General features: G+C 42.5%; 2 protein-coding genes across 4 annotated transcripts; both read right to left on the bottom strand.

The window, feature by feature from the left end:
• Positions 1–13,074: 13,074 nt before the first annotated feature.
• Positions 13,075–20,358, bottom strand: LOC127053889 (bone morphogenetic protein 2-like). Its single transcript, XM_050959238.1, has 5 exons — positions 20,067–20,358; positions 19,303–19,442; positions 18,260–18,376; positions 16,800–17,001; positions 13,075–13,526 (listed from the first exon to the last, which is right to left on the bottom strand). Exons 1-5 carry the CDS (start codon positions 20,356–20,358, stop codon positions 13,075–13,077), a joined length of 1,203 nt encoding a protein of 400 aa, XP_050815195.1.
• Positions 20,359–31,784: 11,426 nt separating this feature from the next.
• Positions 31,785–111,957, bottom strand: ERCC6 (ERCC excision repair 6, chromatin remodeling factor). 3 transcript variants are annotated; one of them, XM_050959973.1, is made up of 20 exons: positions 111,363–111,955; positions 103,490–103,610; positions 101,059–101,167; positions 97,273–98,005; positions 82,603–82,731; positions 75,912–76,070; positions 65,451–65,586; positions 54,967–55,137; positions 54,222–54,353; positions 52,725–52,841; positions 50,680–50,775; positions 48,674–48,892; positions 45,554–45,664; positions 42,896–43,015; positions 40,784–40,878; positions 38,123–38,268; positions 37,301–38,026; positions 36,501–36,702; positions 35,122–35,200; positions 31,785–34,639 (listed from the first exon to the last, which is right to left on the bottom strand). In XM_050959973.1, the coding sequence occupies exons 1-20, from the start codon at positions 111,782–111,784 to the stop codon at positions 34,208–34,210; spliced, it is 4,455 nt and encodes a 1,484-aa protein (XP_050815930.1). In that variant the 5' UTR covers positions 111,785–111,955; the 3' UTR covers positions 31,785–34,207. The 3 variants fall into 3 exon arrangements, with proteins under 3 accessions (XP_050815930.1, XP_050815929.1, XP_050815931.1); XM_050959972.1 differs by having other exon boundaries at positions 54,222–54,398; positions 111,363–111,954; XM_050959974.1 differs by lacking the exon at positions 36,501–36,702 and having other exon boundaries at positions 34,532–34,639; positions 54,222–54,398; positions 111,363–111,957.
• Between the last annotated feature and the right edge of the window lie 32,222 nt (positions 111,958–144,179).

Raw genomic sequence — 144,179 nt, forward strand, 5'->3', positions numbered from 1 at the left:
CCATATATGGAAATTGGGGATGTGTCAAGTTCACTTTAAAAAAATATTTATTATTTTGAAAGAGTATTACTAAAAAAAACAATTTAAAGAAGGATTATAAAAGAAAGGAGAGTATCATAGAATAGCAGAAGTAATCCTGACATACTATACAAGATCAAACATTTCAGGATTGATAAACACAACATGTTAATTAAACACAAACTCTTTTTTCCATGCAGAAAACTACATAGCAACATCTGGTATAATGATACATAAGGCATATAAAAAGAAATCAACCACTTTCAGATCAGAATGTAGGCAATTATTGAGTCAGTAAACTCTGAAGGTGCCCCTGGAGCCTTCAAAGATTTGTTAGTAGTTTTATGAGAATTTAACAATGTTTTCACATTGTCATAATTATGGAATAAACATGTGTTTTTCTTATACCTTTAACAAGACGAAGTTATGTGGGCTAAATGGAAGCTAAATAATGCAATGTGAAATGTGAAATAGACATTTCCTCCTGCTCAGCTTTGGATAAATCCAGAAAGAGATGTACTCTGGTATTCAGCTAAGGCCATGTCTACATCTAAAATTTTGCAGCGCTGGTTGTTACAGCTGTATTAGTACAGCTGTATAGGGCCAGCGCTGCAGAGTGGCCACACTTACAGCAACCAGCGCTGCAAGTGGTGTTAGATGTGGCCACACTGCAGCGCTGTTGGGCGGCTTCAAGGGAGGTTCGGGGAACGCGAGAGCAAACCGCGGCGAAGCTGGTCTCCTTTCCCGGTTTGCTCTCGCATTCCCCGAACCCCCGAACAAGCAGGTCTCCTTCCCTGCGGTTTGCTGGGTGGTTCGGGGAACGCGAGAGCAAACCAGGGAAGGAGACCAGCTTGATTACCAGAGGCTTCCTCAGGTATGCTGGGATACCTGCTTATTCCACGGAGGTCAAGAAAAGCGCTGGTAAGTGTCTATATTTGATTACCAGCGCTGGATCACCAGCGCTGGATCCTCTACACCCGAGACAAAACGGGAGTACGGCCAGCGCTGCAAACAGGGAGTTGCAGCGCTGGTGGTGCCCTGCAGATGTGTACACCTCCTAAGTTGCAGCGCTGTAACTCCCTCACCAGCGCTGCAACTTTCTGATGTAGACAAGCCCTAAGTAATAATTTCTTCCTCTCACTAAATTTGCTGCATAATTCTGCTGTATCTATTGAGGATACAAAGATGCAAAAAAATTTCCAAGAGATTTATTAAGTAATCTGAATAATGTGAATAACCAGAGGGGAGAAGCAAATGTATATGAGGAATTTTTAAAAACAAAACTATTTTCACCACTCCTTTCTGAAGTGCTTGGAAAAATCCCAGATTGCAAAATCATTACATGTTTTTCAAAGAAAAAGGACATTTTTCATAAGAAGTGTGTTGCCCGATTAAGTAACTGAACCATATACAATGAGTCTGCTTCTGCTCCCCAATTGACAAAAGGAGTCCTTTAGCTCAGGAAGTAGAAGTTTGTACTCCTATGCAGGTCTTTTTGCTTCAATCCTGCAGGCAGCGGAACTGATCTATCTCAAATGTCTCCTTTTTCTTTTTGATTTCATCAACATTTTTTTCTGTTGATTCTTATTTTCTATCTCTGAAATCTTAACAGAGAAAAGACATAATTTTGACTCAAGTGCATCAAAGCATTGGTTTGAAAACACTTGCCATTCAATTGTACCCAGCTGCACTTGTTGCCAGTAAGAGGTCATTTTCCTAATGCAGACAAAGTGTCAAAGCCCAGATTTGCAGGCCACTTGCTGTTGCTTTTACAGTAAAGAAACAGACGTGACGTAATTTCTCCTTGCACCTGTATCCACACATGCTCTTGTAGGTACGGAAACTTCCCACTATGATCTTCTATATTGTAATAGGGAAAGGCCCTCTTATTTCTGTGAATGGCTTTTAATAGCAAGGCACAGTTGACTCATTCACTAACCATCAGTTCACACCTGCTAAATGTTCTCCCATGGTGGAGCCTCAACAACACCAGCAGGACACTTAAATGGACTAGGTGTGACATTTTTACACAGAGTCATTGAAATGCATCCCCTTGACAATCTTCCCAATTAACTGTGAGAGCTCCTGTACATTTACAGTGAATGGCTCTGTCCTATAGGAGGGAGTGCCAGCTGGGGTGGGTGGGGGAGGGATTGGGTTACTTACTCATTGGGTTGTTCAGTTGGGGAGAATTGGAGGTTTAGAAATTTGGGAAAGGGCGGGGCTTGAGACCTTTGTTAGGTACTATCCTTCTCTCCCTTCCCTTCCTAAGGAAAGAAATTTAGAAAAGCTGGACATGCACAAGTCTATGGGTCCAGATGCAACGCATCTGAGGGTGCTGAAGGAGTCGGCTGATGTGATTTCAGAGCCATTGGCCATTATCTTTGAAAACTCGTGGTGATTAGGGAAGGTCCAAGATGATTGGAAAAACACAAATATAATGCCCATCTTTAAAAAAGGGAAGAAGGAGAATCTGGGGAACTACAGACAGGTCAGCCTCACCTCAGTCCCTGGAAAAATCATGGAGCAGGTCCTCAAGAATCCATTTTGAAGCAGTTGGAGGAGAGGAAGGTGATCAGAAATGGTCAACATGGATTCACCCCGGGCAAGTTGTACCTGACCAACCTGATTGCCTTCTATGATGAGATAACTGGCTCTGTGGATATGGGGAAGGTGGTGGATGTGATATACCTTGACTTTAGCAAAGCTTTTGATATAGTCTCCCACAGTATTCTTGCCAGCAAATTAAAGAAGTATAGATTAAATGAATGGACCATAAGGTGGATAGAAACCTGGCTAGATCGTCGGGCTCAATGGGCAGTGATCAATGGCTTGATATCTAGTTTGTAGCCAGTATAAAGTGGCGTGTCCCAGGGGTCTGTCCTGTACCTGGTTTTGTTCAACATCTTCATTAATGATCTGGATGATGGGATGGATTGCACCCTTAGCAAGTTCATGGATGACACTAAGCTGGGGAGAGAGGTAGATACTCTGGAGGGTAGGGACAGGGTCCAGAATGACCTAGACAAATTGGAGGTTGGATATTAGGAAACACTATTTCACTAGGAGAGTGGTGAAGCACTGGAATGGGTTACCTAGGGAAGTGGTGGAATCTCCATCCTTAGAGGTTTTTAAGGCTCAGCTTGACAAATCCCTGGCTGGGATGATTTAGTTGGGGTTGGTCCTGCTTTGAGCAGGGGGTGGACTAGATGACCTCCTGAGGTCTTTTCCAATCCTAATATTCTATGATTCTGTAAACTCCAGGGCTGGTCATCACCCTCAGCCAGACACTACTTTGGACAAGGAGGTCCTTTTCCATAGCTCTATCCTCTGCAGCAACATGGGTAGCGGAGCTGTCACATAAAATATGGGACACTGCGGAACAAAGGTGAGTTCTTAAATCGGAGTCACTAACCTGAGTTAAAATATCAGTGAAGGCATGGCAACTTGGATCAGTGGCTCCACTTTGACCCCAGGCTGCCTTATAGGCTTAAACTCAAGCTGCTAACCCGGGTTGCTGTGTCTTCACTGCTCTTGTTTCCCTGAGTTAAGAATACCCCTAATTTTTTATCCAATATAGACAGACCTGTAGAGGGAGGACATCAGGATCCATCTCCTATAGTGACATCACTATAGTAAATATCCTAGGCAGCCAGATGCAGACCTAGGGTGTTGGTTTGACTAGGATAAAATGTGGGGGTTTTTTTTAGGATGATCTAACAGGTTATAATGCTCTGGTTTAGACAATGCAAATTGTATTTCAGCGCATGCTAAGCCGGTTGAGCTGAAGCACAGGCTCTTGCTCCGATCCAACTTGACCAGTTTAGCGTGTTCTAGAGGCATCCTACCTTCCCTCATCCCCAGTCCCAGCCCATGGCCTGGGCAAAAGGAAACCACTCCTGACTGATTCCCATTGCACACACTTACACAGTCCCTCCTTGCACTCCCACACAAACACAATATACTCAATCCTTCTCCCCACAATAGGTTCCCCCTTCCTCCAGCTGCACTATTGTCTTCCCCTACTCTAACACAGCAGCTCCACCCTTTCAAGGAGCACAGTGAGAACTCTCAGAACAAAAGAACAACTGGGAAACATCAAGATTTGGAGAACTGGAACACCACCCCCTGCAAGGGAGCCAAATGTTCCCCACCCACACAAGACCTGTAGCTTGTGGGGCTGCCTCCTGTCTCAGGCCCTTGAGAGGTCAGCTTCCTCCTGCCCAGATCCTCATGGCTACTCCTGCCTTAGGCTTCTGTGAGGTCACTGCTTCCTTGCATCCTATGGGGCTGTCCCCCTGCTTCAGGTCTCTGAGAAGTCACTGCTTGCTCCCCTATTCTGTGGAGCTGCCTCTCTGCCTCAGGCCTTTAGGAGGATACTGCCCCTCCCCTCTCAATTCTAAATCCAAGTTTTGGCTCCACTGGCACCCACAAAACTCCCACTGAACCCTGTATTTGCCTAAGCTCACTAGTCGTCGCTTGCGTTTTCAGGGTAAAAGTTCCCTAGGTGCCTACATTCCTGCTGCTGGGCAAGTGTTCTGCTTCCTCCCTCTAGGCATCTGAAGGCCTAAGCCCCAGGCTGATTCACAAGCCAGGGAAGACAGGTGTTCGTCTGCCTAAGTGTCTGCAGGACCTGATACAACAGGCAGGATGCCTACCAGATGGGGCCCCATTCAAAGTTCAGAAGGAGGAGGAGGCCACCCATCTTCTAAACTTTTATCCCAGTGGTTAGAACACTCACCTGGGATGTGGGAGACCCAGGTTCAATTTCCCTCTCTACCTGAGGGGAAGAAAGGATTTGAACAGGGCTCTCCCATCTCTCAGGAGAGTGCTGTAATCAGTCAGATTTGGGATATTCTGATCTGGTGCTTCCTCAGTCTCTCCTGTGGCACTGTGGATAAATATTTAAATAGTCACTGGAGAGGAGGGAGATGGAGAGAGAGACAGACTGATTTTTAAAACACTTAATAGTATCAGTATAAAAACACAGTAAATTACAGATTATAAAACAATTGCTCATCCCAATATAAAGTACATTTGCAATAGTCGACTGCTAAATAATCTGATCCAAATTGCTTATGAGAGTAAAATATCTAAACTCTAATCTAAAAAACTGAATAAGATCGGCAAGCCCAGTAACAGATCATTTACATGGTCTGTTTTGTTAAAATGGCCATGTTTGCTTGACCCAAAATAAAGTTTGCAAGGCATACCACACCTCTATTTATGAACCTATACTTAGCAGTAAAAATAACTGCAGTAGGGGGAAAAATCAAGGGACAATAACCAAAAAATACTCTGAGGTAAAAGAAATAATGTCTGTAAACTGGAACAAGTAAGAAACATATGAAAAGCAGTCTCCTCCATGTCACAAAAAGGACAGGCCATGGATACCTGTGGAGCCAAACAATGCACAAACACATGCATGACTATAGCTGTGTGATGAATTCTCTATTGGAGATCACCCATCCTCTTCACAACTGGAGGTGTGCATACAGTTTGCCAGGCTGGCTGGCTGGAATCAGTCACCATCCATGCCATAACAAGCATTAGAAAATGATGAATCTTTACCACAAGCACTTACAAGGACTTATGACTAAGCTATTAAAAGTAGATTCAGCAGACCCAAAGGCAAGCAAACTGCTGGGCTTGTCAACATCCCAATCCACTGGAGGAACAACAGGCGAGAAAACAGACGCATTAGTATAATCAGGAATGGCTCGCTCAAGGAGGCAACTGCACTGACCAAACTAGCCCACTTCACAGCACCCTCAGAAACTAGACCTTTCCGCAGCTGTTTTTCACTTTAGGGCTTTGCCTGCAAGCCAGAATCCTCAGCCAAGGTCAGAGATTCCATAGCAACAGGTCCAGCTTTCATTTCACAGTCAGGTTCAGGTCAAGAGGCCACTGAGTCAGGAGCCACGGACTCCATGATGCCATCTCCCCCAGGTTGTAAAGGAGGTGCTAACCCCCCACCAAAAAACATCCCCACAGACATCTGGAGCCGGTTGGGACCCCATCTCTGCCACAGCCACCCAGTCCTGTGCTTTACTCTCAGAAACCCCCACATTCCCAGGCAGAAGGTCTCCATTCCCAAGGACGGCCTGCCTCATCTTAGGGCACTGACAGACCTAAAGTATCAGACTCCCACAACAAAAAAAGGCCATGTCATCAGTGTCAGTGGCCACAGTGTAGTCACACTCTCCAATCTCATACTTGAGGTAAACTTCTCAAACCTGGGAAGCATTGTTTAATATCATACAAACCTGCCTATGAGATGCATGTTGAATCTCTGGAGCTTTACAGCCCAAAGGAATCAGCCTAACAGGGCTACAGATCATACCATAACTTGCCAGGTCTCTGGCCAGCTGCTCACTTCCTAATAAAGGAGGAACATTAGAGATAGCAACTTTAATAGCAGGTTTCGTGAAGGCCACTACATGGACAAACACACCCCGCACAATAATCTCCTCCACAGCCACCTGCTCAGCTAGGCAACAAACATAGCCTTGCTCATGCGGGAGGCAGACCTCACTCGCCTTTTAAACCCACTCACCTTCCCCACAGTTACATCATACTCCTCCACAGAGGAAGAGGCTGGAGACAAAATTTTCAACCCATGGCTATGGGGTTAAACCCTCAGAATCCACAACAAACTGAGGGCTCTGCCTCCCCTCAGTGGACAGACAAAAGCCTGCTAAAACAAAAGAAATCCTGAAATTAAACCTGCAACAACCATAAAACTAAACACACACACACAAAGAAAAACAGAGTAAATAGTGATGCACACCGACACTCAACCTCACTCCCAAGTACTCCCACAATCCTCAGCGAAGTGCAGCCCCAGTGCTTTATAATTTATATGCTTTTATATATATGTGTGTGTGTGTGTGTGTGTGTGTGTATGACATACACATATACTACAATAATTTATATAATGGTCTTTCGTAATTTATCCACAGTGGAACAATGTCGACAGGAAATAGAGAGAGAGGCTCAAATCAGAATATTGTATAGCTCAATGGCTGGAGGACTCTTCTGAGACATGAGACCCCTGTTCAAATATTTGGTCCCCTGCAGGCAGATGGGGGAATTGGCTCTGGATCCCCTATACCCTAGGTAAGTAGGCTAACTGCTCAGATAGGTAGCTCCACCGCTACTGCTGCCTCTACTAGCTGTTTTGTATAGACAAGGCAGAAGGTCTTATTCATTCCCACAAAAACAGCTGAGGCACCTAAGCCTCCTGACTCCAGGCAGCATTTCCATTCATGGATCACTAAGCAGAGCTCAGTGCCTTTCTGCACCCTGGATTTAAGCGCCCACCTCTGTGAGGGGATGGGACATAGCACATCCCCCTCTGGTCAGCATCTCCATTGGCTAGTTCAGACGGCTCCCCGCCTAGTGTGGTGGCTTTTGTGGATCCTATTCTTAAATGCCCATGTCTTTCCATGTATTGTATAGGGATCCTAGCCATCTAACTCAGGCTTTGTGAATTGCAGTGGTCTTCTGTGGATTTCCTAGGTGCCTAAAAGTTAGGCACTGTGATGCTGAGCACCGCAATGCCTACATCTCATTGTGGATCGCACCCTCAATCCCTCTGAGTTTATTTAGAACATTAAGTTCTTCAGGGCAAGGACTGTTCCTTACTGTGGGTTTAAACCAGTGGCTCTCAAACTTTTGTACTGGTGCCCCCTTTCACATAGAAGCCTCTGAGTGTGATCCTCCCTTATAAATTAAAAACACTTTTTTATATATTTAACACTATTATAAATGCTGGAGGCAAAGTGGAATTGGGGTGGAGGCTGACAGCTCATGAACCCCCCATGTAATAACCTTGTGACCCCCTGAGGGGTCCCAACCCCCAGTTTGAGAACCCCTGGCTTAAACAGTGCCTAAAATAATGGAGCCCCATTAAGAGTTGGGGCTTCTAGATGCTACTGTTATACTAATTATTAATAATAATAGATATAGGTAGACTCCAAGTGAGTCACAGCCCTTTTCCATACTGTCCACTCTGGTAGAGATCCACATTCCCTTCAAATCTCCTTCTACTTCTTTGATTATGTCATATAAACACATGCCTGGTTCAAATGTTGAAACTAAACCAATGCTCCAAAGTCCAGCAATTCTTACTCTGGAATTCTTAGTACAAGCAGCAAAGAGTCCTGTGGCACCTTATAGACTAGCAGACATATTGGAGCATGAGCTTTCGTGGGTGAATACCCACTACGTCGGATGCATGTGGGTATTCACCCATGAAAATTCATGCTCCAATACGTCTGTTAAGTCTATAAGGTGCCACAGGACTCTTTGCTGCTTTTACAGATCCAGACTAACACGGCTACCCCTCTGATACTTAGTACAATTATTTAACAACAAGAAATGCACCTTGATACTAAAAAAATAAAAGCCGACTTATGTGTAATTGTTATTCTAATTAGAAGTCCTGGAGCAGTTTTCATTTTTTCCTTCAGCATTAGTATGAACCTCATTTCCTTACAAAGTCCAGGATAAACAATTCCAATATATTTTATTTTAATTATCAGTGTTTAATGATCCATAATGAAGCTATGTTGAGTGGTGCAGAAAAAAAATAATTTAAAGAACTGAGTGGCGGTAACTTGCTGTGCATATTTCACCTGTTGTGGCACAGAACTGTATTATCTAGTATTCAGCTATGCCATCACTTACCGTGCTTATTAATTATATCTGCTCTTTGATAGAAAACTTTCTTCTTTCTGTCATCTGAATCAACAGGGGCCCCATAAAGATATCCCAGAGGAACCAAATGACTCTTTGATGTATGCATTGAGGGATACTATTTAATTGAAAGTGCCTGTGTTAGTGGGTCATATTCAGTGTGTTTGTGTGGCTACATCTCTTGGTGGTATTGGGCGAATGCATGGAGATCTGTATTGTGCTGGGTGCAGATATTGTCTTAACTCATGGTTTCCCAGGTTTTTAGTGCGAACCTTAGAGTTGGAAGAATTTTCTCATTACAAACAGCCTTTCTCCCATAAGAATGACACTCACAACACTGACACAGCCCAATCAACCCTACCAATAAAAAAGAGAAGAGGATATTACAGTGGAACCTCAGTTTTACAAACACCAGTCTTACAAACAGCCAGTTTTAAGATTCATTTTTTTCCATCAGGAAAAAACCCAAACACATCAGGCAGGTAGTGGTGACAAAGAACAAGTCAACATCCCTTCACATTCCGATGCCTTTGGTACTTTGGAAAGCTCTTTGCAGTGGTTTGAAGGACAAGAAGAAAGATGCAGTGAACCAGACAGCAACCTATGCATCAGGCTTCCTGTAGTTTTGAGGTGCTAAATTTTATGAACTTTTTGATTTTATGAACTCCTCAATCTGCTATTAGTTCATAAAATAGAGGTTCTACAGCAATGAAATCTAACTTAAAAAGAAAAACCCTACCCCAAACCAAATTTTTATTCAAAAACGGAGAAGAGCTGGAGACTCCAGGAAGGCTTTCACTGTTGCTATTGTCTCTACATGGAAAGCACCCAGATACTATGGTGACAGGCAGTGCTATAAAACCTAAAAGAGAAAAAAACACTTGAGCAACTTTAAGTTAACAGCGGTTTGTGTGTGGGAATATATATATTAGTAGTTAAGGTAGATCAGTGTAGGATAGGGAGCTTACCCATCCTGGAGGCTATTGTCATGAGTCTTAACTTTATGTGGTGATGCAGCGTTGGACCATCTTGTGGTGCTGGGACACAGAAAGGGGAAGAGAACATTGGCAGGAGAAGAAATGGACAGTATCTGAAAGGAGCTTGGGTCCTCAAGCAGGCCCACAACCAGCCACACGAACGTCTATGAGTCAGCAGCAAGGGTTTGAAAATGAGACCTCCAGCACCAAACCACAGACTTCACTTACTAAAGGAGTAACTCCCTTAGCTGGATACAGTAGTAGGCAGTTATCCTCTTTGTCAGTGGTGTCCAACCTCCACTCCCTCCCAATTCCACTCCCATTCCTAGTCCCATCTCCAGAAACTCCCATTCTCCCTTCTTATCCCTCCTGATTTCAGTCATTGTCTCTCCCCTCCCCCACCACTGTAGGGTGCCATGACAGGGAATAAAGTGCATTGGACCATTTTGTTGCCTTCAAAGGAGAAGGAGAACCAGTGGCAAAGAAGCCAGTTCTTCCCCTCTCACCCTGGGACGGTGGGGGAATCAGCAAGGGGAAAGCATTTCTGAGAGAAGAGGTGAACTGGGATCTCCTTGCTGGGACATCTCTCCTTCCCCTGTCAAGGGCTTCTGCTTCTCTCCCCACTCGGCCCTCTCCAAAATGCAGATGTCTTTTGCGGTAAAGGTGTCAGGAATCATTTCACCCAATACTGAAATGCAGCTACCTCTGGGGCCAAACAGGGTCACTTTAATAGTTTTCCAAGGATGGTAGCTTTTGGCCTTTGAGAGTGGCCTGGGCAAGATGGTTCAGAGGAAGGTACAAAACACTCAAAGTCAAATTCACTCCTGGTGTAACTACACATAGGGCCAGATTACCAGAGGTGGTATTTTCAAAAAATCTGAAATGTCTAACTTCCATTGATTTCAACGAGTTAGGCAGCTCACCCTTGGAAATCTGGCCTTTACTGTCCTCAGTGGAATTACACCAGGGCTGAATTGGCCATCTGATCATGAGGCACTGTACCATGAAAGCAGATGCCATCCTGACACAAGGTGGGGATCAGTTTATGCTCTGAAGTTTATACACTTTATTGACAGGCTCTATGGTTTAATGGGTAGCACATTGGCCTTCTAGATTTATGACAGAATAAGTTATTCAATGGATTTGAGTTTGAGCCACATTTGGGAGTTAGACTAGATGACCCTTGCTGTCCCTTTTAACTCTATGGCTCTACAAAGCATTAATCTTTATAATTTGGATCTGTTAATATAATTGCAATAGCTTCATACAACTCTCTATATTCATGGGAGTGTATAATATAGAACCATAACTGGGCTTTTTTGCCCTTAAGAACTTTATATGCCAACAAACTGAAACTGTCTTTCAAAAAGTGTAGCTTGGTACTTAACTTACTTAGGCATTGGTACAAAAAGTGAATGGGGCTAATCCCAGTGGATCTGAGCTTGCTGATGGTACACAGGCAAAAATCCTAGAAAGCTTTAGTGCGAGTTTTATTTGAATAACGATTACAGGATCTAGTATATAAGGATAGATGTTTTGTTTTGTTTTTTCAATTTTGCCATGGGAGTTTAGGGCTTGATTTAGCACCCACTGAAGGCAATGGGAATGTGTCCATTGTTTTCAATGAGCATTGGACCAGACCTTAGAAGGGAAACTGACCAATGTAATAACATTGCAATAACATACATTGAAGACGTATTTCGTAATTTTATTGGAAAATTAAATAACTGTTACAGATTAATTAAAAATATTCCACACATTTGTTTAATACAGTAAAAACAATTTGGCAATTTGCTAATTACAGAAGTTGCTATTTACAGACAAAGATAGTTCCCTACAGTATAAATATTTTCTCCAGCTTCCTGCAGCACACGTCTCCAGAAAGTTACTGTTGAACTTGAAGAAATTACAATATTTGCTTAGCATTGTGTTTTGCTAATTCTAATGTCTATCCTGCCTTTTTAACCTTTATCAATATAGGTCCAGAGCATGTGACAACGTGGAAAAAGGCATCAAGACATGGCAGGCATTTCCCGTGTACACACAGCAGAAGGGGCTGTTCCTGCAGCCTGGGCAGCATGGTCTCCTGGCTCACTTTACACTCCCCTGAGACCTACCCTTTCTAATGGGCCATGCTGGGCAACTGGCCATGCAGGAGCTGGTGTGCCAGGCAAGTGTTGGATCAAGGCTGAGGAACAGCTCTGCCACTATGTGCCCAGCACTTTTGGGGCCCCCTTGGTACTGGGGTGGGATCTGACCCTTAGGGCTGTAGGCCTGCAAATCTGGAGCCCATGCAAATAGAGCAATGCCATATTTGCATAATTGATAAATATGTATTAGGTCATTTGCATAAAATATATCTCTCCCCGCCCCTATTCCAGGTTCCCTTGCTCCAGCTCCTACTCTTCCTCTTCCCCCCCACTCCCTCCAGGTTCCAGCTCCCTCTCTGAATCCGCCCACAGACATGCTTGGCCATAGAGCCCCTGCCTAAAGCGTAGTCCCCAGCTCCCATCAGATCTCCTGGGCTGGGGGAGGAATGTGCTCTTACTGTCCTGGAGGACTTTTGGGGGTCTCTATAGTTCAGTCTCGTAGTGGCTATGAAGGACACTAACCATAGAGGAGCAGTCTACAGAGACTCAGCTCCTTCGAAAATGGACCCTAGATGGATACGCAGACTGGGAGCAAGCCTGGCCTGGGATCCAGCTGCAGGGGATCCCCCCGTCCCCAAGCATGGAATAGAACCCAGAAGTCCAGACTTCCCCCCTCCCCTGTTCTAACTACGAGACCCCACTCCCCTCCCACAGCCAGGGATAGAACCCAGGAGTCCTGGCTCCCAGAGCTGGGATAGAAGCCAGGTATCCTGGCTCCCTGCTCCAACAACTAGACTCTAACCAAACAGAGGTGTTTTCTAAAAATGGTTCTGCCTAAAATGCTCAGGATTTTATGTTATAGCCTGACTTAAGCCAAGTTCTGCTCTGTCCCACTGGTTTGTATATACAGAAGCAACCCCCACATTGTCACCACAGGCCAGGCGGCATGGGACCCTTTTAAAAGCCAGCAAGTCTGTAGAGTTTGGTAGCATTCTCCTCTCTGCTGCAGTTCCATGGGTGGAGCCTGGATGTGAAGCCATTTCAAAGCTGACTGGTTGGCTCCCCCCTTACCTGACATGTTGTTAATCTGAATGTCACAAGAGCTGTGCATAGGTGCTGGAACTAGGAGTGCTGGTGCCCCCCCAGCTTGACGTAGAAACAACAACCCAAATACATGGTATCCGCCTTCAGCACCCTCACTATAAAAGTTGTTCCAGCACCACTGGGTCTGTGGAGAACGGGTGCACCGAGGCCAGATGCAAGTCAGTTGCAGGCAGAAAGGGTTCCTGTTAGTGACAACCACAGCTCGTGGCCACCATGTCTTTATAATTCTTAAGGACGACATTCTCATTGTCGTCAAAGTACATAATACTGATGGAGCTCAGTTTGTCTGGGACACAGCACGGCGTACTGACGTCTTTGGACAGTTTCAGCGTATGCACTATGGACTGGACGGTAGCATGGTTAGTCGCTCTTAGACTTTCCCCTAAGGGAAACAGGCAGGCCCCTTTGCAATAATAAGCCTTGTAGCCACGTGGGAAAATGATCCACCCTGCCCAACCAATTTCATGGAAGTCGACGAAGAGATCATTGAGCTGGCATGGCACAATTTGGTTTTTGGGGGAGAAGGAGGAGGTATCCCGAATTCTTCTGCTTTTGTTCACCCTGATGTTTGCAAAGACCTCATTTTGGTGAGGTAGATGTGATGAAGTATCATCTTCAGGCAAGGATGGCTGGAATTCTGAAAGCAAGAGGACATGACAGGGGTAAGTAAACCTTTGCCATGAAGAACACTGTATTTCTGTCTATACGTTGGGAGGAGTTTATTGCTCTCAAATAAGATAGTCCCCATGAAACACATAGATTTAAACAAAACTGGGTAACGACCATGACACTTATGCTTCATCTCTACTATGAGTAAGGGGTGTGGTTGCTCCTGTTCGTATACATACAGGCTAGCTTTCATTGAACTAACACAAATACAAACAGCCGTGCAGCCGCAATAGCACAGGCAGTTGCAGTAGAGGCACGGCTTCGCCATGTGCATGCTACCCATGGTGTAGTCATGTCTCCACTGCACTACCCGTGCTTCCGTGGCTACACTGCTACTCAAAGATAGTTAGTGTGAGTATGTATACACAGGCAGGAGAATCACATTCCCAACTCAGAGTGTAGACATAGCCTTAGACAATGACAGTATTATAAATCTTAAATACTTATACATTAGGGTGCACTTCCCTCAGGACCAAATCCTGAAGTCTTCTTCATAGAGTCATAGATTCCAAGGCCAGAAGGGTATATTGTGATCATCTAGTCTGATCTCCTGTGTAACACAGGCTAGAGAACTCCTCCAGAAGGATCCCTTTTGAACTACAGCCTAGCTTTAAAAAAATTAAAAATCCAATGTTGATTTAAAAATTGCCAGTAATGGAGAATCCACTACGACCCTTGATACGTTGTTCCAATGATTCATTATCCTCATCCTGATCCTATGTTCAAAATGTACGTCTTATTTCCAATCTGAATATGTCTAGCTTCAACTTGGCATGCAAATCCCCAAAAGCAGTAAAAAAACAAATGCAAAGGCTCAGGAAATCATGAAACTGTTGGAGACTGCACAGCTCCCTGCACTGTAGAGCCAAGTCTGGATATGTCTCTGTATAAGAAGGCAGAGGGGAAACAGAGAACTAGAGAAACATGGACAGCCTAGATTTATTGACCACAAATTGTAGATGGGGCAAAGGTTTCCTACACTGAGAAGCAGGATTCTGTCTCCAAGCCACAACAAAGTCCTTTTACTGGACAAGGAGCCAGAATTTCACTGTAAACTTGACACTAGCTAGGCAGGGTCTGTTTTACTTTTTTTTCTAGTCAGTTTTACTGTCTGGTTCTCATGATCCAGCACAATGTTGTCTTGTTTGGGTCCTTTCTGATGTACAAATAAGGCTGGAAAGTTTATTTTTAAGTTTTCTTTATTTGGATGTATCAGGACTGTAAAGACTAATCTCTCTTAGCTCTGGTAGAGGATCAGTGGGAGGTGTAAGGGATGTTTGTCATAATTTAAGAGGTGAGGTATTGAACAGTCAACAAAGAATTCTGTTACTCAAAGTGTCAGTTAGTCATTGCAGTTAAATCAACATTTTAGAATACAAACCAAAAGCAAAAGCAAAAAAAGTTTTAAACTGCCCAACTAAAATCCCCTTCCCTTTTGGACAGCTGAACTTTCATTTTGTGATATCATCATTTGCATAAGCTCTCCAGTCATGTAGAATCTTCCAGCCTAGACAGGACCTGCAAGTCTAATGTAAATAAAGAAGAAGCAGAACCCTTCCCCCTTTTTAAACAAATAAAATAAAACACCCTTTAGGCTTTTATTAGGAGTCATAAAGAAGCAAAAGTAGATATAAACACAATATATTTTTCCTCGGCAGGTCACTTTCTTACTTAAATGAAATAACTAAAAGTTTTCTACTCCTTTTCCTTGCATAGATAGACCTAAAATTGTAACTCAGCCCCTAAGGAAACCTTGGCACTGAACAAAAGAGGGTTACCCAGCCTCCTGAGTGAGGGGCCAAGAAGCCTCCTTAGTCTCTCCGAGGGCTTTTGCAGACCTCAGAAGGTCCACAGGAGTGAAGGGGTTGCCTTCCTGATCTTCTGTTCCCCAAGCTTAGTGCTCACTGATTCCCTCCTCTCTGTGGACCTCCTGAGATGATTTGTAGCTTGCAGCAATAGCATTCCCCTCTGAGGTACCCTAGGAGGTTTGTTAAGTAGAGAATACAGATACTGCATAACTCCATTTTCTAACTGCTTATGGCCCTGTCAGGATGTTAGATATATAAAAGTGACAAATCATCACACTTAGTATTAAAGACATGATTGTGGGAAACAAAAGATAAAAACCAACATTCTCTCAAGCATGCTTTCGATAGTCTACAGGGAAAGAAGGAAAGATGGTATGAACATATCTCTACAGGGGCAGAGTTAAGGTGGCTTGAGTGCCTCGTTTGAGCAGTGCAACCTTACCTCTGCATGCCTGGGTTCTCATTTTTGTTTGCATTATTCGGTTTGTTGTTTACCTGCTAGAAAGGTAATATGCACTGAAACCCCATATGAACCTGCAACCTTAGCTTCATAGCCATCACATTTTTTGTGGGACATAAATTTGATAAATAGGAAAACTTTGTAGTATAAATTCCAATTTTTTTCTTTAACTTACTAAAACGTTGCATGGTGGACACATGCATGCATGCACACACACACAATCTGAGTGACATTTCCAGCCTGTCTTCCCTTCTGGCCCTCTTCTCTCCCTTCCGCCAGTGTATCTCCTTTCCCCGCTTCTGCTTGCTACCCTCCCTATCATTTTGTGTCCTTTTCACCAGGACTACCTTGCATCCCATGAAGTGCTGAACTCCACATATTGGTGGAGTTGACATTGCATGCTTATAGGCTAGGAGTCACTGGTTCTATACCTTTGACCAGAATGGTGGGCATGAAGAGAAGACAGTTAGACTGGGTCTGTTGACTGAAGATTACAAACTTTTGCTGGCATAGCACAGCTGTGTTGGTCAGGGATGTGCTGAGTTGTATTTTGGGACTGACATAGCTGTGCTGGTAAAAGCACCTAGTGTAGATGCAGTTATACCAGGCAAAACTGTGCTTTTGTCAGTATAACTTGTTTTGCTCACGGTGAGGCTCAAATAAGCTTCAGTTTTGCTCATCTAAACTGCCTCCAACAAGCAGGAGTACTTTGCCTGTCTAGAATACTAGTATAACTATACCAGCAAAGTGCTCCTAGTATAGACCTGGCCTAAAATGTCTGGTGACTCACTTCAGGAAGTAAATAATAAAATGATTATATCAAAGCAAGCTTTTGACAGTGGCAAAACCAAATCAGTTTCAGTGTCAGAAACTGCATGTGACTAATGAAACTTTCTGCAGAAAATGCATGAGGAAGTAACAGAACTAATTAAAAGGAGCTTCCGTTCAAAGAGTTACTGTTGCATTGTCTTACCAGTGGAAGAGGGCAGGAAGCTGGAAGATTTCTGTCTGTCATTATTGGTGAAGAGGACCAAGAAAGCATTCCTACTGTCTCGCATATTGTGCTGGCTCTTGGCAAACTTAACAAAGTTGGATTCCAGTTTGGTTTTAGATAGATGAGTTGTAGTGATTAAAAAGCCATGGTTAGTGCTGCTGTTTCTAACCCATTTGGAAACCTCAGAACAAAAAAGAAAAGTGGAAAAGATCATTTGAATAAGTCTGTCTCATTAGGACTAAGTAATATTTATATCAGGGAAGAAGGAATAGGCTAAAGGATTGTCAGGATATATGTATATTATTATGAAGACAATAGTTGTAACTGCCTAGTTAAGGTTAAATTGAGTTTTGTACTTAAACCAGGGACTCACCATCTTTGTGTTGTATGAAGCATACAGTGTAACTTCCCCAAAACCACAGCCCTTACCTTTAAATACAGAATTATTTTTTTGAGAATTTACTAGTACATTGATTGATTAATCTATGAGTTAAAATTAATTTTAAAATTGATCCTTGTCAGGAATGTAGAACCTTTTTTCAGACTTCTCTTTTCCCAAATAATCTTAATAATGGAATAATACAGACTCCAGACTTTCCATATTGTTAAAACTCATTTAAATCTCTCACACAGGCTACATCCTGAAGAAATTAGCAATCAAGCTAAGTTATTAACAATAGCTGAATCTGACTATTATAATTGTGGACTAACAGGTAAGGCTAAGTCACTCTTGGCTGAGGCCATTGTAACATCAGAGGTAATTCAACCAGTCATCCACAGCATGCTTGTGAATCTGATCTTAAACACAGAATAAAATAATTAGATAAGGCTGATAGTACAGATTTTCAACTCATTACTGATATCAGATGGTTGATTTTGTTTTTTTAAGTGAAATTCCCCACACCAAAAAAACAGGTTCAGCTGGAGATAATGTTGACAGTACTTATCAATAATGTGAGGGCATCTCCAAAACATGTATTACAAACTAAAGACACTTAGAGTTAAGGTTACATTTATAAGGATCCAGAGATATTAAGGTATGGAAAATACAAAGCTAAAGCACCCAAATAACCTTAACTCTGCCCTATAGTGATGCCGTGAGTGTAAAAAGAAAATGAAAAACCAATTTCTCCAAGAAATCAATGCCATCTACTCTGAGACCACAAACATTAAAATGCTTTAATCATAATTATGTAGTTATTGTATGCTGTTACTATGAGCAGAGTTAAGGTCCTTTGGCTGTTGCAGGCCGTATGCTGCTACCAGTTAATAAGTTCAGGTTATCAGACTTGTGGCTCTGGAGCTAGAGAATTTAAGGTTCTGTCTCTGCTAGTGCCCTGAAGTTTTGGTATCCAGCATGAAATTCCTAGCCCATGGCCATGAATTTGTTACAATATCTTTAGCATAAAAAACAACAGAATTAAGAATTCTCCGCTTACTGTCTGCGTGACATTGAACACCTCCCAGCCTTCGGTATACAAAGACAGTAGTCTGGATGAAATGAGATTTCTTCTCTGTGGCTTCCTTCTCCTGTCCAAAAGCTCATACACATCCACCTTGAATATGGTAATATAACAAAACAAAATTAAATGGGGAACAATTGATTGTCTCCAGCAAAGAGGTCAGCATCAAAGAAACACATTTTCTCCACTTCCAGGATGGATTCACCCAGTCTGTTGACCTGGACTGAGACTAAAAAGTTGCTTCTGGTCAGCTTCACATAAGGGCAAGAAGTAATGTAAATCTACTAAATACCTACAGAGAGGTCTATCTAGATTCTAACCCTAGATAGATATATACACCTAATCCTCAGTATTTTTTTAGGGGTAAGTAATAAATAAGAACCTGTATATCTGGTAATCATAAAGAAAATATACATAACAAAAAAAACAGTGAATAGTCTCTCAGCACTTGAATATTATCTCATGTACTAAGAGCCACACAAAAAGAAATATCTGCAAATGGAAAAGTCACCTGGCCATCTATTTTTTTTTTTCTCTTTTGACTACTTGATATTGTCCCAAGTTTCCTGTTGCCCCATTAGGTTTGCAGGCCACCTGATTCCCTAGAGATGGACTGGCACTGCAGAATTTGGATCTGGATTGCAAATATCTCAATCTGCGACAGCTTGGCTGTGGTTTGAGCTCACCTTCAGGGATCACCAAACTGTCTTGTTTGCTTTTGCACAGATAAACCAGTAGATTGTTTGGCAGCATGGATGTTTCATTGAAAAAAGCTCAGGGGAAAAAAGAAATAGCATAGCAACAAAACCAAAAACCTGGTTGTATTTCTTTGCTTGTTGAAGTCAAACTTCTAAATTGCTGGCAGTAATCACATAAAACACAGGATAGTTTCATGAGGTAGTTGGTTTCAGTCTCATTTCTTTCATGCTTGATTTTTTTAACTTTGTTAGCTTAAAGACACTACTTGTTGATTAATTAGTCATTTGTTATTGTTGTTAATAATATAATCACCCACTTACTTTGAGAAAATGTTGCCAAAAAGATTTTTGAGGCACATTGTTTTTATTTAGCTTGAAAACTCTGAGCTCAGCTTTTAGCATTTGTTCATTCCTCCCAACCGAAGAGATGTTGAAGTAGAAATAAGACTGATCAAAATAATCTGGAAAAAAACCAAGGACTATTAATAACCAGTCCAACATGCAAGACACAAAGAATACTCTGATTTTCCAGGAAATGGCAATATGTCACCTGCAATAACAGGAAGAACTATTCAAATGTGTGTGTTAAAATAGTGATAGACTTAAGACAATGAAGTGAAAATAGAATTAAAAATAGATCTTCACAGCAAACCAAAAGCATACAACCATGCAAGAGCCAGGCAGCTAACAAAATGGAGCAAATTGAATTTTCTGTGCACAGGATATTTTAAAAGAATTAAACAAACAAACAAAAAACAGACCTGTGTTTATTTTGAATTCAGAATGCCCCTCCTCCCCCAGCATTCAGTAAGTAACAATGAGTTTGTATCAAAGGCTTCCATATAAAAGTTTAATCTACAGGGGTCACATAGACACAAAACACCTTACATCACCCAACACCCTTCCACATTCCTACACATGTACACACCAACATTCCCCTCCACCCCCATATATAGCCCTGCTCTCTCCACAAACCCATTAGTTTCAGTGGAGTTACACCAGGGGTGAATTTGCTTCCCTAGCTTTGTCCCTTGTCCCACTTCTCCTAACCCAGCCTCTCCCCCATCTCCTTCTCTGTGGTTTACCTCGGTCTTCAAGGCTCCGCACCACATTGCCCTCCAGCAGCCCTGGGGCCTTCGTGATCCCATTGGAATCTGCCACCTTATTGAAAAGATCTACCATAAACTGAGGTGGCTTCCTGTGAGGCAGGACATCATGGGGTAAGGCCTCAATGTCAAAGACCTCCTGCAGTCTCCGCATGGCTTCGGCAACAATCCCTTTCCTCTGCGTCCGCATAGGCACCCTGGACAAGCGAGTGGGGTCACAGAGCAGCAGGAGCAGCAATGCAAGGCAGCGCCAGGCCTGGGATGCCGCCATGTCAACTGGCTCCTCTTCAGCTGTTACAGGAGGAGACGTGCAGCTGCAGCTCAAGCGTGCTCTGGTCTGGAGTCTTTGAGGAGTGCAGAGGTCCAGCAGGTACTTATCACTGGCAGCCAAGCCTCCCAAATGGGCTGAGAAATCCACCCCACCAGTTCTATAAGGCAGTGTGCAGGGAGTGCTTGGTTTTGCATGAGAAATCTGAGCTTGGTGGTGGTGTGGTCCTGGGCGGAGTTCCTGCAAGTCAGAAAGTGGACAAGCTACACAATTAGCTGTCTAAACAGCCTGAATCAACACATCTGACTTATTCCTTTATTCCAGGCCTTTGTCAGCGTCCCTGCTGGAACTAGCCACCCTCCAATCACCAGAAGAGGGTGGGAAAGATGGACTTTTTTGTTCTTTCTAGGTCTAAGATACAGTCCCCCTTTTCAGTCCTTGGCCTTAAATCTGATAACCTTGCTAAGCATGCACTGCTTTCCCTAATCAAACACCCCATTGGAAGGTGCTTTTCCTGGCTAGCTGGGTTATGCAGAGATGGTCTTGTAATGAGACCCACACCCTACCCCCATTATTGAAGCTTAAGGACTGTTGAAGTACACATAAAAGGATTCCGTCTCAATTAGGGGAGTGTCATTTCCACTCTTGTAAGCATCAAAGAAGCCATTTGTTTGTAGTTCCCTGAATGTGCTATACCTTCAGCTGCTTCTCTTCTTTATCCTTCTGTACCCCCCTCATGCACTATTCATTAGAGCAGGACGGAAGGAAGGATGGGCTTGTGGTTAAGGCACTGGAGCGGGGCTCAGGAGATCTACAGTCAGTTCCCAGCCTCTAGAAGAAAAGGCAGAAGTTGGCTGTTTGTATGATCCACCCAGTGGTTTAAAGCAGTGGTTCTCAACCAGGAGTCCAGGGCCTACTAGCCGGTTTCAGGAGGTCTGCCAAGCAGGACCGGCATTAGATGGGGCCCAGGGCGAAAGATGAAGCCCTGCTGTATGGGACTCCTGCCACCTGGGGCTGATGCCAAAGCCTGAGAAACTTAGCTTTGTGGGGCCCCTTGGCATGGGGCCCCAGGTAATTGCCCTGATTGCTACTGCCTAATGCTGGCCCTGGCTTTTATATGCAGAAAAACAGTTGTGGTATAGGCAGGCCGTGGAGTTTTCACAGCACGCTAGGGGTGGGCCTCAGAAAGAGAAAGGTTGTGAACTGCTGTTTTAAAGGGCACACAAGGAGGTTGAACAGAAGCAACAGTGAATTCCCTTCATTCTCATCTTGGCCTCATAAAATTCAGTTCACAGAGGCACTAAAATGCAATATCGGTAAACCCAAATCTTAAGCCAGCTAAGCCACCAGATCGCTGTACCCCAGGAGTCTAATCGTGTTATTGTTCCCTGATACCAGCCCTTCCTCACCAGCTAAAGGACAACTACCAGTTGAGTCCAGAAACAATTGAAAGAATCTTTATGTGAATGTACAGTGCCCAGCATAATGGAGCTGGAGACTCAATGCTACCATAAAACAAATAAATAATAATAATACAGAAGAACAGCTGGGTCTGATCCAATCCTGCTGGGCCAGGCACTCCCAAATTTGGCAAGTATGAGGCTTAAATTCTGGATCTGGAATTGACACTGACCAGATCTGTGTCTACCTTTTGGGAACAGCAAAGGAACCATTTGCCCCTTTGTACCTCATGCATAACATCTCATGTAAATGAAGTTGAGCAACATGGCACAGAAAGTTTTGCTATCGTCCTTTCTGTTTCCCTTGTGCGGTTTTAAAGACACAGCATGACAACAGGAGCCTACCAGCTTTGGTGGTCCTCAGCCCATGCAGGTGACATCCACATCTCCATGGCAGCTAAGCATGGTATTCCATAAGATGATGACCTCAGGTGGAACATGAGCAGCACAAGCAGATGAACTAAGCAACGATGGACCCTGGCACAGATCCTCTGTCTCCATGCAGATGTCTCTTAGTCTTTGTCTACATGAACGTGTAATTTAAATCAGTGTCTAAACCAATTTAGTTAAGCTGGCGTAGGCTCTAGTGTGGATGCTCTTATTTTGGTTTAAGTGGCTTACTGTGAGAGAGAGCAAACCAATTTCTAATTGATTTATGTTAAACTGCAATAAGTGCTTCTTACCTGGAAATAAGAGCATTCACACAAGCGTCTGCACCAGTTTAACTAAACCACACCTTGAGTCAAAGCAATGCAGTTTTGTCGAGTAGACATGACCTCAGTAAATAAAACTGCACAGAACCAGCTGCTGGCAACCTGTCCCCTCTCAGGAACTAGGTGAAGTATTAGTGGAGTTGCATCTATTAGAACATTTGCAGTGTTTTCCAGGACATGTTGTGTAGCGAGGGCCAGAACTCGTGCATTTTCAGCTTTGCCCCTAGGACATGTCACTTCATTGCTCTGCATCTCATTTTTCCCCATCTGTAAAATGGATCTAATAATAATGAAACTGGGCCTCTCTTTGGTGCTTTCCTATATGAGGGAATGAAAGGATTTTACAGAACTTGTTTCATTTAGTGCCATGATACATTTGTATCAAGTAACAAATCTGTTGCTGCCTGGAACTTCGTGGTGGTCACTGTGCTGCACACTGTGGCCACTTGTCACTTTGGGGTAACAACCAGTAGAGAATTCAGATTGTCCAGCTCTAAAAGCACAAGCCACTACCACTCGGAGGAAGAGAATACCTACTAGCTGCTAGCAGAATGGGGCTTGCGATACACAACTGAGCACTTAGGAATCCATCCAGAGGAGGGCCATGGTGTACCTCCTTTCTAGCCAGTTCCTTATAGTATTATCAGCCTCATTTTGCAGATGGGGAAACTGAGGCAAAGAGAGGCTGAATGATTTGCTGGGGTCACACAGGAAGTCTACAGCACAGTCAGGCATATGACCCGGATCTCTGGAGTCCTAAATATTAGCAGATTAGCCTTCATACCTAGGCACAGCGTGCTTATCATATAGCTTAACACATTGCTTGTGAAAACATTGGTGTGAAAACTGTGTGTGAAGTATACATTATTTTGATTTTAAAATAAGGCAACTCTAACAAACTGAGCATTCTACTAAGGTCCACCCTCGTTAGAAAGAGAGAGAAATCTATTCAGAGTTCAGGAATGTCCCTGTCTGTGTCACATGAAGTCTAAAACCTCTGGTAAGTCAGTAAAACAAAATTGGAGCAACTATAAGCGTGGCTGAAAGTTCTGTGTGTTCAGTATATCAGTAAGGTGAATTGTTACTGGGTGTCATGGTTTGTTACCATTCAGTTGTTAAGATCTGAGCCATTTTGACTTTACACATTACACCTACATGGTGCACAGCTGCAGTAAGGTGTGACTCTGTGCCATGCCAAGAGTCCTAGACCACTGTGATATCCAAGTTGACTCAACCAGTCATCACCCTTACTCTACAGCTAATCTGAATGCAAAGATTTAATTGGTTATATGAGCGAGAGACTGCACAGATCATGAATTACTTGGCTCAATGGCCACACCCGTGCTCCCAACTGCCACCTGCACAAATCAACACAAATCTCCCAGCACAACCCCTCTGACACAAACCAACACAATCCCCCCCACAACACCATCACCACACAATGACCCCCAAACACACATTGCTGCAGCACACACCCTTTATTTGCCACCCACACAAATCAACACAACTGTCCCAGCACAACACACACAGTCACTCAACCTCACTCGTACTTACCATAAAATCATAAACTTGAGTGGCAAAGCTGTGCGCCCGTTTATAGCAAATGGGTGTGCACTGTGAGCAGGGTTGCATTTGAGAAGGTTGTATAGGAATCCATGCTCTTCAGAAACACTGTTCACTAATCCGTCACAGCTAATTGCCAGTCACATTAAAACAAAGCCAGGAAAAAGAAAATATTGATGAGGATAACAACAACATCTCATAGTCACACAGCACCACTCAGCCTGACAGTTCTCAGGGGTGTAAGAAATCATACATGTACAACAGCACTGAAATGCAGCCACTTCTGGGATGGAGTTTGGCAGCCGGACAGGAAACATCGCAGTAGATGGGAATGATCTTTTTGGCCAAAGTTGTAGAGGCAAATCCCTGCTTTTGTGAGAAGAGTCATGGGATCATTAATGTCTATGCTGAAAGGAGATAATCTAAAAGCATGTTGTCTTAGGGGGGATCCTTCTTAGCATGGCATCACATGCTGTGTATCACTTAGCACATGCCAGTACAAAGCTAGCCTGTATTCGTAGAATCATAGATTAAGGTTGGAAGAGACCTCAGGAGGTTATCTAGTCCAACTCCCTGCTCAAAGCAGGACCAACCCCAACTAAATCATCCAGCCAGTGCTTTGTCAAGCTGGCCCTTAAAAACCTCTAAGGCTGGAGATTCCACCACCTCCTTAGGTAACCCATTCCAGGGTTTCACCACCTTCCTAGTGAAATAGTGTTTCCTAATATCCAACCTAACCTCCCCCACTGCAACTTGAGACCATTGCTCCTTGTTCTGTCATCTGCCACCACTGAGAACAGTCTAGCTCCATTCCCTTTGGAACCCCCCTTCAGGTAGTTGAAAGCTGTCGTCAAATCCCTCCACTCTTCTCTTCTGCAGACTAAACAATCCCAGTTCCCTCAGCCTCTTCTCGTAAACCATTTTTGTTGCTCTCTGCTGGACTGTCTCCAATTTGTCCACATCCTTTCTGTAGTGTGGGGACCAAAACTGGACACAATACTCCAGGTGTGGCCTCACCAGTGCAGAATAGAGGGAAATAATCACTTCCCTCGATCTACTGGCAATGCTCCTACTAATACACTCCAAAATGCCATTTGCCTTTTTGGCAACAAGGGCACACTGTTGACTCAGATCCAGCTTCTCGTCCACTGTAATCCCCAGATCCTTTTCTGCATAACTGCCACTTAGCCAGCCGGTCCCCAGCCTGTAGCAATGCCTGGGATTTTTCGGTCCTAAATGTAGGACTCTGCACTTGTCCTAGTTGAACCTCATCCAATTTTTTTTTCCTCAATCCTCCAATTTGTCTAGGTATCTCTGTATCCTATCCCTACCCTGCAGTGTATCTACCTCTCCCCCCAGCTTAGTGTCATCTGTGAACTTGCTGAGGGTACAATCCATCACATTATCCAGATCATTAATGAAGATGTTGAACAAAACCGGTCCCAGGACTGACCCTTCAGGCACTCCACTTGATATTGGCTGCCAACTAGATATTGAGCTGTTTTTATCACATATTACTTACATGTGGTGTGTCCTGCCCATGTTTCTAACCTATCTTGGTCCTTCTGTACTATTTCTTAATCCTCAATATTGTTTGTAATTCCTCCTGATGTCGTATCACCTCTGAATTTCATTAATATGCTGCTTATTGTAATGAACCACTTGTAATGGGTAAGAAGCAGATGCATCTGTGGGAAGGGAGCTTGCCTGTAAAATAATATCTACTTACTGCAATTAGGATGATCTGAGTTTTCACTAGGTGATATAAGTCAAGTACTTTGAGAGTCAGATGAAAGGTGCAATTTAAGTGCATAGTATTATCGCTGGGTGGGGGTATTTGCATAGGCATGGCAGGGGTGGAGTCTGAGCAGGGAGCTTTGTGGGGATTTCCTACCTTTTTTGGTAATTGGAGGATTTTGAGGCAACAAATATGGCTAAAAGGAACTGCACATTAGGGATGGCTGTAAATCAAATGGCTGTATTAGAATACCAGGAAACTTCAGAACACAAACCCAGCTCTGGTTCCAGATCTCGCGGCTGACTGGCTCATTTTTGGCTTTTGGTCTGAACCAAATCCCAGGCTCTGGGCATCACTGAATATCACAGGCTTTAGCATGTGGCTCCAGATCCAAATTTTGCAATGGGAGCAGTAAGAGTTACCTGTGCCCACTATACAACCATTTGTGGAACTCCTCCTCCAGGGAAATCCCCAGCTGAAGAGATCAAGCTGCTTTCTATGCCACTGGCTGGACTGTAGCTCCGACCTCTTTGTTGTGAAGTTAGCCTTCAGAACAGAAACTGCATGCTAGGGCTACGTCTGTTCTTGTGATTTCACCAAATATTACTGGCTATTCTCTCCTCTTTCTCCCGTGCAAATATCCCACCTTCCTCAGGTGCCTGCTTCTGGTAGCTGGTCTCTTCCCGGCTCCCACTGAGATATGGAAACTCTGCCAACCTCTCCATCCAGGGATGCACTGCCGTCTTGGGACTTCTCTACCCTGGGAGATTACATCTTGTTAGAATACAAGTAACACTAATGGTGTTAAACACAACACAGCAGTCAATGTAGACAAGGTCTGCCATGCTCAGCGTTCTGCCATCTGCTTGTGGGCCCACTTGTTAACCACAACCAGCTAGATTAGAAACACAACAGTTCTTGTCTATGCTGAGGGACAGACCCTCAGCTGGTGAAAACTGGGGTCACTCCATTGGCATCAATGGTTTATAGCAGCTCAGGAGCGCATGGAGTGCTTAATATTAGATTAGTTAATGTTCTATAACACCATGCAATTTCCCAGAGCCCTTGGGGATTGTACATTGTGAGCCCTATTTGAAACAAGATGCTTTCTCCAGTGGTCTGAGAAAAGCTTGATGTGAATTTCCTTGTAGGTTTTTTTATTTTATTTAGCAAGCTGGTAACAGCTAAGTTATTGAGAAGGCCTTTTTGACTTCAGTTAGCATTAGGATCAATTTTGCTGGAGCACCGGCAGTTGCCATTGATTTCCATGGGCGTTGTGGCAGCTCAGCATTTCCAAAGTGCTGTGGAAAAGCTCCCATTGTTCCAGTTTCCACAAGGTCCTGGGCCAGGTGCTGCTAGACCATTCCTGTCATTGCCAAGAGTCCTGACTTCTGGGGAAACCCACAATGAACGTGAGATACAGACCCTGTAACTTCCCCGTTACACTGGGAATTTCATATTCAGTGTAAGTGTAACCCACTGGTCAATGTGTGTTATATGGCCTGCTCAGTGCCCGATCTACAGAGGATGAGTCTGTTACAACCCCAACTATAGAACCTGGCTATTTTGCTCAATCCATAGTAACTCATGAAGATTACTGGTTCAATCTCTGGTGTTGGCCATGATGGTGCTGCCACACCACTGTTAGAGGTAGGAGCCAAGAAGTTCACACAGGACAGAGTTAAGGTTGTTTGAATGCCTTAGCTGTGCATTTTCATCCCACAGCACATTTGAATTTCCTTTGAGGGTAATGTTGACTAAGTTCTGAGTTTGTAGTGCTTGGTTCTGGTGTAATTACAACATTTCTGTAATGATTATTACCCTTAAGTTAGTTACATACTTTCAACCTTAATTTCATTTTTGCATAGTGTGTTGTCTAGGAAAGAAGAAGAGTGCAGCTTGGGCCTCCCAGCAGCCATTCTTCTCTCTGGGCCTCCCAGCAGCCATTCCCATTCTCCCTTCTGTCTCTGCTGCATAGCCCTGACTCTTCACTAGCCCATGATGCATTCTTCTCTCTCCAAGGAGAGCAATTGTCTGCTTGAGCAGTTCACTTGACCTTTTCTGTGGGGATAAGGGGCAGCTTCCCTTGTGGCTGGTGCAGCCAGGGCACAGTACAAACACCATCAGCTCTTCCGACCATAGCTTGACACCTCACCCCAGAGGGAGACAGGCACGGGCCTGTCAGGCTCTCTTCAGCCCAACAGCTCCCCCAGCAGGGAAGTTAGACTAATCTCCTCTTCTCTGCTTAATAAAAGCACTTTGCTCAGAGTCCTCCAGGAGCACTAACCCATAAAGGCATGGCTGAAGGAGCAAGACTCACACCACATCGGCAATTTAGAATGAGGCAGAAGTGCTGACATCACCTCAATCCCTAGAACAGCAACCCCTTAGTGGGTAGTAGGTGGAGAGAACTGGTGAGATAAGAAGAGTAAATTCAGTATTTAGTTTGAATGGGAATGGATAAGAGAATAAGGGGCCCTAAATGAGTGTTTTTACCACATCTGCTACCCTTCCCTGTGGAGATTTGCTCCCAGCTCTAGGTTTGCCAGTACATCCTGGTGCTTCACTAGGGTTCTTAAAAGAACTTTAGAAGCATCAATTAAGTCTTCAAACATCCCTGTAATAGATTCACAGGTCTCCAAGTGCTTTACAAAGGAGGTCAGCATTATTATCCCCATTGTACAGATGGGGAAACTGAGGCACAGGATGGTGAAATGACTTGCCCAAGGTCATCCAGCAGGTCAGTGCTGGAGCCAGGAGAAGAACTCAGGTCTTCCGAGTCCAGTGCTCTGTCCCCTAGGCCAATGGATAGAAATTCATTCTTCAAAGAAACCCACCAATTCTGGAGTAGATTGCTGTGGTTTTTTAACAGCTCGTAGTGACAATGTAAGGTAGGCAGTGAACAACAGCGTATTCAATTGAAACTTCAGGGAAATTTAGGACGGCAGAACATAATTACTTGAGCTGGAATTTGGGGTCAACTCTTATTCTAGGGATAAAACTGACATGGGCTCTTTCATGGTAGCTCCTTTTACATTGTATCTGACATCACAGCCAGCAGCCCAGGTGCCCCCTAACACCATGAGGGGGCATTGACTCACTCCTGACAAAAGAAAAAGTGCTTCCTACTGAATCACTAACACTACTGCCTGCAGCAGCTGGGAGACTTTCCAGGAACCAAGTCGTGCTCACTTTGAGGATGTGACAGATCCACAGTCCAAGCTGGAACATTAAATAGATTCCACAAGGAATCAGCCCTGTACACAAGGGGACTGCAAGATGTAACACATTGTCCCCCTTTGGTGCTATTTATTCGTACTCTTTCCCTTAACACTAATGCCAGCCTCCTCTATCAGAGGAAGGTATTACCCTTTCTTTGGAAGAGCTCTGTCTGTGTTCCCCATTTACTCCGTGTTTTCTCTGCCCTTGTTTTAAAGGCCATCCTGTTTTAACAATTTCATTTTGACAATCAATCCTTTTCATAACTTTCCCCCAGAAGATGCAGCTTTGCTGGATATGCGATAGCTGCCAAGATGTTTTTCTCTCTGAAAGCTTCCTTAAGAGGCAGGAGACTTCTCCTGAGAATCCAGCTGAGAAATACACAATATTCTTCTTACGGCATCATATCTTGCCTTTGTTTCTTGCAGCTTTCAGGCTCTGCATTTCCAATCTGTTGGAAAATGTTCACAACATGGTGCTACCAACAGGGATTCCTCTGTGGTATTTCCTCACAGACATTTGTTAGCATCTCTCTTTAACGAATGGGTTTTCTTTATGCTCAATCTCAAGAAAAAGCCAGAAAATCTCTCTCCCAAAAAAAAAAAAAAAACCCAAACAAACAAGTACTTGTGGCACCTTAGAGACTAACAAATTTATTTGGGCATAAGCTTTCGTGGGCTAAAATCCACTTCATCGGATGCATACAGTGGAAAATACAGTAGGAAGATATATACACACAAAGGTGCAGTGGAAAATATAGTAGGAAGATATATATACACAGAGAAATGTTCCTTCCAGTGCTGTCCAATGTTCTCTCTGTATACATATCTTCCTACTGTATTTCCACTGCATGCATCCGATGAAGTAGGTTTCAGCCCACGAAAGCTTATGCCCAAATAAATTGGTTAGTCTCTAAGGTGCCACAAGTACTCCTTGTTCTTTTTGCTGATACAGACTAACACGGCTGCCTCTCTGAAACCTCTATCCATAAAGAAGCTCCCTGTGCCTCTTCTGGTTCTGTCAGTATCATGTATGGGACCACATTTACACAATATCAAGCTGAATTAGTTAGTAGATATGGAAAAATGGATTCAGTTGAGCTAATCCAGATTTACACCAGTATAATTAAGAGCAGTTTCTGACTCAGTTATCTTTATACTGCCATTATCAGACACTGGGTATCAGAAGTAGCCAAAACCCAACGTGTTATGAATTGGGCAGAATGAGGACAGTGTTCAATATCTCCTCACCTCAAGGTTTCTGAAAGTACATCACAGAAGCTATACAGTATATGGAGTCCAGCTGACCAAAAAACCCCAACAAGGTCATCCTGTGTAAAAAGCATTTTATCGGCAAGAGAAAACCCGACCGGAAGCAGGCATAAAAGACATTTCCCAAATGTTTAAAGAGCCAGAGCTGTCAGTAACACAACTGCTTAATTATTTATTGTGTTGGGAAATGGACAATTACAGTCTCAGATCCAAAACATACCCATGGAAATCAGAGAAACTGTTGGACTTGTCTAGGATTTTAGTATGCACCTGCTTAAAGAGATTATATTGCATATTCTGAGAAGAGTGAATGCCAATAATTGACATGGTGGACCCCATGGGCCATATCCTCAGGTGATGTAAACTGGCATAGCTCCATTAACTTCAATGGAGCAGTGCTGATTTGCACCAGCTGAGGATCTGGCCCACTTCATAGCAAACTTTGTAGCTGTAATGATTTAGCGGGAGATTTTTCAGAAGTGCCAAAGGGGCTGAGGAGCACAAGTCTTGTTAGATGCTTTTGAAAAATCTTCCCCCCTTATGCAAGGAATTCCACTAAGACTGGTTAAAACTAGTCACAATCAAGTAGTCTTGGGCTTATAGCAGACAAATGGAGGTGATCTATGAGTAAGGCTACAATTTAGTCACTGGTATTTTTAGTAAAAGGTCACAGACAGGTCATGGACAATAAACAAAAAGACTGTCCATGAGTTTTACTAAAAATGCCCCTAACTAAATCTTAGGTGCTGGGGGAGGCGCTCCAGTGGATGCTGCTGCTCGGGGGTGGGGTGCTCTGGCAGTCGCTGCTGCTCCTGGGGTGGGGGGAGTGGCCTGTGGCCCCACCGCCACCAGTGCTCTGGGTAGGGGGTAGCCCATGGGCTGCCCCTGCTGCTCTGCGCAGCCCAGGGTCCCACTGCTGCCTCTGCTCCTCTGGGGATGGCCTGGGGCACTGCTGCTGCTCCGGGGTAGCGACCAGGACTTGTTTCCTGGGGCCACCACAGCTGCTCAGATGGCCCTGGGGTCAGCCACTGCAGCTGTAGAAGTCATGGAGGTCCCAGAAAGTCATGGAATCCGTGAAAGACTTGCAGCCTTACCTAGGAGTTTTGTCATGCCGATTTTTAGACAATTTCACAGAAGAGGTGCAGAGGGGAAAAAACCACAGTCATCAAAAGGTCACACTGCAGCAGCAGCTCCTGTCCCACTGGGCTGGGTCTGACTGCCCAGTGTGCAAGGTCACAGCGCCATTCAGGTTTGACATATCCGCCCCTCCAGCTCCAAACCAGAGTGGCACTTGAAGCCGTTTTTAATTTAAATTGATTTTAACAACTTTGTATTAAACTACCATGGATTCAGCTCCTGTTGCTAGAGTTTCAAGTTTAACTGAGTGACAATCATTTTTGGTGGTTCTCTCAAACACACGAAGTCCAAGGACAGTGACTACAGACACAATCATAAGTACAAAGTCTTCTCTGTACTACAAGTTTTATTAACACAGTAAGTCAAGTTAGACTTACCCATGCATATATAAACGCTGCAAAAAATCCATGCAAGAACTAAGACTACAGTCATACTCACATCCTCAAAGATATTCTAGGGTCTGATGGACCTCTCAGTAGATGATCATGATGATTTCTGCTGGGGTTTCCAGTGGGGTCTTTCTACTTTTACCCAACCAGAAAGCCTCTTATATAACTTAACCCCAAAAATCTGGAAGTCTCTTAGAAAAAGTTTGCTTTTACTACATTTTATTACGTTCATAAAAGTTGAGGAAATATAAAAGCATGTACAGCTCCTTTTACATCACAAACACATCAGAGGAGAAAGAGCTATAAACTTTCCTCCCTCTAATACAGGAAATATGCCTTTAAGAATGAAAGCAGTATGTGATACAGGGCACTCAAACTCTTTGTTAAGCACCACAGAGAAACACTTAATTCCTGCAGTTTCAATCAAAATCAGCATACAAACAACTTTAAAGGAAACTGGAAAAAAAAAAAGGTTTGGTTTTGCCCTTTTACTGTTCTTTCATTGTGCATGAAGTCAGACTCAACATTTTCTACACATTATTGCATTAGAAATATCAGCTCTTTGGTTCCCTTTCTTCACGGTAAGTCCTTGGCAAGTTTAGAGACTGTGTCATAATAGCCTGCAACCTGAACTGCAGCAATCCCTCCTCCAAACTGAGTGTGGAGGAGATGACAGTTCTTGGCCAGCCAGACTCAGTAGTCTCTCTCACTCCTTTGTGTGGGAAGGCACTGCTGTAACTCAAGTGTGGCATCGCTATTCTGGTAATGGAGTTCCACTAAGGATCTTTCAACAAAGAGGGAAGCAAGAATCCAGTATTTCTAGGCTAATACACAAGCAGAGGAAAGCCTGTTTGGAATAAACTCTACAGCCATCTTTCTAAATCACACTGGAGCAGGAAAGTAAAACACTTTATTCTTGCTTCACCATTCACCTTTAAATTTTGCTTGTACTTGCAGCTTAATTGTTAGTTAATAGAAATTGCTTATTACTAATGAACTCAAATAAAACCGTGCAGTTGATCATCTTTGCCCGTCTTCCTATAAGGGGAGCCACTGACTACATTTGGTTATTCCTAGTTTAAATTATACAATAATGTTTTAGTTGTGCTGCAAAGAAATGCAATTTTCTCATTTTGGCATTGAGCTGTATCACTTTTCCATTAAAATCTGTCTCTGTAGCATATTGGTATCTTGCAGAGAGACTCAAGGTGGCAGTGGTGGAAATAAAACTCAGGTTGACTATAGTGAATCCAGTTCTTTCTTCCTCTAAAGGAAATTCATGTTCATTTAGTGCTGGTTTGGAAGCTATGGAGATAAAAGTTTTCTTTTGATCCACAGAACAGGTACAACAAGGAATTCTTCCCCATACACCACAAATGTGCCTCAGCCCTGACCCAAAAGGACCATGCCAGCAGTGTGAGGGCAGTTCATTTTCCATGGCTAGTTCAGTTCTTGGTCAAGACTGAAAACAAGTCACAATTAGCACCAATTTTGGTGAGACTGTGATGTTACAGAGGCCGTAGAGGCAACTACCAATCACCCACTACTAGACTTACTTCTTAATATCACCTTGGTTTCAGTGGGACTCCTCATGGTAGTAAGTATTACACCAGGCAAGTGCTCTGGGACTTAGCAGGATCTGAACTGGTGATTTAAAGGTAAAAGTATACTATAACCCGTTACCAATCTGCTGACACATCCAGATGCTCTGCCTGGCTCTTTATTTTTGCAATTAAACCTTCATGGCAGTAGACTTTAGTCCAAGTATTTAGTGACATACATCAATTACAGGCAAAAAGGAAAGCAGCAACTCTAAAAACAAATTTTCAACATTGATGAAAGTCTCTCATAATGATTCTTGATACTGTGTTGGTACAAGTTACCTTTTTGTACCCACCTAAACTGTTCATTATTAATGCTTCTGTTCATTGGTGTAATGTGCACCCCATCATGACCAGTCAAGTAATATACTGAAATTCAGACAAAGACTGAACTTCACAGAAATTGGATAAAAATCTGAAAACATGACAAAATCCATGGCTCTTATTGCAATAAAACGTTAATACATCTGTTCCACAGCCCATCTACATTAAGATTTTTTTAAAATAAAAAGTGCTGCTATTTTGTATTGTTTCAATTGTGAGGTAGATGCCACTTTTTATATATAAATAGAGTAAACAGGAAGTTGGTCCGTTATGTCTCCAGTGAAACATACTTAAGTGCTGCACCAGGTACAGTAGAAGTCAGTAATTAAAATATGTACACAAAATGAAACAGAAGCCTCCAGTTTAAAAGATGAATAGAAAGTCTTATGGAGCAGAGTTTTGGCCAAGTACACACAGATGCACTCCTAATCAAAGGGTCAACGGAATTCTGGCTTTAGTTTCCAGACACCCTCACCATTTGGGCTTCTATGGAAAGTACAAAGATTTCTCAGAAGTTCTCTGAATACACAAGACTGTGCTGCTGACAGCTTGGATTCAAACTCCTGCAGTATCTCCTGAGTACTAGCCTCTCCGTCCACATGAGCCTGGAATGCTATAAAGTTTCGTACATCCACTAGCAATTCGTCATGTTCCGTCGAAGTTGGGAGTGGAGCAGAAGCCTGAAGATTTTCATCGCCGTCATTCTCCATCCTCTGTGGTAAAATAAGGTGGTTTCTAGCCCTCATCTTAGCTAACAAAGATGATGAATCTAGTGTGCTGGATGATGATTCGCCTGCTTCAAGTTTCCCGTCAAAATGTACACTGGAAACATTTTTCTCTACCGTCTCTTTCCTTATTATATCAGCATCCTGCAAATAAACACAGACACTATAGGAAAAGTTGGAGTTTGAGATCCATGGAACCTATTCTTAGTGAATTTGCCTGCCATTCAGGCTTACACAAAAACAAACCAACCCAACCTCAACAAACTGCAGGAATTAATTAGGTGAAATAAAACATGTCAGAATCAATGTTTGCTAACTTCACAACTTGAATATGTATTTCAGTTGTTGGGAAGCTAAAATAACTACTCTTGAACCAGAGTGAGCATAGCAAGATGAAATGAAAGACTGGTGCAACTGATTAAAGTGAATTTGATGATTCTTTCTCAAAATGTAAGATCAAATCTGCATGTAATTCAAGGCCTAAAACTTTTGGAATTCTACATACAGAGAATGGGAATTATTTATGAGACATATATCCTAAATAGCAAAAGTTAAGCTAGAATGTTTCAACTAAATCAACTAATACTCATGGAAAAAATAAAGTACCACCAGTTCTTGAGCTTTACCTTGCATCTCTTTCCAGGAGATATAGTGGAGGAATTTGGGACAAGCAAAGTAGGATTCCTTTTCTGACCAAACCTACTCCTAAAAAACATGCAAGAGGAGTAATTTATTACAGTATCTCTCCTAAATATGAATTGTGACACTTTGTAGGATACTTTGATTGAATACTCCAAGTATTGTGGATCTTATCACCGCTTTAGTGATCAATGAGAAGAATTTCTTAGAATTTACAGACCGATGGGTTCTCATATACAGGATACAATTGTCACTATCAGAGGCCCAAGTGCAGTAGGAAGCTGTATCCTAGTACACACAACAATTTACATTTATATAGGCCTTTCATTCCAAAGTAGTCTACAACTTCACCCACCTCTAGTGTAAAATGCAGTAGCAGTTTAAGATGGCAACGACACACATGAATTTGAGACGGGAAGTGAAGACTTACTGTATTCAACTGAAACTGCAGTAGGACTTTTAGTTAGCACCATATAATCTGACATTCACACTAGAATCTGACACCCAAGCTAACATGGAATATGACACAGGATCCTTCAGGCTATGAGAGCTCAGGACTTTGGTTTTACGTCCCATTGGAAGATGGTGGGGAAGATCCTGGCACCCACTCCATCCCCGCTATGCCATTTTAGTGGTGCAAAGGGCACAGGTAATTGAGTTACAAAAAGTCAGCCAATAGGCTACTTGTACCTGACACCCCTCCACCCACTGCAGTGCAATAAGTATTCTGAAGGGGGGGCATGGCCAGAGAGCACTGCTCCCCCTCCCCCCCCGGAATCCCTGAATGGCAGAATGGCCCCTAGAAGGCTGCTCTGACTTGTGCTGGTTGCTGAATTTGCCCCAGCTGTACCTAGGAAAGGTACATATGTTCCCCTTCCGAGGTGTGCAGAGCTAGGTAAGGCACACCTAGGGATCTCATCCAGTAACTCGGACAGCACAGCATCTGTAGCACCTTGCAGGTTTCCCATCCAGGTACTGATCCAGCTTGAAGCTGGCTTAGTTTGAACGATCAGAACCCCAGAATGGTATTTTCGTTAATATGGACCCTTCATTCATTCTAATTATATCTTCATCTCTTAACTATAAGTTATGAGGAGTAACATTTTCAAAAGCGCCTAAGTGACTTAGGGGCTTAACTCCCATTTTCAAAAGTGTCTTAGGCACCTAAGTAAGCTAATATGGGAAAATGGGACTCAAGTGCTTTCGAAAATTTTATCCGAGACCTAATATTTCAATACAATTCGTGTAATCAGCCCTGTATCTCATTTATAGTTTTTGAAGTAAATCCAGAGCAAATAGCTAGCACAAAAAACAGACTATGTTAACGGCTCCCTCTCTGGAGAAGCCATGTGGGTACTAATCTTACTTTAGTCCAGATGGTGGCCCAGTCAGACCATTGTTGCCTGTCCAGGTTGGCACACCAGAAGCTGCTCCTAAACATCGCTGTCGGGAGATCTTCAAGGCTCTCAATGCATCCTGGGCCACTCGGGCTGCCTCTGCTTCCACTAGCACATAATCTGGATTGGAAGCCTCCATAATAGCATCATGTTTCATCACACTGTGTACTCCTAGCAGAGTACGTACAATGGGGAGGAGGTGGAAAGAACGTGTAAGAATTAAGCAGTGAACTTTTAAAAAAAACCTTAATTCATTTTTACACTGACAGTGGAAACAGTCAACATTTCAATACATCCATTTATAACAGATTCCTATTATATCAAGTGAATTGAAGAAACTTGCAACATAATAAACCACTTCTATTGCCGTTAGGGCATCAAAATTCATTCATTCATACTAGATCTCCCAGTTGTTAGTGCAAATTAGGAAGCTTCCACTGTATTGCTAGATGTAGGCTAAATCCATTTGAGCAACTTTATCTTCAGTGGAACTCCCAGTTAAGTGAAACTCAGTTACCTCCCTTGACACCAGTGTTTCCCACCATACTGCTGTCCCACTTACTACTTTTGCCCAAAGAGACCTGTGGTTGTTTTCACTATATGAAGATTAAATCACAAATATTTTCAACAGATCATTTAAAGAAAATGTTTAAAAGTCATCTATTGTATTGTAGCTGCTAGCAATTACAATAATGGAAACCCACTTGTGTAGACTTTTCTATACTTTTTCCTAGCCTGGCATTGTTGTGCAAATCAATAAAAAAGTTACCTGATTTTTTGAAAAGTCTCTCCAAGACATAATCATCATTCTTCTTTTGTTCTTCCTCCTCCTCTTGGTTGTCCTTTCTGTATTGCTTTTGTTTCACCAGATATGGGATGCGCTCCCCTTCAAATCTGGCCCCTTTGTGATGTTTTGGCTTTTTAGGGTTATTCTTGTGGCCCTCAAGTGTCAGCGTATCCATACTGTGTTTAGTTTTTGAGGTGCGTTTGTGAGGATTATTACTTAGCTGTTCATCTTCAAACTTACCATTCTGATTCCCCTGGGAGCTCTCTGTCTCACATACAAGACCATGACCGCTCTCAATACTTACAGAAGATGCCCCACGTATTTCACCAAATAATGCAGAGTTTGAACATTTCACATTCTCTGAAGTCCATGCATTCCCTGGCAGAGCTTGGAATACAGACCCCTCGGCTGTTTTCAAACTTTTCTCCTCATCTTTAATCAGTGAAGCTATGTTATCTGTAGCTTGTGTACCAACTTTCACAGAACTGTTTTGGTTGAAAGTTTCCAAGTTTCCTTTGGTTTCTGTAACTGGCTCTATTGTTTTAGAAGAATACATTAAATGGCTTGCCAAGGAAGAATGTGATGGCTTGTCATATTTAGGCGAGTTGTGCTCCTCAAGATGCAGATCACCTTTGGAAGCACCATCAGCTGGCTTTTTAAGTTTACGTTTTAGTTGGCGTTTCGGGGCTTGAACATCTGAACCAGTACCTGATATAGGTATGAAGTTAAATAATAATAAACATTTTGCATAATCTCTTGTACAAATTCTAGATTTCACAGTTTAGGTAAAATGATTTCACGTACCTGCAAAAATAGCACTAGTTTCCGTCCCTTGAGACCCGTCTGGGCTGGTCAGAGTGAAAAGTTCGTAAAGATCGTTGGATTTGAAAAAGCGCCTTTGTTTTGGGTCTTTCAACACTCTGTTTGTTAAAAACTGTTTGAAGATTTGTCTGGAAAAACAAAATAAAATTGTACCGCTGGCATGAAACAATGTCTAGCTATGTTTAAGTACTGAATACAGTGCTCAAGCAGAAAACTTTATCATCATGAATTTTACCCTGCAGAACAATTAAATGGTGGGAAGATGATGTTTGTTTTACAAAGACAATCTGAGTTAGTAAGTTTTAAACAACCCACTAAATTGTTAACCATAAGAATTTATTGCATTTCAGCAATCCCATAACACACTAGGTACCCGCCATCCTGAAGTGTCCTATGAGACTTCATTTATTCTAAGTAGTAAATAACTTCACAGCTAGAGGGTTTTTTGTACATTAAAACTGAAAAACCTGCATATGTATACCACACAGCCATCAGGAAGCTCTGTGAAAGAAGAGGGCGCAATTGTCAAAGTGATGAAGTTTAAATGGTATGATGTTGGTTAGAGAGGCAACAAATCACATAGGCAGTGCAGCAGCACAGAGCCCGACTGTCTGCTGGTGTGGGCTGGACTACCCCACAGGGTGGAAGACGACCAAGAGCCCATCCAGAGGGATGGGTGGAACAGAGTCTGGGGGAACTAAGCTGCCAGAACACTCCATTCAGTAGTGGTAGATCTAGGCTTCTGTTTAGCATTAGTCCACTCCTGCAGGTAGGCCCTGTTTGTACTACTGTATTCAATGGCAAGCTACTAATATCCTTTTCCAGTCCACAGTAGGATGGCCTAATAGGGTTCTAAAATAGTTCTCAAACCATTCCCCCTTGTCCACACCACAGTTTTCAACATAGTTAGTACCTTGTCAACACTGTGCAGGGAAACTGTGTTATAGCCCTGTCAGCAAAATCTGTGTTCAAGACAGGTCACATTAACATGGTTTTGAACTACAGCATAATGTAATAATAATTACAATAATTCTTATCTAGCAGAGGATTTCAAAGGTGTTTACAATAATCTATTAAGCTTCAAAAAACCCCATGCAGTTGGTCAGTACTACTGCCATTTCACAGATGGGGAAATGGAGGCAAAGAGAAATAAAGTTGCTTACTCAAGGCTCAGAGTGAGTCCATCACAGCTTTCTGAAAAGAACTGAATTTCTGATGGCTGTTCTAACCCTTAGATCAGACCCTACTTCCTTTGTGTGGTCAGGGTTAGTCAAACTGAACCAATGTTTGTCAGTGGGAGGCGAGCCAAGTAGCAGCGGAAGCCTTGTGTCTGTGTGGTGAAGCAAATAGTAAGTGCTCTCCGTAAGTGCGGTACTGGATTATTTAGGGCTTTTCATTTATCTGCCTTTTGAAAGAAGATGTTCCCTTTGTGAAGAGAAATGTACATCCAAATGAGGCTGAAGTACCTAAGTACATTCATTTAGAGTTCACATTAATGGTGTGATTACAATAACTGAATGGTGAAGCAAACTAAAAAAGTAGTTTTGATTTAGAAGTGTATATGTTTTAAGGGGTTTGGATGCATTTTAAACATACATCTGAATATTAACCAGTTCTTCATGGGGACTTATTCATTTTGATATTTGTAAAATTAATAATTTGGGGATAGAAGCAAAACTATAAAGTCTGGTGAGTGGCTATTCTGTTTTTTATAGTATGTATCACATATCACGCATAATACTAGAAATCTGATTGATTTCAGACTATATACCTGCAATAGCACTCTCAGGTAAATATCAGGTTTTGGCAGGTAAAGGAAAAGAAAATAATTTAAAATGCATTTATTTTATAACATTGAAATTGGTTCTATACTGACAGCTGTGTGGTGTACCACTGCATTTTGTAAACTTGTACTCATTCAACTACCTCAGTGTCATTACACAACTCTGTTGACAATGCCTCAGAATTAGCAGATTCCAGCTCACTTGTTTATGACTGCAATGGCTATGCACGGCTAAGAGAAATAAAAAAAAGCAGTAGCCTTCCTTTTGTAATGAAAGTAATTTGATCTGACTGAATAAACATAGGGAATAGATCTGTTAAGAGATTATTTTTAGTAGCAGTGGGTTATGTACTTATGCTTAAGGTCCATTTCAATTTTTCTACAGCATTCTCCTTGTTCAGAATAAGAAAATACTTGCAAAGTCCTATTTAGAATACTAAATGGTGTAACTCGTTATGATTTACTAAATATACAAGGGGATTGCTATAAGGGGCAAAAATGAAGAATGATTTTTAATTGCATAGGCGTGGCCCAGCGCAACGTGTACTGGATTAGGACTCAGGACTCCTGCATTCTATTATTTGCTCTGCCATTGGCCTACTGGGTGACGTCATTCACCTCTGTTCCTCAGTTTCCCTATCTATAAAGTAGAGATAATCATACCAACCTCCTTTAAATTGCTATGAGATCTACAGATAAAAACGCTCTGGAAGAGCTAGGTATTATTATTACTACTATTATTGCTACACGCTTGAGTAAAGTTGCAGTCATGATTACATTTTTGCAGGATATGGACAAGTCACTCCAACCGTTCCTCCTCCAGCACAGTTCAGGTATCAGTGAATATTGGTCCTACTGACCTGTGGTAAATCTTCTCTTCAATAGTACCTGCAGTAAGGAGCCTGTACACAGTCACTTGTTTCTTCTGGCCTATTCTCCAAGCACGCTCTCGAGCCTAGAGCATAAGGATGTGTTTAGCAGACCCAACCTCTGGAAGCAAAGGGCTGTATTCACAGGGAGCTATTGATACTACTATGTATTTTAAATCTACTTTGAAAATTTAACAAATAGTTCAAGAGATTATAATGATCACATTTCTAGACTGATAGGAAAAAACACAATTCCATATGGGCCAGCTTCCTAGAACGATAAGACTAGCAACCATATCTACAATCTATGTAAAATTTCAGCAAGGAACCAGCATGTGATCTAACCATGTTTTCCCTTGGATAAACTTATCTCCAATTTCAGAAATCAATTGTACTTTATTCATGTGCATTCCAACAGTTTTTTCCTCCTCCATGATTTACCTTGAAACTTGAAGGTCTTACAAAATATACTCTATACAGAACAACTCAGGTCACCCAGACCATCTGTGAAGGGAGTTTCATAGGGCTGTTGCTGATGGTCTAGTGGAGCTACATTATTTCCCCTTTTTCAGATGGGTAAGTCCCTAACTTGCATTTAAAGATATCCATAGAGAGACTGAATGCCTTTCCCCCACACCATATGAACATGCATGCACTCTGAGAACAAAAATCCTGCATAGTAATTTTATTTAGAAATGTGGCTATTTTACACATAGCCCAACTCTTTCAGAAAGAAAGTTGCAGTGTATAAAATATAATCTCAGCATCTAATGGCTTTACATGGCTTAATTTACAATCACATAGGAAACTACCATGCTGACATGGATGTTTTTAAATGATGAATTTAGGGAATGCAGCCCCCAACAGACACATGAGAAAGCAGAGGAATTTCAAAGTACCGCGTATACTCAATCATAAGTCAAATATTTTTAGTAAAAACGGGAAGCACCAGAGAAGGGGGTCAGCTTATGAACAGGTATAGAGAGGGAGAGGTGGGACACAGCCCCTCCCCCCAAAAGAGGCAGCACAGCCAGCAGAGCCAGAAAGGAAGAGGTGGGGCCAGAGTCTCTGCTTCTGGCCAGGCTGCTCTCCCTCCAGCCTCTGAAGCAGCTGCAGCCAGCCGCGCCGCCCCACCCGAGCACGCTGCAGCTGTACTGCCCAGCCCAGCCTGCTGGAACATGCTGCGGCCATGCCACCTGGTCTGGCCCGCCGGAGCAGGCTGCAGCCGCCCTGCCCAACCTGCTGGAGCAGCTCCAGCCAGGTCAGAAACATCCTCCCCGGCCCTCCCCAGATAAGGTGGGAAGGGGTGGGATGGGGAGAGCATGGGGGTCCCAGGCTAGGGTCATGTGGGGGATGGTCACAGAGGTTACTCACCCTCCTCCCCCCCTGCCAAAAAAACCCAATTTCCTCACCAGTTGCTGTCCCGGCCCATCAGGGTAAGCAGCTGGCAAGCCGGGACACTTTCTTTACTTAGGTTTACCTCTGTGCCTGCGGACGCGAGGTGAACAAACCATCTTGGCCCACCAGCGGCTTATCCTGATGGCCCGGGAGCCAAAGTTTGCTGACATCTGAATTATAGGGTTGGCTTATGAACGGGTCATAAAAACTTTTCTATTTTTACTTATCCACCTTACAGGGGTCTGCTTATAAATGAACCAGCTTATGATCTAGTATATATGGTAGTTTTTGGATGTGTGGGCTACTTTGATATTTGGCTAGAAACCATGTTCAGATTAATAAAAAGTATAATTTACTTTTTAAAACAATGCTAAAGCCTCTGCAGATTCAGATAGCAGTCGGTGCTGTTTTGAACATTTATCGTTCATTCATTCTGCTTATTAAATACATTTCTAAGGTGTTCTGATTAGGTACTACAGTTTATCTTTAAGGGGAAAAAAGGGACATAGCAGTTCCCCTGCCATGCGAGATTGTGAAAGCTACAGGAAAGAACAATGAAATCTTTCAAACACCTGCAATGCTGAAATAGAAGCAGCATAACACTGATCTCTCACTAGTTATTTAAAAGAACTTAAATTACCTCTTTCAATCCTCATTTTTATTTTAAACTTAGCTGTTAAATGATACATTCTGAGCCAAAAATACCTGTGTGTCTGTACTGGGATTCCAGTCAGGATCATAGATGATAACTCTGTCAGCACCTGTCAGGTTGACGCCAATACCACCTACTCGAGTTGTAAGAAGAAAAACAAAGATGGACGTATCCTGTAATACATGCAACACAAGATAGGATTTAGCAAACACCCCAAGCTAGAATGTCTGAAGTAGTGATGCTCTTGTCACATTATTTTCTTGGATGTATTATGCACTTTTTTAGTTAGGGGGTTAATTTAGTTTCAACATGTACTACAGAAGTGAAGACCATCATTAATAATCCAGAGACCCAGAATCCAATCACAACAGACAAGTTATTCCATAATTGCCCACCACAGGGTTTCTTGCATCTTTCTCTGAGGCAGCTGGTGCTGGTCCCTATTGGAGAAGGGATATTGGATTAGATTGCTCATGGAGCTGATCCAGTCTGGCAAGTCCTATGTTCCTAAATGAAAGGTGCTATGGAAGCAGAAAGTATTCCCTCTCCATGACTTCTGGATCCATTTTACAAGTCAAATAATTTTTTTTCAAATGGTTACCTATCTGTTTTAGGGTGTTATAATATCACTCATCACCACTGTACCTGAGCACCTTCCATGTAAAATGGATAGGCAATATTGAAGCCCTTAGTGGAATTTTCCCATTTTAAGGTTAAAAATCTCAACCTTCAGTTGGCTTTACTGTCGGTTGGTATGGTTCAGGCCTTTTAATTAATTTTTTGCTGAGGGGAGGGCAGCTGGAAGGGGGTATCTGTGTTACAAGTGCCATTCTTGCTATGGTGGACTCTTTTTTTAAGAAAAGTTTTGCAATGTTTACTAAAGATGATCACACTCAGACTGAGTATATGCCCACTGGTCACTAGATACATATTTGGAGTGGCTGGCTCCTTCTGCTGCTATGGCTATATTCTATTTTTAGCATGTTAGCTCTAATTGAGCCAGCGTGAGTATGTCTCCTCGAGCTGGGAATCACATCCCCAAACTCAAAGTGTAGACACACCCTTAGTGAGGAGCAGTGTTCTCTCTAATTTTTCCCTCCTATGTGCAGAATGAATTTTGTTATGCGCACCAATATGGAAGGAATGTGTGACACATCACCTTCATATTGGTGCACATAACAACATTCATGCGGTGGGTGGGGCTGAGGGGTTCGGAGTTTGGGAGAGGGCTCAGGGCTGGGGCAGAGGGTTGGGGTGCAGAGGTATGAAGGCTCCAGCTGCGGGTGAGATCTCTGAGATGGGGCCAGGGATGAAGGGCTCAGGGCTGGGGCAGAGAGTTGGAGTGCAGGGGTGAGAGAGTTCTGGCTGGGGTGCAGGTTCTGGGATGGGCCAGGGATGAGGGGTTTGGGATGTAGAAGTGTGCTCTGGGGCTACTATGGGGAGAGAGGACTCCCCCCAGCCCTCTCTCCCCCCAGCAGCACCTGGGCTGTGGGGGGAGAGGTGCCTCTCCCTGCCATGGCAGCTCTGGGGCTGGGGCCGCAGGATAGGTGCCCTCCCCTGGCTCCCGCAGGTCCGGCTGGGGCTAGGTTCAGGGAGGGGTGCCCTGGCCATGAAAGTTGTGGGCTGGGGCTGGGCCCGGCCTGGGCCTGCACTGCGCTGCCCTGGCTGTGGCTGGGTTCAGGCTGCGCCGCTGCCCCAGCTGTGGCTGGTTTCAGGCTGGAGTAGGGATGCCCCAGCAGGTTTGGACTGTGTCATAGTTGGGGCCGGGGGGGCTGTCCCAGCCGTGGCAGGTTGGGCGCTGGGCGCCCCTCCCCTGGTAAGTTCCTAGGTGGGTTCCCTGAGAGCCTGCATGGTGCTAAATAGGCTGCTGTGTGGCCATGCAGCTTAGAGGGAACTTAGGTGAGGAGTCAAAGTAGATGCAGAGGCTTCATCTCCCTTTGACAAATGGGGGCTATACACTTGCAGCAGAATGTGGAGAAAAACAGTCTTACAGTTAGTTCTTTGAAACATTTTCCCCTTCCAACCAGTATCGCCTGGGTTAAGTTTGAGTCAGCTGCTCTTCATTCAGGAGCTGATCTCTTGCAGGCATTCTGACATCTTAATAATGGCAGTGGTTTCTTCAGTGGAGAATGACATATGTTGGTGTTACAAACTCCTGGGATTTTAAGACTGAGCTATGTACTCTCTGCCTCTTCATCCCAAGTAACAGTGATTCTATAATTAGACCGTAGCTACCCTTTCTGTTGGCAATGCACGAGACAGAAAATAATCTAGCTTGATTTTCCATGGGTGTATTGGCTCTGCAATGCTAACAGGTGTAAAAGTTTGATTTTGTCAGATAAGTCAGCAGATATGACAAAGATGTAGGAGGAGTAGATACTTGGAGTGCTTTGCCTTGCTTGCTCACTCACTTCTCTGACCATAATCATACTTTAAACCGTCTAAACTTAATTTGTTCTTTTACAATGAAGTTCTCTTTCTTCTTGTTCAGTCTTAGGCTTTGTTTTAACAGAGAACTAAACTTCAGTTTGAGAAAAATGGTGATTTCTTTCCCTTCACACTAAGATAAGCAATTCTGAATCAACTCAAATGCCAAAAGCTTGCTTCCTTAGACCAGACTGACCAGAGTGAATGCCCAACGTAGTCTACTCTGAACTGAGCTCAGGCATCAATCATCAATATGAATTTATGGACAGGTTGCAATTTCTCACCTCATTGTATCTTGTTATAAGTGGCTGTCTGGATGCAATTGTTGTGGTACCATCCATCTTGAGATAGGAATAGTTTCTGTCTCTCAGAAATACTTCAAGGATCTTCAGCATCTATTGTGATGGAAAGGATTTGAATGAAATCCAGGTATGAAGATTGACTTGATCAGATAGTCAGTTAAAACTATTTCTGGTATTAACAGCAATTGCAACTGAAGGGATAAAGCATGCTCTCCTGGGTGGGAATGGGGGGGTCTTATGAAGGCTAAAGAACAGAAAATTCACGAATGATACGAAGCTGTGAAACATATGTGATGTATCCTCTTGTTGGGAAGGAGGGTGTTTGCCCTGACAGAGTGGAGCAAGGGGCATGGCCTCAAAGGACCAATTACCAGGGAGGGGGTGGAACACTCCAGGGAACCTGCAGAGGCAAGGTGAAGTCATGCATCTGTGGAACAGGGAAGAAGGGAAGGCCATGTATACACTTTGAACTTGTGGGATGGAACAGTTTTATGGGCTCTGCCTGTACAAGTGCCTACAGCAGACACTACCAAAGCTGACAGGCAGCCATGTAATGGAGGACAGAAAATATCAATGCTGGATTGTCAGCATTAAACATTTCAGTCTATTTCTGCTACTCTGCAGGGGGAATGGTTCTGCCCTAGCTGGCCGTATCACATGGAGCGGCTTCCAAGTGACTTTCTTGGCCCAAGAGCGGAGATGCTGATGAGGTGCAACTTCCCACCTCGCTTGGACAAACTGTTGGTCATCTGGGTGGACCTCTTTTATCTCCTCTGCCTCTAAGAAGGTAGTGAGATATACTGTACATGAGTGAAGATTTACAAATGTGCAACAGAAAACAGCCATGCTGCACATGCTTTAACACCCTTTACAATTCAAACATTACTCCTTCCTCTTAAGGAACCCAGTTTTTGGAAAGCACAAGAATAGTAGAGGCCACAGCATTTATTACTATCCACAGTTAAGGCAAGCGATTTTTTTATTTTAAACTATGGGTTCATTTCCACAACACTGTAGATCTAAAATGGACACACTAATACACTAACAGAGACACAGGAGGGAGAGATGCTAACATCACATCACCCAAAAAAGATGCAGGACAGTAGCCTTTGCCTTTGGAACATTCAGTAAGGAGAACAGGACAAGAAAAATCAGAGACACTCGGGTCATAACAATGCATCTATACAAGGTAATTTATACCATTCTTTGTTACTTGGGATTCATAAATTCCAAAGCCAGAAGGGACCATTAAGATAATCTAGTATGACCTCCTGACCCCTCTGACGTCTGGCCTGACCATGGAACTTCTCCAAAATAATACCTATAGCAGCTCTTTTAGAAAAACATCTGATCTTGATTTTAAAATGATCAGTGATGGAGAATCCACCATGACCCGTGGTAAATTGTTCCAAAGGTTAATTACTCTCACTGTTATAAATGTACACCTTATTTCCAGTCTGAATTTGTCTAACTTCAACTTCCAGCCATTGGGTCCATGTTATACCTTTCTCTAATAGACTGAAGAGCCCATTATTAAATATTTGTTCTCCAATTATAGAATATAATCAAGTCACCCTGTAAACTCTTTGTTAAGCTAAACAGATTGAGCTCTTTGAGTCTACTGCTATAAGGCATGTTTTCTAATCCTTTAATTATTCTCTTGGCTCTTCTCTGAACCATCTCCAATTTATCAATATCCTTCTTGAATTCTGGACCCAAAACAGGAGATGGTATTCCAGCAGCACAATACAGAGGTTAAAAAACCTCTCTACTTGTGCCTGAGATTCCTATTTATACAGCCCAGGATTGCACTAACTCTTTTGGCCAGAGACACACTGGGAGCTCATGTTCAGCTGATTATCCACCATGACCTCCAAATCTTTTTCAGAGTTACCACTTTCCAGGACAGAGTATGCCCTACATTCTTTATTCCTAGATGTCTACATTTACATTTAACTGTATTTAAATGAACATTGTTTGCTTGCAGCCGGGTTATCAAGCGATCTAGATTGCTCTGAATCAGTGACCTGTCCTCTTCATTATTTACCACTCCCTCAATTCTTTTTTCTTTTTTTTTGCCAGCTACAAACTTTATCAGTGATGATTTTATGTTTTCTTCCTGGTCACTGAAAAAAAATGTTGAACAGCATAGGTCCAAAAACCAGTGCCTAGAGGACTCCACTGGAAACACACTGTTCAACGATGATTCCCCATTTATACTTACATTTTGACACCTATCAGTTAGTCAATTTTTAATCCATTGTATGTGTTTCATGGTAATTTTATATAGTTCTAGCAATTTATCAAAATGTCATGTGGTACCAAGTCAAACGCCTTACAGAAATCTAAGTATATTATGTCAACACTATTACTTTTATCAATCAAACTTGTGATCTCATTAAAAAAATATATAGTGTTGAGCCAAAGAACAACTTTATAAAAGAAGTGATCGGAGAAATGGAAGCTGCAATTTGCATTTACTCCTCTGATCAAAATATGAAGTGCAACAAAGATATTACTTCACACTTCCAAATTGTAAGAACTCCCCTTGAACAGCAAAAAACTCAGTTCAATTCTGAGAGAATTAAAGACATGGCAGGAATACCTAATGATCTGTAACCAACTATCACCGAATCAGAAATAGACTCATGGCACAGGGCATGTGAAGTTATTTGTACTGTACTGTACTACTGTGCCAAACTCCACTCCTAGTTACACCAGTGTAAATCCAGAGTTACTCCACTGGTTTCAAAAGGACTCGTTTTCATTTACACTCACGTAAGCGACAGCAATATTTGGCTCCACATATTTTACTTGGGCAATACTTGGTATATACTATCATGCTAATAAAGTTTATGGAACTGAAGTATATAGAAGTCTACCCTCCAGTTATTCTACATCTAAGAAACAAAGAAATTTCCCACTTTGACACTTTTCAGAATAATTGGAATTTTGTTTTTTTGAGGAATCCACAAAATAACCTAGTTTCTAGTTATAGATCTTTTTAGATCACATACACATCTAATCTGGTGGAGGTGTTTTTTTTATTTTTTTTTACTGCAGTTACTGCATAACTGTAATAAGTTTGTTAGATGTTCTTACCTGTCTTGACTGGGTAAATAGCAGCACTCTGTGACCCTGCTTGTGCCATATTTTCAATAAGGACTCTACCACTATCATTTTTCCAGAACGTTTCCAGTATCCAAACTGATCTGCTTCTTCTAACTCATCATCTGGCACACTTTTCAAAATTTTGGGACCACCAGAAAAGAGGTCAGGGTGGTTGCATATTTTTCTCAAGGCTATAAGTCCAGAGAAAACCTACAGAATACAGGAGAGAAGTGTCTTTTTCTTGCAAATTTTTCATTCTACCATGGGTTACATTTAAGGAGAGACAATAATGGACCAAACTGATAGTCACTGAATACTGGTGCTCTGGTTTTTACACCAGAACACTTTTGTTCCCATTTCAGTAAACGGTATTATACAGTTGATATAATACAATGGCTATTAAGATACGATGCAGGTAAAAACCGACTTATGAATACTTCCGTTATACACATTCCTCTATCTACTATTCAGTATAACAAAAGCTGCAATTTGAAACAGCTGATCTTACTAGCCTCCCTCCAAAATAAGGCAATAAGTCAGAAGGAACACATGGTTCCTGGGAGAAATTTTTCAGATTAAATAGTTTATTTGCAGAAAGAGTCAGTTTCAGGTTGAAACTATTCATGAATTTGTATCACATTTTTCAGATACTTCCAACCAAGCTAAAGAAGTCTAAATATTTCAGTAATATTAGAACAAAACCTTCTGTTTCTACCTAAAAAAATTAATTTATACTTTCAGGCATTTTGACAAACGTAATTAAAGGACTCACAAAATGGCCAGAAGAGGCAGAAGTGGTGGTGCCTCCCTTATAAATAGGGCTTCTGATTTTTGGTTTTAACTGATAAAACACCCCTACTACAAACAAAACAAAACAAAACACCAGAAACCACCAGGACTGATTAATTGTACCTACTGACTTGTCTATATTGAGCAGTAAGGCAGACTTTGTGTGTGTGTGTGTGATTTCTAAAAAGCACTACTGTATAGAAATTACTTATTACTGTATAAACAAAGAGAAAGCCCCCCCCCCCATTTTTGGACATCGAGAACTGAAAAATTGTTAAAAATAAACCTGGAAAAATGAAATTAATAAATCCCCCAAACCAGAAGCCCTACATATGGTTAATGCATTCACCTGGGATGTCAGAGATGTGGGTTCAACTCTACCATCTGCCAGATGTAGAGAAGTGATTTGGACTTGGATCTCCCCCAATATAGGAGTGCCCTAGCCACTGGGCAATGGGATATTCTTGTGTGGGGTTTTCAATCTCTCCTCTTAAACGGTTTTACTTTTGATAAAATAATTAAAGGCTTACTACAACAAGAATTTGAACCTGGATCTCCCACATCCTAGGTAAGCGCACAAACTCCCAGGCTGTAGAGAGTGACACTCACTCTCATTCTCTGGCCCAATAACAATTCATTGTCATTCATAGTGGATATTCATCATCATTCATAATTTTTCAGTGTCTGAAGTATAATCTATAGGCTACATTCCTTCTGCAGATACCACTACGCATTATAGGCAGCATTTTCACTTCTAGAACAGAGGCTCATAAGTTGAAAGCCAACTCCAGGATTTAGGCTGTTTACACTTCAGGGCATGTACCAAGGCAAAAGCTGCAAAGTTAAGAAGTCCTTTTACCTATGATTGGTATTTGGGTGGAAGAGGAGGATCCTAGTGATTTTTAAAAATGGGAACCCACTTCCTTGGCCAGCATTCCCTCATTCAGAAAAACTGGTTCTAATATCCAGTTGTGTGTGCATGCTATTGTTCAACACACAATGTCTCTCTTAGTCATTCTACTACTAGCCTCTAATTCATTACTATGGAAAGGGTTCTGGGACATCTTGGGTACAATGGTACTTTTGTTTCCCCTCTAAGATCCTGCTCAGAGTCCAGCTAGAAAAATGCCAAAGGGCAGTCAGCACCTTTATCCAGATGGCTATTTTTAAACTCTTACATGTCATCATCGACCTTAATTAATGCCAACCTGCATATATCCACTGAGAATCTGGTAAACTTCTTTGGAGTCAATGAAGTTTTGGTAGACTTGTCGTTGTTCATCTGTCAAACGGCAAAACAGAACCTAAAAAAAAAAAAATTATATATATATATATATATATATATATATATATATATATCACACACACACACACACACACACAATGCACTTATCCAGTTACCGTTCAACTTCATGAGATATGAAATGTGCAACAAACAAAAAAGAATAAAGCTTCACTGAGGACCTCTAGATTTATCAAAAGTGCAAAATTAAGAATAAGAGCTCCTCAGAAGCTAAAACATTTAGAAAAACGTACAGTATCTGTAGGGGACAAATGCTTTAGTTAGGGATGAGTTTCAGCATCCATTCTGTGCCCTTCACAGTTGTTCATAATTTTCTCCAACTGCATTTATGTATGCAAGCTTCACTTTCCAGTTTCCTGACCTCATTGCTTAACTGTGCAATCTTAACATTCTCTTAATGCAAGGGCTTTTTAAAGTGGAATGTATAGAATACTAAGTATTGGAAGCACTTTGTACAGTGTATCTGTTATGTCCCTTAAAACCTGCAATCCCCTTATGACCTCATGGGTAAACAATAGGATAGCATATGTTATCTGTTCTGTTATCAATCTTTGAACATGACCATATAATGATTTTTCACATTGCTTGATAGGCTAAAATGGAACAAAATCACTCACTCACATCCTGCAAGGCAACAAATATGCTGTAAGTCAAACTCACGTACAGCTCTGTGACTGACAAGAAAAATCAAATGATTTTAATTCATTTAGGAATGTGTTCTTTAGGGAGAAGCAGCCTACATTCTTTAAAGTGTACTGAAACCATGTTCCAGAGTTTGACTGAACAGAGAGCATGAGACTTCACAGCAGACACAACAATCTCCCCTGCTAACTCACTGCCCACCCCATGACACTGTCCCACAAGTACTCCTGTTCTTTTTGTCCCAATGTGGAATCACTAGTATGACTACTTGTCTTAGATGCCTCAAGGTGGTAGAAATTGAAGGGAGAAGCATATCAAGGAGCAGTTGTGAGGGGAGCAAAAAGGGGAGAAGGAAGAAAAAGGAGTGCAGTAGAGAAACAAAGCCTCATGCAGGGAGGAAATAAACCCTAACCCACACTAGAAACAGTGGCTCCAGGGAGTCACATATCTATTTCTTTTGTTAAAAAAACACAACCCTTTCATTAACTCAAAAATGGCTGAAGGAATTTAGCTCAAGACCTTTCCAAAAACATTCACCTTCAGGCACAGAACCACCATGGAAAATTTCAGTCCAAAAAGAGAAAATTTTGGAAGTTTATTAGCATGTACAAACAGGGGGTCAGAACAGAAGCAAGTTTGCAACCTGAACTACTACTGTCACTACATATTTCCCTGGTAACAATTTGTTGGCGAAATGAACCTCATAACAGCAGGAACAACAATTTTTATGATAACTCTGATTATGAACATACCACAAGAGGTACCCTACAGGCACTGTTCTTAGGATGTCCAAGTCTGGCCATTTGAGGGCTGCACAGATCACTCTTCAGTAGCCCAAGGTCTGAAACTAATTTGCATAAAATAGACTAGAATGCACCTTACATGCCCTTTGTTTTAACATGGATGCATAGCTGTGTGGAGAATACAAGGTCATGACAAAGAATTGGATGCTGGATCATCGAGGAGGCTGTAAACTGTAGGATCTGTGGGGCTACAATTCCTTATTTAAGATGAAAACAGATACTTTCCACATTACAGAATTCCATCAGATTTCTGTGCCCAGATGATATGGTAATCAGGTGATTTATAAATACCTACAAAATAAAAAACCTCAGTAGATATTCAAGCTGCTAGACACACTTTGACTTCCCCAGCTCACTAGCCTTATGCCACTACTGAGAAGTTAAAATGTGTAGCTTTAACTTCTCTATGCTCTTTTTCCACACTTGCTTTCAACAAAATCAACTGAAGTTTTGCTATGGACTTCAGGAGGTAAAGGATCAAACACTATATGTATTTTAAACAAACCTGTTCATTTTTATCTGGTAGTGACAGGCTCATTTTCACATCAGCCTTCATTCTCCGCAGCAAGTAGGGATTTATGGTGTCCCGTAAAACACATGCACATTTGTAGGCAGTTTTTACCTTTAGAAGGGAGAAAAAAAAAACAACAGCATTTAAGGGAGTTCTTAATGTAGAGGGCTTTATGTTTTTATTTAAATGAGATTCATTAACTAGGAGTAGGAAAAAGTAAAAAAAACTAGATGGCACAAGCAGACACATTATTTACATTTTCTACCCCTTATTGGATATATGAAGTTACAGTAATGTTTTTTTTAGTATCCAATATAATGTGATTTGTAATGAATTCATGTGAGCCAACAATAATAATATTTAATAAATGGACTCTCTCATATCAGATACCATTCATTTATTTTGGCTTAATTTGGTGAAATTTATTCCACTGAAAGGAGACCAGAAATTATAGATGTATTGGCTAGTAAGACACACTTCCCTCTAGGCAAGTCCCTTTTATCAATGAATCCGTGTGAAATCTTGCATAAACCAAAAGCCACACACAGAACTGCTCATATACAGACTGAAGATCAAAACGAAGCCTGAAGCAATGGTGGGTCGCAGACAATAAGTGAAGATTAGTGCCCACTTGAGACTATTAAAAAAATCGGTATAAGAAAATCCCTATGATCACAGAAACTAAAGGTCATTCTGGCCTTAAATGGAGCATATGGTTCTGTAATGGGTAATGGATGTGTGAGATGGGTATTAACTATACATAATGGCTAAAAATACCCTCAATTCTCTTAAAGCAAAACAAAGAATATAATAAATTATTGATACATAAAAATCAAACTGGCCATTCAATTTAGTAAATTACCAAGCCTCAGACAAGGGAAGCACTTAAACTCAGAATGAAGATAAAATAATAGAAAAATGTGTGCATAAAACATTACCAGAAATGTTATAGTAGAAATAATTTATATTCTAAGCATTTACACAGCACTTTTAATCTTCAGATAACTTTACGAACAATTAATCTAATAACTAATTTAATAAATGCAAATGCAGGTAAATGTTTAAAAGTCAGCTAAATAAAATACTTGCAATAACTGCAACAACTGCAAAGATTAACAGATATACTCATGTTGAAAAGAATAATCCTAGGCAGTTTATGCTTCAAAATTAGATTTAGTTTAAAAATACTTTCATAAAACCTGCTATTAATTGGATAGGAATAGTTAAATTGTTTTAAAATGAAAACCACTGTCATTCCTCTACAGTGTCTGAAATTCAATTATTACAACATTTTGCTAATGTTTGAAGTGCAGATAGTGAAAAAAATATATTATGCATGTATATATAATGTATGTAAATATGTTTACTCGATCAGGACATAAGACACCCAATATAGTATACACTTTTAAGTGAGTTTTGAAACAACACAGCAAACCATTTCCTTCAAATTAATGACCATCAATTAGTAAAAATATTTTGCTATAGCTTTACCTGCACGGGAGAGGCATTGGAATATCCTCCCATGGTTATTGGAACAGAGAATTGTTCCATGAAGACAGGCAGTGTTCCCAATTTCCCTGGGAATACAAAGTCAAAGAGGGACCAGAGCTCCTTTAGGTTATTCTGCAGAGGGGAGCCAGACAAGATGATTCGATGGGGAGTGCGGAACTATTAATATAAAACAAAACAACTTAGTAGTAAGACATTTTCATGAGTTGGCTTGTAATACAGATTCCTACCGCAGAGGCTATCCAATTTCACATCAATGAGTTGTCACATTTTAAAATACACCTCCACCTCGATATCACATGAATTCGGATATAGCATTGTAAAGCAGCGCTCCGGGGGGGGCGGGGGGAGGGCTGCGCAATCCATTGGATCAAAGCAAGTTCGATATAATGCGGTTTCACCTATAACGCGGTAAGATTTTTTGGCTCCTGAGGACAGCGTTATATTGAGGTAGAGGTGTATACAGCATATTTTCTCTGAAATAAATATAAGCTTCTTGTGAAATGCTATCTACAAAACTGATAGCTCAAACAAGACTTAGCATTAATACTCCACAAAATAAAATGATTGTAACAATCTGTTCTTTGCTAAGATTAAATCTATGACTTTATAACTTAGTAATCCATAGTTACTATCATTTTCTCAGGTTATTTTTTCAAATTATTTATTTATTTATTTTTAAAAATATTACAAATTAAGATATTTGGTTTGTTTTCTGGTACCGTACCTGTTTGCATGCAAGTGTAACTGCGGCATTTGGATTCCGGATTTTATGACCCTCATCTAAAATCACATAATGCCAATCATAGCTGTTGATATTATCCTGCATCAATCGAATGTATGAATAGGAGGTGATTAGAACGCCATGGCACGCTGCAATTTCACGAATAAGTTTCACCTGTGAACAGAATGACTTCTTGTCAATAATTTAGCATTCAAATGCCAATTAAGACCAACTGAACTGTGTATTTGTGATCCTGATTGTGTTAAAAAGCATCGGAAATAACTAAGTATTCTTTATAAATAAAATAACTATGGCCAAGCCCAGTACTATCTCATCCCAAAACAGCTAACAAATACATATGAAGGAACAAACTCTGTTTAGATACAATGGTGCAAATCCTAAGTAATTCCAATGACTTAAAATAGAATTACTCAGCATTAGCACATGTAATTGATCAGAATTTGGTCCACTGCCCTTTCAGAAGAAACACTATTATCTCTTACATTAAAATTCAAGACCTGTTTGGAACCTACTGAAGTTTAGTTTTCCCTGAATAACTAATTTTCTCAAGCCCTCCTCTCTATTCCTCAGCCTTAACTTTGGCATTGCAACTAAGACGCAGTAATTGAAAAAAAACAAAAACAAAAACAAAAAAAAAAGGAAAAAATGAGTTAATGAAGATTTATATTTTAAAGCCAACAAAGTCTTTCCATTTGGCTAAATCCCACCCAAATAATTTTGAAGAAAACCATGGAACTAACATTTGCAAACCATCACACTCTTCATTCTGCTTATTTGTAACATCCCTTTCCTCTACCCTGTGTGTCTTGTCTATTTAGACAGTAAGCTCTTTGTGGCAGAGACTCTCTCTTACCTTTCTTGGCTACTTCTATAGACTTCCAAGACTACAGTAGCTGAGCACCTACACTTTCAGTGAATTTATCTTCTCAACATCTCTGTGAGGTAGAGCAGTGCTATCATCCCCTTTTTACAGATGCAGAACTAAGGCACAAGGAGGCTAATAGCTTTCCCAAGCTGACCAAGGAAATCTGCGGTGGAGCAGGGAACTGAATTCAGGTTTCTTGAGTGCCAGACTAGTGCCCTATCTGTTGGGCATTCCTTCCTCTATTATTCTTTGTCTGTATACTTCCTAGCAAAATAGGGCCTCCTGTCTCAGCTGGCTTTTGGGCATTAACATCAAAACAAATAAAATAATATATGAAGAAGGAGAAGAAATCCACCAATTACTATTTGGTTGGATGTTTTAAATACTGGAAGATCAAAGCCTGGCAAATGAAGACTAACAATAAATAAGAAAATCAAGAAAAATGGTAAAGGGAAAGTTTGAGAAAAGAATTACGAGCAGGTAACTGGAACTTCTCTAAACCTTCTCTCAATTTAATTTGTGTTCAGGAAGTCAAGAGAAATTAGTCATACGTGAGCCTCAGCCCTCCAGGATTTGGGAAATTCAGGGTGACACACTGACAGATCTGTGGCAGCATTTGGCCAATTACATCTTAACACTTAACCGAGTGTCTTTCTATGCATGAGCTCTCTTACTGGCTTGCAGTAACTAGTCAACACTATTTCAAGAGCTGTGCACATTCACTGCTGACCTGGGACTTAATCCTACAATAATGAAATTAATGGGAGTTTTCCCAATGGCATTAATAGAAGCAAGATTTGGACATTAGCACAAAAACTGAAAAGAAGAAAAGATGACAGCCAGGGTGTTTTCTGATCTTTTAAATTCCCAAGGAGAAAACATGAAAATGTTTTCCAAACAATGGCCAGAACTGGTATGTAACAAAAATGATCATGTATCTAGCAGGTTTTGAGCTTATAAACAAAAGATGTGATTTTTAAAAATCAGAATTTTTTGAAATTTTTTTTAAAACACACTGCTTTCCTCCCTAATGACTCAGATGAACATCTGATAAGCCACCAATCATTCTGTAAAAAAAATAATTTTAACTGATCCCTATATAGTTGAAGACATGACATAAAGTCCACCCCCCAACCTTTTCTAGTTCAACCTTAGATTTTCTTCTCTTTGAATGTTATCTACCGAAATAAGTGTAACGTATGCAATTGTTAAAATGAAATTAGAAATTAGCTACTTTATTCTCGTAACATGAACTTTTTTTATAACATTCTGTTTTACAGAAGCAGTAGTATTCCTAGGCAGATTTGCCCACACAACTTAACTTCACCTGATTCATTCCTAGCATTCTGTAACTATGTGTTCTAGATTCTCAGTAATGGCCTATCGCAGAATATTGTAGACATCTCTACCCAAACACTTAAGACAAATCATCTCGGGCGATTTCAAATTAAAAGCTTGTAAAATATGTAACCTCTCCTAGTTTTTGCAATTAATAGGGTATGTCTGCAATTAGCCTGACTTACAGAATGCTACACTGTTGTCATTAAAAGATGTTTTGTGAAAGTGCTGCTGTTATTATGGAGGCTCAGGAGACCAATCCCTCCTAGAGGGCAAACAGTGGACTGGTAGAAAAACAACAGCCATAAATCACATTGTCAGATAGCAGAGAGAACAGGACTGAAACATAGGCACAGGAAGGCCATTCACTGTAAACACAGCACAGCAGATTCCTAGTCAGGATTTAGTGAACCTGTAATTAATTAAAATTTCCTTTAAGCTAAATCTTTAATAAACAAGGATTTGTGCTGACAAAAGAAGAAAAACACAGCAAACACAATTTTAACAATGCAGACAACAATATTTATTACCTGTCATTTCAGCGTATCTAGTGGATACTTGAGGGTGTATGGCGTAAGTTACAGTTCTGAACATAATGTAAGAGGAAAAGAGTTTTCATAGATTTCAGTTTTAAATTTTGATGTATCCTGTTCTGATACTGTAGCATTTCAGAATTCATGCTACTTTATCAACTGGTATATTTATAGTCTTCAGTTTGCAATCTGCTCACAATACTCTTTATTTTGCTTAAATTAAGATGTACTTAATAGCAATGTTTGCTTTACTGGAATGTCTCAGGGAACCAATTTAGCCTAATGACTGCTGCTTAACTGGGACAGTATTAGAATAAGTTTTGCTTAATGGGGACAAATTCACCCAATGCCTAAGGGTTAAGCGGTGGTTAATTAGGCTTGAAATTCTAAATTCTGGTATTAAAAGAGATGGTGTCACAGATTACAAGAAAATGACAAAATGAGAAAACCCTGTTAAAAATTTTTGCATTTTTATTCAAAACAGTATTTCCTGCCTTCAGACTTGAAACAATGATCTTTCTTCCTAAATCAGGGTGATAGATTATCTAGGGCCTCCCAATTAAGATGTGTCTAGTGTCCAGTGTCCAAGACAGGACAGCATTTTGACAAGCAGTAAACAACGATTTTTTGGCCATATCCTAATTCTGATGATGCGCAACAGAGAAATGCCTCTAACTAAAACACATTCTTCGTCCTGCTGAATATAAGTGTTATATTGCATGATTTTGCTGTGATACAACCTATGTATGTGAATGAAAAACAATCTGAAAAATAAAAAACAGTCTATGAACAAGCTGTGCTACTATTTCCCCAAGATTCCAATATGTATTTAAAAAACAAGTATGAACCTACCAGGACAATAAACACAGAACAGCTGACTCAACTGTGTATTATTTGTCAATCTAAATGGACTTGTCCAGCACTCTTTTCACTATCTCATAACTAACCATTAAGAAGAGATCCATAAATTCAACCTATAAAACCTCTGTTTGCTATGTGGCCCCCAAAACAATCTACATGGCACTATGAAAAGGCTTCAATAACACATTGCAAATCCTTAATAAATGTAAAAGTTGCAATTAAAATAGTCAGAGAGCTTATTATATATTTAAAAGGGCACTATTTGTTGGTGTTCACTTTAAGTTTATTTCCATATTGAGAAAGGGATTTAGTTCCAGGCCTTGGCTACCTTTGAACTGAGGTTTTACAGCTGGTTCTGCCACTGACTCTGACCTCTGTACTTCAGTTTCCCTATCTGTACAATAGGAAAATACCTATGTTACAGTAGTAGAACAAGGCTTAATTAACATTTGCAAAGCACTTAGAGATTCTCAGGTGGGAAGCTGCTTGCACAGATTCTAGACAGAGTCACATACATGTATATTAGATTTTAAATAGGCTCTTTATGTAGGAAACCAGACCAGTAAATATTGAGCCTGGTGGAGAGAAAGATACTTCTTTTTTGAAGAGAGAATTTTTTAAAAGAGTGGAACTATATTGCAGTTAACCATTTCTATGGATTGCGTCCTTTTCCTTTGCAATATAAGGTGCCTTTGGCTTATTTTCTGAAGAAATAAAGCAAAAATTGCCTACAGGTAGACTGCAGAGAGACATTAGCAGTACTTTGATTTCAAAGTCTGGCACTGCATGGTAAATTGTCATGTCAGAATCTGCATGCCTTTCTGTCTTGGAGGGGATGTAGCCATGCTCCTGTGCACTTATATCTGGGCTATTCTGCTCTTCAACTGCCTCAAACTGAATAGACATACAGAGGACTCTGCAACTTTAACAATAGGTTGTGCTTCAAGCTGTGCGTGGGTGCCTTAGTTATTCAGATCTGACCTACATTACACAATTAGGTTGAGATAAGGTAGCTTATGTCGCTCTAATTATGTCAGTGTCTACACTGCAGCCTTGCTTCTGCCAATGTAAGTGCCCTACTCCACCTCCATGAGAGGTATAGGGCTTATGTTGGCGTAGTTGGGGCAACGCAGTATCTGTGTAGATACTCCATTACTTACATGGGCTGTTTGCTGTCCTGTCAATTTCAGAACAAGTACCATGAAGCTGACAAGAAAGCTAGGTAGCTAGAGCCCAGCTGCCCGCCATTCTCCTGGAGAGCTGGGTGGCTGAACCCCACTCCCAGCTGGGAGCTACGGCAAGAAGCCTGGGCACCCTTCCAAGCTCCCACTCCTCATCAGGAGCTGGGGCAGCTGGACCCCATTCCCCAGGGCCAAGAAGCCCCGGGAGGCTTCCCCTCCACTCCCAGTGGGGAATCGGGAGGCAGGAAGCTCCAAGCAGCTTCCCCTGGCTCCTGACAGAGAATGAGGCAGCCTGTTGGGAGCCAGCCAGGCTCCTGGCAGGGAGCTGCTAGCAGAGCTGAGACCAGGCTCTAACAGCTCCTGACACTGCCCCTCTTACGTTGGTGGTAAAGCTCCTGGTGAGGATGTGCACCACTGACCCAAGGATGGTAGTGTGGACATGCATCACCACAGTAATTACTGAGTGTGGACATACCCTCAGAATTTTGTTAGGTGAGGGAGGTCTTTCCAACCCTCTTCTTTTCCTAGTGATGAAGTGCACTACTGAAAAGCTTTATGCTCCACTTTTGTAATGGTGGTGGTGGTAAAGAAAAAACAAGTTAACCTCCCTTATCTTCAAATACATACATTATCCCTGGGTGAGAGGAGGAGTATAGTAGATTTGCAAGATTGACTGGTACAGTTCAAAACTTAGCCACCAGCACTACAGCTTTTTTTCTTCTCCTGAACTTCAAATTCTTGTCTTGTAATGCTACAAAAATTCTCAATAGGAAATGTCTGTTATGCAGTTTTTAAAGTTTGACAGTTGGAGTGATCTGAACTGTACCATTTTGACTTTATCGTTTCTTCGATCATGTAGTAAGAATCGTTGTGCTGCCTCGTGTGTACATTTTAGTGATTAGCTTAGTTAACTAAACGTTCTCTTGCATTGTCTGTTAAGTCTTGGACATGACTTGGCTCATTTTGCTCCCAAAGTTCCATATGAGAATGTTCTTTGACATTAGGATGTAGTTCATATATAGATATCTTTAAAAAGTGGAACAAAGAAAACCTGGGAAATTATAGAGCCATCTGCCTACTTTCAATACCTGGAAAGATACTGGAACAAATTATTAAACAAGTTTGTAAGCATCTAGAGGATAATAGGGTTATAAAGAGTACCCAGCCTAGATTTGTCAAGAACAAATCATGTCAAATAACCCAAATTTCCTCCTTTGACAGGGTTACTGGCCTAGTGCATAGGGGGAAAGCAGTACATGTAACATATCTTGATTTTAGTAAGGCTTTTGATACAGTTCCACATGATTTGCAGTCTAGGTGAAAACTATAAAGTGGGTGCATAATTAGTTGAAAGACTACACTCAGAATAGTTATCAATGGGCTTGCTATGAAAATGGGAGGGCGTACCCAGTGGGGTCTCACGGAGGATCAGTCCTAGGTCCAGTAATAGTCAATATTTGCATTAATAACTTGGATAATAGAGTGCAGAATATGCTTATAAAATCTGCAGATAATACCAAGCTCAGAGGCATTACAAGCACTTTGGAGGACAGGATTAGAATTCAGGATGACCTTGACAAATTAGAGAACTCAACAAGATGAAATTCAATATAGACAAGTGCAAAGTATTTCACTTAGGAAGGAAAAATCAAATATACAACTACAAAATGGGGAACAGCTGGCTAGGTGGTAGTACAGCTGAAAAGGATCTGGGTTTATAATGGATCATAAATTGAATATGAGTCAACAATGTGATACAGTTGCAGAAAAGGCTAATATTCTGGGCTGTATTAACTGGAGTACAATGTTTAAGACACAGAAGGTAACTCTCCCACTCTACTCAGTCCTAATGAAGCTTCAGCTAAAGTACTGTGTCTAACTCTGGATGCAATGCTTTAGAAAAGATGTGGATAAACTGGATTGAGTCCAGAGGAGAGCAACAAAAATGATAAAAAGTTTAGAAAATCTGACCTATGAAGAAATGTTGAAGAAACTGGGCTTGTTTAACCTTGAGAAAAGAAGACTGAGGAGAAACCTGATAACAGTCTCTAAATGTGTTAAGTGCTATTATAAAGAGGATGGTGATCAATTGTTCTCCATGTCCTCTAAACGAAAGACAAAAAGTAATGGGCTTAAATCTGCAGCAAGGAAGATTTAGATTAGATATTGGGAAAAATTGTCCAACTTCCATACTTACTCATCGGAACTGGTGGCTCCAGTGTCACTAGACTAAATAAAGCTCAATGCATTGCCCAGTATTAATTCACAGGAAAACAATCATAGTTACACTGCTATAATGTGCAATGAGCAACTCTGGGAGGGAGGGAGGGGGAACGACTACATCTACTTATACTGTGCCTTTGAAGTTAAGTGAATAAAATGTTTAGTAGGGTTAATGTTTGTAAAACGCTTGGAGATCCCAGGATGCAAGGTAGTGCAACAGTAATAGTACAGTGGATCTAGGTATTTTCTCAATCTCTAGTTAAAGAATTCAAGGTTCATTTGAAGATTTACAAAATTCTTGTCCTGTTGCCTCTTCAGTATACTATGAAGTTACTACCATGTTCAAAAGGGCCACATTTCAATTCCTATTTAATTTTTTTTTTTTTGCCATATAGCTAAATTTTATTCATCAGCTGTAGGGGCTGAATATTTTTGGCTTCTTGGGAGTCATTTGCCCCTCTCATGCATCCCAGAGTGCCTCTTATAAGAATACTATTGTGAATGACTACAGGTGACCAGGGCTGGATCTAGCAATTTCATCGCCCCAAGCACGGTGGCACGCCGTGGGGGGGCGCTCTGCTGCTCGCCGGTCCCGTGGCTCCAGTGGACCTCCTGCAGACATGGCTGCGGAGGGTCCACTGGTCCTGCAGCTCCGGTGGACCTGCCGCAGGCGTGCCTGCGGATACTCCACCAGAGCCGCGGGACCAGCGGACCCTCTGCAGGGACGCCTGCAGCAGGTCACCGGAGCCGCCTATCACCCTCCCGGCAATGCGCCCCCCATTGCGTGTCACCCCAAGCACACGCTTGGCGCGCTGTGGCCTGGAGCCGGCCCTGCAAATGATCAGGAGATGGAATCACCGCATTACTGTTGTGTAAACTTTCTGTAGGTGGTAGGTCAGCACCGACAGGCTTCAAAGAGTAAGTGTGTATTGAGGAAGAATTTGAAATAGGAAAGAACAAGTCTAATGACCTACTTATTTTGCAGGGTCAGTTTTCATGATGTTGTAAATTGTATGTTTTGATGAAATCATAACAGTAACAGACTCCTTCACTCCAAGACCAATGAAGTGCCAACACAGCTTTTACAAAGGGATTTAATTTAATTAGACACACAAACTGACCCTTTTTTGGCTACGGAGTGAGTAGGAAAAACTGTGGCATATAGCCATGAGAAAAATGTACGAGTTTCAAACCATGCTGATTTTCCTTGACACCCTGGCATAAGACATTCTCTTTCAGGGCTCCAAGGTGCAGAGTGCCACTATTGCTTTTGTTGTGCAGAGGCCACTGCCTATCATGCTGATCACTACTGCCTCACTGTTTACTTGTAATTCCTCTCCATCTGTCTGTATCCATCTTCTACACTGGCAGTTCACAGTGCTGCAACTTTCTCGCTCAAGAGTGTGAAAAAAACAGCCCCCTGAGCGCAGCAAGTTTCAGCGCTGTAAAGCGCCTGTGTAGACAGTGCACCAGCCTACGCCCCTTGGGGAGGTGGGTTTTTTAGAGTCACGACCACACAAGCCACAAGCGCTGCCAGTGTACACTAGCTCTTAGACTGTAAGTTTCTTGGAGCAGGGAGCGCCTTTTTGTTTTGTGTTTGTACAGTACCTATCACAATGGGGTGCTGGTCCATACCTAAGGCTCCAGGTGCTACAGTAACACAAATAAAAATATTTAAAGAGACATCAGCAGAGGGTATTTGAAATGTTGATTATTTAGATGATGGGACAGAGTGGGGAGTCCTGAAGTCTTCAGTGTACCTCTCTCCCTGCTTGTGGAAATTCTATGTAAGTTAGGTTCATTAATTAACAGAACACTAAAGTAAGTATGCATGATTTAATTTAGGAAAACATGAAAGCATATTATTGTGGTCAGTAGACTTTTAGGGCTTGAATGAAGACACATTGAGTTAATTGAGCAACAGCAAGCTATTAGCACATTTCTCAGTGTGCTGTTCATCTTTTGCTGTGTACTGTAATTGTATCGATTATTTCATAATACATTTAATCAAATGCAATTAAGAACCATACCATTGTAATATTATTACAAGAAATTCAATAAATATTTAAAGAGAAATTTTAAAACGGTTTACTGAATTCTGCAAACTCACTTAAGCGCCTGAAACTGAAGCCAAAACCAAATCTAAATATTCTTCTCATTTCCTTTCCAACAAGTACCAAATATTGACACTTCATGTGAAATGGATTTCATCAGTTTGCGAAATGGAATACAATTTTATAAAATTAAAGATTACTCCAGAAGTGAAAGAGTAGCAGAAACATTGTCAGAGAAAAAAGTTACACTGTCACTTGCTCTAAGGGAGCGGGACTCATTGATTTAAACTGAGATAATGACCAAATAAATAAAAAAAAGTGGACATGTGTGTGTGTAAGGTGAAATGAATTAAAAATTGGATGAAGGTTCTTCTGATGCAGGATAGCACAATGGAAGAATTCTCCAGTACCAGTAGTCTGTACACAAATAGGTTCTTAGATACACTGATCATCTGCAGAAAAGAAGGCTAATAATTTCATACGCTGTTTCCTAATTATATATAAGGCAAAGGAAACAATTACACCATGGCCTTGCACAATGGTGAACACTTACTTGAGAGCATCTTACCTCTATGGGAATGTACAGAAAAGAGTTACTTAAATGATCAAGACTACACTTAACACAGAAGGAGTTGACAAGGCTCAGCACCTTTCTGGATTGAGCCTTCAGACTCTAAAATTTGAAGAAGAGGGATTTATTTGTGCTCCCCATGTGCATGTGGGCTTGTATTACACTGCAAAAATACCTAGAGGGGGCTGCACTGATTTAGAAGAGAGCAAAAGGAAAATGTGGACTCCTGAGAATTAAATTCAGATGACAAAAGTTTAGGTTAAACTGATGCAAGGATAACTCTCTCCCTCCGTCAGAGCATGAGCTGTGTTTGGAATTTTTTGTCTCTGGAGGTAGAAGAATCCAATGTGACAAGATTCAAGAAAGACATGTTGAATATTACATGGACATCACCAACACAGTAGGGTGTGAACAGGGTTCGATGACATGGTATGGGAATTTTTGCTCACATGCACATGGTTAAACTAGTCCTGAGATATGGGTGTCAAGAAGGATTCCCTTCCCCCAGGGCACACTGGAAGGGGTCTGGGATGGTTTTTAGTATGTCGGAGTATTGTGAGCTATGGCACAGCGAACAATAAATTCTGTGTGAGAGCACTGCTTACTATGGAAGCATGCATTGATGTTAAGACCAATACACACGTCTTGGTTACATTACAGTTTAGTCATCACTTTTTTTTGTTGTGTTTCCCAGAGAATCTATGCACATCACTGAGAATGTTTTAAAAAGGATAAAACAATTAAAAAAAAAAAGAAGCATACACACAAAATCTTCAGGAATAATGGATATACAACCCTATATACTGAGATAACACACACACCCCCCATTTCAAATGTTACCTTTTTGTTGGTGTAAGAGCCAGTTTCATGTAGAACTGCAACTCTAAAGGGAGGCCACCAACTGTGGAATTCTTTCACCCACTGATGCATCACTGTGGTTGGACACACAATCACCGTTGGGCCCAAACCTTTAAACCTAAAATAAAACATTCAAGAAGAAAAACATTAATGTAAAATAAATACACTATATTAAGTGACCCATTAAAGTAACCAACAGACACTCAATAGTTCAAGTAGAATACGCAAGCTAAGGAAATTGATTGTCTTCTTTTTTTTTTAAGCATGATGAAAGGGGTAAAGGGTACAGCTACAACAGTTGAACAGTTAATGGATGCATTTATCAATATAAATACAGAAATAGAAAAGCTACAAACAAAATGGTTAAAGGGTACTGTGGTATTGCAAATCAGATTTAGGATGCATGATGTCTCTTTAAAAGAACCGAAATTATCAACTGCCAACAACTTTTTTACTTGTATGCTGTCTAAAAACAAATGGGGGCCTACATTCTCTCAAGCTTCTTATTATACACAGTGTGGGTGAAGTAAGGACTTCTATTGCACCAACTTCTGTTAGTGAAAGAGACAACCTTTCAAGCTCCAGGGAACTCTTCTTCATGTCTAGGAAGGTAAACAGTGTCACAGCTAAATACAAGGTGGAACAGATAAGGAGTTAATACATGTTGCAAGAGACCATTCAAGATGAAGTGGACAATTAACAGCACTGGAGTCATAGGGCAAAGGAGGGCTAGAGGGTTACAGATTGGTGTAATGAGACATAAAAAATATCTCTATTGCATACGATTTTAGTGTCCAGCACAGTTATGAATTTAATCTCCCAGGCTTGTCTTCTGAAGGGGTTATACAGGTTTCCTTTCAGAAAAAGGACTGAGAGGTCAGATATGAAAGTGATCATTTTGTGAAAAAAGAGTTTGCCCACATCATTATACATTAAAATTTTGCATTATCTTGGTAATAAAGAAAATGCAACTTTAAAACGAAAAATACTTGAAGTTCTGATTACTTTTGGGCTCTGTCTTGTATCCTTTTTATTAAAGAGGCACTATTAGAGCACATTTCATATTCAAGCTCTTTATAAGCAACTACCTCAAACATCCTATGAGGTAGTATCAGACCCCCATTTTAGAAGTGGGGATACTGAGGCAAACAGGCAAAACGATCTGCTGAAATCTACAGATGAAGTCAGTGTCAGAGCTAGGATTAGAACTTCCCTGGCTCCCAGTTTCTTTTGTTCACATCTGACGCCCTTTTCTCTCTCTCCCTCCCCCCTCTCTCTGGAAGACGTATACTGTTAGGAACAGACTCCAGGAAGATATAGTTGAATTCATAGCTATCCTGCTCTTCAGAAGGAAAACTCTCTCTCTCTTATTTACTTATTTATTTAAAATAAGAGACACACAGAGTTAGTCCAGGTGGAAACACTGACAGACTATCATAGAGAAGATAAAACAGCAGGAAAAATCTCAACACAAAATGATACTGTTTTACTGTTAAAATATTCTCTATATTGAAACAACATACATACATACATACATACATATGTATGTAAGTCATCTTTACCACAATCATATACATCTGTGTTTTCAAGTCATGCAAAACTGCTGTGGAAAATCATGTGCATTTCAAGAGGTATTAGCTGTGAGAGACTGAAGAGAAATCACTAAACACCTCTAGATTACTGATAAATAGCCAGGAAGGAAACAAACTAGAACAGCCACAAAAAAAAGATAACAGCGTTTCAGAGACTGGGGACATTTTATGAAGAATTCTGTTTATTTAACATATAGGTTTCCAGAATGACAAGAGATCCTGCTTGTTCTAGCCTCATTTCTCCATTTCATTCTTCCCCAGCCTCAGCTCCCTCTTTGTGGAAAAACCTCTGTGCACTAATAGCCCTTATTCCCCTCCTTGTTCTTCTTCACCAGCTTCCATTACTGTGATGTTTCTTTCTCCTCCTTCCCCACCTCAGTCTATTAAAAAAAAAAGCAGAATGTATAAGATTCAGCTGCTACAATACACTTATTTGTTTTAATTCCTGCACCCCTTCTCCCTACCCTCATTCTTTGCTATCTTCAAGCTCTCTCTATAACTAATTAGTCTGTTTTAGGTACTTTCATGGCCCCAACCTGTGGTGTCTGAGTGCATCACAATCTCCTAATTAAGCTCACTACACCACAGCAAGTTAGGGGAAGGCTATTATCTTCATGGGGAATAAAGATGGGGAATGGAGGCACAGAAAGACTAAGTGACTTGCCTAAGGTCACACAGGAAGTCTGTGGCAGGGTTGGGACTTGAACCCAGGCCGCCCACATCTTAATTTACTACCCTAACCACTGGACAATCCTTCTTCAGACTTTAAACTCTTCAAGCAGGGACCATGGCTTTTCCCTCCTTAAATCTGAAAAGCTCCATGCAAAGTAAATAAAGTGACAGGCTATTCAAATGTTTCCTCACAAACAGCAGAAAGAACACAGGCCCCTCATTATAAACAACTAGACTCAACTAGTTTTGAATAATCCCTAATTAGTGTATTTCTCTGACATTTATATCGCTCTGTCACCCCATAATCCCTTTTGAACACTGATAATCCTTTGTCCCCTTTACACTCGGACTTCCATGCTGTTTTAAAGAAACTGCTGGTTTAGCCAGCCAGCGCAAACGGGCCCAAATAGTATGTTTAAGTAGACAGCTCAACTTGAGCAGCTGAAGTGGTATTTAAAATTGATTCAGAAAACAAGGTGCAGCACTTGGGTAGCACTGGCATAACTCCTCTCTGCCAGTGCTGCAAACTCAAAACTCCAAATCAAAAATCCCCCCAGCTGTGTAAAGTTTGCCAGTTTTCGTTTGCAGGGGTTTTGATCAGTTTTGTAATCTGTTCCACTTCACAGGTGTTTGCGACTCACCCACCCTTCCCTGGAAGTTCATTTCAAAGTAACACACAGGCAAGAAAGCTTCTGATTGAAAACATGTAAAACAATGAGTTGAAACTGAATCCCGCCCTAAAACTTGCATTAAAAGAGGGGGTTCATTTAAAAAAAAAAATCAGTTTAAGTTTGTTCACTGGGTTCACAAACCTGGGCAAAGTTTGGAGGCCTGATATAACCCAAACCCAAGCAAGTTTCACCGAATTTCAAGTTTTCAAAGAGTTTAAACACAGTTTAAAAACAAAAAGAGCTAAAACTATGGAAACAAACTGAATCAGAACTCACAAACAGCTTCCAATAAAGAGAGAGGGAGAGAAGTGCAATCTGATTGTTCTTTGGCTCTCAAAAAGCAACTGTTTTAATGTCAAAAGATACTATGTTCTTGTGGGCACTTTCATTCACAATTGATTTAGTTCTTGGGTTATTATACCACACATTCTTTTATTGAAGCCTTTTTCCCACAATACGATATTAATGAGAGATCTGAGCTATAATCCAATATACCATACTCTTTCATTATGGATCACAGGATATGAATATTGATGGTTAATTGATTTGAGTCTGCTGCTTATTATCAGCACTGGCTGCAGCACTCAAAGGATTCCTACCGAAGGCAGGCAGGTTTTCATTTCTAGCCCCAAATTTCAGATCTGGCTTTTTGTTTCCCTAGGCTCAATGCGGCATTCCGCTTTCTAAACTTCAAACAGAAATTAGACTGCTCATCAATGATCTAATGAAATCCTACCATTTTCTGATTTGTTCAACCATAGCATAAAAAGCAAGATTTGTAATACAAGCCAAAGCAGTTACCAGATGCCTAGTTAATATAAAACTACTGAAGATCTTCAGTGCTGTTAGACCACTACCGACAGTATTGAGAAGGGACTTTGCCTTTAAACATTCATCTACAGTGGATTATCACTCTCTCAAAATTACCCACAGAAGCTAGTTTCTCATGCTTGGTTTCAATCCAGATGGATTGTTTCGGAGGTTTGGAGAAAATCCATTCTAGCTATCTGAAGAGGTCGGAGGGAAAAAAAAGGAAAATTATTGACCTGTAAATCTTGTACTCAGAAGGCTGTAATTATAATAGATTCCTAACTCTTGAATCCACCTCCCAGTGAATTATTAGACTTGCAAAGTTACTCACTTTCTTCACTGGCAGGCAGTGGATGCTCTAACTGAAAGGGTACAACAGGTCCCTCCCGCCTCTAAGTTTGTCTAGACTTTGAGCTGGAGGTGTGATTCCCATGTCAAGGGAATACAATAGTGTAACCATGGCACTGTAAACCGCTACCCTTCTTGAGTAAATACCTGTTTAAGATGATAGACACACACTCAGATGGCTAGACCCTCCAGCCACCAGAGCTACACTATTTTTAGCACACTAGCTCAATCAAAGCTAGTGAGAGTATGTCTTCTTGAGCTAGGAATTACACCTCCTCCTCCAAGTGTAGAGACAGCTTCAGAGAGAAAGTGAAATGCATCAAAATAATATTCAAGACTCATATGATTAATAGAACTATGCCTCAGCAGGCCTGCTGAGGAAAAGCAACAAAGAATGCAGTCAGCCAATCAGCTGACCATTTAGACATGGTTCTCCTGGAGACAGTTTGACTTAATGCATCTGACTGAAGAGAGAGAAAAATCTGGAGGATGTTCTAAGGACCTCAGTACACTCCAGATGAAGGACAAAGGTCCTTTTAACAAAGGGTTTGTGAAGACTTGCCAAAATCTGAACTGAAAACAGAGCAGAAATTTATCTACCTGCAGCAAATGAAACAGCAGCCAAATAAATTCCAACAGGTGGGATCTGTAACCAAGACTGAGATGGGTAAAGAAAGTTGGTAAACAGTTTTTGGGATATAAATAAAATGATCCACCCCTAGGTCTTTTCACTCCAGTTCACAAACCTTTTCCAGTTGAAATTATATGCCCTTCCAATAGATGCCTTCTGGGCACCTAGAATCACTTGGACACCTGCTCAGAAACAGCAACCTCTTCAATGTCTTATCATAAACAGATAAGAAAAAGTAATAGAAGTGCTTCATATCTCCTTGCCTGGAAAGGGTTAACAAGAACAGTGAGCCTGGCTGTCATCTGACCAGAGGACCAATCAGTGGACAGGATACTTTCAAATCTTGAGGGAGGGAAGTTTCTGTGTATGCTGTTAGAATTTGGTGTTTGTTCACTCTGGGGGCTCAGAGGGAGCAGATGTGCAACCAGGTTTCTCTCCAATCTCTCCAATACAGGCTCTTATAAGTTCAGACTAGTAAGTACTAGGTAGATAAAGCGAGTTAGGCTTATGTTTGTTTTCTTTATTTGCAAATGTGTATTTAGTTGGAAGAAGTTCAAATGTGTATTTGGCTGAAAGGAGTTCAAATTGGTATTTTGCTGAAAAGATTTTAATTTGTACTTGTATACTCAGGCTGGGAGGGTGTTCCCAGTGTCTATAGCTAAAAAAACCCTGTACCTATTCCATCTTAAATTTACAAGATCATTTTTACTGTTTTTCTTTCTTTAAATTAAAAGCTTTTCTTGTTTAAGAACCTGATTGTTTTTTTTATTCTGGTGAGACCCCAGGGGACGGGGTCTGGATTCACCAGGGAATTGGTAGGGAGAAAGGAGGGAAGAGGGACAGAGAGGCTGATTTCTCTCTGTGCCATGATTACTTTCTCTCAGGAAGAGTCTCGGAGGGGGAAAGAGAAGGAGGGAGGAAGGTGAATTGTCCTCTCTGTTTTGTGATTCAAGGAGTTTGAATCACACAGTGATCTTCCAGGGTAACCCAGGGAGGGAAAGCCTGGGAGAGGCAACGGTAGGGGAAAGGGTTTTCTTTCCTTGTGTTAAGATCCAGAGGGTCTGGGTCTTGGGGTTCCCCGGGCAAGGTTTTGGGGGGACCAGAGTGTACCAGGCACTGGAATTCCTGGTTGGTGGCAGCGCTACAGGTCCTAAGCTGGTAATTGAGCTTAGAGGAATTCATGCTGGTACCCCATCTGTTGGACGCTAAGGTTCAGAGTGGGGAATTGTACCATGACATCTACCCTATCACGGGCCAGGCTTACAAGGTTCCAGGGTATCATGGAGGGAAGGAACATGTGTGTCTGCTCATGCATGCCGAGGTCCTTATTTTCATGCAATCAGCAACTGCCAAGTAAGAACTAATTCTGTGTTAGTCAGTCACTAATAGGTCAGAGGAAGTAGGGAGGCAGAGGGAAGGTATGGCTTATGTGATGGTCCAAGTACACAGACAAGGGAAGACATTTATGGCCACTATGGTATGAGTCTCTGAGTTTGGTTTCTTATGTAGTAAATTAGTAACTTTGTATTCGGAGATGTGACAGAGATACTTCTCCAGCCTTTTATCCAGGACCACTCATGATGGTGTATTATGGTAGGCTCAGTCTGTCTGCAATAGTTTTGCCCATCCTTACCAAACAAGTGACATGCAGGAGTGTCTTTTAGAGACAGTTTCCATTCTACCCTGCAGGGCTTTCCAACACAGGAAGTGAGACGTAATCCTCCCCTATTATATTCTCATCAGCATTCTGTCAGTCTGAATCAGATGCAGCTCTTGATATACTAATAAGTGAAATCCTGGTCCCATTGATGTCAATGGCAAAACTCCCCACTGATTTCAATAGCGCCAAGATTTCACTGCAGATCTTCAAAACTCCAAATATCACATAACGCTGCACTCATCTCCAGGCCATTTATGTGAAGTGTGAATTCCTGAAGAGACTTATTCCAGCATTTTCAAGCCTTGGTGTCTATAGTTAAGCTCCTGAATCTTTACTTCATGGAAGCTGGGGTTGCTCTGCATCTCTGAAAATGAGGCAACTTCTATTTAGGGCACAACCTAAGACACCTAATTTGGAAAATTTTGCTTCTAGTGCCCTCATTACAACGTCCCTCTCTGTGGGCTTCCCATCCCATGATTGGAATCAGATATCTGAAAGTCCCTTCTGCATTGTAAATTCTCTATAGACTTCCCCCAAACAGTGCATCTCAGAGGGAACCTGTCACATGGATACCGTGAATCTGTCTTGCCTATAGCCATGCGGCCTCCAGGGTTTATAGAGGTGACTCATGTAAGGGCCACATTTACCAGGAACATTGGTCCAGCCATTATTGTCTCTATTGAAACCTGATCTCTCTGTCAAATCCATCATGCCAAGTATATACTTCATACTTACAGGACAGGGGACTCAATCCTGGGCCACAGCGACTCTGAAAAAGATTCGTGGGTCATGGTGGAGAAACAGCTGAACATGAGCTTCCAGTGCAATGCTGTGGCCAAAAGGGTTAATAAAATCCTTGGATGAATAAAAAGGGGAATCCTGAGGAGGCGTACAAAGGGTATTTTACCTCTGTATTTGGCACTGGTGTGACCACTGCTGGGATACTGTCTCCAGTTCTAGTGTCCACAATTCAAGAAGGATGTTGATAAATTGGAGAGGGTTCAGAGAAAAGTCTCAAGAATGATTTAAATATTAGAAAACACACCCGATAGTGACAGACTCAAGGAGTTCTAACTATGTGGCTTAACACAGAGCAAGTTAAGAGTGACTTGATCATAGTCTATAAGTACCTACCATGGGGAACAAAATTTGATAATGGGCTCTTCAATTGAGTAGAGAAAGGTATAACACCACTTAATAGCTGGAAGTTGAAGCCAGATATATTCAGATTGGAAATTAATTGCAACTTTTTAAAAACGGTGAGACTAATTAACCATTGGTACAATTTTATCAAGTGTCGTGGTGGATTCGCCATCATTAGCAATGTTTTAAATCAAGACTCAATGTTTCTCTGGAGGTCTGCTCTAGGAATTATTTTGGGGATGTTCTATTGCCTGTGTTACAGAGTAGGTCAGACTAGATCATCACAGTGATTCCCTCCTGGCTTTGGAATCGATCACTCTAGCAAGGGGGAGGGAAAGCTTGGCTACATTTCCCAGATCTAATGTTCACCGTGTCCTCATTCAAAGTTCCCCTCAAAACTCATTTTTGCAAAGCCTATCGTCTCCAGTTCCCTCAATGAAATGAAACATATGTAATTACCTTTTTAATAAAAGGACACTACTAACAAGTAACCCACACTGTCACGGAACCTTTTATATCTTGCTCTTCTTGAGAAAGGCAGTATCTCCCTGACTTCTGTCACTATTCCCACACTCTCCATAGCTTCAGCCAACTAATAATGCCAACTAAGCTTCAGTGTGTACTTTGTCTTTTTATTTGCCTGTATAGCACTATGCTCACTAATGATTGCAATATGAAATAAGAAAAAAGCAGGACAAGCAAGGCTGGTATTTGTCTACACTCGCACTCCCTCAGTTGTTAACCCTGCTGCAGCTGAACTACTATTAGCAACTGTTTAAAACATTTTACAAAATTACCCTGGGCTACAAAGTTTAAGTAATTACTCAAAGAGACAGTAAGTAAGTGGCCTGGCATCTGCTGGGATTAGAATTTGAGACAGGGGGTTGTGTGTGTAGGAGGGTGTTTCCTGACTCCTACTAGCATGCTTTGCCAATAAACCAATGCAGATGTTTCAGCAATTATGCTACTATGTTACTTGAATATCTAGCACTGCCGCCACCAACAAAGGCTAAAGAGAAAATTCTGGTCAGACGATCTCTACAGCATCTGAAATGTGAGCGAACCCTGAGCACTCCAAGTATTAGCTGAAGATATCAGTATTTACTGCTCAGCAAAGGCAAACTGTCTTCAAAAAGAAATTGGGGCATGAACTAGACAGCACTGAAGACAACTGGGTAAACATATTTTTGTTGATACGATATTAGGAAATTGCCACATGTACTGAAACAGAAGCACTGCTATCTCAACAGAATTTAACGTGTCCATTGATATTGTCTGGAAGGGCACAGGAAAATAACTAACTACAGGGCTTCACCAATTGTATAACCTGATGGCAAAGTTCCTCTGGGGCAGGTCTCTCTCAATCTCTCCTGCTCAAGCTGTTCCACTCTGTATAAATTACTTGAATAGTAACTAGTGGGTGGGGCCAAGGAGGAAGGGAGGGGGGAGACAGAAAAAATGACTACAGCCTGGTGGTTAAAATGCTCAACTAGTAGAACAGCTTCAATGGAAGAGATTGAGAAGACATCTGCCCTAGATTACTCTACAGCTCAGAGATTAGGGCACTCTGCTGTGAGTAGGAGACCTAAGATCAAATCCCTGCTCCACATGGGACAGATGGGGAAACTGAACCAGAGTTTCCCATATCCCAAGTGAATGCTCTAAACACTGGGCTAAAAGTTATAAAGGAAGGGACAGACACCACCACCGTCACCTCTTCCTGTTTTGTGAATCTAGACTTTTAAAAAGGCCCAGAAACAAAGCGGTTCAAGTCAAATGACATGCTTAAAATTTAACTTAAAATTGACTTTTGATTAGCTGAAATTTACCACAATTTTTGGCTTCAGTTCTGGTTGTAGTGAATTTTTTTTTGATTTTTCAGAAATCCCAGTGAACCAAAAAAATCAGTTATTTGCCCAGCTCTAGGTGGAGGAGGATAGCAATGTTTTCTATACTTGTATCCTCTTCCCAGCTAGTAAAACTATTTGCGGATAAGATCATTCTAGAGATATGCTATATTTTGTAAGTCATTTTAACAGTATTTATGTCCATGCTAAGTATTCTTTATACAAAGAAAAGATTTAATTCAGTTTGAAAATAAATTTTCATTACTTATTTTCTACTCTTAGTAAATCCTATTTAGTAATTTGAGATCCTGAGACAGAAGGTGCTATAGAACTACAAAGTATTAGTACTATTATTCATGCACTTGGTATTCCAGGATTTAGAAGAATCATCTTCTGGTAATCTGTCTCATTCACAGATAAGAGTAAATTCCTTCTTTAGGTACTACTCAGTGATACATGGAAGGAGTAATAAGGGGTGTGATATGGAAGTCTGGTCAACCTAAAGAATGACTTTCAGAAGAAAAACACAGATGTAGATTCATCTGTTCTGGTATTAAAAAAGATTCTGCAAGGATGCTCTGTTACCCATCAGAAGCTCTGATTTTCATCCTGAATATGCCTGTTACTTCCTGTAAAGCATTCACCTGGTGTCTTGCCAGCACAAATATTTTAATGTAAAATGTAATAAATGGAACTAAAGGTATTACATCTAATTTAAAATTCCATATTGTGTAAACTATTGATATTAACGTAATTGAGTTTGTAAACAATCCATTTGTGTAAGCTAACCTTAGACATTGTATTGACCCAAAATATCTAGTGTGGCTCATCTGCAAAATGAAGCATCAATGCCTGGAATTCATTAACAGTGTTACATGTTTAATTTTTCCTGCCCTACAGCTCCATTGTCTCGTAAAAAATTTCCTTTGATGTCCCCCACTAAAAGAATTAAAGGAATAATGTAATTGAAATGTCATTAATAATTCACAGGACCCTCCTCCACCAGCAATACATCTGATGAAATATTAATTGAGCTCCACAGACTGACAGTCTGCAGAGGAGCACTTGCCTGTAATTTGAACCACGAGTCCTGATCTTGCTGTAGCTCAGACCTGCCAAGAAGGCAATTATCTGGATGGTCTTGCCCAATCCCATCTCATCTCCCAGAATTCCTCCTGCCTGCTGGCAGTGCAATTCCCAGAGCCACCTAACACCTGTCTGTTGGTACCTACAACAACAAGGAAAAAACATGGCAAATGTTTGATAATACAGATCATAACAGAAAGTACTCATGAAATAATCATTTGGCAAGGTTCTAATACTAGTTACAGTAACATGCTGCATGTGTGTTTTACATGAGTGCTGTATTTACAAGGTCATGCATTTTTGATGCACTTAGACATTATATGTGACAAATTCATTCTTTATGCAATGCTAAAACATTTCTAATTAAACTGATAGACATGGTAATTACCGGGTATTTTATTTCATGTATTTTTAAAATACTGTTAGAAATAACTTGGAAAGCTGCTCTAACATTCAAATCTTTATTATCCCTTCAGAAAGGGGGACCTTTAACAGGTAGGCATCTAGTAAGGTATGCCATTTGGATTAAATTGGAAGGTTAGACTTGTAATTGGTGGTGCACGGGATTTATGTTCCACTACAACAGATGAACAGTTAGGTCTGTTAAAGCTTGTTTACTTTACATACAACCAGAAATTCATTTAACAGAATTCATCCTCTTTAAGTAAGAAAAAAGCTGACAGACGTCAAAAATATTTTGGAAGGCAAAGAAACAAGATCTATCTCAGAGAGTAGGATGTAGCAGTAGAAGAGGATACTACTGCAGTTACAATTCAAAGTGAAAGACTGGAAACAGAAAGAACAGTCATGTAGACTACATCCCAGTTGAAACATAGATTAACGGAAGAATATAAAATGAAAAATCAAAAAGGTCGGAGTTGGGAGGCCAGATTGAGACCGATTTTAGGTCATGCTTTTTTATAACAATGTGCAATAGTGCAAGCAGGAATTATACTGAATTAAAACAAACACAGTTTAAACTGAAAGGCCATGAGGGTGAAAGAAATGAAGCAAGATAGACTTAAAAACATAAGTCATTTAAAGGGAAATACCAAGGTGGTTGAAGCATTTGTGAACTACTTATTCAAGGAGTACCATAGAATCAAAGACTTTAAGGTCAGAAGGGACCATTGTGATCATCTACTCTGACCTCCTGCACAATGCAGGCCACAGAATCTCACCCACCCACTCCTGTATCAATCCTGCATCTGAGCCACTGAAGTCCTCAAATCATGGTTTAAAGACTTTAAGGTGCAGAGAACCCTTCAGCAAGTGACCTGTGCTCCACGCTGCAAAGGAAGGCGAAAAACCCTAAGGGCTTCTGCCAATCTGCCCTCGAGGAAAATTCCTTCCCGACCCCAAATATGGCACTCAGCTAAACTCTGAGAATGTGGGCAAGACTCACCAGCCAGACACCCAGGAAAGAAGTCTCTGTAGTAACTCAGATCTCATCCTTAACATCCCATCACAAGCCATTGGGCATATTTACCGCTAGTAGTCAAAGACGAATTATTCGCCAAAATTAGGCTATCCCATTATACCATCCCCTCCATAAACTTATCAAGCTTAGTCCTGTGAGGAACCGTAGGGGGAAAAATAAACATGGGGAAATAGTTTTACTTTGTGTAATGACCCATCTACTCCCAGTCTTTTTTCAAGCCTAATTTAATGGTGTCCAATTTGCAAATTAATTCCAATTCAGCAATCTCTCGTTGGAGTCTGTTTTTGAAGGATTTTTGTTGTAATATTGTGACTTTTAGGTCTGTAATCGAGTGACTAGGGAGACTGAAGTGTTCTCCAACTGGTTTTCGAATGATATAATTCTTGATGTCTGATTTGTGTCCATTTATTCTTTTACATAGACACTGTCCGGTCTGGACAATGTACATGGCAGAGAGGCATTGCTGGCACATGATGGCATATGTCACATTGGTAGATGTGCAGGTGAATGAGCCTCTGATAGTGTGGCTGATGTGATTAGGTCCTATGATGGTGTTCCCTGAATAGATATGTGGACAGAGTTAGCAACAGGCTTTGTTGCAAGGATAGGTTCCTGGGTTAGTGTTTTTGTTGTGTGGTGTGTGGTTGCTGGTGAGTATTTGCTTCAGGTTTGGGGGCTTCTTGTCAACTGCTGGAAATGGGCCATTTTGATTACCAATACAAAAAGTTTTTTTTCTCTCCTGCTAGTAATAGCTCACCTTAACTGATAACTCTCGTTATAATGTGTATGGTAACACCCATTGTATCATGTTGTCTGTGTGTGTGTATATAGATCTTCCTACTGTATTTTCCAATGCATGCATCCAATAAAGAGGGTTTTAGCTCACGAAAGCTTATGCTCAAATAAATTTGTTAGTCTCTCAGATGCCACAAGTACTCCTATACTTTTTGCGGATACAGACTAACACGGCTGTTGCTCTGAAACCTATCATTAAGGAGGTAAACTATTAATCTGCATGACACCCCCACAGGCAGGAAAGAAAAACTTCACAATGATTTCAAAGCCTGTATTTAGATAGATGCTTTGTCTTCTTACCTAGGTTTTCATTCTACACCAACAACTGGGGTATTGGATCACCTTCATGACATCTGATGTGTGACTATTATCTCAGAATCCTCCTGCAATGGCATATTGCTAGCCAGTTATGGTGTGATTACAGTAGAACTCACACCATGTTACATCTGAAAAATGTTTTAAGATTCCCACTACAAAGATGCAAATATGGTTTCAAAGCCTACAGGGCCTGCCTATATGCTTTTGTAAATGGTTTTATAACATAATCAAGCCCCATCTATACTGGAGATTGACAGCATTAGCACATGTCTAGCATGTACGGTTTTTAAACATATTTAATGCTAACATAATCCTACTGTAGTAGGTGTCCATGCTAAAAACACTGTCACAAGCTGCCCTTTTTTTTTTCCTTTTTTGAGGGGCGGTATTTGCCATTATACAGAGAAGAAACTGACTGTACAATAAATGCTGTCTCATTTTATTCTCTTATGTTATCTTAGGAATTATTGTAAAACAGTAAGTACAATATTTTCAGGAATATGAGTTTTTTTTAGTTAAATATGACCTTGTAAAAAAGAGGTCAAAATGCTTTTCTTCACAACTTATTTTCTACCTTTGCTTATTGGATTCATAAGCATTGTGGTGATTTTTTTATACTGACTGCCTGCATTCAATGTGACCATACAAATGTTAGTTAAAAATATTAACTATTCCCAAATGCTCAGATTTCTTACCCTAGTTTCCCTCCCCAAGTAGGAAGAGCACTTTTAATGACTACAGGACACAGTGGAGAGTTTTACTGGAACAGAGAAAATAGAACTGAAGTGACAGCACGCAGAAAAAATGAGACAAGTTAATACTCTTCTAGTGAGATACAATCATCCTAACCTAATTCTAATCCCCCATATCCTGACAGCTTTCAGTGCACTAGTTTTCTATGTTCTGGTCTTCATTATGAAAACATGTTGGGAACCCAGTTAAAATACTTTTTGGTCTTCCCAGCATAACTATGATTGAGTTGGGTTTAACCATATTATGTAAAGCCCTGTAACTTCACAGCTACAGCATGGATTCAGTTATACATTTTACTTTCATCTTCAGTGGTGGGACAGAGGTATGCTTTAATTACATTGGGAAAGAACTGTTTTGTGATTGGGTATCACAACAATACTTCTCACAGTGTAGACAGGACTTCTCTCAGGTAGAAGCATAAATAGTAGGGTAAATGTATATTTATGGCTTGTGACGGGGTGCACTCACCTCTCGTAAGCGCTCCCTGTCCGTTGGTGTGAACCTGCACACACACACTCTCTCTCTCTCTCACATGGTGTAACCTGTTCACTGTTGCCCTGTTCAGTGGCTCAGCCCTCCAACTAAGTTGCACATAGTCTAAAATGGATGAACCCTTTCTGAGGTAACAAAGGTTGACTAAGGAATATCATTGTGCCCGTATTGGTATCTGTGGCCCTGTGTCTGGGCTCAGTTCTCAGCCCCTTCTGGGCTAGCTTCAAGTCTGTCCCTGCCCTGTCATAGAGCAGTGCCCTGAGGGTTTTCTCCCTGGTGACACTTTGCCTTTAGCAGTTCTATGGTGTCAGCTCTCCAGATAGGTTATTTCTTAACTTCAGTCCCCTTCCAGGGTAACAAAGTTCAATGAACGGTTGGCCCTTTCTGGGATCTTCAGCCCCATCTCTAGGTCTGTTTAAATTTGAGCCCCTTTCTTGGGGGCTTGGGGCTTAAGCCACTTCCACAATGGCTGGTGAGGGGACCCGGGTCTGTCCACTACCCCGGGTCCCAGCCAAGGGACCCTATAGACAGCAGTCACATATTGCTTTCATTTACTTGGTTGCTGCTGCTATTCCCCGGGCTGCTTGACACTTGACCCCATCACTTTCACCCGTTACCTTAAGTTACATTCCTTAGGTTCCATTTGCCTTGTTCCCTGCTTGCACAGGGTCTCTCCGAACCCTCCTGGCCTGGAAAGTTTTTCCAGTTTACTCCTGCTTGAGCAGGTCCTCCCCAAAGCCTCCTTGCCCAGAGACTTTCTCCATTTCCCAGGACTTCCTCTCACTTCTGGTCCCAGCCACAAACTGATATGATCAGGAAGCAGGTCCTGCTGCTCCTTTTAACTAAGCCCGCTGTGCTCTAATTGGCTGCTTCCCTGCAGCCTTTCTAGGCATACCTTGAGGACCCACCTTCACTGCTCCTTTTCAGGGGCAGGGCATGGTAGAACCATAAGGCCACCAGCAGATGCCCAGTACACTGCATCACATAGCTTTATTTAAGGCTACAGGTCAGTCATGGATCTGAGATTTTTATGAGACCGCTGCAACTTCCTCAAAATTCCAGTAATTCAGCCATGGGAGGCAGGGTTCGGGCTTCAGCCAAAGCCCAAACCCCACTGCCTAGGGCTTCAGCTGGAGCCCCACCACCCATAATATAGCTTCATAGGGTCCCCTGCGGCCTTGTGTACATTTCTGTGATTCTGTTTATTGCCTGCATCCTGTCCATGACTTTTAATAAAAATATACATGTCAAAATCTTAGCTTTTATTAAAAGCGATTCTGCTCACCAGTTTTTGTTTTGTTCTTACACTGGCATTCCTGAAACCTGGTTCCACCACTATATTAAGCAGTAGGAACACAGTTCATCTAACTACACCTTCTGAAGAGCAGACGGTAATAGATGGTGAGGAAGCATTATATTGCTTAAACAGTTTACTGAAAAAGTTAAAAGATCTGATATTACTACCAATGGGAGCAAATGTGTTTTGGATTCGATTAAACAGTGTCAGAAAGCATCATGTAGAATTTACAACTGTAGGCTTCCTTAGGTCAATATTCAGCCATCTTTGTACTCAAATTTGGTCAGAACTCAAAGTTTAATGCCTATTGACTGAGAGCCTTCATATATAGGAGACTTGAACATTTAACTTACAAGTCAGACAAATCATTCAACTCAATTGATCTTTTTAACCACTTAGGAAGTTTTGCCAACTGACTCATGCTTGCAGGGATACCCTTTATTAGTGAGGCTTATATCTCAAAGATTAATTTTTAGTTGCTTGCCTCAGTTGGATCTGTTTGTAGGAGGATTTCTGCATTATCTTTGTATAAAGAATTGGAGACGATACGTTGGCTGATCAGGGTCTTGTCAACCAGATATTTATTCAATTACTCTTTCAGAGCTGGCTCTTTAATTCTGAGGAACTGTGGGACAAAAGTAGTAATTTCTTTGAGATTATAAAACTAACTGTTCCTGATTAAATAGATACCATGCAATGTCTATTACAAAGCACAGCCACCTATAGAGCTAATTACTAGATTTAAAGTTAATCTTTCCAGAGAGGAGATGGTCTTCCTACTGTGCAGAACACCACCAGCCACAGCTACACTCACATCAATATTGCATGAAAGTCAGAGGGAAGTTATGTAATGGGTTGACTCGTCAGCTACCTTATTTGCACTGCCTTTTGTAATTGGCTTATTCAGAAGAGCCCAGGCTGAATGATTCGTAAGTGTCTCTCAGTATTTACATTCAGCATCGTGGTATCACAGAAATGAAAGGACAATCCTGGACTGGACAAAATGTTTAACATACTGAGGGTACTATTAATCCTGCAGCAGGTCTACACCCCACGTAGGTTACAGGACTGCAACCTCGACATGTCTGAGCATTCTGTCTAGTCTAAGTTTAAATAGCAGTTTAAATAAAACTAACATAGGTTATAAAATAGTTTTCTCAAGATGAGACTTCCCCACAGTTTTTGCCAAGTATTTAACTCTCTTCCCATCACATAAGTGCACATTTTCCTAATTTTTATGCACCACAGCTAAGGCAGCTGCAGCCACTGTATGCTAATCTTCACGTTAAAAAAAATAAAATTTCCTTCCACTCCATACCCCAGGTAAACATTAGCATTGCCAAGAAAAGAATGTGTTCTTTACAATGAAAAACAGTTCTTAAATCTTTATCACTAGATTAGCTGATATATAGATATTTCCCATATTCACGTAATCATTTATTATCCATCTATTTTTAATAGAAGCCACAGCGATGACTCATCTGAGTACAGGATAGGGTACTTGGAAATGACAGCTAATAATTATTTATTTATTTGCATAAACAGTCTGTACAATATTTTAAAGTATATGATACCTACTTAAAAAGTTTTCTGAAGAGAAATCCTGGTACTCTGAAACCCTCATCAAATTCAGCGTCACTTTCATCAGAATCTTCTTCTGCCATTCGACGTTCCTCTTTGTCCTTCAATCGTTGTTTATGCCATCTCCTATAATGACATTAAGATTCACCATTCAATTACCATGATTACAAAATACAACATGAAATTAAACTGATCTACACAGCAAGTGGAAAACCCAAGATAAATTAGAAAATGGAAAAATGTCTTTAGCGTTTCTGCCCCCAAAAGAAAAAACACACAGCTTTTGTATAGTGTCATTCACACAAACTATATCGTGAAATCTCTTTAGAGAATTAAATAATAATCCATCTAAGAGAATGTTAAGATTACATGGTTAAGCGCACAAAAATTAGGAAATACCAAAAGTTGCATGTGGACATCTTAACTGTCTCCATGTGCACATGCATTTCACTATTGTTTTCAATGTTACTGAAGTGTTTAATTATACTTTTCTAAAAACTTTGACACCATTCTTTCCATATATCTAAGGAGAAAATTTTCAGAAGAACCTGACCGATTCAGAAGCCTAAGTCTCAGTGAAAGTCAACAAGATTTAGGCACTTCAGAGCCCAACTCACTTTTAAAAATGAATCTTATATGCTTTTGAAGTTTTACGCAAAATATTATTTACATAGCTCCTTTTACCCAGAAAAAGCCTACGTCACCTTATATGCTATCCACCCTTTTGCTGTTCAACACTTACTGTTTCAGGTAGGAAATGATGATAGTAATTTGAAATTACAGAGAGATTTCAGGTAGGCAGTGTAATTATCCAAGCCAGAACTTGGAGAAGTCACTGGGGTTCTCACTTCTCTTATGAAAAGTGAGAAAAGATCTTAAATACCCAAAGTAGTTAGCATCTTGGGTTTTTGTCTTATTCAAAATATGTACTTCCAATAGCACTGTGTTCCCCATCTCCAGGCTGGGAGAAACTGAATCAATATTGACTGAGTAGGAAGAGTACTGAAAAACTAACACCAGTTCATGTAGCTTTTAAGCAGTCCTTGGAAGTCTTTCATCCAATGCTATCAGATCTAACTGTGCTAAGCTTGCACATTCAGAGAATTTTCACATACGGTGGTATAGCTGTGGGACAGATGGAGAATGTGCTATCATGCTGCTGCTCTGGAGGCACGGCACAAGAGTAGTCATCAATATTTCAGTTAATAAAAGGTTACCACATACTGTAAGAACCAGATAATGAGATGACTATTTCTTTATAGCCTTTTGAAAAACTAGCTAGCAGGAAAGTCTGTGCCTGCTGAAATTCTGTCCCCGCCAATGAATCTGCAGTTTTTCCCTTCGAAACATGCAAATACTCTACTGCCCACCTTAAGTATATATCACACAGGAAACTATATACCTCCCTGCAAAAACCATTATGAGGTGGAGAGATAGATTTAAATAACCAAATATGTAGAGCAAAATGATGACTTCAGGGGAGAAGGTGGGTATAATAGCAGCCTACAAGTATTTGAGAAATGTAAGCAAATAAGCAGAGAGATGAATTGTTTAGGATGGTCCAAAAGGTTGTAAACAGTAGCAAAAGGATTAAAATGAGTGAAGGAAAATTTAGGCTGAATACTAGGATATGCGTCTTAACAGTGAGCTATTATGCTGTGGAACAGTCTCACCGGTGAAGCGCTGGATGTTTCAGCTCTTAGCACAGTTAGATCTGATAGCACTGGATGAGAGACTTCAACTCTAGACTGGAGAAAGCACTGGAGAATATACTCTCCAGAACAATTCTACAATGGCACAATAGGGGATGGACAAGATGGGACCCAACAGATCTTTACAACTCTGCTTTCTATGATGCATAAACATTATAGCTGAACAATTTCTGCCCCCAACTAACATTTAAGCTCTTAAGGTTTACTAGTGGGAATATTAACACTTGAATTTTTAGTTAGCTCAGGCTCCCTCTGTTGACTAGATAGCTGCAATAGCAGAAAAAAAATTACTGCAAGATAATGGAATAACAGAGTTTATTTATTTTCAATTTTATCACAACAGGGTGATAGATTAAAGAGATATTGATAATCTGAAGGATATTTACACACCTCTTCTGAAACTCATCCTTCCTTTCTTCACCATAATGATTAATCTCTCTCTTAAATATCTTATTATACAGTATTATGCAAAGTGTATTGTATCTCAAGCATAAGTGTGACAAAGTGGGTGACGTAATATCTTTTATTGGACCAACTTCTGTTGGTGAGAGACACAAGCTTTCGAGCTTCCACAGAGCTCTTCTTTAGGTCTGAGAAACGTAGGGTTTCATCTACATGTACAGTGGTGCAGCTGTGCCGCTGTAGCACTTTAGTGAAGACGCTACTACCTTAACAGAAGAGCTTCTCCTGTTGGCTAAATAAATCCACCTCCCAAGGACAGTAGCTGTGCCAACGGAAGAAAATTTCCCATTGACATAGCACTGTCCACACTGACGAGGGTTAGGTTGGGTTAACTTATGTTGCTCAGGGGTAGGGATTTTTCACACCCGAGTGATGTAGTTATACCCATAGAAGTCTGTAGTGTAGATCTGGCGTCAGAGTCTCACAGCTAAATATAAGGTGGAAAAAAATGTTTAGCATAAGTAGTTAACACATATTTCAAGGGACCAATCAAGGTGAAGTGGTGTGTTAACACCCCTCCAGACATAGGGAGGAAAGGAGGAGGGGGGAAAACTAAGCTGGGTGGGGAAGGGAGCAGGTTGTCAGGGGTTATAGATTGTTCTAATAAGTCATAAATCTGGTGTTTCTATTCAGTCCATGATTTTTAGTCTAGCAAAGTTACGAATTTAAGCTCCAAAGCTTGTCTTTTAAAAGTGTTGTGCAGGTTTCCTTTGAGGATGAGGACTGAGAAGTCAGCTATAGAGTGATCACTTTGTGAGAAGTGTTCACCCACAGGTGATGTGGTGTTTCTGTCTCATCATTCTTCTGCAAGAGTTCATTCAGGAGCCCTAATAGCAACTATGTGGGTTAAACCAGACAATCACTATACTCTCAAATGAACTTTAAACAGACTGAATTAAGGGACAAAGACATTTCTCTGTAGTAGTTTTCCAACCAGAAAACTGATACCTTCCCAGGATTCACTTACAGCCTATTTCTAGGGAACTCAGCAATAAACCTGTAACTTCGACTATGCAGAGCAACAACATGGATGACTACTGCCACCTATGCATCAATTAATTACCTAGGGAGATGGCTGGATAGTGAAACTGACCAGTGCCTCGTGATGCTGGTCAGTTTTGCTGAGGCCAGCTCCATTAGTAAAGCACTTTGGCTCCACTGTATAGAGGCTATAAGCCTGTAAGAACAAAACTTATGAAGAAGAAACAGACATTAAATAAGAAATGAAGAGGTATATGCAAAAAAATGAGAATATGGGGGGAAATGAATAGCTGAGGTCTTCATACTAACAGTTTTCTAACCAAAAATTAAGTGGGTTACAAATATTTATAAGCAAGTTCCTAAACTGTCTCATTTGGCCACATTCCATGAAATAAAATGTTTACACCCCTGATTAGTCTAAAAAGCAAGACACAGAAGAAGTTACTTAAAAAAAAAAAAGCAACATTCTTTCCCTGCACTCCTTTAAATAGTCATGCACACATGACAGATGCACTCTGACTCGTTTAGGTATTTTCTACAGCCACGAGCATATGTACTTTCCCCCACCCTGTCTAAAAATGCTGAGGAAATGCTGTATTTCATATTCACATACAGTGAATATATTTGGGATTTTTCTGTTCCCATCTACAGTGATGAGCTACCGTGCACAGTTTATGCAAATACCCCCAAATTAATGGTGAATCGATGGTAAAATTTGATAAATATTGACATCATAAAATGTAAGACTGGAAAGGACCTGTGGGAAGGGAGACATGGGTCTGAATTTGTTGAGTAGACTAGTCTATCCAGAAAAGAAATATCAACAAGTCAAACAGAGAAGGAAACACTATCATAATCATACTAAATATCTTACATTGCTTCAATACTGACTGCAGGGGCACAAATAGAAGGGAAATGCATTTCAGTGGCTTTTAAGTCAATTTATCATGTAGTTGGCAAACTGGGCAGTAATTTGGATAACGAAGGACCCAATCTCTAATTTTATCCTTCCAATATGAATCATCACTAAGAAGTAATGAAAGTTTTATTCTCCGCTGGGAAGAAATATAGCACCTTCTCATGAATACTGGAGAAAGTAATCAAGGAGCAGCCATAAGGATACTACATCCAATTGTAGTCACTGAAAGCTGCAGGTGCTCAGCACTTTGCAAGGAGTCATGTTTGGCCATGGAATGTTTGAAAGCCAGATGTCTCAGATTACACAAACGTATTTTGTAAAAGAGGCCTGGACTATATTGGTTAAGTCTGCTAACTTTCTAGGTACCAAATAATTTTATGTCCACAGTCTGAGTTGGTGCATTATGCAGTTTATTTTTCTTTGGGAACGTTTCTCTTTTGCAAACTTTGTATCTGTTATTTTATTCAAGTGTTACACTACAAGAAACTAGTATTAAAATATTTTGGTGCTACATCTCCTCCGCAGGTAATTGTAGCTTTCATTAGTACCAAGTTTATATGAAATGGCTGCAATTTGTAACTGTCTCCAATATTATCAACATTTTCCAAAGCTTGGTATTAGGTTACCACATGTATTAAGAAACCCTGTGAACAGAATGCTAAGGCACTGTATTAAGGAACATTTGAAATACAATAGTCCATGATACTTTAAAAGTAAATAATGAAGTTTTGCAGCAACTTGTTTTAGCAGTAATGGAAGTATGGAAACATAAGGTTTGCCATAATAGCTCAGACAGGCCACACAGTTCAGTATCCTTTCCCCAGCAGTGACAAATATCTGACGCAAGCCAGAAACAGTTCACTGTACCTAATCGATTGTACAATGTAGTTTATGTGGTGGGAAAATTCCTTACTAACCCCAGGTTAGGCCTTACTAGGATAACAGAGCAATAAAAGAAATACAGATGTTAATGTATCACATAACATGCTGCTTGAAATTCTCAGCAACCTTACTGAGAAATCTCTTCATTTTTCATGTTATTAATTATCACTGACCCAAGAGTAGCCTCAGTCTGCAAAAGTAGTGGAAAAACCATGCCTCATGCAGTTAAATCATTCTTAATATAGGAGTAAATTTGGAAAGCAAGCTCAAATTCCATTTATTTCAATACCCAAGGAAGAAATTCCACAACAGAAGCACAGTAATGAGCACAATATGATTTTAAAAAATATACTCAGGAACCAAGCTGAGTGTTTAATATAGTTTACAATTCTGTAGCACAATATGTTCTCTGTTTTAGATAGCTAAGAATCCCTTACTGATTAGTCTCATCTGCTAAACTGAGACATTTGGTGTTACTTTTCTGATCTGACTTTTTATATGTCTATATGAGTGGATTTAATTGGTATGTCCTAGCAGATGAAATACATGCAGTTAGCAGCACAAACCTCAGAGAGTAAATTAAGACTGATGTAGACAATTATGCACTTGAGCTTAGAATGAAAGGTGCATTCAGAGAGCGAACCGGAATACATCTTCATTTGCATCTTGGCGTTGTCATTTTAAAGAGCAGTCAGGATGCTCTGTCTAAGAGAAGGTCTTCACGGAAAGGTAATGTTTCAGCATTTCCTTTTTTTAATTTATACCTCTGAAATTATGAAGCGTTTGAATCACTGAATCTCCCTGGGCAGGAGAGAGAAATAATATGTAAATGCTGACCTGGCCAGGGAAAAAAGCAATTCAGTTTTCATGTCTTGGTATTTTTGACTGAATTCTCTGGGGCCAATAGCCATTTGCACTTCCATGAACTCAGGGGACTCTATCAGACACACACAGGTCGGGAGGTGTAGAAAAAGGAAGCCTTTCCAACGCTGACTATCCGCCCATGGGCACATCTACACAGAGATAAAAGCCCCAAGGCATAGCCATCACTGGCCCAAGTCAGCTGACTCAGGTTCAAAGGGCTTGGGCTTGTAGGGCTAAACATTGCCATATAGATGTTTGGGTTCGGGCTGGAGCCCAAGCTCTGGGACCAACCACCCTTGCAGGATCCCAGAGCTCGGGCTCCAGCCTGAGCCTGAAAGTCTATACAGCAATTTTTCAGTCCCAGGGCCTGAGCCAGCTGACTCGGGCCAACCACGAAATTTTCATCCCTGCGTACACATAACCTATGTGTGCTTGATAGGGACTGAACTCTGTGGGCAGAAAGCTCTCTCCCATGCTCTCCTCTGGAAATCTATGGGAAATGCACCACCTAAGTAATTTGCACAATATGGATTGGAAATCCACCCCTGGAAGCATCTGAAAAGAAAGCATTGGTGGCTGCCATGGAGACACAGATGGCAAGGAAGCACCGTAGAAGCAAAAGATCTCTGTAAAGATGACTTCTGACTCTATGAATTTCCCCAGATACAGATACTGTAATAGTGACAAACTCCACAACATAAATGCTTGATAATTTAAATGCAATATATGAAGAAAAGCTAAGATCCCCAAGTTATAGTTAAATTCAATTAAACACCCCACCACACCACTCTGGACTTATTTCTGAAGGGAAACCCATCATAATAAAAACACTTTAAAAGTGACTGTAGAGATATCTTTTCATTTTGTAAGATGCTTCAGATTGTTCAGGAGAACAATACAAGAAAACCCAAAGATGTTTACTTGCAAAGAGTTTGACAGATCCAACAAGTCTTGTATATAAATGTATATAAACTTTACAAATAAATATTGGTACTGTGCATTTTTATTTTTATCTTCTGAACTTAAATAGAGGAAATCAGCAAAACATGCAATTTCTAATCATGAGCAATTAAACCTTGAAATTAATCAGCTTTGTCTTCACCCTACAGTTACAAGGAAAAGGAGGCAGCATTTTAGGACTCCATAGACCTAACTTTAGTCATCTCTGCCTTAAGAGAGCTGTAGTTTAAGTGTAATGAATTGCAACAACATAAAGACACCCTGTTAGTAGGGATTGAACCTGGGATCTTCAGCACCTGAACTATGGGACTCTACTGCAGAAACTGACAAACTCTTTAGCCAATAATTATTAGAATGATGGTCAGTGGGCAATGATGACACATTTATATTTTTACTTAAATAAACCAAACCTACCTCTCAGAGCTGATTCAGAACTGGGAGGTTATAGATATTAGCAGCCTCTTATCTTTATCCTCTCTTATTGTTTGTTACTCTTACTTGTTGTGTCTTGTCTTAAAAAATTAGATTTTAACTGTCTCAGGTTGGGATAATACTTCTCTATGTGTCTGCTCAACAGGTCCCAAGCCCTGACTGGGGGCTTTGGGTGCTATTGTAAAATAAACTGGAGTAGACATAGGTTGCAAGCTGTTCTAGTCTCCAATTACAGCCACTAGAAGTGAACATGATTCATATGAACTAAGCCAGTTTTTTTACACAAGATAATACACTTAAAGTAACAGAGGCACGCACGCTCAATTCTGTAACTACATTTCCTCTCTTCCTCGCTACTGATTACATCTTGCTTCATGGAATTAGACCTCCTGCTTCCTCAAAGTAACCGTATGAAGAAAAGAAAGACCCCAGAACTATCACATATTTGACCTGTTTATTGCAAAAACACAAACTTCCACTTTGGAAATGGTCTCTTGATCTAGAAGGCCATAGCAGTATTACACCTCGCTAATTATCAGACTTCAACACCACAATACTTTCACCCTGATGCAGGACAATCCCTTCAACTCCTACTCCTCACAAAGTTTTATGTTTAAGACTTGTTTTCTGCCTTACAAACACAGCACTTCACTCAGCATCTAGCCCTAAAGTACTGTTCTGTTAAGTACTCCTAAAACATTTTTCCCTCCTTCCTCAGGAGTAAAATTTACTGAAATCTCATCCAGTCATTTGTATCCAAAACTAAAAACTGACATGGAACTAGACAGAAATGTTATTTGCTCTCATTTACAAGGCATTCTTAATATGCTTCTTAATTCACTGCATTTTATTTTCTAGTAGCATTTCCCATAATGGAGATTACCTGGGGGTATCAACATAAAAATGTCAATGTGGACAGCTGCAGTTTAACAGCCACAATAACTGTAGCTATGAAATTTTTAAGAGATGGAATGTTTTGGTGGCAATTACAGTTATTGATATTTCTAAAATTCATTTAAGATTTTATTGTAACTTTAGCAACTTAAAGAAATGTAGTCTATGATATGACTTTGCTAAGGATAAATTGTCACAATCTTAACATTATTAAAAAATCTGAATGAATTTAACTGTGAATCATATTAAAACTTTCAATCAAAATAAATTACTCTTGATGAAAACACTGAATTAAAAATGATTTAATATTGACCTATTTTAATGGAAGAGTACAGCTTCATTCAATAAAGTAGTAAATATTTTACCGATTAATACATTTATTAATACTTTAGCACAGCCTACAAAAAAGTCTGTCTTTGGCCCTATCGACATTACTCAGATTAATCCCCTATTGAAATCCCCATACAGAAGAATTACATAACTAACATGAGGTTTTACTTTGAAAAGTGACATCATGTGATTCCATGCCTATTGTCTTACCAATTCCAGCTCTGGTCTCTCAATCTGGGATCTGAAAGTAAAACTGAGCTCTTTCTAGGCAAGGCACCCCCACCAACAATAAGGATTCTGCAATTGGAACTTGAGTTACTAATCATTTTTACCTATGCTATCTTGGACCAACATCTTCCCTAAGGACAGCTAGGCTTCACTTCTATTAGGAATGAACAGAGCAGGGGTCGGCAAACTTTCAGAAGTGTGTGCCATGTCTTTATTTATTCACTCTCATTTAAGGTTTTGCGTGCCAGTAACACATTTTAATGTTTTAAAAGGTCTTTCTATAAGTCTATAATATATAACTAAACTATTCTTGCATGTAAAGTAAATAAGATTTTTAAAATGTTTAAGAAGCTTCATTTAAAATTAAATTAAAATACAGAGAGCCCCAGACGGGTGGCCAGGACCTGGGCAGTGTGAGTGCCACTGAAAATCAGCTTGCGTGCCACCTTTGACACACGTGCCATAGGTTGCCTACCCCTGGAATAGAGGCAGTGGCTGTCAAGGTTACAGGGCTAGCTGCACCTCCTGACACCTCTGATCTCTCTCAGTGCACCACGTCAGATGACAGGCCCTCAACCTTTACCTCCTTGGATTGGAATCTCATGATTCTCTTGCTCCTGGAGTCTTAGGTTAAAGCTTCCTGTGTACTAACTACAATTTCTCAGCAAGTCCAACTGGACTCGACACCTGCAAGTTTTCCCTTCAGGAGCTGTGATCAGTGTACAACAGAGTGACCAAGCAACTTTCTTAAAGTACTGTTTAATCTTAACAGTAGGAACATAGAAAAGCAGATGAGTAAAAGGATTTAAAAAACAATAAAACAGTCTAAATAGGTGTCTATCTCACCTGATGCTTACCATCCCCCAGAAGGCCCAACTACTTCAGAACCCTGCTGCAAGGCCTGATTGTGTCATCCTGTTCCTCACATACAGTCCCTGACAACTGCTTCTCCCCCACCTCTCTAGAGAGAGCAAGGGCATGTCTATACAGAGTTAGTGCACAGCAAGCCGTGGTGTAGTTTGCAGCAGACTAGAGCACAGGGTGAACCTGGCTACCCAATACTAAAGGTTACATGGTGCGCTTTGACCTACTGCTTTTCAGCAGCTATCTAAATAATCAGGTCACATAAATTACAGATCAGCCCTATGTCCTTCATAGTGGCCAATTTAAAGAGGACATCTTTACTAAGGGCATTTTTAGCCTCACTTCCTTTGAGAACAATGGGAAATGGCCATCATTCTCAAAGAGGGAAATTCATAGTGGAATGCTCTGTAGCAGAAGAAACTTTCAATAAAGAAAAGTAATGGTAAAAATTACCATTACTCTTTAAACAAAAAAAAAGGGGGGGAGGCTTCAAAGTAGCCTATATACAAGGTTTCAATGAGTAAAGTACATTGTAAGGTTGAAACATTTGTCTTATTCCATTACCTACTACAGACCATCTAACTAGGAAAAAGAGTGGATGAGGCTTTTTTTAAACAACTAACAAAATCAGCCAAAGCACAGGACTTGTCTGGGTAGTTGAAGTCCCCCATCACCACAATCTGTTGGGAATATAACACAGTAGGGCACAGATTATCCAACAAGTTCTTGGAATGTATTGGAAACAGTTTTTTATTTCAGAAGGTGGAGAAATCTACTATAGGAGAGGCTGTTATAGATTTCATTTTGACAAATAGGGGGGAACTGGTTGAGAATTGAAAGTGGAAGGCAGCTTGGGTGAAAGTGACCATGAAATGAAAGAGTTCATGATTCTAGGGAATGGTAAAAGGGAACAAAGCACGATAAAGATAATGGATTTCAAGAAGGCAGCTTTAGCAAACTCAAGGAGTTTGTAGGTAAGATCCCATGGGAAGCAAGTGTAAGGAGAAAAACAGTTCATGAAAGTTGGCAATTTTTCTAGGAGCCATTTTTAAGGGCACAAGCAAATTATCCCACTACATAGGAAAGGTAAGACGTGCAGCAAGAGACCAGCCTGGCTTAACCAGGAGATCTTCAATGATCTGAAACTCAAGAGAGAGTGCTACAAAAAGTGGAAAGTAGGTCAAATTACAAAGGATAAATATAAACAAACAGAAGCGTGTGGGATAAAATTAGAAAGGCCAAGGCAAACAAGAAGATTAAACTAGACAGAGACAGAAAGGATAAGAAAACGTTCTACAAACACTTAGAAGCAAGAGGAAGACCAAAGACAGGGTAGGCCCGTTACCTGATGATGGGGGGGAAACAATAACAGAAAATGTGGAAATGGCAGTAGTGCTAAATGACTTTTGTTTCAGTTTTTAACAAAAATTTTAGTAGCAATTGGACATCTAACATAGTGAATGCCAGTGAAAATGAGGTGGGATATGAGGCTAAAACAGGGAAAACACACATTAAAAATTACATAGACAAGTTAGATGTCTTCAAATCACCAGTGTCTGATTAAATACATCCTAGAATACTCAAGGAGCTGACTGAGGAGATATCTGAGCCACTAGCGATTATCTTCAAAAAGTTGTGGAAGATGGGAGAGATTGCAGAGGACTGGAAAATGACAAATACAGTGCAAAAATACATAAAAATGAGAATAAGCACAACCCAGGGAATTATAGACCAGTCAGCTTAACTTCAATACTCAGAAAAACAATGGAGCAAATAACTAAGCAATCGATTTGTAAACACTTAGAAGAAAATAAGGTGATAAGTAAGTCAATGTGTATTTGTCAAGAACAAATTGTGTCCTACCAATCTAATAGCTTTCTTCGACAGCCTTGTGGATGGAGAAGTAGTAGATGTGGTATATCTTGACTTTAGTAAGGCTTTTGATACTGTCTTGCATGATCTTCTTATAAACAAACTATGGAAATACAACCTAGATGGAGCTACTATAAGGTGGGCGCATGACTGGTTGGAAAAACGTTCCCTGAAAGTAATCAGTGGTTCACAGTCAAGCTGGAAGGGCATATCAAGTGGGGTCCTGCAGAGATCGGTCTTGGGTACGGTTCTGTTCAATATTTTCACCAATGATTTAGATAATGGTATAGAGAGTACACTTATAAAGTTTGTGGACAATACCAAACTGAGAGGGGTTGAAAGTGCTTTGGAGGATAGGATTAAAATTCAAAATGATCTGGACAAACTGGAGAAATGGTCTGAAGTAAATAGGATAAAATTCAGTAAGGACAAATGCAAAGTACTCCACTTAGGAAGGAACAATCAGTCACATACATACAAAATGGGAAATGATTGCCTAGGAAGGAGTACTGCAGAAGGGATCTGGGGGTCATAGCAGATCACAAGTTAAATTGACTCAACAGAGTAACACTATTGCAATAAAAGCAAACATCATTCTGGGATGTATTAGCAGGAGCATTGTAAGCAAGACAAGATACAGGTTGATACAGCCTCAGCAGGAGTATTGTGTCTAGTTCTGGGTGCCACATTTCAGGAAAGATGTGGACAAATTGGAGAAAGTTCAGAGGAGAGCAACAAACATGACTAAAGGGCTAGAAAACACGACCAATGAAGAAAGATTGAAAGAATTGGGTTTGTTTTGTTTAGAGAAGAGAAAACTGGTGGAGGATATAATAATAGTTTTCAAGTAAATAAAAGCTTGTTACAAGAGGGAAGGAGAAAAATGGTTCCTGTTAACCTCCGAGGATAGGAAAAGAAGTAATGGGCTTAAATTGCAGCGAGGTTTAGGTTGGACATTAGGAAAAACTTCCTATCAGGGTAGTTAAGTACTGAAATAAATTGCCTAAGGAGTTTGTGGAATCTCCATCATTGGAGGTTTTTAAGAGCAGTCAGACAATCACCTGTCAGGGATGGTCTAGATCAGTGTTTCCCAAAGCGTGGTACGCATACCTCTGGTGGTACATGAAAGGGCTTCACTCCAGCTGGCAAGGGGCCAGTGGCGGGCTGAGCCAGGCCGGCGGCCGGGACCCCAGGTAGCAAGGGGCCCGCAATGGGCTGAGCAGAGCCGGCAGACAGAACCCCAAACCCATGGCGGGCTGAGCAGCTCAGCCCGCTGCCGGCCGGGGGTCCCATTCACCGGTCCCACTCAGCCTGCTGCCGGCCAGGGGTCCCATTCACTGGTCCCGCTCAGCCTGCTGCCGGCCAGGGGTCCCCGTTCACCCAGGCCGGCAGCGGGCAGCAGGGACCCCGAGTGGCAAGGGCCGGCAGCGGGCTGAGTGAGGCCGGCATCCAGGATCCCAGACCCACAGCAGGCTGAGCGGCTCAGCCCGCTGCAAGCCCAGGGTTTCGTCCACCGGTCCCGCTCAGCCTGCTGCCAGCTGGGGGTGCCGTTTACCCAGGCCAGCAGCGGACTGAGCGAGGCTGGCGGTCACGACCCCTAGTGGCAAGGGGCTGGCAGTGGCCTGAGAGGGGCCTCCTCCCAAAAATTATCTTCATCAAAGAAGGGGTATGCCAGTAAGACAAATGTCTTAAAAGGGGTACGGAAGTGTTGCAAGTTTGGGAAACACTGGTCTAGATAATATTTACTCCTGCCTTGAGAACAGGGGACTGGGCTAGATGACCTCTCAAGGTCCCTTCCAGTTTTATGATTCTATGATTAAGATTATTCAGGTCCAAAAAGGCTGATCTGACACAGGGTGCTACATTTCTTAAAGGATCAATTAATTTTAACTCAAACTAATTGAACAATTTACTTGTAAATTCTCAGAAAATTAATTCTGTATTAAAAGAGCAAGTGCTATAAGTCTGGGAAAGAGACTCTGTTCTTCTGACAGAACAAGATGGTTTAATCGTGCTTAATGTGCAAAATTCAACAACCTTACTACAGAATCACAACCAGCATTTCCGTAACAATTCTGGTGTTTATACACGAGCCAGAATAGAATCCAGTTTCCTATCTCAAACGTGTGCTGATTTAACAGAATCCAAGCACCCTCTGCTCCTCAACCCCTGACCACCGCTCTCGGGACCCCTGCCCCTAACTGCCCCCCCATCCAGGATCCCACCCCCTTATCCAAGCCCCCCGCTCCCTGTCCCAACTGCCCTTCTGACCCCTATCCACATCCCCGCCCCGACAGTGCCACCGGGACTCCCACTCCCAACCCTCCCTGTTCCACATCTCCTGACCGACCCCTCAGAACCTCTACCCCATCCAACCGCTCCCTTACCAGCAGCAGGAGCTCGCAGCTGCGACATGCAACCAGAGCCAGCTGTGCTCCCCACGCTGCCCAGCGGGAGCAGCAGGCCAGAGCGCAGCTGCGTGGGAGCGGGGGAGGGGCCGGGAACTAGGCTCCCCGGCCGGGAGCTCAGGGGCCAGGAAGGACGGTCCTGCAGGCCACAGTTTGCCCACACCTGGTCTAAAACTAACTTTTGTTTAGTGCAAATGGGAACTCTCCTACAGACATCAGAACTTCCCGTTGAAAGGCCTCCAAACACTCAACAGGCTATATAAAAATACTACTGTACAAAACTACCATTTAATTAAGAGTTAATTCCTCTTGGGCAGCAAAATTAATGGGTTATAGCAGAAGACTAGGACTCGGAACTCCTAGCTTTTATTCTCTGGTCTATCAGTGATTGTGTGCGCAAGACACTGGGCAAGTTACAATCTCCTCGTACTTGAGTATTCCTATCTGTGCAATAGGAGGAATGATACTTGTACATCTCTGTAAACCATACAAAATCCTTTACGAAGTGCTACAGAAGTAAACAGAATTATTTAGTAATACCACACAATCCCCCAAACTGCCTTATTTTTCATGTATTGATTTTTGGCCATACTGAAAAACAATGAAGTAGAAATTGTTTATTTCACAACGCAGGCTCTTTAACAGCAGGAAATCAGACACTGAGGTCCTTATAATTACAGAATATTCCCAATATCATAAAAGCCTTTTAGAAGTCTGCATGTGGATATTTTTATTGGCTCAGTCTATGTTTAATTTTACAACTCCCTCCCTTCAGCTGAATTCTTGAAAGTATATTTCAGCCACTGTGTGTGTGTGATATCACCTATAAAAGTTACTAACAAAGCCTTCTTGGACTAACCTTAGCCTTTGTTTATAGTAATCTTCATCTCCATCATCTCTGCATCTCTTTACTCTACGATTTCCTACTGTATTCTCTTCTTCTTCCTCAGAGCTTGGGAAGAAGTCTTCATCCTCCTCAGCTTCTTCCTTAAGGTTTCTCTTCCCTGAATGTTTTCTTCCTCCCGGCAAAGTCTTCAGTTCATAATCAGAATTATCATCAGCATGAAAAAATGCTGCCTCGTCCTCCTCTTCTGTATTAAAAAGTTCCTCATCAGGCATATATTCTGACTCTTCATTGTCATCCCCGTCTTCACCTCTCAGCTTCTCCTTGACCTCAGGAAGTCTCTTTTCCTTGGGAATTCCTATCTTAAATTGGATCTGAAGAGCATGGTTCTGAAGTTTCTTCATGTGCTTTCTCAGGCGCTTGTCTGTTTTTGACAGGGTTCTGGTTTTGCCCCTCTTTCCCTTTATGACTAATGTGGGAGTTGCATATTGAATGTTCTTGGCCTGTGTTTTATTCTTTGCTCCCTTCTTAAGGCCTGACCTCTTTCTTTCAGACGACAGCTTAGCTTGATCTGCCAAATACTTTTCAAAATCAGATGCTTCATTTAGCATTAACCTGCGTGGCTTCTTTTCTATCTTCTGAGGGACCTTAGTTCCAAATGGGGTCATCTGACCAGTACGAATGAGTTCCTCCCATTCTGTTTCCTGGACTGGCATGAGCATACTGCCAAGAGACGATGGACCAGGCTCTGCAAAGAGATTCAGAACATTCATTTCTTATCTGCAAATTCATTAATGTGCTCTAAGTAATATCCCACAGTTCAAACAGGTAAGTAGGTTTGTTTTAACCTTTAAATTTATTCATTTTAATAATATATAAAGCATCAATCCTGAAACTAATACTGTCCCTCATACATTGTACAGAATAAACCAAAATTGCATCCAACTAATTCAATGGTTAGAGAAAACAGCCATACAAACTAAACTGGAGGTAAAAAGATAAAAAAAAAAAAGCGTTCCAAAAAGGAAAAGAATGAAATAGAGAGGCAAAATGGTCAGATAACACTTTACATGTACAGTATATAGCACCTTTTATATCAAAGTGTTTCTCAAACTATACACACAGTGCAATCACTTCACCCACCACTGAAATCAGCCATTTCTAACATGAAGCATATCTGCAAAGATAATCAGAAATTAAGTCAATATCCACATTATCAATCTCCAAGCATTAACCCACTGTCGTCACAACACTCAGTACCACTAACACACTAACGTCCTCTCCGACATACTGACTTTCCACAAGTCAAAAGACTGAAAATCCCACACACCACCTGAATTTTGATCTTCCAACACTACAATTAATAATTTAATGGCTATTATACTCAAACTTGTAGTCCTAGCATTTCTTCACACCATACATCAGAGAAGGGACACAAAGCTGATTATACACTCAAAGTTTCTTACCTTATGAAATACGCTATCAAACATCTACTACAGATCATTGCCATCTACCTTCTGATTATGACTTAAAAAATAGCAACTACACAGAACACAAAACAAAACTGCACAAAAATTACTGAACTGTTTATACACCACACTCACTGGTCTATATGTATATGCATTCGCAACATGATGCATAACAAAAAGTTGGCAGGTACACTAAGGGACTGGTGCAGTATCTGCAACCACTTTAACTCATGTTTTAAAAACAGTGGTTATCAAGATGCTGGTATCTCTAAACTCCATTTCTTCGATTCAGTGCCCAATTCAAGTACTTGCCAGAATTTCCCAGCTACTCACACTGCATCCACAAGCTCATTTCCTCCACATTCCTCTTTATTAATGTTTCTTGATGAGACAATTAAATATCTCCACAATACAACTCTTCCTCTTCCTCAGCCTTCCCACCAGAAAGACAGAAATTACAGTTCCAATGCTGTAAGGTACTTAAGGGTACACCTGGATCAGATTGTATGACTGGGGCCCCTATCACTGAACCCGCACAGTAGTTAAGCTTGTGCTTAACTTTAAGCATGAGTAGTCCCACTAAATTCAGTGAGATTACAAATGTACCTAACTACATTTCCGTATCAGGACCAATGTTAGTAAACGCCAAATACAGAATTTAGTTAATCTGTGTAGTCGATTTTTTTTTTAAAGTCGTACCATATTCTAAAACGGTCCAATTGAACACTTACTTATCTCATTCAAGGGGAAACTAATTTAAAATTTATGCCTAATTTTCAAAAAAAAAGCTATTAATTTAAATTACTACACCTCTACCTCGATATAATGCTAACCATGGGAGCCAAAAAAATCTTACTGTGTTATAGGTGAAACCGCGTTATATCGAACTTGCTTTGATCCACTGGAGTGTGCAGCCCCCCACGGAGCACTGCTTTACCGTGTTATATCCGAATTTGTGTTATATCGGGTCACATTACATCGAGATAGAGGTGTATGTTTCTTTTGCTACACATCCTGAGTGTGATGAGCAAGTGTAAAAGTAACTTGAGTTTAATGTTCTTTGAACAGATACGATTGCTCTTTAAGATCAACTATACCCTGCTATAGCTTTATGTTAACTTTTTTATATGTTTGCATGTTATATCTAGGTATTTATAAGCTAATCACAATAGCATCAGAACACTATTTCCTTCTAAATATTTATTTACAGAAGACAAGGATTCAGTAATCACATATGTAGCTATTTCCATAAACTCATTTACCAGATTAGGTAACTGTAAGCTTTCAGAAATAAGAACACAAATTGGATGTAAAGACCGCATCAGGACTAAGCTACATTTCCTCGTACCAAATGCCCGAGTTTTAATGCACAGAGCGCAAAAGGAAGGATCTTATGGTGTATTTCTACTCATAAAAACGACGGTCAAAGCAGCACATTCTTATTCCACAGATCTATTCCAACTCAAATCTACCACTTCTACTGTCAAAAATAAGTCTTCGCTGCTTTTTACTCCTGTATGACCTGCAGATCCAACACAGATATGAGTGAGAGAGCTGGAACCTATTCAACTAATGTGTCAGAACAGTATTACAAATTTCAATGAGCTACCCCTGTGTAAACTCACTGAAGTCTAATGGGGTTGCACAGATGTCAATGGGTATGTATTTTGGCCCTCAGAATTCTGATGACTAGTGACGATGTATAAGACAGAAAGATACCAGCCTGACTAAGAACTCATGCTGGGTTTGCAGAGGGCAGTAAGAAAAAACAAACAAACAAACAAACATACAAACAAAAAAAAAACACATGATCAGTTAGATTTGATCTTGGAAACATTGAGACAATTATCAAAGTATTCCATAAGAAACTTTTGTTCTCACACTGTACAGCTCATACAACAGATTTTTTTTTGTAATTTCTAACAAGTGTTTCCTACCAAGATACGAAAACCAATTTTGTGAGTACTGATTGATGGCTGATTATAAAATGTAATTCAATCATTACACTAGCTTTATCACATTAGCTGTGAAAAATGTTAAGATTTCCAATTTATTAAGCCCAATACTCTAATGTGCATCAGTCCTCCCTACTGAACTAAGTACAGATCTACTTTCAGTCTTTAAAAATCCCCATATGGATACTCAGAGATCTGCAATTCTGCAGGTGCAGAGAATTAAGCGTTCCTAAAATCATTCTTTGAAAACAAACCACTAAAATTTATTTACTCATGTTCACTGGCAAAGATCTTGGCAATGAGCTTCAAACAACAAAATACATTACACAGAAATGACAGAAATGCAAAAAAAGATTTGCAATGGCATTTTCCCTCACCTTCATCATCCTGAAATTCAACATCATTTATTCCAACGAGAGTCTCTGCTCCACCAAGAACTGCTTGGAGACGCTTTTGTTTTGCTTTAATCTTTTTTAACTGTTGTTCCTTGAATGACAATAGTGTACAAAATTTAAAACTCTTGGTAGCAGACTTGCTTTTCTTACAAACAAGGTTCAAGCTTTATTAATATGTTAAGTAGCAGGTTAGCATTTGCTTCTGAAACAAGTTCAAATTTTGATATGATTCCAAGTGATAAAAATGCCTGCGGAAGGTGTCATCCCAGCACCTGGTAGGTAGTTCTCTACATAATCCATACACATCCACACCCCCAGTTTGGCACAGTTCATCATGACTGGGGCACAAATTTTTAACAGTGCACTAATTCAGGTGTGCATGCACAGCATATGCTTGCAAACACCAGATGGGCATGCACAAGTTAAGGTTGTGCATGCAAACAAATCTCATTTGCATCAGATACTTTCACATACACTTGCGTATGCATTTTTAAAACTTGGGTCCAGGATCCAGTGAAGAAAAGCCTCATATATAGCATATGAAATTCCACTCAGCATATATTTGAGCTCCGCTAATCCTTCACTTTCACATGTGCTAAATACAATTATAGAATTAAATACAAATCTTCTCTCCAACACATTTGTTTTGAGATGTGCTGCCACAAAGAGACTGAAAGAACTCAAAAACCAGTCAATGTTCTTCATGTATCAGCGGGTATTATTACACCAAGTCAGCTCAAGAGAAGACAACTAATTTATCTGCAAAAAAAACTAACACCACAGTGCTTGTAAAAATACAAGAGTGAGGGAATTCAAAATTATGAGTCCTGTAACAATCGTAGCTCACCACCATTTACACTTCTTTCACAATCTATTATCCACTTTTATTGTCCTCATAAGTGTTATAATGTGGCAAAGTTACGATTCCTAAGGTGACCAAAAGGGCTATGGACTGTGTTATACAGGACGTCAGACGAGATAATCACAATAGTCCCTTCTGGGTTTGGAATCTATGATTTTCCTGATTTAAAAATAAACTGATCAAATTATTAAATAAACACACAAAGCAGTACGTTTTTATTACTTATAAACTTTGTTCTTTCTAAATCTTTTCCTCTCCCCCCAGAGGCGCATGATTTGAGGATCAAGTTTTAAATTTAGTAAAACTACCCTCAGTGAGCTGTTTGTTTCCTTAAGAGTGTCATTTGCTGAAAATTCTCCAGTGCACCTGTGTGCAGTTACAAAAGATACTTACACAAGCACTGACATCCCTGCTGTCATAATATCCATATTATAAAACACTTGCCACATGTCAGCACTAAGATATTAAGGAGATAATTTCACATCTTATCTGTTTATAAGGCAACTAAAATTTCTGTCTCACTATCAAAAAAAGTTTGGTTTTCACCTACTAAGGATTTTTTTTTAACTACCCAAAAAGGCAAAGTATTATTAAAAACATTGAAATCGCACAAGTGACAACACAAATAGGGGGCAACTTGTAATTTAGGGCCTGAATCAGCAATCATAATACACATGCAACTTCACTCATTTGACTAGTCTCTTAAGATCAATAAGATGACTCATAAGTTGCTCAGGTTGTTCTATACAGTGATTTAGTCTAAGACAGCGGTTCTCAAACTGTGGGTCAGACCCCAAAGTGGGTCAGGATCCCATTTTAATGGGGTCATCGAGGCTGGCTTAGACTTGCTGGGGCCTGGGGCCAAAGCTGAAGCCCAAGGGCTTCAGCCCTAGGTGGCAGGGCTCAGGTCACAGGCCTCCAGCCTGGGGCTGAAGCTCTTGGTCTTTGGCTTTGGCCACCCAGTCTGGAGAGGTGGGGCTTTGGTTTAGCCTCCTCCCTTCCAGGGAGACAGGGCTTTGGCGGCTCAGGCTTCGGTCCCCCGTCCTGGGGTCCTGTAGTAATTTTTGTTGTCAGAAAGGGGTTATGGTGCAATAAAGTTTGAGAACCTCTGGTCTAAGCCTTCAGCAGTTTTAGAAATGGCTAATAAAGGACACCTCATTCAAGTTAGCTATTAACCTGCAACTGGCTGTTCATTAATTCATGTTCAGATAACACGGACACAAGTGTGGTGAAAAAGTCACATAACATTGGTAACACTCTGAAACACCACCATGAGGCCCTGTAGGAATTTAATTACAATCATTTATCCAAACAAGCTCTAGAACTATTATTTTAGAGACTGATCCAAAGCCCAAGTCAATGGAACAACTCCCATTGACTTCAGAGAGATTTGATTAAGTTTTTATAACCTCTGGTAAAGAAAACCAAAAACTGTTAAAATGGTGAAGGAACTGCAAGTTTAGACTCTGACCCTTTATCAGGATGCTCAAGTGTGAAGCCTGACACAGGATCAGCGCCTTAAGCAATCCAAAGTTAATTTTTTCCAGTCACCTTGTTATACTTTTGCCTTTTTACAGAGTCTAGTTTTCTGTTTATATCTTTGCTGTTGACAGCTTGAGGAGTAAGTTGCTCTATAATTGTATTGATCTGTTTCAGAGATGTCGTACAGGACCTGAAAAATAAAAAGATGTTCATTTAGTACTCAGCTGTAATAATGAGAAGAGTGGACACATGACATTGTCAACTCAGATAGTTTAAACCTAAAAATTATAGCCAAGATTTTAACAAACAGAAGGCTAAAGTTGGATTTCTAAATAAGTATGCTGATTTTCTTGGCCTTTGAATTTTACAAAAGGCTGGTTTTTAAACAATTCTGTTCAACTACAAACAACCTATTGCAGTATTTGGAACTCAATAAATTACAACTCTGCTAATGAACGACTACCAGGATGTAGAGCCCTGCAGTGAGACTGGGATCCCACGGGTCCTGCAGGACCTGCTGCCATAATAGCAGGAGTGGGATTAAAGAATAGTTCCGCACGGGGTTCTACCAGGAAGTGAAACTGGCCAACCTACTTTTATTATCCAAGGTAGAGAAGCGCAAGAAATAAGTCTAAGTGGTGAAAGAGTTGGGGTTTTTTTTTAATCTGTTTTAATAATCTATAGTAAGAAATTACATTGGTATGGGCATTTATTTTAAATCTTATTTTAACCTTAGTGTCCCTTTAATTTAACAGATAAAATTATTTTTGTATTGTGCTGTAAAATAATTTTAAGAAGGTACAGTACTACTGAACGTTTCATGCCTAGGCCATTATATTTATTCAAATTCTTATGTATAACCTGCCACTGCTTCATGTAAAAGCCCAGACGGATAGTAACCAAAAAGTGTCACCATTTAATGACTGTTGCATGATCTATCAAAATTGGGGGGGGGGGGGAGGATGTGCCTCATCAATAGAAAAGACAGCACAAAGCCTACTGTACTGAGTTTTACCTCTTATCTGTAGCAAATAACATTTTTTTGAATATAAGATACTGAGTTCTTCTGTTCTCCATTGTGTACAACAACAATACATGATGTAACTGATACCTTTGGACCAACTGCAGAATGTGATAATACATTACCATTTAAATTAACAATCAGAAATGCCACGGAAAGCAAACAAATAATGGTGGAGAGACTGGACTTTTAAATATATGTTAAAGAAGCAAGCTTCTCTCTCTATCTATCCCTATTTTCACACTTGTAACTTGCTGTATGATGAGTCTGCCAGCTAGCTCATTTATATAACAATGCAAGACTGAGTGATATTTTTAGATGCTGATATTAGGCCAAACAGAAATCAAACCATCAGAGGCTGATGCAACAAATAGAGGTCTCTTTGGAATGTAATCAGAAATTACATGAACAAATGTGCAAACAGATGAAGAACGAGTCTCACATTGTCCAAGCCCTACTGGCTAAATAGCAAGGGGCCAGAAGAGTTTCTTTGAAGACATACACAGAGTGGATAAATTCACATTTACTCTTGCAAAGTGGTCTCTGTTGAATGAAACGAGTTACAATCTGTTTTTAAAGGAGAATCATAATCTGCTGTTGCCATCCACAGCACATGTGGCATATGCATTGTGAAAAGCCATGCTTTTTCCATCACATTTTCTGCTATTACTTAGGTTTGGGGTGGAACGTACTAGTGCAAACATCTTCATGGATGTCTACTCCAACTAAATGTGCCCTCCTCTGTCCACCCTTATGTGGGGGTCCTGTATCAGCCTCTGTCACCTTTGCAAGTTCTAATGGTAGAATAAATACATCATTCTAATGCACAGCTTTGCATCTCAAAAGCGCTATGTAAATATGAAATAGTCAAAACCTCTGTGACTGTGAGATGAACATCTGTAAATGAGGATAATGGCTAAGCACAGTGTAGTCTTTCCTATTCTCAGAACCAACACATCTTCAACCACATCTCCCTTTCCCTTCAACTCCAAAGTCATCAAGAAAGCAGTTAAAAATCATTGCTTTGAATTTGTCTCCTCCAAACCCATCCCCGCTCCCTTCTTATTTATTATTTTGGAGAAGTTATATGTTATACAGTTATATGTGTTACGTTATTCAGCAGTCAGACAACATGATCACAATGATCCCTTTTGACCTTGCAACGTATTACTCTAATTTAGATTTTACCCTCCACTGCCCCACTGAGTTATCACCTATTCCTCACCAAGTCTCAGGGCTTTTACTCCATCCTCACTATCACTGACTTCTCTGCTCTTTTTAAATACTTTAGATCATGTCTTCCCTTCTCATCACGTTGCCCTTCTATTGATTTTGCAACTGTCCCTTCCCCAAGTTCTCTTCCTACTTTTTCGGCCACTCCGTCAGGGTCTTTTTACAAATCTTCCTGCTTCCCTCTCCGATTTCTGGAGTCCCACAGTACTATAACCTTGGCCACTTCCGCTTCTCCTTCTACACCTTTTTCTTTGTGTGATTTCATCTGATCAAATAGCTTCAACTACTTTAGCTCTGACATCAATGTTGACAACTCAAACATATGCCTCTTACTCCTGACTTGTCTGAAGCCATCCAGTCACTCACTTCATCCTCTTTCTTTGACATCTCCTCCTGGATATCACTTTTGACTTAAAAACTTAAATGGTCACAACTGAACTTGGCCTTTTTTCCAAAACTCTCTCCACTCCCTCTCTTCTGTTACTGTTGAACAAAGGGTGGATTTGATTTAAATCAATAGTCAGGAAGACTCGATTTAATCATGGTTTTCTACATAAAAGTGCATTCTTGTTGGCTGTTATAATCTTAATACAATTTCTTCACAACTCAGAGATAGATGAAGGTTTCCCTTTTAAAAGGTACACATTATACATTTTTAAACAGTGATTTATTTTGAAAAACTTTTCAGATTAGTTTTACAGCTATATCAGAAAATGAATGATTGTTTAGTTATTTCATTTACCAAAGGTTAATTGAAGCAGATATTTATGAAGTCATTGGGAGGTGAACTATCTCCAATTCAACAGGTTAATCATTAATATTTGGAGGATTTTCTTGCCATGCTGTATTAGGAGGAGAACATCACTAGACAGACATTTCTGTTGTTTTATTTAACTAAAACAACAATGTTAAGTGTTCTGGATTTTTTCTTCAACAGCAAACATATAATATTTTAACAAAACAAACATATGTCCCTGGCTTCTCACATTTATCTCCAGACCTCTTCTCCTTGTCCACATCTATTCCACCACCAACAATCTTCTATTCATTGAACTTTTTGAAACTTTGCATTTTTAGAGGGAGGTAAGGGATTGACTCTGTGTACACAAATTTGCAGAGGGACAATAGAGTTGAGGTCTGTTATTTCTCACCTCTATTATTTATGTATTTATTTTAAAACATTTTTGCTGTTAACAAGCACTTAACTGCTGGAGACACAAATCCACAGTTTGAGAACTGCAAAACTAAGTATCTCTGATGGTATCTTCTAAACTAGGGGTGGGAAAACTTTCTGGGCCGAGGGCCACATCTGGGTGGGGAAATTGTATGCAGGGCTGGGGCGCAAGAGGGAGTGTGGGGTGTGGGAGGGGATGGGTATGCAGGAAGGGGCTCAGGGCAAGGGATTGGGGCAGAGGAGGGGTGTGGGGTGTATGAGGGGGCTCAGGGAAGGAGGTTGGAGTGCAGGAGTGGTGCGGACTGCAGGAGGGGGATCAGGGAAGGGGGTTGAGGTGCAGGGTGCAGCAGGGGGCTCAGGGCAGGGGGTTGGGGTGCACAAGGGGTGCGGGGTGTGGTAGGGGGCTCAGGGTAGGGAGCTGGAGTGCAAGAGCAGTGCATGGTGCAGGCAAGGGGCTTAGGGCAGGGAGTTGGGGGGCAGGGTGCTGGAGGGGTTCGGGCTCCGGGGTGGCAGTGGCGTGCACTGGGGCCAAGGCAGGCTCCCTGCACACCTGCCCTATCCCCGCGCCGCTCCAGGAAGAGCTGCAGCCCCTGGGAGAGGGGGAGCGAAGGGCTCTGTGTGCACTGCCCTTGCTGCACCTCCAGGTATCTCCCCCAAAGCTCCCATTGGCTGCAGTTCCCTGTTCCCGGGCAATAGGAGCTGTGGGGGGCGGTGTCTGGAGGCAAGGGCTCGGGGGCCGCAGGGACGTTGGGCCGGCCGCTGTTGAGAGTGGTGCAAGGCCCGCGGGGCCACGGGGTGGGGGACAGCAATCCTGTAGGCTGGATCCAAAGCCCTGAGGGGCCGGATCCGGCCCACAGGCCACAGTTTGCCCACTCCTGTTCTAGACTGAGAACTGAGTCCCACTGGGTAGATAGAAAGATTAACCTAATCTATACAGAAGCCCCTGGAACCTGATAAGATTTGATCCCTAACCCATGAACTATTGGAACTCATCTACAAAACTTTTCTTAAACATTGCATGAATATATTGTCTTATACTACAGAATTAGAATTTATAATCCCTATTACATTATAGCTCAAAGATATTTCATCATGGATCTTAATTAAACCTATCTTTAGCTAGTTTTTCGCCTCAAAAAGCATTTTATTTAAATTGAATTTTTTTGATCAAAAAAATTGGATTTTTTAAAAAAAATCATTGATTTTTATTCACCCTGGTTGAACACACCATCACACACACTATAACTAAGGCCTGTAACCAGCATATCATCTTTGACTCTTTCCTATACACAGTCCCATATATCTACTAGGCCAGGGGTAGGCAACCTATGGCACACGTGCCAAAGGAGGCACACGAGTTGATTTTCAGTGGCACTCACACTGCCCGGGTCCTGGACACTGGTCCGGTGGGCTCTGCATTTTAATTTAATTTTAAATGAAGCTTCTTAAACATTTTAAAAACTTTATTTACTTTATATACAACAATAGTTTTGCTATATATATAGACTTATAGAAAGAGACCTTCTACAAAACATTAAAATGTATTACTGGCATGCAAAACCTTACATTAGAGTGAATAAATGAAGACTTGGCACACCACTTCTGAAAGGTTGCCGACCCCTGCACGCCATCTCAGGAAATATCTAAATTTCAAATAGGCCATCTCCAAATCTTGCTGCTGCTTCCTTTGTAACGTCTCTTAAATTCCCCTTTTTTCTCTGTCTACACAACTAGATCTCTCCTAGAGGCCCCGGTCACCTCCCACCTTGTTTACAAGAACCTCATCCTATCTGACCTCCCTGATATCTGCATCACCCTCTTCTAGTCCATGCAAAAATGCAGCTACTAAGATTATCCTTGGGTTCTGTCATTCTGATCCTGTTATCTCACTATTTGAATCTTTCATTCACTCCCCTCCACTACCACACCAAGTTTAACATTTATTTTTTGACTTTCCAGGACCCTGACCAACTCTCTCTCTCTCTGCTTACATGCATCTCTTCTTTCATTGTCCCTGACCCTTCCAGTCTGTCAGTGATACCAGACTTCATGTCCCATTTGCTTACTTTCTCCACAACCATCACCACACTGTCTTGCAAGCTTCTTAATACATGTAAAACACTCTTTGTTAACTAGTCTGAAAAGACTACTCATCCTCCCTCATTTAAATCCCTCTTAAAGACCATTTCTTCTGTGACATGCACATGCAACAAAGAAAAATGAGACCCAAACTGAATGAGACATCAGTGTGATGCAACTGCAAAAAGGCTAATATTCTGGGGTGCTACTGGAGATGGTTACAGGAGAGGGTTACTGTCCTGCTCTATTCAGCATTAGTCAGGCCTCAGCTAGAGTAGTACTGTGTTCAGTTTTGGGCACCACTACACTTTAAGAAACATGGACATACTGGAGAGAGTCTTGAGAAGAGCAATAAAAATGATAAAAGGTTTAAAAAACCTGACCTATCAGGAATGGGTAAAAAAAGTGGGCATGTTTAGTCTTAAGAAAAGAAGACTGAGGGGGGGACTTGATACAGTCTTCAAATATGTTAAGGACTGTTATAAAGACAATGATCAGTGGTTCTCCAGGTCCACTGAAGGTAAAACACGAAGCAATAGGCTTAATCTGCAGCAAGGAAGATTATGGTTAGATATTGGGAAAAACTTTTTAACTATGAGGAAAGTTAAGCACTGGAATAGGCTTCCAAGGGAGGTTGTGGAATCCCCATCACTGGAGTTTTTAAGAACAGATTAAGCAAACACCTCTCCGGGGTGGTGTTGGTATACTTGGTCCTGCCACAGCACAGGGGGCTGGACCAGATGACCTAAAGAATTCCTTCCAGCCCTACATTTCTATGAAAAGTTCATTCCTCACGCTGTGCACCAGCCTTGAAAGAGTAAATGCATTATCTTATTGATTTTGCCCCACTCTTCCTGTGTCAACCCCCTTGTACCCACTACCACCTTTTGCTCCACCACTGAAAGATTAGGGCCTAATTTCAGACAACTCTTATGCATCCTCTTAACTTCACGTATGAATAGATTCACTGAAGTCAAAAGGATTAGTCGGGTGCATAAAGTTTTCTAAGCTTTTTGAGAGCTGTCTTATACGTACTGTGACACACTGTAAAGAAATAACGCAAAAACAGAGAAACTAAAGAATGAAGAGGTAAAATGAGATGTTCAAGATCACACAGTAAGTCAATGGTTGAGTTGGACACTGTGAACCAGAGCTAGGATTAAAGTGCAGGAGTTCATGCCTCTTAGGGTATGTCTACACTGACATGCATCCGACAAAGTGTGTATTCACCCATGAAAGCTCATGCTCCAATACATCTGTTAGTCTATAAGGTGCCACAGGACTCTTTGCTGCTTCTACACTACAGATCTTACGGCAGCACAGCTGTACCATTGTAGCCGCATGGCTGTAAGGTCTCCTGGGTAGCGCTCTACACTGACGGGAAAGATCTCTTCTGCATAATTAAACCATCCCCAAAGACTGGCAGTAGCTACACTGGCAGGAGAATATCTCCTGCCAACACAGCGCTGTCCACTACAGCACTTTTGTTGATGAAACTTATGTTGGTCAGGGTTTGTTTTTTTCCTCACACCTCTAACTGACAAAAGTTTGACCAACAAAAGTGCTAATGTATACAAAGCTTTAGTCTCATTCCTCTAGACCAGTGGTTCTCAAAGCTGGTCCGCTGCTTGTTCAGGGAAAGCCCCTGCAGGGCCAGGCCGGTTTGTTTACCTACCGTATCCGCAGGTCTGGCCGCTCTAAGCCAATGGGGGCTGCGGGAAGAGCGGCCAGCATATCCCTCGGCCCACGTCGCTTCCTGCAGCCCCCACTGGCTGGGAGCTGCGAACAGCTGAACCTGCGGATGCGGCAGGTAAACAAACTGGCCCGGCTGCCAGGGGCTTTCCCTGAACAAGCGGCGTACCGGCTTTGAGAACCACAGCTCTAGACCTTACTGATTATATACTTTAGCTTTTGGTTTTTACAGGGCGGATTTCCTGAATATTGTTACAAGAGCTTGTGACAAGATGCTTTGTTTTGTGATCCACCAGTTATGGGATCATACAGACCATATGAAGCACATAACATAGTGTTGTTTTTTACAGGGTCACTTCTCCAAGCATAACTCCACTTAGATTTACACCTTGCAATACACTGCATGGGACAATTGTACACTGGCTGCTCAGAAGAGGGATAAGATACTTGGTGGGAGGCGGCATGGGCTAGTGGACAAGACACCAGATTCAAAATCAGGAAACCGGGGTTCTATTCCCTTATTCTGCCACTGATTAGATAGACGACCTCAGGTAAATCATTTAACATATATCTGTATGTGCTTCGCGTTCTCCACCTGTATAATGGAAATAAGGATTCAACTAATCAACTGTTTTGATATCTTATGGGGAAGTGAGCGATACATAATCATTTCCATCTCTTACTTCTATGATTCAACAAACTTTTATTACTGGATACCACGTGTTTAAAAGTAGTAACCTTACCTTAAATCGTCCAGCATCGACTGGTATTCTGCCTCTGCATTGGCTAATTTTGACGCCTTGTTGGCGTCACTGATTGCATTGTCTACCTGCTGGAGGACTCCTTGCTCCAGCACATCCTGGTCGTACACGTCAACCCCCAGACCTTTCAGCTCAGCAATCTGGGCACTGGGCGCCACGGGCTGGATCTGCTGCCTGTCAATGTGTAACAGCGGCTGTCCCGTCCGGGGCGGCTCCCGCGAAGGAATCCTGGAGGAGCCGCAGGGGCCATCCTCGGAGGCCGCAGCTCCAGGGCTGCCCTCCAGGTTGCTGTCACACGGGCCCGTCCCCGCTTCCTCAGCGCTGCTCGGACCCGGACCGCTGGCAGCGGCCCCAGGGCCCCGCTCGTGGGACCCGCCCAGCGGGTGGGCTGTCTCCGTGGGCATCCCCGGCTCGAGCCCGGCCCCGCGGTGCGATGGGCCCAGGCGGGCGGGCCGGAGCCGAGCGGGAGCCGAGCTCTCGCAGGCAGGGCGCCAGGGCAGGGCAGGCTGGGGAGCCGCGCGCCGAGCCCGGGGAATCCGCCCCCGTCAGCTCCGCCGGCCCCGGGCGCCGAGACTCTCCCACCTCAGCGCGAGGAACTCGCCGCGACCGGGCTGCCACACTGCGCATGTGGCGCATGCGTAGAAACAACCGTTCCTCTGCACGCACCCGGCGCACAGAGAATGCGCAGGGCGCCACTAACTTCTCCTCCTCCCTCTCTCTCGCCTGAGCAGGAGACAAGAGCGCATGCGCTGCCTACCCTTGGCTGTCTTGGAGACAGGGGTAGGGCTGCGCATGCGCTGCCTTCCCTTGGCTCCCCTGGAGACAGGGGAAGGGCTGCGCATGCGCTTTCCCCTCGCTCACTGTAAGTCCGTAGTAGGATGATGTGCTGCGTGCCATGTTTTCGCTTTGGGCGTTTGGTCCTTCGTCCTGTGCCACGGGTACCCCAGCATGGAGAGCTGGGAGAAAGGTGGATTTTCCGTCCCAGGGAAAATGTTGAGATTTTCAACTAAAATTAATGGGGGTCGGAACGAAAGAGCCAAAATTAAAAAAACAAACAAAAAGTATGATATGAAATTCCCCTCCAAAAATGAGTAGCAGGGCAGTGGAAATGTTTTCTTTCCATTTCAATCCTTTAAAACAGCTTTACATATAAACATCTTTTAGATAAACACTTTGAATGGCTCCTTTTTGGGCCTCCCAGAGTGGTCCACGTGTTTTGTATGTTGCTGCCGCTCGAGAGGACACCTGCTGACTGTACAAACAGAGCATGCTGCAGGAGGGGAGGAAATTGTAGACCAAGAAACCTAGGGTAAAAGCCTGCTCTTGCAAAAAGTGCCACAGGGTCTTTGTTGGCCACTTGGAGCAGTGACAGAATTGCTTCTAAGGGTTATTTGAGACAGAGGCACCATGCATGGAAGTCAGCAGTTTGGGTCTACACTAGAAAGTTAGATCAGCTTACCTACATCTATCAGCACTATGAAAAAACTGTTATGCCCTGTGCAGTGTAATTAAACTGAGCTCCACCCTGGTGTAGACACTACATGGCCAACAGAAGGATTCTTCCATCGACCTAGCTACTGCCTCTTAGGGAGGTGGATTTACTACAGCGACAGCAGACCCCCTTCCATCACTGTAGAAAGTGTGGATGCTACAGTGGCGCAGCTGCTGCTGTGCCACTGTAGCATTCCTAGTATAGAGGTACCCTCAGTGTATCTATTTCAGAAAGATAAAGGGTTGAGGAGGACTTCATAATAGCCTAGGACTTGGCAAATCTGTTTCAGCTCCCACCTCTGCTACAGACTCCCTGTGTGACCTAGGGCAAATCCCTTAGTCTGACTGTGCCCCTATTCCCCACCTGTACAATGGAATAATAGTGCTGACCTACTGCAGGGATGTTGTGAGGATAAATAAAGTAAGGATTGGGAGTTTCTCAGATACTACAGTGATGAGGCCATCTTAGATAGATGGTTTTGAACCTTTGACTCTAGAGAGTTTGTGTATTTCAAGCCAGCTTAGACTGTAGAGTTGTTCCCTTGTAGAACAGATTTTTCTCTGCCATGCTGGACGTGGTTTTGTAGAGGAAAACGTGCGTGTTTTGAGACTAGCTGCAGATTTTAAAAAATAGGTTGTTTTAAACCATTTTATTGATCAGTGAGAATAATGGAAAATAAAGTAAATATAACAAGGTAACTATATCTCATTTATTCCCAGGCCCGCTGATGCGGCGGGAGGGGAGGGAGAGGACAAAGGGGGCAATTGCCCAGGAGCCTGGACGACTTAAAAGGGCCTGGGGCAGCCCTTGGCCGTCACTGCCAGCAGTGCAGTGGGGCTAAGGCAGGCTTCCTGCTTGTCCTCACTCTGCTGCTGCGCACCACGTCCCTACAGCACTGGGGAGGGGGTCTCCGCACGCCGGCCCCACCCCGAGCGCTGACTACACAGCTCCCATTGGCCAGGAACTGCAGCCAATAGGAGCTGCAGGGGTGGTGCCTGCGGGCAGTGGCACGCGGAGACCTCATGGGTCCCCACCTAGGAACTGCTGCCAGGGGGGTATACCAGTTGCTTTCGAGAGCTGCCCGAGGTAAGTGCTGACCCCCTAACTCCTTCCTTCACCCCAAACCCCTGCCCCAGTGTAGAGTCCGCACCCCGCACCCAAACCAGGGTCACGGGGGGGGGGAAATGGGGCATTTTTCCTGGGCCCTGCAAGGGCCACCATGAGAGTTTTTCGGGACCGCTGGAGCAGGGTCCTTCACTCGCTCCGGGGGCCCCAGAAAACTCTCGTGGGGCCCGGGCCCCCGGAGCATCTTCCGCAGTAATTCGGCGGCAGGGGGTCCTTCAGCCCCGGGACCCATCGCCGAAGTGCCGGGTCTTCGGCAGCAATTCGGTGGCAGGGGCACCCCACCGCCGAAGACCCTAGGCCCCCTAAATCCTCTGGGCAGCCCTGGCCCATACTGTCTCCTAGAGCCTGCACTCTGCACCACCTCCCGCACCCAAACACCCTCTCAGAGCCCATACCCTGCAACCACTCTCGCACCCCAATCCTCTGCCCCAACCTGGTAAAAGTGAGTGAGGGTGGAGGAGAGCCAGCGACCGAGGGAGGGAGGATGGAGTGAGCAGGGGACAGGGTCTTGGAAAAGAGATGGGACAGAAGCATGGACTCAGGGAAGGGGCAGGACAGGGGTCGGGGCAAAGGTATTTGGGTTTGCGTAATTAGACAGTGGGCAACCCTACTAGGTGAGCATGTGGAAGCCCTGACCGTGCCAGCAGCTCTCTGGTCACCAGCCAGTGCAAGCGCAGCACCGCTGAAACGTCAGGCGGATCGCGTCCACGTGGGCACAGCTTGTGCATGCATAGGGGCCCACTGACTGTTCTGCCCTGGGGCCTGGAATTGCTGTCAGTGGGCCTGCCTGTTCCACAGTTTGCTTCAGTGAAGTGCCACAGACACAGGAAGAAATTATCTCTAATAATAAGGACACATTTATAGTGCACACTTTATCCCAAATCACTTTACAGATTGGACAGGCTGCATACAGAACATTTTGTTCACTATTAGAGAGATGAGTGGTAGGTGGATAGCAGAGTTTAAGCAATTAACTTGTTTGCATATGGCTACTAATCCTCTGTCTTACTATTCATGCTAGCCAAGGATAACGTCTTTCATCTTCATGCCTCTCACCGTGTCTCCACTAATGGAGTTCTAACAGGGCGATCAGCTGTCAAACCCTTCTCCACTTGATTCTATCCGAGAGCTGCTTCTTTCTGCTCCCCCCAGCTCTCATGCAGATGTGAAGCTATGTATGCCCCACATCCTCACTCTTGCAGCCCCCAACTCAGCCTTGGAAATATACAGATTGCAACAATCTCTCCACTGCAATTTACCTGAGAGCCCTTTTCAGTGTTGTCTCTATGGCACGACCACAGAGCCCACGGGGCTGCAGTTAACAAGAGAGTAGTTTAAGTGAGCTCTAGTGATGCCCCAAGCATTTAAAACATTGGTGTGATTCTTTTGCCTAATCTATAGTATTTCTCACATGCCCACTACTGTGATCTTTCTGTACCAGACATATTATTAAGAGTTTCAGTGCATTTGTTCATCAAGGACCAGCAGCTATTACATAGAGATATTTTTATCTTCTCCCATCTCCTCCTCATAGTCACCTGGCCATGAGAAATGATACTGAGTTTTCTTTAATTCTCATTAGGGGAAGGCTTTTGTGACTAGCTCTGAAAATGATGAGGATTGAGCTTATTCTGATCAACAACTAATGGTGCAGAGAACATTCCCCCCCACCAGCTCTCAGAAGTCTCAAGACTGCCTGGCTTCTAGCCCTTTAAGGGCCATAAATACACCTCTACCCCGATATAACGCCACCCGATATAACATGAATTTGGATATAACATGGTAAAGCCGTGCTCGGGGGAGGAACTGGGAGGAGCGTGCACTCCGGTGGATCAAAGCAAGTTAGCTATAACATGGTTTCACCTATAACACAGTAAGATTTTTTGGCTCTTGAAGACAGCATTATATCGAGGTAGAGGTGTATTAGCAACTTGACATATATTCAAAATTCGCTGAGGTACCAGGGCAGGGTGTATAGCATCTGTGTGATGTACACTTGCCTGTCTTTCTTGCTCAGAAGATCGGCTACTAATGCAAATATCTTTGCTCACTGGCTAGGATGAAGGTGCTTACTTTTAACCTATGTTGCCATCTTCTAAGTACAAGGAATGAAGCTTTTTAATAATTGCTACAACAAATCTAAAGGGTGGAGCACACAGCCTTTGTGCAGAGTGAGAAAAAGCATGACCAGGGAGCGTTTAAAGACAGAGCAACATGAAGCTATTGTCAAAGCTAAACTACTGCACAGAGGGGCAGTCTCTGTGTTCCAGACGCTGATTAATGAGAAGCAATCTATAAGCAACAACTATCCTGGAAAAAACATACAGAGCTTTATACAAGTTGCTAAAAGAGGAGCTTTCACATGAAAAGTTCCTTCTTTCCCAAGCTTGAGAAGAAAATGAGTTAAAGGAGGGCTACCATTGGAAAAATGGTCAGGTGTCAGTCCAACAGTAAGGGGCCATGGCCCCACATTAAATATTAAATATTATTACTACTAAGGCAGGCGGCAATTGCTGTAGCTCCACTGAAGTGTATTATAGATAGATTGCCAAAAAAAAAAAAAAAAAAAGACCCCTGCCACCCAAAGCTTGTTCACAGGTGAGCCATTTGCAGTACAAAACTCCCAGCCTTATCCAGGGGTGAATTTACAACATCATTATCCTCAGCAGGGTTAAAACATGGTTCTGTCTTGTAAATAGCTGGGACCTAATCATCGTTTAAACATGCTTCCATTGCATGCCACAATCGTGGACTGCACATTTCAGAGACAGTAGATATACCGTTAGTTATTGTCTATGATGTACAAGAGAATCAGTTTGAAGCTGCATCCGCAGTGTGGCTGTTTTCACAGGATAGGCTGATATCCTTCACACACACACGCACCACCCCCAGATCTAAAGATGTAGAGGCATTAGCACCAAATTCTGCTCTCAGTGACCATCATAGGGTGGCTGGCCCCATTAAGGGGAAATGGGGCCTAAACCCACTTGTGACAAGATCCACTCACCTCCCCAGGTGGGTAATAAGTAATGAGACCATGTGATTAATTCACACCAGATAGCCAGGGAAGAGATAAGGGAGGAAAGGACAGGGCTAGGAGTGCCACATAGGACAGAAGTCTGAGAAGATACAACTGTGCTGAGGAAGCAACTGCAGATGTGTGCTGTAAGGAGCAAGACTAACTCCTGCAGCAAGGAAGGGACCTGAGCCCAGCGGTGGGAGGGGAACCAAGAAGAGAGGACAGTAGGTGAACTCCGAAGGGAAGAGAAATCTTCAAGAAGGAGTGGCTGTGCCCAGCTTGGCAGTGGGGTGGAAAATATATTGCTTGTGTTCTGTTTCTGAAAGACTCTGGATAAGTTTTGATTAACTAGACCCCAGCAAGGGGACTGTTTCAAGTATTTGGACTGTGTGAGCTGCTTTTAAGGGGCTCTAAGCAGAAGAGGAAACTGAGGCAGGTGCTGCAGACATCCCCAGGCTGTGAGGAGATGCTTGGGAGATGGCTGACCCTGTTACAGTGGCATTCATGCAATTTCTTTGGAGCCAGTGGTGGTGTTACATGGGTGTAACTAGCAGTATTCTGTTGCTGGAGGATAGAAAGTGAAAGTAAATACAGTGTCCCCTTTCTTCACTGTCGGTACCTTTATGGCTAGTTGGCAAGGCTGCCTACAGTGTGTTTAGTTTAATAAATCAGAAAAAAATTAGTTCTCTGGACAGGGTGGATTTTGTTTGTGTCTTTTATTGTTGTCTTTTCAATGTAGCTTAAGTGCTCTTCCCGTGGCTTGCCCTAATCTGTGAGCATTTAAGATGACACTTCATCCTTGCTGGAGATGACCCAGGCAGCTTTTGAGAGAGTAATTATGCTCTTTGATCTGAACTAATGATACTGGGAAATTAAATTCTGGAGGCTTCCTCCCATTCCCTCTTCCATGTGGGATTACTGGCAGAGTGTCTAAAGCAACTGCTTGGAGCTCAGCTGTGCGTTCTGGATGGCTGTGGAGGCACCGCACAAACAAAGGTCTAGGAGGAAGCTCAAATAAGATAATAACTTGGAAAGGAAACAACTTGATGCTTTACCTTTGAAATCCTTAATGCAAAAGCTGATACTTGACTTCCCTGTCAGTGACAAGACTGAAAGGGACAGCAGCCTCTCTATTCTGTTTCATACAATAAAATATTGTCCTTAAAACTGAGACCGAGGATAAGGTGTGAGGGGCAAAGAAGAGGTATTTTCCACTCCTGGGCTCGCACCTCTAGCAATGTGACTTATTTCAAGCATGTGTGCCATTGGCTGGTGGTATTTTGGAAGTGGGTGCGAGGTATTAGCTGTGGCCTGGTTGTGCCAATGTGTTTACATTAAGCCAAATCCTGAATTCCTTCCTTGGTTTTTACTGAGACCCAATCCCCACTAAGTTTTATAGGAATTTTGATAGAGTAAAGGCCAAATGAGGACTTCAGGACTTGGTCTATTACTAGGAATCTGTCTCTATGGGCTGAGTCCTGCAGCTTTTCTGCACCTGAGTTTCCACTGATTCCAAAGGGGTCCCATCCATGAATTCTATGGAATCATGCCCTAAGAAAATGGCCCCCTTTTCTACTACACTTCTGAAATGAGCAATCCGGAGACTCCCCACATGTGTTGAGCTGGCTCTGAGATAGTAACAATCCTCTGTCTAAGGAACAGTTATTTAAATAGCACTCTCAGTGGATGCAGCACTTTACTAAATATCTAAAGACATTCCTTGCCCTAAAGAGCTTGGGCAAATATTTTCATTTATTCATCGTTTAAAGCCAGAAGGAACCATTAGATCATCTAGTCTGAGCTCTTGCATAGCACAGGCTAGAGAATTTGTGAGTTCCTGCATTATCTTGTGGTTGAGCTAGAGCCTCTCTTTTTAGAAAGAGCTCTCATTTTGACTTAAAGATCTCAAGTGACGGAGAACCCACCACTTCCCTTGGTAAATTGTTCCAGTGATTAACTACCCTCACCGTTAAAAAGCTGTGCCTTTTCTCTAGCTTTCAAAAAACAAGAGCCTAAAGTTAGGGTCTTAAATCCATATTTAGACATCTAAATAAATGCCCTAACTTTTGAGAAGTGCTGAGTACCCATCAGTCCCTTTAAGGATCTTCAGCCTGCAAGGCCCACCAGAGCTGGGCAGAAGGAATTTTAGTTTAAGTATAGCATCTCCAGCTTTCATCATCCTTGCAGTATCAGCATTAGGTCTGACCTTATTTAAGTCCTGGCAGGCTCTTGGCCCAGCAGTGGAAGTGCTACCCCCGAGTCACAGTGATACTTTTAAAACAAAACGCCAGAACTAGAGAGTTATGATGAAAATAGAGAAATGATTTAGGCTGATGCATTACTTCTCAAGAGGGCATAGAATGTTGGCACCATTGGCAGAAATGGGAATTCTATCCACAGTAATATAGCTTCTCAATCTCTCTGTACCAGGAAATCGAGTGGCGAGTAGCTCTCAGAGCGATGCCAGGGTAATCAATCTGAGAGAGATGCTAATTATGCAAAAACAATTTGTATAGTTGGCAGGCGACAGCACGTCTTACTCCAGATATTGCTGAGGAATAGATTTGTTTTCCCTGCCACAATACAGCTAAGAAATTAAATGCAAAAATCTAGTGCTAATGCAACATTAAGTGTGGAAGACCAAGGATTTAGATGTGGGCAAATTCAAGAAGCTAAGATTTTCCCCACACTAACTGGCTATATTACATATCCTGTATATCTGCAGTACTGTATGTTTGTCACAGTTCAGGGCAACTGCATGTGTATTTCCCTTCAGTGGTTCAGTAAGGGCACCCACTCTTGGCTTCCAGCTCCCCAGCCTTTGCCTTTCTTGGGTGGAGACCTACATCTTATTCCCTGCTGTCTGGGGTATGTCCAGGTTAAACAGTTCCCTGCCTTCACTGTGTTTGTGCTCTCTTCAGAGACTGATCAGAGTGACAGCTACAGATGTAAGTTACTACACAGTTCTATCCAAGGAAGCCTATTTTATCCTTAAGGTAAAAAACATTACAGAGAAACAGGGGCGGCTCTAGGAATTTTGCAGCCCCAAGCACGGCAGGCAGGCTGCCTTCCGCGGCTTGTCTGCGGACAGTCCGCTGGTTCTGTGGCTTCGGCGGACCAGCGGACCGTCCGCAGGCAAGCTGCCGAGGGCAGCCTGCCTGCCACCCTCGCAGCGCCCACAGAGCGCCCCCCACGGCTTGCCGCCCCAAGCATGTGCTTGGCGTGCTGTTGCCTGGAGCCGCCCCTACAGAGAAAAGATGTTATAAACAAATAAAAATCCCTACGTGCACACTAATAAACTTACCAGAGTTCATCCTCACTCTGGATGGGCTCTTGCAAGAGCAGTCTTTAATCAACCCATGCTAGATGCTTCCTTGTGGTTACAAGTTCATAGAATCATAAAATGTAGGACTGGATGGGACCTCGAGAGGTCATCTAGTCCAGTCCCGTGCTCACAGGCAGGATTAAGCATTATCCAGACAATCCCTTTTCATCACAGCTTCTGCTCAGAACAAGCACACCCATGACAAATTTAGTCCATCCTCTTTATACAGATGAGGCCTCTTTTATCTGGAGTTTCCAGCAGCAGATTATTAGTATACAATGAGTCACACCCTCAGGACAGAATCTTCAAAAGGTTGGCATGGGAGGAGAGAACTTGTGTTCCCATCACTCCAAGGTATTTCCTAGGAAATCCATTTCACATGCATTGCTCCTGGCTCTGACCTTCCTGAGGTTGCATTAATCCAGTCTTCCTCCTAAAGAAGTTCCATACAATCTCAGGATAATGCAGAAAGATTTGCATTTCTAACACAACGTACCCCAAAGGTACAAACCTTATTGAGTTATGGTTAACTTTCATTGAATGACGATATCCTGAATGAACTTAAATCTGTCACAATGCTAACAGCAAACATCCTAAGACTTCTGATACTCCATTAGTAGATCTCAAAGCACTTTACGAAGCATCATTATCCCCACATTTCAGATGGGTAAATTGAGGCACAGAGGTGCAGTGACTTACTCAGGGTCACTTGGCAGGCCAGTGGCAGAGCAGGAATAGATCCCAGTGTCTTGAATCCTAGTCTAGTGAATGAGCTTCTAAGCCATATTACCATGTACTGAGCTTTAGGTGTCCCAGATTTTGTGGAAAGTTCCACATTTGAATTGAATCCTGCACACAAGTGAGGGTATGTCTACATTGACAGAGTTACATTGCTGGCAGTTACATCACCGCTCAGAGAGCTCTGAAGGGAAGCTGCTGTTGTGTGTTCACAATCAGCTGCCTGCGCAATAGCGGGTTCACACTTGCGGCATTTGTATCGGTATTCGGAGCGGTGCACTCTGGGCAGCTATCCCACACAGCATCTCTTCCACTTCTGCCGCTAAGAGTTGTGGAAAGGTGGAGGGGGTTGCGGGGCATCCTGGGTCCTGTCCCAATGGTCCATGATGCATTGCTTCGCATCCCAGCAATCCCTGTTCTTCCATCTGCATTTGGCGCTATCTTTCAATGGTTTGTGTACTGTGTACCCTGCCTGTTCGGACTGCAGGAATGGATCCCAAACTGCTGACCAGTATGCTGCTTGCTCTCACTAACACGTCATGAGTGGCAGTGGAATTATTCCTTAAACTACAAAGGCAAGAAGAGTTCGACATTGATCTTGCCACACATAATAGCTACGACATGAGATTGCTTGTGGCATTCACAGAGGTGATGACCACAGTGGAACACTGCTTTTGGGCTCGGGAAACAAGCACTGAGTGGTGGGATCACATTGTCATGCACGTCTGGGATGATGAGGAGTGGCTCCAGAACTTTCAGAAGATGAAAGCCACATTCATGAGACTGTGTGATGAGGTCGCCCCAGCCCTGCAGCACATGGACAGGAGAATGAGAGCTGCCCTGTCATTGGAGAAGCGCGGGGGGATTGCACTGTGTAAGCTGGCTACTCCAGACTGCTACTGATCAGTCGCTAACCAGTTCGGAGTGGGAACGTCGACCATTGGATTCATGTTGACGGAAGTGTGTAGGGCCATTAATCGCATCCTGCTCCAAAAGACCATGACTCTGGGCAACATATCTGACATTGTGGATGACTTTGCACGAATGGGCTTCCCTAACTATGGAAGGGCGATAGATGGCAAACACATTCCAATTCTGGCACCAGACCACCTAGCCACCAAGTACATTAATCAGAATCATGCATCTGACGAAGTGGGTATTCACCCACAAAAGCTCATGCTCCAATACGTCTGTTAGTTTATAAGGTGCCACAGGACTCTTTGCTGCTTTTACAGATCCAGACTAACACGGCTACCCCTCTGATGCAATTAATCAGAAGGAGTATTTCTCTGTGGCTCTCCAGGTGCTTGTGGATCACCGTGGGCATTTCATGAACATTAATGCAGGCAGGTCCAAAAAGGTATATGACATACGCATCTTTCGGAACACTGGCCTGTTCAGGAAGCTGCGAGCAGGGACTTTCTTCCCGGCCCAGAAGATCACCGGAGGGGAAGTCGAAATGCCCATTGTGCTCCTGGGAGACCCTGCCTACCCCTTAATGCCATGGCTTATGAAGCCATACACAGGGAACCTTGACAGCAGCAAGGAGTGGTTCAACAACAGCAAATGCAGAATGACTGTTGAATGTGCTTTTGGCCATTTAAAGGCCCGCTGATGCTGCCTATATGGGAGGCTGGACCTGGCCGATGACAATATTCCTATGTTTACAGCTGCATGCTGTACACTCCATAATATTTGTGAATGGAAAGGAAGAAGCTTCACTCAGGGCTGGACTGCTGAGGCACAGTGCCTAGAGGCTGAATTTGAATAGCCAGAGACCAGGGCTATTAGAGTGGCACAGCACGGGGCCATAAGGATCAGGGATCCTTGAGGCAGCAATTTGAAGCTGAAAGCCACTAATATTTGTTGCTATGCTCGGGAGTGCAGTGCTTGTAATGCTAGGAGGTGATTGTGACTGGTGCAGACGATGCACTATGAAGGTTTAAGAAAATTGCCTGTTGCTTTGCAGGGCTTTGTTTGCTTTCAGTTAATGGAATAAAGATTGTTTTCAAACCAAAACTATTATTTTATTAAAAAGTAACAACTGGAGGAGAGACACAAACAAAATAATCACATCAGCACTGTGGGGGATGGGGGAACAAAGGGTCCCAGGAGGAGGTGGGGTCCCGGGACAGTTAAAGGTTTGTATATGTCCAGGTATCATATGCAACCTTGTCCTTTGGAGTACAGTGCAGTGGGTACTGCAATTCAGCAGGACTAAACTACAGAGGGACGGGTGTTGAGTGCAGTGGGTACTGGAAGTGCACAGGCCTGGACTGTGACGGGGCAGGAGTGGAATACAGCGGGTACAGACTGGAGCCAGGAAGTTGATAAGTGTGTTGGCAGTGTCGGGGCGGGAGAGGGGCGCATGGGAAAGAGTTTTGTGACAGTGGCTGCAGCGGAGGGTGGGTGCAGAGCTGCTTGGTTTGCAGTGCTAGTAGCATCTGGAGCATGTCCGCTTGGCTCTCCATAACATTTAAGAGCTGCTCTGTGGCTTCATTCTGGCGTGCCGCATTCTCCTTTCGGTCCCTCTTCTCGCTGTCCCGCCACTCCTTCAATTCCTGTTTTTCCGCCACTCAGTGCATCATTACCTCACGCAGAAAGTCCTTTTAAATTTGTTGTGGCTGCTTTCTAATATGCGCAGCCATTCAGCTGGCAATAACAAAGAGGGAGGCTGGGCTTCCAAGGTCATATCTGTGGAGCCAAAATGCAACATTTTACAGAAGCAGTTCACAACACAGAGACCACTGATTTAAAACAAAGCCACTATTCACATACTAACTGTCTGACCCCGGGCAAGCACACATGACCCACAAGACCCCCCAAATGGTGAGTAACCACAGGAGCAGGGGAAATCAGTCTTCCAGGACTGGATTGTACACTGGGCATGTGGTTCTTGGGGAGAGCCAGCACTGTAGGAGGGAGGGGGGGCTTAAGATCATTACTGTCCCCACATTTTCCACAGCCTGTGTTCATAATGGAAGATATCTTGCTGCTGAGAGTGAGCATGGAATCAAGGGAGGGTCTTCTCTAAGGCTGTGACTTCTGCCCTGGCCCTTATGCAGCTCACCTGTGTGCAGCAATGGTCCCCCGCCACCCCAAGTGATGGCAGAGTGACGTGGGAAAGTTACCCTTAAAAGAGCAAGAAACAAAGCAGCTCTGCCAAAGAACCTGTGGCAGTAGATTGCCCAGTATCTCCATGAGTGTTTTGTGGAGATCTGAGGCAGATTCCCATGAAGTGAGAGAGTCAATCAACACCCTGTTCCACCGCTCAGACTAGGTATGTAGTGGTATGTGCATCATACAGACACAAGCCTGCTTTCTGCAACCCTCCAGTCCTGCCCCCAACAACTCGCTTCAGCGATTCCCAAAAATCAAAGCCACTTACCAGGGGCCTCCTCTCCTGTTTGCACTTTGCCAAGCTCTGACTGCTGTAACTGGCTAGCTTCCTCCAGAGTAGAGAAGAGCTCCTGGCTGTATGTATCTCTGACCTCCAAGTCGCCCTCTACCTCCGGGTCCCCTTCCCCCTCCACATCCTCGTCCAAGATTTCCTCCTCCTGGCTTGATCCACTCTTGACAGGCATCCACAGTGGCCTTCACAGTGGAGGTGGGGTCACCACTGAGTATTGCATCCAGCTCTTTGTAGAATTGGCAGCTCGTGGGCGCAGCACCGGAGCAGTGGTTTGCTTGCTGTGCCTTGTGGTAGGCATTCCACAGCTCCTTCACTTTGACCCTGCACTGCAGTGTGTCCCGGTCATGGCACCTTTTGTCATGCATTGTGAAATCTGTCCATAGGTATCATAATTCCTACGGCTGGAGAACTGTGGGGACTGCACAGCCTCCTCTCCCCAAATGCTGATGAGGTCCAGCAGCTCGGTATTGCTCCAAGCAGAGGATCGCCCGGTGTGTGGAGCAGGCATGCTCACCTGGAAAGATGCGCTGAGACCATTCATGTGTCACTGAGCAAACAGGAAGGGGACTTGCAAAATTCCCAAGGAATTTAAGGGGTGGGGCTCATGGTTGGTCACCTGAGGGCAGGGCAGTAGAGTTCAAACCGATGACCAGAGGCAAGAACAGGTATTGTGGGACACCTCCAGGAGGCCAGTTGCAGTGCTGAAATTGACCAGGGTGTCTACATTGGCACCACGGGGCTGTAGCCCCAGTGCAGAAAGCTGTACGCCTGTCATCAGGGTGTTTTTTTTACAGCACTGCAACTGTGCAGTTTCTGCGCACTAAGTGGCCTGGCAGTGTGTACACCTCAGGAATTACGAAGGAGAAAGCTGCTTTACTGCACAGAAATTTGCCAGTGTAGACAAGGTTTGATTCACTAGGCAAATGTTCTGGTGTCCAGGAGAATGTTTGTTGAACTGGGATCAGTAGCCCTCATCACTTACCAAGGCCTCAAATCTAGAAGGAAGTCAAGTATGAGCCTATTCAACAAATATGTTGACACTGAGGTTTTGCAAAATCACTTCAGGTATGGTTGGGAGCAGATAGACAAAGCTCCTGGTATGTCAGGGAGTCTCCTGTTGGTAACCAAGTACTTCCAGCTCCTGGTACAATAAGCAAGTCTCCTGCATAAAAATACCACTCTGTGAGAGATAAGGTCAGTCTGCTTGGTGCATGGGGTTGCAGCACTCCTCAGGTTTGGGCTGGCTGCTCCTGTCATGATGGCCAGATTTGTGAGAGTGGCATTGTGACATGGCAGCACACAGGGTGACAGCACCTACAGCAGGGCCTGGTTGTGGAGGGGGAAGGAGGCAGAGCCTAAGCCAGCAGCATCAGGAGGTAAGGCAGGTGGTTGGGCAGCCTGCTTCCCTGCCACGCTAGGCGGGGGAAGGCTGTACTAGCTGAGCTGAAGGCTAGGGTGACCGAGATCCCAGTGGGTGGGATAAAGCTCTGCTCACCTCACTGGTTCTGGCAGCTGTTCCCTGTCTCTCCCCACCCTGGGTGCCTGTTGCTGGTACCCTAGCGGCTCCACAGCCAGGAGGACTACTTGAAAAATTGACAGATGTGTTATTTAACTTATAGACAGCCCCTATAATTCTGAGGGAAGACATTTAAGAGAAGTGCAGGGAGGGGGATGTTGAATGTTTCTCTTCCTTTCCTCCACAAGGGGGTTGGGAGGCCTTGTCAATCAACACCCTGTTCTGCTGCTCAGACTAGGTATGTGGTGGTACGCGCATCATACAGACACTAGCCTGCTTTCTGCAACTCTCCTGCCCCCAACAACTCGCATCAGCAATTCCCCAAATCAAAGTGGAGACACTGCTGATCTAACGTGGGATTGTCTCTCAGACTGAAGAGATGGCGAGGGAATTAATGGAGGGTGGAGGTGTCCTGTGTGTGTAAGTTGCTCCACTTGTGATCGTGAGCCATATAGCTTTTTTATTAGGCCTTTTCTTCTAGTTCAGCCCTCCCCACATAGGTTACAGTTGCACTTCCATCAACTATATAGCCAGTAGCCTCAATGCCTCCCTGCTCTGTGGGGGGTGGGAGGGGTGTTTAAAAATGTTAGTTGACGACAAGTGGCTATTGGGGTCACACAGTTTAATAAGAAATAAGACACAAGCTCTCTCAGGTCAACACTTCCTTATTTGTGATGTGGCAAAAAGGGTGTCACCCTTTGGGGGATAATTGGAGGCAGTGGCAGTTAGGAGTGAACCCCAAAATTGAGGAATTACTGAAGCCAACAGCAAACTCAGTATTTCTAAGATTTGACCTTTTCTCTTCCAGACTGCCAAGGCTCTTTCACGACTGAAATCCTCCTGCTCTTGTCTTGATGCTAGTGATGCTACCATTTAGTTAATATAAAACACTGCTGCTAGGCTTACGTAGAAATCCCATCCTCTGGCAGGGACAGAGCCAGCAGTTCTTGAAGAGGGCTGTTAATACCACAACTCTCCCTGACATGTAATCTGATGTTGGTCAGTATGGTTGGAAGTAGAATCTAGCTCTTTAGCACAGGAGACCTAAATCTGATCCACACAGCCTTTTAAATTTAAATATGTCAAATGGGATAGCCAATCCGCGCATTTCTAGCCTTCAGGGAGAGCAACCAGCACTCCTGAGCTTCAGTATTCTACTGCTATCTAACAAACAGATTGCAACCCACTGGACATCTGTGTCAAATCCCCCTCTAGTGGCTTATCCACATAGAAAATAATTACTCCTGGAACTAAGGGGTTCTCTACACTTACAGATCTGCAGGGGTTGTGCTGCTGTAGTGCTTAGTGCAGACACTACCTACACTGATGTAGTACCTTTGCTGACGGAAGAAAGTATCCCATCTCCCTGAGAGGTGGTAGCTATGTCAATGGGAGAAGCCCTTCCATCAACATAGCGCCATCTACACTGAGCATTTGGTCGGGTACCCTGCCTTCAGATGAGACTGCCCGTGAAAGCCCAGAGGACTACAAGGAAAGATGCTGATGATTCAGTAGGGGTTACTCTTCCCTCTGAGTCAGTAGTGATGATGCAACCTAGCAAGTACTGTCAAGTTCCATCCTTCAGTTAATACACAAAATCAAGGCCTTGCTTTCTTGATCATTATTTGTATTGTAGTAGGTAATGATCTCCCAGCATTTTTTATTTTTTAAACACAAGAATAGGATTACTAACCTCTGGCATCCTGGTCAAATTCCAGCTCCAAGAAACTCTGCCCACCTAAATTCTTTCTGCACTTCAAATTTGAAATAGGATAATTTTTCACCTAAGCTCTAGTGTTGCGGTGAGCTATTTTGTTCCCCTCCAGAGGTGGCTGCATTCAAATAATCCTTGCATATACAGTGGTCTTTTACTCAAAGTGTGCTATATGGAAACTAGAGAAACAAAGGCATCACAGGCATGGAAATGTCAGGCATCTCAAGGCAAGTCTACACTACCACTTAAGTAGAGCTAACGTAGGTCGCTCAGGGATGTGAAAAACACCCCCTTGAGAGAGGCAAGATACAGTGACCTAAGTCCTGGCCACACCAGCCAACGTGCTCTCCCACTGACATAGCTTCCGCCTCTCGCAGAGGGGGAATAATGATGCTGATGGAAGAGTGCTCTCCTGTTGGCATAGAGCGTCTTCACCAGATACGCTACAGTGACACAGCTGCATCAGTGCAGCTCCGCTGATTTAGTGCTTTTGTAGACCTGTTCTCAGTCCAGTCCAGCAGCAAGAGAAGGAACCTGCTGAACTGGGTGAGGAGAGGGGGCAGGAGGACCGCCTACCCATCAGCCAACTCCTCCCCTCCTCAAACCTTAAGGATTTTCTGAACATGGGGATGGAGGCACCAAAATGTTATTTAATCTTCCACTACTTGGCTTCATAGTTTTACTTAAAAAAAAAAATTACTTCAGTGTCCCTCTAATTTTCATCCCATTGCTTCTTCTGATAAGTACAATTCAGGAAAGCAATTAAGCATGTAACTTATAAGCAGGAAAAGTACTTAAGCACGTTCTTGAAGGTACATGCTTAAGTCCTATGATTTCAAAGCTCAACACATGCTTAAGCATTGTCTTGAAGAGGGATGCCTTTCTGAATTGGAGCCTTAATCCTTAGACCATCCTAAAATCCCTCAGCCTCCTTGGTGTGTACAACCTCTAACTATTAAAATTAATATCGAGATTTTACATTAAGATTCTACAGAATATGATAATGGAAAGCAGCTCACAAATCCAGGAAACAGACTCCTGTCTCAGAAGATTAGTCACAAGCAAACCAGTTTGTTACATTTCTTTCCATTTCTTTGGAAATGGACCATTCTATACAGAAGAAGGGAGGAAGTTGGCTCAACTTTGCCATGTGCTTTTCTATCCTACCAGGTGCCGAGTGCCTCCTGAGAGCTGCTTGGGGGCTCAGCGGCTTGCAAGGTCAGGACTCATATTTGGTTTAACACTCAGCAATGAAAAAGTTAAGTAAAATGCTGCTTGTGGTTTGATACCCACAGGGCACCATATGTGAGTCTGACTTAGATTAATCGCACAATGTAGAACCCAGAAGTTCTAATCTATATAACATGAATTCCCGCTTGCTAAGAAAGGAACAATGTAGATCAAGGAATCAATGGGTATGTCTACCTTGCAATTAAAAACCCACAGCTGGCCCATGCCAGCTGACTCAAGCTAGAGGGCTGTTTCTTCACACTGTAGACATTTGGGCTCAGGTTGAGGCCTGACCTCTGGGAGTTCGGACTCTCCCATTTCACAGAATCCTGGAGCCTAGGCTTCAGCCTGAGCTAGAACACATATGCTGCAATTAAACCACCTCTTAGCTCAAGGCCTGAGTCAGCGGGCATGGGCCAGCTGTGGGTTTTTAAATGCAGAGTAGACATACCCAAAACATCTCATTTCCAAAAAGATTAGTCTGGCTCTGATAGCCTGATATCTGCCACCTGTCTGCTTTAACAGAGGGTATGATTGTCCAAAATAAATCAAAAGGCTTTGAAATAGATTCCAGTTTTAAATGGTCCTGTCTTGGAAGACAATGAAACAGTAATTTCTCTTGAAAGCCTTTGTATTTACTGTAACCTGTTTTGGAGGCCTCATTTTTGCTTCAAACTGCATCTGGATGGACAGAAATTGAACCTTAATATGAGACAGGAAGATTCAGTCTGAGCTGCTCTGCTTTGGCCCAGCCATCCTCTTCTAGGAGATCTTTGTGGGTGGGGCTGGAGGTAATTAACTCCCTATAAATAGCTCACTGCTGAGTTCTTCTGTAAAAAAATTCTGAAAGCTCTACTGAACAATAGACTTGGGATGTCTTAGTTCACTACTGACTGACACCTTAAACCGATTTCCTTTGTGACCTCTGTCTGAGTAGAACCTAGGGTCAAAGAGGTGACAGGTCAGTGGTTTAACAACTTCTTTCCCCCAGTCACTGATATTAAACTAGTGTGCCATTGCTGCAAATAAGCTGTTCCTAGGAAGCGCAAAAGAGACATAAAATAGTTTAAAAAGAGAGGTGGAGATTCCCTGGGGGGAGGGGGAATCCCTGTGTGTCACCAGGGGTGTATCAGGGTGAGCTGAGTGGGAAAGCTGTGGCCAGAGTGAGCTGTAGTCTGGTATGCCCCTTTGAGGGTTTCCACAGCTGGAAAATTGTTGGGTGCCAGGGCTGCTCTAAACCGCACCAATTCCTTTGTGACTACTCCATGTCTGCTGTCGCCTGAGAAGTGCAGGCACCCCAGGATACTGGACTTAGCGTGCCCATGTGTTACGTACAACTTGAAATGGGCCCCAGGTGTGTGTGTCTAACAGTCTAGAGGGAATCTAAGTGTGCTGCAACATACATGCTGAGGAGCCCAGCTGTTCTGAAACTGCGACACTGGGGCCTGATAAGAACCTGGAGAGACACTGGCTAAAGTATAAGTTATTCAGACTTACCCAGAAAGCTGGCAGGTATTACTAGAAATTAAGAAGAAAGATCTAATGTCTAAGTTACTGCCCAGAGTCACTGAGACTCCTACCTGACTTTAGTCCCTAATGTGCTATAGGCAGTGCCCAGTGCGTTTGGCAAGACTGGAAATGTCCTGAGGTACCCTGGCTAACATGGGACTTTCCCTACTGTCCCTTATGCATCAGACTGTTCCCACTCAGTCATATGAATGACATCTTCTAATGAAAGAACTTTCCTGGTGTCTGTCTGCAGTTTAATTCCGTTGCCTCCCTGGGATGCCTCATCATGCCTGACTCTCATCTAAGGCTTTTGAAACATGTGTTGTTAAACGAAAATTGCATTGGGGAAGCCGCTGATGTGGTTCCTTCAGCATTTTAAGCTGTATTCCTGTAGATCTGTGGTTATTACAGCACATCTCTGTTTAGAGCAAGGAAGATTTCTCCAGGTGCTGTTTAAGACTTCCTGGTTCGTGCTGGCAAATTGTTAATCAGTCCATGACAGCATAAATAAAATTAAAGGGTTTAATTAAAACTAATGAATGAGTGAATGGAGAATACGCAGCATGTTCCACTTGCAGAGCCCTGGTGCTCTGAATAATTAAAATGTCACAAAGTAGGAGATGTCTTAGCAGAAGTGCCAGAGCTGCAAAAACAGAGGCCCCTGAACTTATGCAGTTTGGGAGTGGTTTTTATTTATATGTAACCCTTCTGCCCCTCTGAGTTGGCAGCAACAAGGGCCGGGTTTAGTATCCAGGGGTTCCGTTTCAACAACCCAATGCCAAACCAGCTCGAGCCCCCACCCAGTGACCTGGGAAAATCTTACACACACCCCTAGGCGCCTCAAAGAGGCAATGCTTCCCCTCTCGCAAGCACAGAGTCTCGGTGTAGCAGAAAAGATTTAATACACGAGATAAACAACAAACACTAAATTGGGAAAAACACCTCAACTAGAGTTCATAGACCAAACCCTGAGCAAAGACCCACCCCAGGAAATTGGGCTGTGTCCTCTTTCCTGGGCTCTTGAGTCCAGCAACCCCCAAATTACCCACAGTCCCAAAAGTCTCTGTCCTGGGTCAGTGCAGCCCCAAAGTTCGAGAGTCTATCTGCAGAGGTCTCCCCCCTCCAGCCTGGTAGAAAGGGGCACCTTACGTGGTCCGGGGCCAACTGCCCTGCCTCTCCGTGGGTTCTGCTCCCGCCTTCTCCACGAACTGCTCCGCTTTACCAGCCGCTCCACTCTGCTCCTCCAGCCGTCCTTAGAAACTGCTCCGCTCCACCAGCTGCTCTGCTCCACCAGCTGTCCTGTGAGCTGCTCCAGTTGTCCCTGCAAACTGCTCGGCTCTGCTCGCTCTGTGGGCCGCTCCACCCATCTCACAGCTACTCCGCTCTGCCAGCCGCTCCGCTGCCACCAGCTGTCCCGTGATCCACTCCAGCCGTCCCCACAAACTGCTCCACTCCACCAGCAGCTCTGTTCCACAAAAGCAGCTGCTTTTACAGATCCAGACTAACACGGCTACCCTCTGATACTTGACACTCTGTTCCACAGTATAGCTTTGGGCTTCCCACTAGTTAGCACAGTACTCAGTGCTCTTAGCTCATTGATTTTAGCTTTTTAGTGATTTTCAGCTCTTAGTGATTCCAGCTCATAGTAGGGGAGCCCCAGTGCTAGTGCACCATTAGCCCAAAGTGAGTTCAGCTCAGTAACCTGTATTTAAATTCTTAAGGGAATAAAAAAATCAACTCTGACATTCCACAGTGGAGAGAGGAGGGGCTAGAACTGGTGCTTCTGGCTCCACAAGAATACTGCACCACCAGGCACAGATATCTGTCCCCGGCCTCTCTCAATTCTCTGGGTTTTGGAACCCATGTCCCTTGTCTAGCAAGTACCACCCAACTGAGGGTGAGCAATTTGTCACCAAGCAGTCCCACAGCTTGGCAGTCTGGGATAGGGTAGGCGTGCCTATGCAAATACACTCTCTGAGATTCTTTCCACCAGATGTCAGTGTAGAGCTTATCCTGACTCTGCTTACATATATATATATCAGGGTTTTTGTGAACCAGAGTAAGATATGATAGAGGTCTATAAAATCATGACTGGTGTAGAGAAAGTAAATCAGGAAGTATTATTTACTCCTTCTCATAACACAAGAACTAGGGGTCACCACATGAAATTAATAGGCAGCAGGTTTAAAACAAACAAAAGGAAGTATTTTTCACACAACTCACAGCCAACTTGTGGCACCCTTTGCCAGAAGATTTTGTGAAAGCCACGCCTATAACAGAGTTCAAAGAAGAACTAGATAAATTCATGGAGGTGCCATCAATATCTATTAGCTAGGATGGACAGGGATGGTGTCCCTAGCCTCTGCTTGCCAGAAGCTGGGAATGGGTGACGGGGTGGATCACTTGATGATTACCTGTTCTGTTAATTCCCTCTGGGGCACCTGGCATTGACCACTGTTGGACGACTGGATATGGGCTAGGTGGACCTTTGGCCTGACCCAGTACGCCTGCTCTTATGTTCGGAGTAGAGACACAAATGTATTTTTAGGTTTTCATTAGACAGGAGTTAAAAATCAGACTCAGTGCCACACCCTTTTCCATTTTGGTCTTGGCTGGATCCAAATCAAGAAGGAGTCTGTTTTCTGATTGTGGTGCAGATGTGGCTGCAGTCTTGCAAGCATGGCTTGTTATATTTCAGTGCTGTTGAATTGGAACTAAACTCCAGCCTTGGTTTGGATTTGAAACCACAGCCTGACCCTGATCTGAACCTGATGTTTTGGCTCAGGTTGCAGGGGGCTACATAGCTGAATGATGAGTCAGGAAGTTGATCATGGCAGCATTATTTTGCTTAGACGACCTGAGATGCGTGAAGCAGGGTTCAGGAAGGTCAGGTCAGGTCACCAGAGAGCAACCAAACAGAATCTAAGATCATAGGACGGGCCCGATATAGCAGCTTTATAAATAAGGGGTGAATGTCCTCCACCTTAGTTCTCTATGGCCACTTTCCTAGCTCTTCTCTCTCTGATGTAACCTGGATTCCTTGCTCCCCTTCCCCCTCTGTGGTCCTTTCTGTGGCTCTCTTCCTGCTCCTGCTCAACTCTGGACTTCTTCCTGCTCCCTCTACTGCTGTAAACCCAGTGAACAGGGCTGGATTAACTCTCCTGTGGGGCTGTGGCTATTAGGTTTTAGCAGCTTGGAGATCGTGATCAGCTGGCAGCGCCTCCAGGATTGACCAGTTGATTGTAATCGACGGGGTTGGTGACCACCAAATTGTATGTAATTATGGATTTATTTTTGAGGGGTGTCCCTTAGCGTGAGGCCCTGGGCTGCAGCCCCGGAAGCCCTTGCATTAATCTGGCTCTGACAGTGAGGCATGACACAGTAAGTGTCCTGGCTGCTGACTTCACTGATGAAGTAATCATGCCCTGAAGTGGCCCCTTCATGGCACAATGAGCCAAGCTGATCCCTGGGTTGAGGCCACCCACGTCAACACAGTTGCACCAGGGATGAACCTGACCCTGCATGTCGGATGGTCTATGTTTAATGCCTCCAGTAAGCTTCCACTAGAGGCTGTGGTCTAAATTCAGGCTGTTTTTTGTGCAGATTGAACCAGGCTGAGGCAGCGGAGCGGAGGGGAGGATTCTCTGAAAGCTAAATGCCTATTTTGCTTTGTCAATTGCTATCTCTGTGTAACTTCTCAATGGGTCTGAGTGAACTGGCTTACGCTGAAAAGTTTTGTCAATTTCAGATTGGTTGGCTAGCTCCCTAAGATTTCCAACAAAACATACCCACAGAGTAAACTGTTTGGCCCTCAATTTATTGGAAAGGTGACTAAGTTTGGCAGAATTCTATTTTGGCCTCTTATAATTTTGATGGATACTGATTTTTTAAAAAAAGATTTGTAAAAACAAGCCTAATTAAAAAGTGTAAATCACTGGATTTTGATTCTAAGTTCTCAGGCAGCATTTTTCTTTCTTCGCCTATCTGTAAACTTCAATTATCAGTGGAAATCTTTTTTTGTTGTTGTCGTCATCTTGTGCGTATGGTGAAATTGACACTTCCCAATAATTGAATCCTTCTGAGCCTAAAAATTAATGATCCTTTAAATGGTCTTAAAAAAATCTATATGAAAGAATGAGTGGACTTTGCTAGGAACATAACTTGCCTCAAGAGATTCTAGCATCTGGTGGGATAAAACTGCAATTTTTTGGTGAATATTCCCACCATTTCCTTTTGCAGATAGTCACACTTCTGTGGCAAGAAAAAGAATACACTTAACAATAGGCCCCATTCTATTAGGGAAAAAAAGTTACATTCCCCCTGCCCCCCAAATCACTAAGATGGGACCAGTTTAGAATCTGCAAAGAAAGGTGAAAATTCTTCACTATTGAGCATTTTAAATGTTGAGAATATCTTGCACACCTCCAGTCCAGGTTTTTCAAACCTAAAAATACTTTATTCTAGTAAAATAAGTGGCTACAACAATACAGAAGCCATGTAGTGCTGAGCAAAATAGTAAAATTTAAAAGTAAGCCATGGGCCTAAAAAACATTCATCAACTGCATAATGCTTTGGCATTTTGAAGAGAGGAAATTTCCACATCTTGTTTCCATTTTCATACAACATTTTTGGGGGTTGTTACAACCCCTCCAAATTTTGAAGAACAAAACAATTTAATTTTTTGACATTTCTCTACCAGCCCTAGTTTTGAACCTGTTTGAAGGCCTGTAAATTTACAAATAGGAAGTTTTGGGCTATTCCAAGAGCTACAATTGATAAGAACCTATAGGCAGTTTACCAAAGCGGCCTAGGATTTCTGTCTTGCCCTATAACAGAGAGGCTTTAGTTATCTAGGAAAAATAGCTATCAATTAGAACTAATTATTTGGGTTATTTCTCATGTAAATTATGCCAATTTATGTGACTTCTTGGACTTTAAATAATACATTCATAATTAACTAATTAAAAATCAAGTACAAATGGGAAAGCCTATTCTGATTCACTGCTTCATGAATTGGTTTTAATTAAAGGGTTCAGTACTCAGTTTCAATAAACCGTGGGCCTCACTCTGCTCCCAGTTACATCAGTGAAAATCTGGAGTAACTCCAGTGTAGTCACTGAAATTAGTCTGAATTTATACATCTAGACAGGAGCAAAATTGGCCCCTTAAGATTAAACCTTCTCTTCAGCGTGAATCCCATGTGATAATGGATCCCTTGATTTCAAGTTCAGCCTGGACAAAGCATCACTTGGCTTTAATGGTACTCCTGTGAATCAGTCATGTTGGGGTTGGCCTGCTCTCATTGAAGTCCATGAGAAACCTTCCATGGACTTCACTGGAGCAAGACTAGGCCCTAAATTTGTTTAGAAACTGGCCCATATACAAAGATTTTCAGTGTGTCAAGCAGTGATAGAGAATTATGGTTGCAAACATTGTTAAACATCTGAGTACATACCTAAGCAGAGAGAACACTTCAGAGGCCAGTAAAAGTTTCTCAAATTCTAGGAGCCACCTAATTATGGATAGAGAAGGTGGGTTTTCCATTCTGGGTGACTGGTCTGGACTACAGGGAGAAGGCCTTGAAGTGGCTTGAAGCATGCCCATGTGATAGGGTAGACTGATCTCATATTGGCAACTAGAGGGTTAATGAGAGCCTGTGGCCCCAACTGGCCCTGCCCTGCCACAGGTCACAGACATGGAGACAGAAGTTAAAAGGAGACCTAGCCCAGTGCAGGGAATCCCAGGAAGGAAAACGGAGCACTGCTTCTCCTGATGTGAGGGAAGCCTGGCTGCAGCCCAGAGTCAGAGCCAGCTTGTCGGTCAGACAAGTCTGCTGCTAGAAGGGACACCAGACCCTGGGGGACTGGCTGAAATATGGACTATGTAGAGACAAGTCCTGAACAGAAGGGCAAGGTCCCACTGAAGGTTAAGCAGACAACCATGTGAGTTGTGGTGTTCTGTTCCTGGTTTCTTTTGGACCATCGCACCCTGAAAGGGGTAGGACTGAAGCATCTCTTGGCTGATGGCTAAAGCACTGTACCTTACACCTTGCAAGAGATGACAACTTGCCAGCAGAAACCAGCTGCTGAGTAACTGATGTCTGGACAGGCCAGAGGGGGCACCATGGAGGCATTCACAGTCCATCTTTGCTACATGGTAGAGAGAGTTCTGGGGGAGCGCAGTATGTTGGAACAACACAGACTTTTCTCCAGAAGAGAGTTTCAGAAATGGGTGATGCTACCGCCTACAGTACAAGATCATCAGGGCATCAGTCTACTCCTTCTCCTGCATGTATTCTTAACGACATGCATGGGGTTTCCAAATAACCAACAACTGCAAATCAGGGACTGAGCAGGCTCTCAGGGAGTAGTCCAAGGTTTATAGCCTAGAGTAACGGGATTAAATTATGGCCATTAGTTTTGTTTCAATGGGAGCAGAGTTGTGGCCCAACAGGAATAGGGATTGTCCTAAGATCCCTTCTTAGCTCAAAAATGAAGCTAAGGCTAGTGTAGGCAACTAAATATAGGCTTTTATATAAACATACAGGCAGGGTGGGTCTTGTGGGTCAAGCATTAGACCAGTGGTTCTTAAACTTTTGTACTGGTGCCCCCTTTCACATAGCAAGCCTCTGTGTGCGACCCTCCTTATACATTAAACACTTATACATATTTAATGCCATTATAAATGCTGGAGGCAAAGCAAGGTTTGAGGTGGAGGCTGACAGCTCGCGACCCCCCCTGTAATAACCTTGTGACCCCCTGAGAGGTCGCAACCCCCAGTTTGAGAACCCCTGCACTAGACAGACTCAGGAAATCTATGTTCTGTTCAGGTCTGTGCTTCATAGAATGACCTTGGATAAGTCCCTTGATGCCTCAGTTTCGCAGAAGTACTGATGTAATGCTCTTTCCCATTCCACAGGGATGTTGGGGGCACATTATTAATTTTTGTGTGCTCTTCAGATTCTACAGTAGTGAGTGCCATGGAAAAGCCTATGAAGACATTTAACAAGATATCCTTACAATTCCTCACACAGATAAGTTATTCTGCTCCATTTAGCCATGCTCTTTAAAAGGAAGCAAGTGTCTATCTGGAACTATACAGACATAGGTTACACAATTCAGAGATACTCCGGTTACCACTGTGTGGTGCTTTGCCCCTGCTAATGGTGGCCGGGCCATAGAGGAATCTGATTCAGAGCTGGGGGTCCTACCTCAAGTAGCAGAGAGTCTAAGATGCAGAGGTCCAGGGTTCTGTCCCTGCTCTCGCTGACCAGCCCAGAGGCACAGTGTTAAACTGGTAACAGGCCAGAGTCCCTGTATATTCTATTAGGCCACGATGTACAGATGAGGCTGTTGTGCTTTCCTCAGAGGCAGATTGTGGGGGTTCCATGTTGTAGCCCATTGGTAGGAAAATCAATGCTATGTTTAAAATATCTCTCTACCAATTCCTGCAGGTGTCTGTCACACATCTCTCCGATCCCCAATGACTGTTTATAGCAGGACAAAGCACAGCACCTCCCTGCTGCCAGGATTTTTGAACGCACATACACTTAGTCTATAAGAGATCCATGCACAAGTGCTTCAGGATTTTTTTTCTTTGTTTGGCCAGAGTAATCCTGTGCATACACTTGAATCACACATTAGATTTTCGGGTGACCCGAGGGTCCCCTGAATTCACTGGCAAAGATAAGTCAGTACACCATCCCCTTTCCTATCTAGCAACATACTCACAGAGAAATGTTGTGGTGACCCCAGGTTCTTTACCAGGAGTATTAGGACAACATTAAGTAAAACAAAACATTTAGACTGAAGATCAAAAAACTTCTTAACAAGAATTATATATTGTTATTGGCCAAGGGAAATACAGACTCTCCGTTGCTTGGGTCGTGTATAATTATACCAGTCCCAAGCATTGGAGAATACACTCTAGGGCAGTGGTTCTCAATCTGTTTACCTTTGTAGGCCACATATGTGGCCCACAATGTGTTACGTGGGCTGCATCCAATACTACCTCTTTGACCCTGAATGTGTTACATGGGCCACAGCTCTGTGCTGATTGGGCCACAAGTAGCCCGTGGGCCGCAGTTGAGAACCACTGCTCTAGGGTGTAATCTTAGCCATCATCCAGGATGATCAGATCAGTATAAGATGAGCAAATAGGGCTTTGCCTTCTCTAATTTTGATTAACTTGGTATAACTTGCTGCTTCTCCCTTTATTTTCTCATGTCCAGATAGTGCCTGGGCTCTGAGCATTCTTCATCTTGTCTCAGTGGTCCTCTATATATGGTTAAGGTTTTTATGTGACTATAAGGCCCAAGCTCATGATGGACGTTCTCTTAAGATGACAAGAGACTGGGCCCATGTGACACAAAGAAGATATTTATGTACCACTTGAACACTGAAGAATTTGTTCAAACAATGGGGCTGATTCACCACTGTTACTCCATGTGATGGAGCATCTGACTCACCACCATGGTGCCTCCTGCTGGCTACCCTAGGAATTAACTCAGCGGTTGCCAGTACACTACTTTCATGTGGTGGCTCACCTGTCGTCTAGTCTGTCGCCACCTCCAGGACCCGCGTTGCTCCCTGGACCACATCATCCTCTTTTGGACACAGCCCTCCAGCTGTGCCCCAGTCAGTCCTTTTCCCCATTCCAGGGGACCAACTGTCCTTAGTCCAACCACTTGCCCCAGTGGTAAACTGACATCCCAATTCTAGCCATTCATCTCAGTGGCAAACTGCAGTCCATTCACCGGCCACTCCCCTCTGTGGCAAGTGGGGGCAAAGAGTGGAGGAGACCCAGGTGCACCCACTACTCTGGGTCCTGACTGGCAGCCACATACTGTCCCTCCTCCAACTCTGTCATCTCCTTTGCTAGGCCTCTTCCCTGCAGCCCTAGCACCGTCTCCACCCTTGTATCAGGGCCTCAGTCTGGCAGCCAACAGCCTAGAGCTTTCTCCTACTCTGCTGACCCTGCCTAGCACTGCTCTGTCCATGGTGATCCAACCTTCTAAACAGCCAGTCCTTCTCCCACACCCTTCAGGGAGTGACTGCCTCCTTTCTGCTCAGCAGCCCTTTTTATATGGGCCAGCCTGGCCCTGATTGGCTATTCCACTAAGCCTTCTCCCTATTGGCTGGCTCAATAAGCCCTCTTCTAATTGGCTGGGTTTTGCGCAGCCTCCGGATGGCTGCTTTAAGCATTCCTCTCCTTATGTGGGGCAGCCGCCCCACCACACTCCAGTTTTATGCCATTTGCACCAGTAAAAGATTGGAGTAATGCATGAGTGAATCAAGCCTGGTCACAAATAAGATCAAATTGTGTCTGTAAAGAGATTTTCTTGGATGGGGGAAAAGAGAACAGCTTCAGCATAAATATAGCATCATAGTCTGCCACCCCCATCTCAACATTTAAGAAAAAGGGTAGGCATCACTGGCACAATTCATACAGCAGCAAAAACACAAACCTCCACAAGTAGAGGAAGCACAAGCAATTTTGGAGCGAGTGTGGCAGAGCAATTCCCTCCACAACAGGTCGATGTAAGCGCAGGCTGCTGCTTTTTACACAAATGGTTATAAATAAAAGCTAAAATTTTGTCAAAGCAATAGTGTAAAGTTAACATATTGGCCCCTTGGTGTCATTTGAAGAAAATTAATGCAGGGGGCCAAAGAGACAGAGTTTGCAATTTGTAATGCTCAGGAGACCCGCTGAAGATTTTGTTCCTAGTGTAGCAAAAATAAAATGCTCTTGGCAAGTCGTAAGGGAGAAATAATGACATGTGCACAAGTAAGATTAATCAGTAACGCCAGAGTCTATCTCATGAGTCATCTTTGACATCATAAAACCTGAAATAGACAAGGTTGTTGCATGTCACATTTGTGCTACCACAGGAAAAGAAGTTCTGCCTTCCTCCACCTCCATGCAAAGTGCACAGCAGTCTTTGAAACTGCTGGTGTCAGAAAGATAAGGGGTGTATATGCGGGTGAGGAGAGGGCTCCTTTTTTTTCTTTCCATTCTTTCTTTTATCGAGAAGTCCAAGAGTGAAATGCTGGCCCTACCAAAATCGACAATAGAACCCCTACTGACTTCAATGGAGTCGCTCTTTCATCCTAGCTGTGCATACACCAGGGTGAAAGTAAAGCGGTATGGGCCAGTATGGCGTACTGGTAAAAAGTGGCCACTGGTACTGGCCCCTGCTGCCTTACTTTAAAGCGCTGCTGCTTTTGTGCCCCGTCGGTGGAACCTGCAGGGTCCCTAGTGGCAGGGCCGCTGACAGAGGAGTGTAAAAGGGGCACCGACATTAAAGCGCTGCAAGCAGGATCCTTAAGCGCTGCCACAACAGTGCTTTATCATCCCTGCCCCTTTTGCCCCCCCAGGCTGCCACAGTCCTGCAGTCCACCACAGAGGGGCTTTGCAGGAGCTGCATGTGGAAAAGGCTCTACAGATCTGCAGCACCATTCCCTACTTTACTCCCAGCCCCTGCTGCCTTACTTTAAAGCGCTGCTGCTTTTGTGCCCCGTCGGTGGAACCTGCAGGGTCCCTAGTGGCAGGGCCGCTGACAGAGGAGTGTAAAAGGGGCACCGACATTAAAGCGCTGCAAGCAGGATCCTTAAGCGCTGCCGCAACAGTGCTTTATCATCCCTGCCCCTTTTGCCTCCCCAGGCTGTGTCATAAACAGATAGCTAAGGGTTAATGTCTCTTTCACCTGAAGCACCTGACCAGAGGACCAATCAGGAAACCGGATTTTTTCAACTTTGGGTGGAGGGAATTGAGTGTCTGAGTCTTTTGTCTTTGTTTTCCGTCTGCCTGCTTTCTCTGAGCTTTGGAGAAGTAGTTCTACTTTCTAGTCTTCTGTTTCTAAGTGTAAGGACAAAGAGATCAGCTAGTAAGTTATATGGTTTCTTTTCTTTGGTATTTGCATGAATATAAGTGCTGGAGTGCTTTGATTTGTATTCTTTTGGAATAAGGCTGTTTATTCAATATTCTTTTAAGCAATTGACCCTGTGTTGTATCATCTTAATACAGAGAGAACATTTGTACTTATTTTTCTTTCTTTTTATATAAAGCTTTCTTTTAAGACCTGTTGGAGTTTTTCTTTACTTCAGGGAAATTGAGTCTGTACTCACCAGGGAATTGGTGGGAGGAAGAAGTCAAGGGGAGATCTGTGTGTTGGATTGCTAGCCTGACTTTGCATTCCCTCTGGGGGAATAGGAAAGTACTTTTTGCTTCCAGGACTGGAAACAGAGAGGGGGAGTCACTCTGTGTAGTTTCACAGAGCTTATGTCTGTGTATCTCTCCAGGAGCATCTGGAGGGGGGAAGGGAAAAAGGATTATTTCCCTTTGTGGTGAGACTCAAGGGATTTGGGTCTTGGGGTCCCCAGGGAAGGTTTTTCAGAGGGACCAGAGTGCCCCAAAACACTCTAATTTTTTGGGTGGTGGCAGCAGGTACCAGGTCCAAGCTGGTAACTAAGCTTGGAGGTTTTCATGCTAACCCCCATATTTTGGACGCTAAGGTCCAAATCTGGGACTAAGGTTATGACATGGTGTAGCAGCGGTTACGGGATAGACAGAATCCAGAAGCCAGTGGAAATATTGTATTTTTCTTTTCTCTGCTAAGGGCTTTTTAGCAGAGAGAAGCAGTTGGTTTTAAAAGGGAACCAGAGAGAATTTTTTTTTCTGCTCTCTCTCGCAGTTTGTGGCTTGCATGTTAAGGGTCTTTTGTCATGCAATAGCCCTCCCATTAGGAGGCAAGTACCAGCACTTATAGGCATGCAAATAAAGTGGTTTTTCTGGTTTCCCTTCATTGAACATTAGCTAGAGAGAGAAAAGGAAAATTAGCTAAAGGCACTGTTGCTAGGCAGACTTCAGGAGGCAACAGAGAACCTGCAGTTCAGAAAATAAACACCGGAGGGCACCCCAACACAAGAAAACAGGAACCATGACTTCTAAGGCAAAAATTGAGGCCGAAGAACAAATCAAAGAAGCTGAACACAGGCGAGAGATGGAAAAACACAAACAGGAACTGGAAATAAAACAAAAAGAGATGGAGATGAAAGAAAAGGAAGAAAGCATCAAACTGGCAGCCTTCCAAAGAGAACAGGCAGCCCAAGAGGCAGCACACAAAAGAAAACTAGAAGAAGAAGAGGTAGCCTACCGAAGGAAACAAGCAGAAGAAGAGTTGGCCCACAGAAGGAAGCAAGAAGAAGAGGAGGCGGCCCACCACCGTGAAATGGAAAAACAACAAAAAGAAATGGAAAAACAACAAAAAGAGAATGAAGAGAAGGAAAAACAGAGAAAACATGAACTGGAGTTGGCAAAAGCTGGGATGCCTGTGCCAGCCAACCCTAACAACCCGGCGCCAAATATTGCTCCACAGCACAGGAAATTTCCCACCTACAAGGCAGATGATGACACCGAGGCCTTCTTGGAAAATTTTGAAAGAGCCTGTCTTGGGTACAACATCCCCGAAGACCAGTAGGCTGCCAATGGGGAGGGTGGGAAAAAGGAGCAGCTGCCCTGGGGCCAGCGATTTAAAAGGGCCCGGGGCTCTGGCCACTGTTGCGGTACTGGCAGCAGTGGCCGGAGCCCCGGGCCCTTTAAATTGCTGCTGGAGCCCTGTGTGGCATGGGTTAGGCAGCCTGGCAGGGCTGGCTGGGGGACACTGACCCCCCCCCAGCCCCACTCCTTCTACCCAAGGCCCCGCCCCTTCCAGGGGGCCAGAGCCAGCCTCCGTACCAGTACGTTTTCAATTTTACTTTCACACCTGGCATACGTCCTGTTGTGGAAGGGCCAAATACTGAGATTCACTTTGTCCTTACTGGGGCAAGCTCACAAACAACGTAGTAGAAGTCAGAATAAATAAATAAATAAAGTGAAGGGCCTTTTGATTTTGCCTGACCGCAGGTGAGACGAATTGCTCTGTACTCCAGATGATGCAATGCCTTAAAGCACAAAGATGGACTGAAACAGAGCTGTGGACTGGGCTGTCTCCTGGAACTCTATGCAAGGATGGCTTTGTGTGTGTGCACAAAGTTTCCCCCTTCCATGTAGGAAGGAGTGCTGCAGTCCACCACAGAGGGGCTTTGCGGGAGCTGCATGTGGAAAAGGCTTTACAGATCTGCAGCACCATTCCCTACTTTACTCCCAGCCTTACAAGCAGAGACACTCCCAAGATAGCAATGTTGATGTGAGGGGAATAATGCGTCACTTTCCTTCTTAGTCCCTCCTAGGGAGGCACCACCTGGCCCCATCTGTCTCCTTTCTGAGATATCACCTTTAGGGGAGATGACACTACCTTCATTTTTTTTTATCACCCTCAAAACACCTTGGAGTATGTTGCAGATTTTCCCCTTACGCTGCCTCCTTCCTCCCCACTGGAAAAATGTTGGGGGAGGAGCAGAAGGAGAAAAGGGGGAAGCTGACCCATTACATTTTGGTTTTCAAAACCCAAAGAAACCCACCCACTGCAATTCAAAATGGAAAAAAACAGATGTTTTTTATCTGTCCCTCCCCTACTCCAGTTTCAGGTTTTTCCACTGGAAAAAAATGAACTGAAATCAAGCTGTCTTTGTGAAATACTTTTTTTCTTTTTAAATAAAGTTGCTTTTTCAAATAAATATTTTCTATTTGAAAAATCTCAGCCTGCTGTAGTTATTAGTCTGGGGCTGATCCCCTTGAGCCTAACCGAGGCAGTCGGCTGGCCAACCCAGTTTTATCTTC

Source organism: Gopherus flavomarginatus, chromosome 6 (genome assembly GCF_025201925.1).
Source record: "Gopherus flavomarginatus isolate rGopFla2 chromosome 6, rGopFla2.mat.asm, whole genome shotgun sequence".
Taxonomy (NCBI): domain Eukaryota; kingdom Metazoa; phylum Chordata; order Testudines; family Testudinidae; genus Gopherus; species Gopherus flavomarginatus.

Excerpts from the sequence above, each read along its gene's own strand:
- LOC127053889 (XM_050959238.1), bottom strand. The coding sequence starts at position 20,358 with ATGGCGGCATCCCAGGCCTGGCGCTGCCTTGCATTGCTGCTCCTGCTG. Across the intron at positions 19,443-20,066 it reads GCGGAGCCTTGAAGACCGAG|ATTATTTTGATCAGTCTTAT; the intron begins GTAAACCACAGA and ends GTTTTTTTCCAG. Across the intron at positions 17,002-18,259 it reads TGTTCAATGTCACGCAGACA|GTTTCCAAATGGGTTAGAAA; the intron begins GTAAGCGGAGAA and ends TTTTGTTCTGAG.
- ERCC6 (XM_050959972.1), bottom strand. The coding sequence starts at position 111,784 with ATGCCCACGGAGACAGCCCACCCGCTGGGCGGGTCCCACGAGCGGGGC. Across the intron at positions 82,732-97,272 it reads TACTATAAACAAAGGCTAAG|GAGATGGCATAAACAACGAT; the intron begins GTTAGTCCAAGA and ends ATGTCATTATAG. Across the intron at positions 52,842-54,221 it reads CCAATGCCTCTCCCGTGCAG|GTAAAAACTGCCTACAAATG; the intron begins GTAAAGCTATAG and ends TCCCTTCTAAAG.